At 38.0% G+C, this 144,179-nt stretch overlaps 15 protein-coding genes across 15 annotated transcripts; 8 read left to right on the top strand and 7 right to left on the bottom strand.

The window, feature by feature from the left end:
* The first annotated feature begins 77,483 nt into the window (after positions 1-77,483).
* On the top strand, positions 77,484-78,631 carry LOC5578774. The gene has a single exon (XM_001657092.2). It carries the CDS (start codon positions 77,528-77,530, stop codon positions 78,395-78,397), a length of 870 nt encoding a protein of 289 aa, XP_001657142.2. The 5' UTR covers positions 77,484-77,527; the 3' UTR covers positions 78,398-78,631.
* An 8,859-nt stretch (positions 78,632-87,490) lies between these two features.
* On the bottom strand, positions 87,491-89,337 carry LOC5578773 (zinc finger protein OZF). The gene is made up of 3 exons (XM_001657093.2): positions 89,059-89,337; positions 88,860-88,996; positions 87,491-88,801 (listed from the first exon to the last, which is right to left on the bottom strand). The coding sequence occupies exons 1-3, from the start codon at positions 89,197-89,199 to the stop codon at positions 87,541-87,543; spliced, it is 1,539 nt and encodes a 512-aa protein (XP_001657143.2). The 5' UTR covers positions 89,200-89,337; the 3' UTR covers positions 87,491-87,540.
* An 801-nt stretch (positions 89,338-90,138) lies between these two features.
* LOC5578775 (phospholipase D3) lies at positions 90,139-99,808 on the top strand. Its single transcript, XM_001657094.2, has 7 exons — positions 90,139-90,462; positions 90,525-90,583; positions 90,640-90,807; positions 90,860-91,367; positions 91,420-91,554; positions 99,115-99,254; positions 99,310-99,808. The coding sequence occupies exons 1-7, from the start codon at positions 90,388-90,390 to the stop codon at positions 99,725-99,727; spliced, it is 1,503 nt and encodes a 500-aa protein (XP_001657144.2). The 5' UTR covers positions 90,139-90,387; the 3' UTR covers positions 99,728-99,808.
* LOC5578802 (zinc finger protein draculin) lies at positions 99,714-101,759 on the bottom strand. The gene is made up of 3 exons (XM_001657095.2): positions 101,542-101,759; positions 101,341-101,480; positions 99,714-101,278 (listed from the first exon to the last, which is right to left on the bottom strand). The coding sequence occupies exons 1-3, from the start codon at positions 101,668-101,670 to the stop codon at positions 99,793-99,795; spliced, it is 1,755 nt and encodes a 584-aa protein (XP_001657145.2). The 5' UTR covers positions 101,671-101,759; the 3' UTR covers positions 99,714-99,792.
* An 86-nt stretch (positions 101,760-101,845) lies between these two features.
* On the top strand, positions 101,846-106,799 carry LOC5578776 (zinc finger protein 2 homolog). Its single transcript, XM_001657096.2, has 3 exons — positions 101,846-102,067; positions 102,132-102,268; positions 105,329-106,799. The coding sequence occupies exons 1-3, from the start codon at positions 101,927-101,929 to the stop codon at positions 106,728-106,730; spliced, it is 1,680 nt and encodes a 559-aa protein (XP_001657146.2). The 5' UTR covers positions 101,846-101,926; the 3' UTR covers positions 106,731-106,799.
* Positions 106,800-108,804: 2,005 nt separating this feature from the next.
* Positions 108,805-110,868, top strand: LOC5578780 (zinc finger protein 425). The gene is made up of 3 exons (XM_021845752.1): positions 108,805-109,078; positions 109,135-109,277; positions 109,338-110,868. Exons 1-3 carry the CDS (start codon positions 108,944-108,946, stop codon positions 110,809-110,811), a joined length of 1,752 nt encoding a protein of 583 aa, XP_021701444.1. The 5' UTR covers positions 108,805-108,943; the 3' UTR covers positions 110,812-110,868.
* A 7,108-nt stretch (positions 110,869-117,976) lies between these two features.
* Positions 117,977-118,461, bottom strand: LOC5578778 (histone H2B). Its single transcript, XM_001657098.2, has one exon. The coding sequence runs from the start codon at positions 118,401-118,403 to the stop codon at positions 118,032-118,034; it is 372 nt and encodes a 123-aa protein (XP_001657148.1). The 5' UTR covers positions 118,404-118,461; the 3' UTR covers positions 117,977-118,031.
* Positions 118,462-118,595: 134 nt separating this feature from the next.
* On the top strand, positions 118,596-119,088 carry LOC5578779 (histone H2A). The gene has a single exon (XM_001657099.2). It carries the CDS (start codon positions 118,662-118,664, stop codon positions 119,034-119,036), a length of 375 nt encoding a protein of 124 aa, XP_001657149.1. The 5' UTR covers positions 118,596-118,661; the 3' UTR covers positions 119,037-119,088.
* A 1,687-nt stretch (positions 119,089-120,775) lies between these two features.
* On the bottom strand, positions 120,776-121,317 carry LOC110676733 (histone H3). The gene has a single exon (XM_021845746.1). The coding sequence runs from the start codon at positions 121,237-121,239 to the stop codon at positions 120,829-120,831; it is 411 nt and encodes a 136-aa protein (XP_021701438.1). The 5' UTR covers positions 121,240-121,317; the 3' UTR covers positions 120,776-120,828.
* A 160-nt stretch (positions 121,318-121,477) lies between these two features.
* On the top strand, positions 121,478-121,789 carry LOC5578784 (histone H4). The gene has a single exon (XM_001657104.2). It carries the CDS (start codon positions 121,478-121,480, stop codon positions 121,787-121,789), a length of 312 nt encoding a protein of 103 aa, XP_001657154.1.
* A 3,194-nt stretch (positions 121,790-124,983) lies between these two features.
* On the bottom strand, positions 124,984-125,468 carry LOC110676734 (histone H2B-like). The gene has a single exon (XM_021845749.1). The coding sequence runs from the start codon at positions 125,408-125,410 to the stop codon at positions 125,039-125,041; it is 372 nt and encodes a 123-aa protein (XP_021701441.1). The 5' UTR covers positions 125,411-125,468; the 3' UTR covers positions 124,984-125,038.
* Positions 125,469-125,602: 134 nt separating this feature from the next.
* On the top strand, positions 125,603-126,095 carry LOC5578782 (histone H2A). Its single transcript, XM_001657102.2, has one exon. The coding sequence runs from the start codon at positions 125,669-125,671 to the stop codon at positions 126,041-126,043; it is 375 nt and encodes a 124-aa protein (XP_001657152.1). The 5' UTR covers positions 125,603-125,668; the 3' UTR covers positions 126,044-126,095.
* A 1,687-nt stretch (positions 126,096-127,782) lies between these two features.
* On the bottom strand, positions 127,783-128,324 carry LOC5578783 (histone H3). Its single transcript, XM_021845748.1, has one exon. It carries the CDS (start codon positions 128,244-128,246, stop codon positions 127,836-127,838), a length of 411 nt encoding a protein of 136 aa, XP_021701440.1. The 5' UTR covers positions 128,247-128,324; the 3' UTR covers positions 127,783-127,835.
* Positions 128,325-128,420: 96 nt separating this feature from the next.
* On the top strand, positions 128,421-128,849 carry LOC110676735 (histone H4). The gene has a single exon (XM_021845750.1). The coding sequence runs from the start codon at positions 128,485-128,487 to the stop codon at positions 128,794-128,796; it is 312 nt and encodes a 103-aa protein (XP_021701442.1). The 5' UTR covers positions 128,421-128,484; the 3' UTR covers positions 128,797-128,849.
* Positions 128,850-130,225: 1,376 nt separating this feature from the next.
* Positions 130,226-130,849, bottom strand: LOC5578781 (histone H1). Its single transcript, XM_021839602.1, has one exon. It carries the CDS (start codon positions 130,847-130,849, stop codon positions 130,226-130,228), a length of 624 nt encoding a protein of 207 aa, XP_021695294.1.
* Positions 130,850-144,179: the final 13,330 nt, after the last annotated feature.

Genomic DNA, 144,179 nt, shown 5'->3' with positions numbered 1-144,179 from the left:
TTATTGACTTTTAAAATTTGAGCTCTCGATTTGTGCACATTGAAGAATGGTAAGCTAATCCCAAGCCCCATTCATTAATTCCCTGTGCAACTTCGATTGTTCTGGTCAATCACGGAGTAGCAACTACGAATTGTACGGTCATCTATGCTTATGCTTATGCTTATGCTTTGGACATATCTCTCATATCTATTAAGCAAACTAATTGATTACTTTATGTATGTCACAATTCGAAAACAAATTAACATAATTGAATGATTTTTCGCCGGTTTAGTCTCCTCTTCCGTAGTAGCTGGTTAATTTTAATTTAATAGACAAGGATTTTCCATCTGAGACCACTAGTCGCTAAATAGGAAATGAATTTGCTGACTTAAGTATACCCTACAATTGCGTTGCCTTTTAAATAGACGCTCCACAAACTTTCACCAATCTATTGCAATTTTAAAAGATTGATTTCCTGCGATCATCTTGTGATCCAGTTTTTCAACGCATTCTTAGCATTGTACCGATTTTTGTCGTTCAAACATTGTGTTCATTTGAAATATATTTGTAAATAGGAGTAACTACAGAGTAAAGATGTTTTGTTTGAATGAACAAATGTGTGAATTACACAAAATAATGTCACAAAACAGTATATAACAATGTTGGAAGTATTTCTAAGAATTACATTTAGTATGTTTATTGAAATTTCTAATTTTTGAAGGTGATGTGCAGATACTGCAATATTAGGCAACAAGCTATTTTCATTGTCCTATTATTGCAGTATGTTTTTTTTTTTGAAAAATATAGAAATTTTCTTCAAAATTCAACATTTATCATGTAATTACATGCATCATAAACTGATATACCTGCTGCATATAATTGTTTTGGTTCTAAAATTAAAAATTCACGCTTATGAAATTCGTTCCGTAGGTAGATGGACCGGTTAAAAATATAGTTTTTTCTGGATGCATAATTTAAAATTGTTGTTCTAACGATTAAAACCATTTAATTTGGAAAGCGTTAATTTGGCTCAGCTTTGGAATAGTGTAAGCTTTCATCACCATTAATAATATTCATAGAATATAGAGTTTTCAAATAAAAATAAGGGTTTAATTCTTATACCGCAATAATGGGCACATTATCCTAATACAAAAGTAAATAATACTATTATGAAACTTCAAGATTTGAGGCTTTCAATTTGGATATTGAAAATTATTGAGATTTTAGCATTTTTGATACGTTTATAAACAATTTGTTATAAGGTCATTATTTGATGAGGTTGTGAGGAGTTCGTTACTTATCCGACTTTACTTATTACTTATCACGCAGGACACAGGATAAACATAATACTCTTGTTTGATTATTTTCAAATGAATGAATTACCAACTTATTATCAATCAAAGTCAACGTTACTATCACCAATACCAATGTTTGCCCGAGGAATGTAAATTACATGGAAGTCACAATAAACTCAGTCACAATGAATAGGAAAACGTATCCTGAAGGTGGAACTGTTCAAGTACTTCAAAATCGTTACCTGAAATGTCATGATCATTCAAATTGGCCTATATATTCTACATATAAAAGTGAATTATACGCAGACAATATTATACTTTAAAACTTGAAATTCAACGTGAAATTCAAGCTGATAACTTGGGCAGCGTTCATTTATTACGTAACACTAAAATTGTCAATTTTCGACCCCCTCCCCCCGTCTGTAACGCTTTTTGTATGAAAAATTTCATATTTTTGTATGAGTCATAACGCTCGAGCCTACACTCCCCTCCCCCTAGAGCGTTACGTAATTTGTGGATGGCGCCTTATCCCTTTTTCTAGAATTGAACTGATTTGGATTTTGGTTTGTCCATTGTGCAAGAAAGGAGTTCAATGATTTCTACAGATATAAAAAATTGGCGAGTTTCAGATGAAGAATCTTTATCTGACCACAAACACATAGTGTTTGAGTACAGAGCCAGGAAAACAATCAAAGTGACTTACAGAAATCCTAGGAATACCAACTGGGAAAAATATGAATCAATGTTAAATTTAAGTAATAATATCTCATTGAATGACAATATAGAGACAACAGAACAATTAGACAAAATTGCAGAAAATATAACTGGAAAAATTATTCGGGCGTATGATACTAGTTGTCCAATAAAAGAAGAATTCTCTAATAGAGATGTTCCTTGGTGGAATAAATCTTTAGAAAACCTAAAGAAAAAATCTCGGCAGCTTTTCAACCGCGCAAAAGTTCTGGGCAATGGGACCAATACAGAAAGGCCCTTACAACTTACAACAAAGAAATAAGAAAATTTCGTAGAAAAACCTGGAAGTTTTATTGTGAAAACATAGAAAAAACTCCGGATGTAGCAAAATTACAGAAGGTTCTTTCCAAAGACCATTCAAATGGGCTGGGAAATTTGAAAAAAATAAACGGGAGTTTTACCGTTGATACAAAAGAAACACTTGAAATAATGATGAAAAGTCATTTTCCAGGATCAAGTTTAGTAATGAGTGATGATACAGAATGTGATAAAGTTGGAGAAACCTCTAGGCCTAATAGGACTACCGGCAACAACTTAGATCTACCGGATACTATCTTTACTCGATCTAAAGTTGAGTGGGCAGTGAATTCTTTCGAACCTTTCAAGTCTCCAGGAAGAGATGGTGTTTTCCCTGCACTTCTACAGAAGGGTGGACAATTACTGCTTGACTCTCTCACAAATATCTTTAAAACTAGCCTATGTCTTGGCCATATACCAAAAATATGGACTCAAGTTCGGGTCGTCTTTATTCCTAAAGCAGGGAAAAAAGACAAAACAAATCCAAAATCGTTTAGACCAATAAGTCTAACATCTACAATTCTTAAAATCATGGAAAAGATAATAGACGAATACATAAAGTCAAAATACTTACAAACAAATCCTATCAGTAAATATCAATTTGCTTATCAACCCAATAAGTCTACAGTCACAGCTCTTAATGAACTGGTTACAAAAATAGAATCCACGCTTCACAGGAAAGAAATAGCTCTTATGGCATTTCTGGATGTTGAAGGTGCGTTTGATAATGCGTCTTATAAATCTATTGAAAATTGTATGGTGAAAAGGCAATTCGATCGTTGTATCAAAATATGGATTATGAAAATGTTGAATGATAGAGAAGTATCTGCTGAATTGGGAGAATCTTCAATAACAATAAAAACCACTAAGGGATGTCCTCAAGGAGGTGTATTATCCCCTTTGTTGTGGTCGCTTGTTGTTGATGATCTCCTCATTAAACTAGTAGAAAAAGGCTTCGAAGTTATTGGGTTTGCAGATGATGTGGTAATAATAGTTCGTGGAAAGTTTGATAATATAATCACTGACAGAATGCAATCAGCATTGAACTGTACTTGGCAGTGGTGTCAACATGAAGGGCTGAACATTAACCCATCAAAAACAGTTTTGGTGCCGTTTACTCGCAGAAGAAAGATTACTTTAAAAAATTTGACTATAAACGGATGTATTTTACAATATTCTTCCAATGTTAAATATCTAGGAGTAATACTAGATAGTACTCTCAATTGGAACTTACACTTAGAGCAGGTAATACTCAAAGCCACAAATGCTCTATGGGTGAGTAAAAAAACTTTTGGTAAAAAATGGGGACTGAAACCAAACATGATTAATTGGATCTATACGGTTATAGTACGACCCAGAATAGTTTATGCTTCACTAGTTTGGTGGACAAAAACAAAACAACATATGGCCCAGAGAAAGCTTGGAAAGTTGCAACGCTTAGCCTGCATGGCCATAACAGGAGCAATGCACAGTACACCATCAAAAGCCTTGGAAGCAGCTCTTTATAAACTTCCGCTACATCAATATGTACAGAAGGAAGCTGAAAAGAGTGCTCTAAGGCTGAAAAAAACTCATACATTTTTAGAAGGCAATCTTTTCGGGCATCTCAGTATACTGAAAGATTTTCCAATAAATCCATTGGTAGTAATGAACGAAGACTGGATGGAAAATAGGATGAACTTAGATATACCATATAACGTGGTTGAAACAAACCGCCAAGTATGGGAATCAGGGGGTCCGAATATCTCACCAGGATCGATAATTTTCTACACTGATGGCTCAAAAATGAATGATAAAACCGGGGCTGGAATTACAGGACCAGGTATTGATATTTCAATACCAATGGGAAGATGGACCACTGTTTTCCTTGCAGAAATTTATGCCATTCTAGAATGTGCATCTTTGTGTCTGAGAAGGAAATACAGGTATGCACGGATTTGCATATTTTCAGATAGCCAAGCGGCGCTGAAAGCTTTAAAATCATTCACAAGCCAATCAAAACTGGTATGGGAATGCATAACACTGCTAAAGCAATTGTCCGTTAAGAACCAGGTTAATTTATACTGGGTACCAGGCCATTGTGGAATTGAAGGTAATGAAAAAGCGGATTTACTTGCAAGGAGAGGGTCAAGTGTCCAGTTCATAGGACCAGAACCCTTCTGCGGTGTATCCAAATGTTTAATACAAATGGAATTGAAACAATGGGAGGATCAAATGATACAGTCAAACTGGATTGCAACAGAAACCTTAAGGCAATCAAAACTGTTCATAACTCCAAATAAAAACGTTACGGAAAAACTTTTAAGTTTAAACAAAATATCTTTAAGCATACTTATTGGACTTCTCACAAGACATTGTCCGACAAGATATCATTTGAATAAAATCAATCGATGTCAAACTGGTGTCTGTCGGTTTTGTGACTGTGAAATAGAGACCTCACAACATTTGCTCTGTGACTGTCCAGCGTTATATGTACGTAGAAGACAATATTTCAATAAGGGCATTTTAAGCCCTTTTGAAATTTGGTTAGAAAATCCCAATCTGGTTATTGGTTTCATTCTAAGAATCATACCGGATTGGAGTACTTCGCATCATCAGTCAACGGCATTTACCCCAAATGGTAATTCGTCGTCCTGAAAGAATGCAAATTAAATAGGGGTATACCACAATAGATCAAACTCATGGTCGCAGTGGTTTAAATCCCAACACCAAAAAAAAAAAAAAGAAAGGAGTGGAACAGCCTTCAATATGAAAATTCAGCATAATCATAAATACATTGTTGGTGGATTAGAAAGGTATAAAACAGTTTGTTTTATGTGAAATTTGTGAATAGTGCAATTAAGATTTTATTGCATACCAAGCATTGTTTAATATGTCATCCAGAAATTAAAAAAAAAAAGACCCTGAAGACAATTTTGCTTAAAATAAGCACTTCAATCAAAAATAGCTACTTTTAAAGCTTTGTATTAAAATAGCAAATACCTTGTATCCTTGGCACTAAAAGGAAATTCTACTATAATTCTCTTCTGAATGATGGGTGATTGCTTTATAAATACTCGATTTCAACAACATATTGGAAACTTATTGCTTTCTGCTTATTTTTATTTATCCATGTATGATAATTTGTTCTATTGTATTTCTAAAATCTTTATTGAGTTCGGTTTATTTTATATGAGATGTTATTATTTTATAAACAATGTTTACAGTTAAAATGCCCACATTGTGCTATCAACATGGAAATTTTATGTATTTAGGTTTATATTGATATTACAACTAATAATGCGTATGACGTAGTTTGTAAAGTGTTTCAATAGTTGCGATTTTGTTCTGGATAGTATTTTTTTAATACAAAAATTTAGCATAATTCATAAAACGATAAAAAAGATGTAAAAAATGCTTGTTTCACATCTTTGTACTTGCAAGTGGCAAGTTGCCACACGACATACACATGCAAAAATGGTCAATCGGCAAAGAAATAATTGTGTAAGTGCTCATAGAAACACAAAGCTGATAAGCAGGATCTGTCCCAGTTGGGACGTAACACCAGGAAGAAGAAGAAGAAGATGTGATCAAAAGAGTATATTTTATTTATACACAAAAAATAGCTTGTGCTTTTCGCACCCGCACTTTTGAAAGACCCACTGTAACGATACGGACAAAACATAGCAGCAAATCATGTGTACATAATTCAACACGGCAGCATATGTATTCAAGCTGATGGTTTCCCCATGCCTTGCGATATCACTTCTACCCCTACCAAACCCGCCGAATGACGAGTGAGGAAGAAACACTCGCTGCTGATGAGCGAGCGGTCCCAATGAACCTACTTTTTGGCACAGTTTTTTTTTTCTGCTGTTGTGCGTGGAAATATTTTTGCTACGCAATTACTTGTTACGCACCTTCCACGAGGTCGGGTATTGTTAAATTTGCAGAGAGGCATCTGCCAAACAGGATCGCCATGGAAATGTACCAGGAAGGAACTTATATACAGTTTACAGTGTAAATACGGAGGTCACTTAACGGGTAAAGGCCTTGGACATTGATGACGACGTTGACGTAGGACATGTTCGATCGATTTGATAAAAAATGGTATCTTTTGATGTGAACTTCTCCAAAATGGCATCATCGAATTAATGCAAGTTATAGTATGCAGTAAATTTTAAGTATGCTTCAAAAGGAAATAACTATGAATCATCGTTTATACACCATGATGGCTAATCAGTTCATCAGCCGACAACAACGCCATCATTCCGTGGAAGTAGGTTTTGCAGGTGATTTCACTTTTACATAAGAACAGGAATAACAACGACGTCAGCAGTGGTAATTGATCAATGCACAGTGGTCCAGGAATCAGTTTTACGCGGAAAGATGCATTTTGAGCTTTAGAATGAAACATTAGACAAAACGGTCTTCTACAAAGTTGTTTGTATTAGTAAGGTCGTTTGTTTGGTGTTAATGAAAATTAGGGTGGACCACTTTTTCATAGAAATTGTGTAACTAACTTTCTTATTTGTAGAAATTATATTATGCATGCTTCAGCAAAGTTTAGACCACTCAATTTCAAGCAACTTTGCCAAAAAAAGTTTTTTTTTATCTCTTAAATTGACCGATTTAGAGCTATTTTCCTAAAGGTGACATAGGGTGGTCCGAACAAAAGCTGGTTTTCTGGCTCTAGAGTTTTCAATTCAAATTTCTCATCAAAGTAGTCTATGAAACACTTTTAGAGCTCTAAAAAATTCGTAATTTGGTGAGTGAAGAAACTCGCTATCTTCTTCCGTTTGGGAACGGAAGAAGATAGCGAGTTTCTTCACTCACCAAATTACGCATTTTTTAGAGCTCTAAAAGTGTTTCATAGACTACTTTGATGAGAAATTTGAATTTAAAACTCTAGAGCCAGAAAACCAGTTTTGTTCGGACCACCCTATGTCACCGTAGAAAAATAGCTCTAAATCAGTCAATTTAAGAGATACAAAAAAACTTTTTTTGGCAAAGTTGCTTGAAATTGTATGGTCTACAACTCTGTTGAAGCATGTATAATATAATTTCTACAAATAAGAAAGTTAGTTACACAATTTCTATGAAAATGTGGTCCACCCTAATTTTCAATAACACCGAACAAAGGACCTTACTAATACAAACAACTTTGTAGAAGACCGTTTTTGTCTAATGTTTCATTCTAAAGCTCAAAATGCATCTTTCCGCGTAAAACTGATTCCTGGACCATAGTGCAATGTGGGACGTAATGACGTAAAGAACGCGGGGCTGGTAGCGGTAAAACAGCAAAGTGACTTTAGTGATTAAAATTATCAAAATAGTTACCATATAATGACCATGAACATTGATGAACGTTCAATTCGTAGTTGCTACTCCGTGATTGAACAGAATAATCGAAATTGCACAAGGAACCAATAGATGGAGCTTGGGAGTAGCTCACCATCTTCAGTGTATAATTTCAAGAATTTCATATATTATAAAGTCAATAACGGCGCTGGCCACGTCCTTACGGTCATCGGGGAATCTAAGAAATGTTAGCATGACATCTATTGCTACTAAAGACCGAGTATACCTCTGCATCTTCTTCATCTTTGGATCACTGTCATAAAACTGAAGAAATAGTAGACAAACATTTCATGATCTTCTTATTTTAAACTTTCTACTAATGCACAAAGATAAAAAGATGCACTGTAGTTGGATGTTTCCTACACAAGTCTTTGACGTTTTTGTGCAGTTTTGAAGGAGGATTCCAAGCTGTTTCACCTTGAAGATAATAAATGTCTAGCTCATTCGTTGGAATTTCCAGCTAAATTTCTGGAATTGTAACTAACGAAATACTTTACTCTTAAATAAAATTCAAACGTTAGTGTGACGAGTTTTCGACTTTTGAAATAATGTTTAGTTAGAGTTCATGAGAGACTCAGGCTTACATTTTCAAGGAATTTTGTTGAGATTTTAATATAGTTTTTTTATCATCAGATCTTAAAAGAGATTACCGTTTTTTCTTAAAAAGTGTCAAGTGACTTTTTGTTGCAAATAGTTCCTTTTTAGTGACCACCTCCAAAATATAGTCCCTACTATTCCTGGGCAGTAATTATTGGCATTCAATTATTCGTTTTGCAATCTACGCTTTAAAATGTAATCTTAAGCGAAGCGTAATATTTGAATCTACCAAAATGGTTTTCTATTGGGATAAAGTCGTAAGCCAAAGTAAACGAAATCAGCTGATAAAGCAGCATAAGAAATGTTCAACAATAGCGCTGGTTATCTTATCACAAGATGCCCAAAAACCACAACCCATTTTTGTTACGACATGCATAGTACAGTGAACCGCAGGCAAAGCCGCAGTCAACGTGGCTCCATCAAAGTTCAATGTTCCATCATGCTAACGAATAATTGAAATTACATACATGTTCCAGACATCGTAGAATAATTGTTCTCAATATTGATGATTACTTCCACACTCAACTAACAATTCAAATAACAGTAAAACTGCATTGAAGTTGCCATGTGAGGAAGTATTATATCAGTTTGCGGCCACCAATAGTGTGTACCTTCGGTCAAGGGGAAGGAAACAGAAAATTTGAATTTAAAATGTCGAATTCCATTCGTTCAGCAAAACTGCTTGATATTCTTTATTGTCGCTCGTTGCACACTTCAGCGGCGAGTTAGGTCAGCCTGTTTCAGTCAGATTCTGACTCATCCTTTAGGGTGCTCCGTATCAAACTAATCCACAATTTTCAATTAACAGGCATCGCAGTATTCGTTCTCAATTGATTTAGAAGCACAAAGCAAGCGAAGAAAAATATCGTATATGCATCGTATATGCAGCTTGATAAATAGCAGCAGGCAGCAAAGGGGAGCCAAGAAAGCGATGATAAAACCCATTTTTCTCACTTACACTGCGGAACATGTTTTTGCTTCAAGCACCAACATACCGCTATTCACTAAACTTAGGGTTGAAGAATGCATATGAATTCAATCAAAGATATTTTAAGGAGTTCTCTAAGAGTTTTCTTCTTCGAAGTGTTCATCAAAGAATTTCACTAATAATACCTTTATGAATTTCCTTAGATCGTCTTCAAGAACAATTTAAAGAGTTTTGACTGTTTTTTTTTAATGCGACCAAAGATTTTCTTGAAAGACTCGAATTTATTTGGGAATCGTTATTAGCAGTAATTCTTAGGAGTTGTAACTCTTTTGAAACAACTCTTGATATAAATTTCGAGATTTCGCAATGTATAATTTAAAAATTTAACCTAATTTTTTTTTCCTCAATTATTTTTCTGAAAATTCGCAAAAAAAAACCATTCAGGAATTCCTACAAAAACTCTTCCATTGATAATACAAAGAAAACCTTAAAAAATAGGAATATTTCTTCTTCTTTTCAGCATTACTGCTTAGTGTTCCTATGAACACTGCCACAATTATTAATTGAGAGCTTACTTTGCCAAAGTTGCCATTTTTGCATTCATATTCCGTGTGGCAGACACTATGGTACTCTATGCCCAGGGATGTCAAAGAAATTTCCATTACGAAAATTCCTAGACTGACCGGAAATCGAACCCAGACACCTTCAGTATGACTTTGCTTTGTAGCCGCAGGCGTTACCACTAAGCTAAGGAATACCCCTATATTTCCCAATGAAGGCATATGCACAGCAATATATCTAATATTTTCATTGAAAAGAGGATTTCTTGCGTGAACTAATAAAAGAATTTTCGAGTCATTAAAGCATTAGTATAAGCATTGATGAACTGCAATTCGTGGTTACTACTCTGTGATTGACTGGAATAATCAAAATTGTACAGGGAACCAACAGATGCAGCTTGGGAGTAGCGTACCAACTTCAATGTACAATTTCGAGAACTCCAAACTTAGTAATGTCAATAACGGTGCCAACCACGTCCTTGATCATGGAGAAAGGGAAGGAATGTTAATGTGAGGCCCATTGCTACTAAAGACTAAGATCTCCGCTGCATCTCCATGGTTTCCACAGGAAGGGGTTTTGTTAGTGGGAGGGTTCAAAAGCTACATGAACCCTACGAAAGCTACATGAAATCTACGAGAAATTTTTGAAATCAAAATAAAAAAATAGAAAAAAAATACCTTAATTCATTTCTCAATGAATTTCTACAAAAATCTTGAAAAAATACTTGCAGTATTTTCTGGGGCTACTTCTGATGGAATCCTAGAATATATCTGGATAATTTTTTTTAGGAATTATTATAGTGGAACCTCCATGAGTCGATGTACCATAACTCGATATTGACTCATGGATGGATGAACTAAAGAATTATACCAAAAAGGATGAGAGGTTTTCTGGCGTAATCCAAGCATCAAACTTTGAACAAATTCCTGATAAAATCTTGGTAGTATTATCTTGTGTTTATAGGAGGCAATCAAGATGGAATACTTAATGCAATTTTATGGGGAATCTATAGAGCAGTGGCTTTTAAATCGGGCTCCGCGGAGCAATTGGTGGTTCACTTGACTTTTTAAAATTTGTAGTAAAGCTCTTAAGCGTTTTGCTTGAAAATACACTATAAATTATGTGAAAAAACTTTGCCAAACCAATCCACAACTAGAATTTTCAAGTGCACAAATTTTGAGAACAAAACAACCATGCATACTCTATATTTGATCGAATCGATTATCAAATCGTTGGCTTTGACCAATCGATCATTTTTTTAACTCAGACCATTGTTATGTTTTTTAGATTTGTGATCTTGAAAACTTGAACTGTGGTTCTAATTCATCTTTACCATGTGATGATTTATATGTTATGGTGGGTGTTATGACTACGTTTCATTATAGTTTTCGTGTGTTTCATACAAAATTAGGAATATGTTGCTACAGAATACTCTCTCAGTTGCCCAAGCTGAAAACAAAAAAAAATCGTAAAATTTTTAAACTTCAAGAATTATGTCGTTTGTAGATTGTTTACGACCAATTGTGACGAAAAACCATATATAATTTAATAAGAATGTCGGATGGACACAAAGTCTGAATTAATAAAACGGCTAAGTTAAAGAAAGAATATAAGTACCGTTTTAACTCATATTTCCAACACTTAAGGTCAACAGTGACTTCAAATGCATCTTATAGGCATTAAGTTGCTGATATTTGCGAAATTTTCAATTTCTTCGAAAAATTTAAATGTTAGTTGTTGGGTGTGCCGATAAAAATGTTTATCAGAACTTGTTTAATATTGTTTTTACTTAAAACTATGGAACGACATTTTGATTCAAATGGCGAAAACTGTGGTCATTCTGTCTCATTTTCCGATCACCTTGATTCAAATGCCGAACAACACGAACAAATAGTATTCAAATAAATAATTTTGCAAATAAACTTATTTCAGCTAGTTCTACTGACCTCAAACTAGAGAATCGTCAGGTATAAAATAGATTGGAAGACGTTGAAATTGAGTTGCAATGGACTATCATTTTCTGGAAATTTAGTGACATATTTCAGTGAAACATTTCAATCAAATCGCCATACAAAAACCAAGTGTTCTAAATATGAGTCTGTTCAAAATTTGAGACAAAACGGTATTTACAGGTTTGAAATAATTGGATTAGTTTGGGAATTAAAATTCAAATATGTAAGTGAAAGTGTAGCAACCGTAATTCTTACTTCTCTATTTTCGTTGAAATTATAGCGTGTAAGAAATCTGGATTTGAAACGGAGACGCGATTGTTGTTACAGGTGCTCCGTGCTTTTTTTTTTTTTTTTTCAAAATATGCATCAAGAGCAGGGCTGTTAAATGTCACGAATTTCACGTGACTTTGACATTTGAATATTGCTAATATCATCGCTCCTAGTGGAAATTGTCATCGGAAAATGCTTTTCCCGGTGACCTTTTCCGAATTACTATTGGTTGCCAATATTTGCTGATGCAATATTGCGCATGCAAGGAAGCTATAAGCATTTTAATTTTTCCAAAATTTTGACATTTAACAGCACTGCTCAAGAGGCAACAAATTTGAAAACTTCTGCTCCATATAAACCAAATGAGTGTCCTTAGAGGAACAAAGGAGTGGTCAAATTATTAAAACAATCAATGGTACTTAAGCCTAGGCTAATCAGCCCAGACATTAGGTGTGAATACCGTTACCTATAAATGGACAGATAAGGTACTGTTTAAAGTTATTTTTACACTCATTTTTAAACATAACGTTTTGATTTCTTTCTACATGCGGTCATAGGCATATTAAACATTAAAAAAGTGGGTTTTGTTGAACGGGAAGATGGTGTCAGTCGTAGCAGGAGCCGTTTTCGAATCCTGCCGATCGAAGATTTGGAAATTTTCACGTTGCCTCAGGGCATTAAGTATTTTCTTGCTTGCCGCGGATGTACGAATGCAAAAATGGTTAATTGACAAAGATAGCACTCGGTTAACAGCTTTTGAAGTGCTCATAAGAACTCTAGGTTGAGGAGCGTGCTTTGTCCAAGCTAGAACGTAACACCAAAGAGAGAAAAAACATAAACACCTTTTTAACAGTTATGCTTTTTATATGAGAGACGGGCCTGGATTGACCTTCGACTCAGTAATCAGAGGCGTTAACTTCCGGCAGCTTTAGGAAAAAGGATGACTGTATTTTCTAATTGTTAGGTACCGCCAAAATATCAAGTCTTTCTGTGAATACTTGATATTTATATCACTGGTCTTACTATTATTTCACTTTATCTCTGTACCTGTATTGTACAGCTAATAACTGACGAGTAACGACGGTTTGCGCATGCCACCACACCGCGGCAGCTCCGCCATATGCGGTCTGACACAGAACCAGATGATGATGATGGCGGTGTGCTTTTTCGTCGATTATTTCTTTGTGTGCAGAGTTGAACGCAGACGTCGGGCTGGGAGGCGACGAACAACCATCACCACCATCAACCATTCGATCTTGTTTTGAATAGTGGGTCCAGTTTATTGGAGTCTACTTAGGTATCAGCAGAACACTCCCCAAAAAAAAGTGGCACGGGATTTGTTTCCACTATTTGCGCTCTGGCTTGTCGTCATCGTTCCATAGTTGTATTGCAGAATGGAAGAAAGTCCCTCTGCAGCACTGTTCCAATGCACAGTGGTTCGAGGGCGGCCAAAACTTCAACGTTCAACGCTCCATCATCGTAATCATCATCATCATCATCGAAAGCAGTGTTTCTGTTCAAAACTAAAAATTATTCTATGAAAATTTGTTCACTGTGTTTGGGTTGGGGATTAGAATACAGTGAACACATTTTCCAGTAAATTCTATTGATTTAGAACGAAAAAACTGGTTTTGAAAATTCCGAAATCAATGACGGATCCTGCCCCCCTTAAAGTCATAACCACAAAAATAAATATAAAAATTCTGATTTACTCATAAAATATATATGAGAACGTGTAAATTGGTATTACATTTTATTTAATATTGTGCAAAACAATTTCTTCCATGGAACATTGTACACAAGCTCCATACTGAAGCTAGCCCGTATTTTTTTAAAACAAATGGAAAAATGTGGTCAATATGATGTAGTTAATTTTGTTACACGCAACTCGATGTAAAATTTTCTAACAGTGTATGCCTTATAATTTTTTTCGTTTCAGAACTTATATATGTGACAAAAATTGATATTTATTACACACTAAGCTCCTACGGTGAATTTCACCGTAATCTCAACAGCTGAACAGCGGTGAAATAAAACATCGTAATTTCGTCGGAATTTTACGGATTCCGGTGAATTTTACCAAATACTGTGAAAATTTACCGTACTCCGTTAATTTATTTTACCGAACCGTTCAGCTGTTGAGATTTCACAGGAATCCGTAAAATAATCTAAGTGTGTAATATAACATAGAAAATTAACTCGAAAAGGTAGTAGTTTCCTCAAATCTTTAATATTTTACACGGCTTGCTTAACACTTTTGTGGTTTGAATCCAGAGTTTGAAACATATTCATTTAATTTTGAATCTCATACAACTCTTTGCGTTAGTTTTCTTGGAAAATCATGTCAACTGGACCGTTAAGCCATACTGTCTTATATCGGGTCGTCCATAAATTCAGCCATTCCATGAAAAACTGATCTAGTGGGTCACCGAATTCCGTGAAAATTTGCTATTTTTTTCCTTATCCGAAATAAGGATACACGTGTTTTTTGGATTTTTTTTATAATGGTGACCATTTTCAAAATAAGGTGACCAGAAAAATCGCGACTTTGCAAAATTTTTATTTTTTTTTTTAAATTGTAACTTTTGGACCGATTTTCAATTTTCTTGGACGATATGAAAGCTAAAGATTTTACTGTCAAATTTTCAGCGATGTATGTTTTTTAGTTATAGAGATATATTTTTTTTTTAAATACCCAGCAAACCAGAGATTATATAAGGATGTTAATTTCAAATAGTATAAATGTGCTGTTTACGTTGGAATTGGATATGATGCAATATTTAATTGTTTGAATTTTTTTTTGGAGCTAGTAATTTGATCTGTTTTCAATTTGCATATAAACAAATCACAATTTCATATAACAAAATATATATAACTTCAAAATGTCATTCCCTTGCGATTTCTACTTCACTTGATTCGATTGATTGATGATCGTGAATGTGAGATTAGATATGAGTTCATCTGATGTAAATAAAAATCATACAGGGGAAGAGTAGACAACGCTGGATGAAACTCAAACACCAAGCATTAAACGAACAAGAATATTTTTTCATACATAAATTGGCAAACATGATGAAACATCTAAGTTTTACAAAAACACAGTGACATTGCTTTATATACGTATTATTGCGTCCGATTGGCAAGCCTTAACAAGTGAAAATCATTCTTTATTTTTGTACTGATTACTTTTACCGGAAAACGACTCACTTTCGAAACATTTCTTCAACGCTGTGGAACTTTTTTCTGCGGGAGAGGCATATTGTCCAGGTTGTATTGGAACGTCAAGATTTGGTAAACGTTCCAAAAACATCTTGCAGAACATGACCAACTAAATAAATAACACTTTGGCATCAAAAACTATTGAAGTAATGCATTTGCTACTGCGATAGAGCAATCTTAGGCGGTGCGTATTACCGTTTTGACTCGAAATCCGGACACTTAAGCACCGGGATAAATTTAAGTACCATTTTTATAATTCATAATATGTATTTCCTTTATTTTTTGTGGTTCATCATGAAGTTAAATGTTTATTCTATTGCATGGTGCAATAAAAATAATGATTTATTATGCAAAACACGTTAAAATATGCAAAAACATGAGATGTGTCTTGATTCGAAATCCGGACACTATTAATAGGTTGCTTCGAATTCCAGACACTTTTGCTTCGAATCCCGGACACTTCTTTTTGACAAAATTTTTGCATATTTTGTATAAAATTCAACATACCAGCTCTAAATTTTCTAATTTTGAACAGTTTACTGTATGTAATCAAGAATGTCTCGAGTCAGAAAAAAACGCTGAAGCTATCAGAGAGGTACACAAAGTTTTGTCAGAAATTACTTCACTCACCTTATGCTAGCGCCTAGATTCACAATGCATTACCCCACCTATAGTTTGATTCATGGAAACACTCTTGATTTGATGCACCATACACAAAAGTAACACAATTTCTTCTTTGTGATGTTAACAAATTAATGTTCGTTGGTTAACTAGTCACGACACCTCCCAATGAACTGGATTAAACTTAGTTGTCTTCAAATATTTCTGTGTGTCCGGCCTTCGAAGCAGTCAAATCATTTGCTTCTTAATCCTGACACTGAGATTTTTTCACAAAAAAAAACATTAATCCGAGCATTTTTGGTCATTTACACTTCACAGCAATAGGACACAATAGTTTGCTCTTCATTTGAGGTGAAACATCTCGGATGGCCGGCACAATGGTCGACTTCTCCCCCTACTCACGTTTTTAAAGGCACAAAACTGGAGAAATAGTTGGCAAACGTTTCTGATCTTCTTATTTTAAGCTTTCTGTTAGTGCACAAAGCCAAAATAAAAAGTGTAGGAAGCTTTCTTCGTGAGATTTGTGCCTTTGAAGTTTTAGTGCAATCTTAAAAGTTTATTCCAAACTGTTTCACCTTAAAACGCGATTTGCCACAACAACACTGTTTTCAATTCAATTCAAATCGAATCTTGCATCAACGGCAACTGTAAGATGCAGTCTAACAAGGACTGAAAAGTGTGGAGTATCGCATTTTGTTTTTTTTTTTTTATATATTGCTGCCTACTGCGATATAGTAACAACCATAACATACAATTAAAGTTGAAGAACAGTTTTGTACACAAGTAACATAGAAAAATTTGAATTTATATTATTAAATCTGTAAAAATAGTCATAGTGTCCGGCTTTTGAAGCGTCCGGCAATTCGAAGCAAAACGGTATACCTTTTTAGCTAATTGCGTGAGCGACTCTGGGGCCACAAGTCGGGCTGTATTTATTCCCCAGACTTACGGTGCTGTTTCAGCTGCACTTCATTGAAATCACAAAAGAAAAATGCTTCAGAGTTCTGGCTAATCATTAGAGCACTTAATGTAATCACTGATGGTCACTAATTTTCAGCCTGTCTCACGATTTTGTATTATGTTGTATTATGTATTATGTTTCATTGATATGTTTGTAAAAATTAAATCATTAAAGTGCAATACTCTGTTATACACGTGAGTGCCAAATCAATTTTTCTAGAGTATGGCAATATGGCCTCCAAACTTGTGCGAATAGAGAAAATTCGTGCATTTTCAATCATTTGATGTTACCGCATATGCGATATCTGTTATGTGAACAACATTTTTGACTAGGAAATAAACATAATGGCTAATGTATCACAAACTAATGAGAAACAAGTTAATTATTAAGAACATGTTAAAGCTGTGACAATTATTGGAGCTTTCTGATGCATTTACGAAATGTACCGACGACAAATTCTTTTGAACCTGGGTGGCAGTATGGATGGGGTAGACGTACGTGCAGATGAGTTATACTGTTGGATTTATATTTCCAAGATTTCCGTGTCACTCCATAGTGACTGAACGGAACAGTGGTAGCCAATATGATTAGCGATCTGAAGAGCATTGCATGAAGTCTTGCAACTAACTTGTTTTACCTTTTTTATTTGTTAAAACAAAGTCATATAAAGTGCAAAATATTATTATATACGAAATTGTAGAAAGCTTCAACCGAACTCGTCTGAAGTTGTATTCACCACACTGCATTTTCTGGAATGTACGTATATGGCCTCCACATTTGTACACATAGAGGGAATCTATGCATTTTAAACAATCTTTTATTTCCGAATGAGGGTTCACTATGCTGAATTGAATCTCAATTATGTGAACAAATATGTTTGCTGGGTAAAAAATCAGTCATTTTTTATCGGCACACACTGTAGGTTAGCCACATTAACCTCTTCTGTTGCATTTCTGTATGAAAGGCTAGCCAAGGACATTGTTTTTCAATCTATAGTGAAAAACTTTCGAAAAGCTTTGCTATTGCACTGTTGTTATAATCGAAAAAGAGCGAGAGGAAAAAATCTATCATAGGTCTGTCCTTTAGTAAATTATATAGAGTCTAAAAAAATAAAAAACTTATTTATCTCATACTAGTTGTCCCGGCATACTTCGTACTGCCAAGTATGAATTGTAGTAGGCCGTGGAAAATCCCTAAACAAAAAGGACAAATTTGTTATCCCGTTTTTTCAACTTTCGCAAATATTATTCCACAAAATCACGTCGCAACCCTTGAGGAACGCAACTGCGAAGAAATCACGTCCGCCCGTTCTCAAGCCATTTCGTCACATACAAACACCATTCTATTTCAATTTAAAAGTACCTCAAATATATTAGTTAAGTGAAAATACAAGAATCTATGACAAAAGGGAAAATACAATCATTTGATGAATTAAATGAGAGTTGTGTTTCAGGGTTTTGCCGACATTTGTTTCAGATCGTACCACTGTGCCATGATCAGCTGCATTGCACCGTGAACAATGATGGTACATGGATGGGTTGGTTTGGGAGTATCAAAATGCATTTTCCACCACGTTCGCCGTTGGGTGGGGAAGTGGATGAGAAACAAAGAAACAAACTTTGGCACCCATTTCGGGGAGGGAAACCTATCAGCTCGCTATGCATTTAGGGATAGGTTGCGGGAGTTCCTTTGTGCGAAATTGTACAAGAGCGGAAAATGTGGAAGTCCCTCTTCAGACACCGTCTGACGACGTCTGGTAAAAGGATGGCCCCGACAACAAAGACTCGCTTAAGGTAGCTTCCGATGGCAGCGAGATGGATGGATGATGGTACCATGACCAAGACCATCCCATCCAATCCAAACACAGACTGGTCACATAATATTTTTTCTACTTGTTTGAGCACCAGACAGGTTCAATCGTGTAGCAACTGGTTCTCAAAGCGTTGGAAACGTTGAAACGCTGAAAATCGGTAGACGGAGAAAAAAATGAATATTATTAAGCATCAAACCCTGTGTGCACTTCTCTTCGCTCCTCGGGGTGGCGTCGTCTGTAGGGAGAAATGTCTCGGCGTCGGAAAAGATAATTCGAGTGCTAGGGAAAACTTTGAGAAAGTGCGAAGTAAGCTTGGAAATTCTTTGGAATTTGTTTAAATGAAGCTACATGTTATTAATATTGTCGGATCGAAAAGTAAAAACTTAAACAGAAAGTAAGAAGTTCTGATCAACAGTAACGTATCCTAAGGGGCCGGAATCCTGCACTTCTAATAATTGTATTGAATCACTATCAAATTACTTTCTATGATTAAATTAACTGCTATTCGAAAATTCATATACATTGCAGTTTTGCTTATTCAATCCAATACAGACATGCTGTAAGCGTTTTTAGTAGACAACAATATAGCATAAAAAAGGGGATTATTATGTTTATTACCGGACAATTTGGGCCGAACGTTCTCAGATTTGTGTGAAATTTTCACCAGAGGTAGAGCTCGTCGGATATATGACCAACAGTGAAATACAAAAAAAATATAGTGGCCTATTTTCTCGGAAAACTCTAGATGAATTTTCAGGATTTCTTTATATACCTTATCTAATTAAAAAAAATCATAGCTCCTGAACTATGCATCGTATAACAAAAGTTTATTTAGTGAAATCGAATTGAAATTTTGTTAGCAATTTATTAAAAATATATTACGATATTTTTTTATTATGGAGGAAGTTGTCGGAAAAAGTATGGTCTGTATCATAATAAATTTTCGAAAAAATATTTCTTGTTTCATCAATTCATACTCTAGCTTTCCTCCATAGACGCAAAAATGGTATCTTTAGACCGTTTAGAAAATGTGTTCTACTGTGGGCCTCATAACCGTGCGCTAACGGCGGCAGTAATTTACACGCATTGTAAGTGTAACGCAGTAAGATATCGTTCCTTGTCCGGTAAGAAGAAGCTTTTCGCTAAACGGAGCACTCTCCATTGGACTGTTGGGTGTTTTGTATGTCCCTTATTCGTAGCATTTACTATTCAGAGGAAAATAACCATCATCGTTTTACAAATTTTCAAAACCAGTTTTTTTGCTCAAATTTGAAGCAATGTTCATGAAAATCTATCATTGCATTACACTTGCTATACATAATGCAATGATTTTCATGAGGATTTCTTAAAAATTGAACGAAGAAACTGGTTTTTCATTTTTGATGATTGCCGATGATTGAATGATGGATTTTTGAGCCTTGAGGCTAACAGTCTTCAATTGAAAACGATGCTAACATTAAAAATGATCGTAACAAGCCGTGCGCGCGGGCGGCTGCGTTTTTAATTTTGTGTCACGTTTACCTCGCTCTGCATTTTTTTTTTCAATTCGGTTGGTGAAAATTAGATTCGGCGGATGGTGCTATGCCACGTGCAAATATTCTGTGAAAACAAGGTTTTCAAAGTGATAAAAGTGTTTTTTTTTTTCGGAGGTTATATTCGATTTGCTTGCGTTTTGCTCGAGAGTGCTCTGTGATGGCTCCATCAATTGAATTCGTTTCGCGCATAAATGTTAGTGAATTGAGTATAGTGAGCATGAGTTTTTTCGTCCCTGCTTAAAACATTGGACGTGGATGCTCGGTTCGGGATAGAAAAGCTATGAACTGCAGTTTTTGTCGATTTTTCCTGCGACGCGTTAATTTTGATGGGCAGTGCTATGTTACGGCTCACGCTGTTGTTCATTATTAGAGGAGCAACGGATTGCAGAGGAGTTTCGCAAAAGGAATTTGGTGAGTTTGTTCTGATCAGCAGCGCATAATCACAATGCGTACATATTAATCATTTGTCGGCCAGAACGTCTACGGAACGTATCCTATAACATTACCCTTTCCATCAACATCCCGTAACACCTATGAGAGGTCGAAGAGTTCTCTGCATCTTTCTTAAGTAGGTGATCAATCAATAATCCTTCCCATTCCACAGCTTTCGTAAAGACGTGGCCAGGACAGCTCTCGACTATTGGAGGATTCGCCAATCTCATCTAAGAGTTAGAGGTTAGTCCCAAATTTCTGACTTTGGTAACGGACGGGAAGGAGGCAACCCTCATACAATGGTCTAGGACTGTACACCCTACGAATTTGTGCGGAATGCTTAATGTTAATGCTAATGCTTACGATGCTAACATTAAATAATAACACACTTAGAAAATATCACCGACTCCGGTAATTTTTTTACCGAAATATAAACCGCTGAGCGCTCAGTAATGCTTTCGGTAAAGTTAAGAATTACCGAACGATCAGTAATTTATATCAAAACACAGCTGTCAAAATATTACAAACTGTTCGTTAACGATTACCGAGCAAATTGTAAAATTAATTACCGAACGTATTGTTGATATCAGCAGGCAGTCAGTATTTCATTCCAGATGATTAAAAACAACAAAAAAAAAGAAAATTCAAATTGATGGTAAATGAAACAAATTAATCTATTTTGTATAATAGAAGTACATTATTCTACAGTCTGAAGTTCGGAAGTACAATAAAACTTCGTAGGGCAGGATTGATTTCATGTTTCCGAATATGCTTGATAGGACGTTGTAATCCGAGACGTGAACTGGTAATTGTATCCAACATCGAAACAGCAAATTTCAACCTAAAAAACAGCTCTTTATTAAAATTTCCATGAAAATATACTTATCATACTTACGGATAAGAACTAAACGCTCGTCTTGTTCATCCTACTTAGATTTTAAGAAATGATCTCGAACACATCTTTCAAAAATCATCGGACACAATCCAAACGCGTCGTTTTGCACTTTGAAACAAATATGGCGGCATGTTTGGTGTTTGGAACAAATTACAATTTGTTCGGTAAACCATTGTTGCGCTAGTACTGAACTACTGTAAAAGTTTACAGTCTACAGTAAATCTGAACGATTTACAGTTTTCCGGTAAATGTAATAACGACTTCGGTAAAAAAAGATAAATATGTTTATGATTTTCCTATTTTTTCAAGTTTTTTCGGTAAAGCTCGTTAGCGATACCGAAACTTCAGTTCGTTTTTAATTTACAGGGCGTTTTCGGTAAGAATGTTTACCGAACAACGAAATAAAAACTAAGTGTGAATGGTAATGATATAGGTAACAGATACTGACCCTCAGTGTCAAGTATTTGCCAAGCAAATATGATGTTTATACATACACATGTACCTAATGCTACGTTCAGAACTGATATTACGCAATATAGGCTATCTTGGTATCAAACGTCATACTTCTTATTTTCAGTGAAAACTATGCTACATTCAGAACTGATATTACGCTATATAGGCTATCTTGGTATCAAACGTCATACTTCTTATTTTTAGTGAAAACTAGATGTAATGCTACGCTTGGTAGTGTCATTCTCAAAACACACCCAAGCCGTTCCCATAGGGGACGTTAGCCACAAGGAAGTGACGTTTCAAGTAATACTGTTTCATATGGTATGCCCTCTTCAACATCTAATCCAATTTCTCTCGCCGTTCCCTTACGGTACCTATCCATCTAGTATTCATTGCTTTCTTCTCCATGTTCCCTCTTACTTCGAGCAAAATAGACCGATATGCCGATAAACAATTTCAAATGTAATGCTACGTTCAGACTCGAGCTGATATCACGTAATATAGACTATCTTGATATCAAACGTCATACTTCTTATTTTCAGTGAAACCTAGATGTAAGGTTTCTGATATAAAGAAAGCCTATATTACGTAATATCCGCTCTAGTCTGAACGTAGCATAAAGTGCTATGTGTAATTAACTCGTTTTTTTTCGAATTTTGTTATGCTATTTTTATAAGCTTTTGGGCTTTGGGCTGCGGTAGAACTTGGCGGCTACCGCAGAACGGAACATTTTCAACAGAAGCGCAATTAATTAACCATTGGGATCGGAATACAGGGTGACCGATTAATATCAGTACAAACATTGAAGGCATGCCTCTATGTAACCAAGCTAAACAAATGGATTATTCCTACATAGTTTAATATCTTGCCCTATTATATTCTTAAGTAGTAAGTTTGACACATTTCTAATATCAAACATTTTTAAATCTAAGCCATATGTGTTGAGCGGGCTAAGCTAACACTGTTTTATTACATGAAATGTACATCGAATTCACTGGATTTTAGCAGTATATTTTTCTTAATTATCACCTATCCTAAAATCAATAAAAAGAAGATCACCTCAAACGTCAATAGGACATGCGGATTCATCTCTTTTGTAATTTAGGAAAAACATCTCTAGAATGGCGAGCGGCTTTCGAAAATACCGTGCACGAAAATTTTTAATGTGCTTATTTCAGTGAGAAGCAAACATTTTGAAATTATTTAGAAATCTTTTTTTTATGAACATACAGATGCATTATTTTTTTGTTTTGATGACTGTTGTCCTATAATTAATAAATGCCCATCAAAACAGTTCTAAGTAGTGCCAATTTCACATAAAATTAAAAATCCTTTATAACCAAGACTTTTTAGTGACTGACATGAACAAAGTCACTAAAAGCTGCTGGCTATCAGTTCTGTCAATAATTTTTTTTTTAGCAATCAGTACATTTTTTTGTCGATGCTTCATAGTCCGAATCTACTAATTCTACACAGTGACAGCCAGTATTAAAAAGCATTTCTGGAATTAGTTACACCCAATTATTTTTGGTCAGCTTTGATACTTGTCACATAATCAACGAAATGACAGAAACGTAAGTATGGCCATACCAAACCTGAAAGTATTTACCTGATAGAACAATAAAAACAGTAAACAAAATATTGCAACTTCAAAAGTTGTATTTGAATGTAAAACAGCCTAAAAAATGATTGTTTTGACGCTTGATTTTTTTTTCATAAAAAAAAGAAGATAGATTAATATGACTACACCTATGTTCCTAGAGTACGTTTGAATAGATATCATTTAATAGGGATCATAGGTTTAGATTTATGATTCAATATTATTGTTTGAAAAAAACTGAAGCCTGATAAAAAATCAAAACTGGAAATTTCAAACCCCAACTATTTTATATTGATTGTATTTTGCAATTGTATGGAAAGCATGATTACTAATCAAAATAAATATGTAAAGAAATGCATCTAATTTAATATGAACGGCCTGAGTTTCAAACTTCAGCTCTATTTTGCTAATTTATTTTTATTATATTGAAATTCGAACAACATTTCATTTATGATATTTACATTCAGAGGAAAGACAGACAGACATTTACTTTCATTGGACCAACACCATACAGCAATACAGCCTATCCCACCCGCACAGACTCAGCTCAGGTCCTCTCAAACCAATAACACAACCACTGCAACTGAGTGCCTATCAACCGAGCTGAGTTACCGGAGCTAAGGCTGACAGCTGATTTTGTTGACAGTTCACTGTCCAATCCCTCGAATGTTATTTTGCTTTTGCTTCTGCTGCTGTTGCTGCCATAAACGCAGATTAGATATAACACTCTTAAGAGGGCCCGATGCGTACAGGGATAGAGGCCGAGAGATCACTGCCCGTTTTACCGAGGAAAAATACGCAATACACACATTCAAACGCAATGGATACCAGAACTCACGGACTGTATAATTAGCATTTTATAATTGAGATGGGGGAATATTTTTTAAGAGTTATGAATTAATAATTGTAAGAGGAGACAAATGCTTGAAAATGGATTCTGATGTTCTTAAAATCGATGGACCTAGTCTTCGATGGCGATGAAAACAGACATGTTTGAAAATTTGCAAAATGACGTCTAATTGAAGACTGAAACCAATACATCAGAAAGGGTGGACCACTTACCTTACTGAAGTAAATTCGGAAAATTTCTATCAAACGAAGATAATGTTATATAAATCCATTCTTTAAGCACGGAAAATCCTTTTTCACTAATTTAATCAACATATTGTCAGTAGCTGCGGCTGGTATCTATCGTATACCGATTTGCTTTTTCCAACAATCACTTTTTGTCACCTCAGCGAAAGGAGTTGCACCAACACAAAGGAAGTGATTTTTCCTAATTGTTTTTTTTTTCTTTATCGATAACTAGTTTTTCTCTATTGTGTCACCGTAGCTTTCGCACTTGTTCGATTTTATATATCCCGATGATACAAAATGTCTTTTTTCTTAATTGTTTCTTTAGATTACTGCTTACAAAATTGTGTCACAAGTGTCACGAATGTCTTTTTTTCTCTCGAGTAAGAAATTACTCTTCTTAATTCGATTGCCTTACTGAAGTCCACTTTTCATTGTTGAGAAAACTGTCTACGTCGAAATTCTACAACTGGCGATCCCGAAAATTGTCCAAAAAGTCGATTGATATTACACAGATTTTCGATAGATCTTTTGCTCACATCCACCCCTCACTTGTTCCTCGCCCACTTTTTGCGTTCTCCCAACCTTCCTGTGGGGTATGCCTGTGTGTGAATATGTATATGCTGTTTTTTTTCCTATGGTTTTCTGCACTGGCACTGTGTGGCAATGCTAACAAACTCCAGGGACAAGGGAGACCAAATCGGGAACTGAAGAAATTCGGGATTCCTTTGTAGAGCAGCCGCGCGTAGAAAGCCTTCCGCCGTCTGGGCCAGAGAAACTTGAACCGCTCACCACCGTAGTCGACGAATGACTGTGGACTGAGTGCCGGATTGCATGGGCTTGTGTGTCCAGTGAGTGGCTCCTATACAGCACTTTGCGCACGAATCGTGAACGTACTCCACGTGATTCCATACTAGGAACAGCTGACGTGCGGTTACAGTGCGTATGATATACGATTTTAGTCATATGGTGCGATGGAAATAATGTAAAAATTTCAATTTTCAACAACAAATTATACCTACCTACTGTACTGTTCCTAACTGCATATTTGTCCCATTCGACATATTTGTAAATTTCGAGTTAAAACCGTGGAGCGTCATCAAATGATAAACACTTTTCAAATCTGTGAGATTTTACTACTAAATTCGAAAAAAAAACAGGTTGTTTTGTCACATTGATAATTGCAACCGTATAAGTGTCTCCTTCAGATTATACATGAGCCTTGTAATGTAGTAGCAATGAAATTTCCTTAAGATTTATTTTCTGACTATTCACTTAATATGCGATATTAGCTGCATAAAATTTCAGTTTATTACAAGCACTTTTGAGTTTTTGGTAATTTTAAGATATTTTTGTTTCTTCTCATTCTGACATAAAACTCAAACTTGGTTTTCCATTTACCCAATTCCTACTTTTGTCGAATGTTACAAATATGCAGTTATAGGCAGTATAGTGGGCCGATACATATTATTGCTGTGTGCGTTTGAAACGCAAATATCAAATGCGGGAACACCGAACGCGGTAAGATTTTAAACAAGCAACCCGATGCCAGAGATAGCTTTTCTTTGCTAGGTTGGCGGTGATATGAGCAATCGTTGCTAGGTGTCCTTTGATTGTTTTGTCCTACTGCATTTGAAGCTCATTTGGTCGAGATTTGCACCTCAAATGCAAACAGCATTACAAAAAAGTTTAAAACTCCAATATCGACTATCTTCCTATAAATCCTTTATGACGAAAAAAGATTTTTGTAATTTTTTTTAGCAATTTCGCTGTTGATTGAAACGCTTAGCTTAGCTTAGACTGACTACACTCATCAATGGTTGCTATTCCGTGATTGACCGAAGTCAGTGAAAATGCGCAAAGAATCAACTAGAAGTTCGGCAGGGATTGGCCAAAATCTTCTTCAATGTGCATAATTCAGTGCCTCTATTTATACAGGGTCAATAACGGCGCCGGCCACGTCCTTGCAGTCAGGTGCGATTGGGGGAAGGAATGTTAGTGTGTAATCTTTGCTTTTTGGAGACCGTGTTTGCCTCTGCATCTCCACAAAGGTTACTGGGAGGGATGTTTGTTAATGGGAAGGATCGTTGGGTCACAGGATTCACTTTGATAAGTGATTAGACCATGATAAATAATGATTTGTGAGATATATACATTAGAGTGGTTCAAAAAATCGTTTTTGCTCCACACCGCTCATTCGATTCAAGATCAAATTCTGAGTATCCTCCCAAAATTTGAGCTCATTTGGATGAAAACTGAGACCTTTAAAGTTTATATGGGAATTACTATGAGAAAAGCAACCAACTCATTCTATCGGTCATAGTGTTTGCCCATGTGCTCTTGGAGATTAGAACTACGTTGATACTGTGAGACACATCCATCAGCTACAACTTTGCCGAAGACCGTTTTCAAATCGGACGCCTCAGTAATTAGTTATTGATTTATATCCAGTCACAGATTCTTCAGCAGTGCTCATTTAATTTCTGAACAGGCAACATTGCTGCACCTGGCGCGAAAGATAGCACGCACAAATCATGGCTACTATGTTTTACTGCATACATCCAGTGATGCCTGCAGAGCAGCCCAATAATTATAGCCAAAGTTTTACAACTCATTCGAAAATCAATAACTAATTACTGGGACGTCCGATGTAAAAACGGTCTTCGGCAAAGTTGTAGCTATTGGATGTGTCTCACAGTATCAACGTAGTTCTAATCTCCAAGAGCACATGGGCAAACACTATGACCGATTGAATGAATTGGTTGCTTTTCCCATAGTAATTCCCATATAAACTTCAAAGGGCTTGTGCAGTCTCAGTTTTCATCCAAATGAGCTCAAATTTTGGGAGGATACTCAGAATTTGATCTTGAATCGAATTAGCGGTGTGGAGCAAAAACGATTTTTTGAACCACTCTTATATACATGCTTATATGTAAATTTAATATTTTAATTTTATATGAACAACTTCTCTGAAGAGGAAAATTAAGCCGACACTTGAGGTGACGAACCATTCACTGTAACTCCCACCATTGTAACGATTAAATGTGCAGTCATACATATTTTATAGATAAGAAATCATGAAACGAGCTCACCAATTGATCTTTGACTGAGCACCAAGTTATCCTTGACTGAGCAGCCACAATCCACTCTCAGCTTCACTCGTTTGCTCGGCTATATAAAAGCACTCAGAAAAAAATTCACTTACTCTAACTGAACTAACCGATCGCGGCATTTTTTCACTTACTAGACAGATGAGCGACATGTTTGATCCTGCCCTCGTTGCTCGCCCTCGCAGAAGCAAGCGTCAAGGTCGAAGGATCAAACAGAACTCGCAATTCCGCTGTTGATTGAAACGTGGCCCAAATACAATGTATCTAGGTTAACATGGACATTTTGAAAAATGTCACGAACATGTTATAGGGTGTCTTTACTAATGGATTTGAATGATCAGTCGTTTGGATAGTGAAATCAAACGTATTGTTTTATTTTTTTTTATTTCTTCATCGTGACGACATGCCTACATGAAGGTTTCAAATAAAAAGTTTTTTGTTTGAGTTTGTGGGATTATCATAAGTTGAGTTTTGGAAGCATTAGGAGAAATCTTCCATTTTTGCAAGTATGAAGATAAAATATCCACGGGGTTGGTGGTCTGATGGCTACCGCTTCTGCTTAATAAGCAGAAGGTCATGGGTTCAAGCCCAGGCCCGTCCCTTTTCTCGTATTTTGTAGTTGTAACTCTCACTTGCTTCTATCTTTCATTCTTAATCTATCACACTCAAACTATTCGTTCATAGCAAACGCTAGAACCACAAACGGACAAGAAACCGTTTTCCTAACGCTTCCATTCTTCCACGCGCATGCCTTTCCTTACACGCAAACAAATTTTGTAGTGTAATCTACTGAATCCATGGTAGAATTAAGAAATGCACCAACGATTTTCAACCGACTACAAAAATCTGTTAAGTTTACTATAATCTGGTAAAAATCACTGAGCAGTGCAGTAGAAGTGACCATGTCCATAGTAGTCTCGACTACATATCATTGTATTTCAATCCGTGACACTCACCTTACAACACAGTGTGGTCAAAAGTACAATACCAAACATGTCAAATCAAGAATGTTTCTAGTCATAAATACTGCAACTGTGGTTAAATAAACCGACAATATTTTCTTCTGTAGTGATGTTGACTATGTTCTGGTAGAGTTAACAGATTAATGTAGTCGGTTGAAAATCGTTGGTGCAGTTCTTAATTTTATCATGGATTCAGTAATTTCTACAACAAAATTCATTTCAGTGTACGCCTGATTCTGAGTCTGCTAACCACAAAAGCAAACCTCTCTGCCATGCCTTTCCTTCAATCCATACACTCCCGCATGAACTGGCGTAGCTGCAGTCGGATTCCTCGGTCTACAGTGGGCCAGTTTAAGTGCAACATCATTTCCTTCCCCTCCCCCCACATTGGTCTGCATTCTGACGTGGCAGGCACCATTGTCGCCTAAAAATAGAAGATCACCAGCACTTATACACTGAGGATGCCTGTTAGTCCCAAGCAGTCATTCGGTTTATTCCTTGTGTAAGTGCAGCAGATTTGGCGATACTGGAGTAGCATCCACGGGCGGCCAATCAAGCTCAAGCTCTATGAAGAAAAAATATTCAAACTCTTTTGCAATCTACTACAGATGACACGCAGGCTTCGTGTCGTGTCGTGCAATCTACTACAGATGACAGGAGAGGCCTACGTCATCTGCAAACAAAGATTTTTGACATCCCTGAGGTAAGTCAGATGTGAACATATTGTATAATTTTGGTTACAAAATGATGCATTAAGGAACACCGGCTCTTATAGGAAATCTTTCAGACCTGAATAATTAACCTGAAGTGTACGATTTGACAGATAACTTTGGATTATTCTAACAACGTATGTTGGAAAATTGAAGTTTTACGATCAAACCTTCATGCCAAACACTGTCGAACGCTTTTTCTATGTCTAGAAGAGCACGACCAGTAGAATAGTCTTCAGATTTGTTGGAACGAATCAAATTTGTTACACGTAAAAGTTGTTGATGTGGACAATCATTCTGTTCAAAATGACCTTTCCAAAAAGTTAAACTGATGGAGAGAAGCAAGTTGAATGAACGATTGCTAGAAGCTTCTGAAATATTTTAAACCGGTTTTAAAATTGGTACACCTTGGCATTTTTCCATTTGTTAGGAAAACATACCAACTGAAAGCAGTTGTTGAATACATCAACCAAGAATGATAAGCTACTGTCTGGAAGTTTTTTGATGGGAATGTAAAAAAATCCATCATCGCCAGGGGCTTTCATATTTTTGTTCACTTGCTTCAACAATGGAATTAGTTATAGTTTCGAGAGCATTGTCAATATCAAGTTTTGTTTGCAAAGAAATATTAACATCAAGATTACTATTGTTCGATTATAATATTTGATTTGGAAATCGTCTTCGCGTTTCTACCACACATTCCTTTACGATCACCGCTCATGTTTGTCTGCCTAACACAATGCTGCTTCAAGTCAACACTGTGGGGCTGAGCAAGAACGATTTATCACTTCATGCGAGGAGAGCACAAAAGGCTATACATCAGACAGCAAGAGATACGATTCGATCTATAGTGTGGGACGGCAAAATTTGTCTTTTATGTGTTATTTATTTGAAACTTAGATTAAGCAAACATTAAATAGTTTAAGAATAAAAGTTATATACAGTGCATGCAACAAATAAGTGTCTATCAATAAATTTAAAGGTCTAAAATCTATGTGCTAAGTGTTTAAAATGATTGATTGAGTGCTGAAAGAACCGTAAATGTTTTGTGTACAAAAATTGCTCCGCTGACCTCCCTGGCTATTCGAACATGGTCCTTCGAACCGGATTGGTGCGTCGATAAGTATTCGCCCAACCAGAATATCTTCAGTTTACGCAAATATCCCAGCAAAGACGCCGTTGGATAGCATCAAAAGAGTTGAATGGGGAAAACAACTGGCATGGCGAATGTGGCACCTCATTGCATGCAGTAATAAATAACAATACAAGGCATATTGCATGCCTCACTAAGGTGAGTGTGGTTCCATTCTCTTACGATTTGATGAAATTTTCTACCGGATCGTTTTATTTTGCACATGTTCTGATTTACCATCGCATTACTGGCCCTCGATGAAGTCGATGCTGATTCAAGAATCTTTCAACCGAAGTTTTGGATGTCGGTCGATGAACTCGATGACCGGTCAATGAACTCATATCATTCAACGTTAGACAACTGGAGAAGTTGCCATATTGAACCTTCAGCTTCACGGCGTGCATCGGCAGAGAAATCATTTGTCACTGAGTCCGACCAACCCAAATTACTAATAAGCAACCTGAAAGCGGAAGTGATCACGAGCTATTTCAAATAATACAAGGCAATAAATTGCCTGTTACCAGGTAATTGCGATTCCATATCTGTTATCCTGTGTTGCGTGGTCTACGCGGATCCTTTGGTTTTAGATTCTTCCATCGCTATTTCGGCGGCCGACCGGAAGCTGCGCGGTTTAAAGAACCGAAAACGCAGCATCGTTTCATCATTTGCTGGCATCAAAACGTACGTTACCGGTTATCAAGCTGAGAGAGATAAATGTGAAGTCCCAGTCCGTTTGGAAAATTTAGTTGCCCTGTGGAACGAGTTCAACGAAGTGCAGACTGAACTGGAAACACTAGAGGAATCCGAAGAATCGCTCGATGGTTATTTAAAAGAGCGAACCGAATTTGAGCGGGCTTATTATCGCATCAAGGGTACACTTTTGATGCTCAATCAACCGTCGCCCGAAACCCAAATCGTCGCTGCACGTCAAGAAGGGTTGAATCAGTCGAACGTCAAGCTACCGGATATAAAGCTACCGGTATTTAGCGGAGAATTTGAAAGCTGGATGAATTTCCATGACTTGTTCATTTCTCTTGTACACTCTTCGACAAATTTGTCGACGATTCAAAAATTTTATTACTTGCGATCCTCATTATCAGGCGAAGCACTTAAACTGATCCAAACCATACCGATCAGTAATGAGCAGTACTCGGTTGCGTGGAATTTGCTAGTATCTCACTTCCAAAACCCAAGACGGTTAAAACGTTCTTACGTACAGTCCTTGTTCGACTTTCCAAGCATGAACAGAGAGGCTGCGCCAGAACTGCACGCTCTCTTAGAAAAATTCCAAACGAATGTGAAGATCCTCAAGCAGTTGGGGGAAAACACAGACCACTGGGATGTATTGCTCATACATCTTCTAAGCTCACGATTAGATGCAGTTACCAGGCGTGACTGGGAAGAATATTCCGAAACGCACAACGCTACGAAGTTCCAGCAGCTAATTGAATTCTTAGAGCATCGAGTTAATGTTCTTGAAACCATTGCCAGCAATTCAGCAAATTTGCCTCCTGTTGCAAAGAAGAACAATCTTCCACGTTCAAGCAGTTACGGTGCAGTCCAACAAGCGTTTCGGCCATGTCCAGCGTGTTCAAATCAACATTTGCTGTATCTGTGCGACATATTTTCGGGCATGACTATCGATGAAAAAGAAAACTTAGTAAGAAACAATCACCTATGCCGAAACTGTCTGAGATGGGGACACTTGGCGAGGAACTGTGTGTCTGAAAGCAGTTGTCGTAAATGCAGTGGAAGTCACCATACGCAACTATGTATCACAGAATCAGAAGCAAACAACCAATCAGCTTCAGCAATCGAAGCTTCTAATTATTCAAGTGGCATTGACAGACAAGAAGAATCCACAGCATACAGTGGGATCACGAGCTGCACATCTCGAACCATAACGAACAGCTCAGTGCTGTTAGCAACGGCAAATATCATCCTGGTGGACGAAAGTGGCCACGAACATCATGCAAGAGCACTGCTTGACTTAGGCAGTGAATGCAGTTTTGTAACGGAATCTTTAGCTCAACGAATGCACGTTCGACGTTATTCTGCAAAATTATCGATAGTTGGAATCGGACAATCATCGACGAGGGTACAATGCAAGATTCGATCAACAGTGAAATCTCGAATAACTGATTACAACACCACAATTGAAGCATGCATTCTCCCCAGAGTTACAGTAGAGCTTCCATCCAAATCCATTGATGTTTCAGGTTGGCCAATTCCAACTGGAATTCATTTGGCAGACCCTGAATTTTATCAGTCTAGACCAATCGATGTGGTGCTCGGAGCTGAAGTATTTTTCAACATCTTCAATGTTACCGGACGTATTCCATTAGGAGATTCACTTCCAACACTGATTAATTCAGCATTCGGCTGGGTTATGAGCGGTACTGCTGGGACACAAGGACACGTATCTTCATCTGCCGTGTGTAACCTGGCTGCAATGGCAAACAACGGGCGCTTCTCATAAGCACGTCACTCGCAATCTAGAGCAGGAAGCAAATCTGGTCGTTCACAGTATGCCACTCACAATCAACAACCTCAGAAATCACGAGTTTTCCGTTCTTCAACTTTATGTTGTGCTCAACCACAATTTCGACGAAACGACCGTTGTTATCCTGCAGACATTATTCGTCATTCAGGCATGAACCGTCAGAGTAAACCAACATCAGTTTCTCAACTAGCAGGCAATCCACAACGATAAAAAATCCAAGGCCCTTATAATTATGAGTCCAGGTAAGGACCTGTCCATTATTTTTCACTTATCAAAATTAGGCTACCGGTCTTATTCTATGTTACATGCTTATCCAATCAACGAGCTACACCAAACCAGCGAGAAATTCAAAGCACGAGCGGATTTACTACAGCTACTTCTCCAAATGCTGCTCCAGAACTTAAACGGAAACATCAAAAGATTCAGAAATGGTTATTTCTGCCGGGGGCAGGATGTTCGATTATAATATTTGATTTGGAAATCGTCTTCGCGTTTCTACCACACATTCTTATCAGTCACCTTTACGATCACCGCTCATGTTTGTCTGCCTAACACAATGCTGCTTCAAGTCAACACTGTGGGGCTGAGCAAGAACGATTTATCACTTCATGCGAGGAGAGCACAAAAGGCTATACATCAGACAGCAAGAGATACGATTCGATCTATAGTGCGGGACGGCAAAATTTGTCTTTTATGTGTTATTTATTTGAAACTTAGGTTAAGCAAACATTAAATAGTTTAAGAATAAAAGTTATATACAGTGCATGCAACAAATAAGTGTCTATCAATAAATTTAAAGGTCTAAAATCTATGTGCTAAGTGTTTAAAATGATTGATTGAGTGCTGAAAGAACCGTAAATGTTTTGTGTACAAAAATTGCTCCGCTGACCTCCCTGGCTATTCGAACATAGGGCGTCTGTACCAGTGATAGTGGCAATAGTAACGGGTTGAGGAATAAAAAATCGCCAGAAAATAACGGAAGCTCGATTTTCATATCTGAATACGTCATACGAAAGCTTTTCTATTTTATTTTACGTCAAAAATAATCTAAGAATAATAAAATCATTAAATCTTTCAAAAAAGAATTCCTACATTACTGGAACATGTTCCAGTAATAGTGGTATTTGCTAACGTCTGTTCCTATAATAGCGGTTTACATTGATTTCCCATTGAAACCCACTATTATAGGAACGTCCAGTCGCTACCAGTCGATCCACCGAGTACTTCTGAAGGTATGGGAGGACGAAGAATTGCCCACCGACTGGTTGGATGGCCTCATCCGCCCTATCTACTAGAAAGGGCACACACTGGAGTGTGCCAATTACAGAGGAATTACCCTGCTGAATTCGGCGTACAAAATTCTGACGCGCATCCTGTTTAACAGACTGAGACCGCTCGAGGAGTCCTTCGTCGGCGAATACCAAACTGGTTTTCGTGAGGGCCGTTCGACAACGGACCAGATGTTTAGCTTGCGAATGATCCTAGACAAATTCCGGGAGTATAACTTGCAGACTCACCATCTGTTTATTGATTTCAAGGCGGCGTACGACTCAGTGAAAAGAAATGAGCTTTGGCAGATAATGTCTGAAAATAGTTTTCCGGCGAAACTGATTAGGCTGATACGTGCTACGCTGGATGGTTCGAAATCAAGTGTTCGGATCGCAGACGAGGTGTCAACCTCGTTCGTGACGTTAGACGGATTGAAGCAGGGATACGCACTTTCGAATTCACTGTTCAACATTGCACTCGAGGATGCTATTAGGAGATCTGGCGTGCAGAGAAATGGCACTATTATCACAAGGTCGCACATGCTCCTTGGCTTTGCGGACGATATAGACCTAATTGGAATCGATCGCAGGTCAGTGGAAGAGGCCTTCGTGCCTCTGAAGAGGGAGACAGCGAGGATAGGCCTGACCATTAATTCTTCCAAAACGAATTACATGGTTGCAGGTAGAGATAGAGTCAGGCATGGTGGTGTAGGTGATGAGGTAGTGTTTGATGGGGATGTGTTTGAAGTTGTTGAAGAATTTGTTTACCTTGGAACACTTGTGACATGTGACAACGACGCGAAGTGAAAAGACGTGTTGCGGCTGCGAATAGGGCCTTTTACGGACTACGTAACCAGCTTAGGTCCCGCAGCTTGCAAACGGAAACAAAATTCGCCCTGTATAAAACATTGATTCTTCCGGTGGCTCTCTACAGGCACGAAGCGTGGACGTTGAAAGAGTCAGACCGGAAAGCTCTTGGTGTTTTCGAGCGTAAAGTGCTGCGGACAATACTCGGTGGGAGACTCGAAAATGGTGTGTGGCGCAGAAGCATGAATCACGAGTTATATCAAGTGTACAAAGATGCGAATATTATCAAGCGTGTAAAATACGGCAGACTTCAATGGGCTGGTCACTTAGTGCGAATGTCGGAAGAAAGAAACGAAAATAATATTCAACAGGGAACCAGGTAGAGGTCGGCGGCTTCGGGGAAGCTGTACGCAGTGGACCTGGCGACCCTACACGTTCGGGGCAACTGGAGAAGTTTCGCCCAAGACCGACGAAGATGGAGCTCTACAATACGCCTGGCAATGGCGTAATGCTACGCTGTAGCCATCAAGAAAGAAAGAAAGAAAATTATAGGAACGTCCCACTATTACTAGTGTTAAGGTTTTTAATTGTTTTCTACTATTTCCTTTCTAATTTCCAAACAAATTTTATACACATTCATATCAATTTAACAAGGGCCATGTTAGAAAAATACACATAAAAATAAAAATTGCCTTTAACATGCTTGAAACCGCACTACCACTGGATCAGCCACCCTATATGTTTCGTATGTATTCCAGTCAGCTCGAAAATGATTGAAAGTGAAGCTGATAGGATTGAGAATCGCTTCATGGGATATTTGAAATGTAACAGGGACATCATCAGAATCAAAATCAGCATGAGTAACTAATTGGCTACAAAGATGACTAGAGACAAACTCGTTTCGACAACACGATGTCACTAGTGAACGTCAATATGCATTAGCACACAAAGCAACGCTAGCGACAAGTGGCAATTTTTGGTATCGAAACTAGCGCCAAAGTGTAAAAAGCGGCAAATTTGTAGCGATCTCAATCTGACGACAGCGCCACGTAACAGGAGCATAACGACATACTTTGAAATGACCAGAACAAGCTTAACACACGCTGACGAGAAAAGATGAACGTCTGTTCTCTGTGATATTACTGTAAGAAAATTAAACAGTTCGTCCTCTTTACCATTCAAAGAACGAATACCTATTCCAATTTAAAACATTCAAAATATTATTTTGATCCATTAGAAAAACGTAATCCAATAACAATTTGATTAGAACATTTTACACCAACTTGGACTGCTTCAGTCATAGTGGTGGTTTCGAATATTGCATCAATCATTTGATTCAAATGTTCAGTTAGAAAATTTAAATCAGAGTGAGACACATCACTTGAAGTGGGTACATTATCTGATGATTTTCCGTTAGAATTTTTGGTAGACGAAGAGGCGGAATAGAAGTTTCCTGTGGCGGCAGGGTTTTTTTTTCATTTGATTTGAAACAATTAGAACAGTTTCTCATAGAATGAAAATGGGAAGAGTTTACATTACCTGCTACGATATCGGCATAGGATTTTACTTGGGTAGATTCATTCGAAATTAAAAGATTCGAACGACTACCAGACGGAATAAAATTAGTTTGTGAATGAGCATGATTATGATCTTCCTGATGGGCATGATTCTTAATCAAGCGATCGTTGACTGGAACTGAATTCCGAAAACGAAAAACATTACCGTTTATCTACCTGGCACGAGCCTCGAAGACTACGCGAAGGACAATCCCAAAAGTTAAACTTATGATTGCCCCCGTATTTTGCGCATACAAACTTTGTGGTATCATCCTTTACATGACAGACGCCCTTGGCGTGAGAAGAACCTCCGCAAATCATGCATTTAGCATCCATGTGGCAATGTTTTGTTCCATGACTCTACTCACGGCATTGAGTGCGGTTCTGGAATTTTCCTTCAGGTTTCTGGAAATGTTCCCATGTCACGCGGACATCGAGCATAAGTCTTTTTCCAAAGCTTCAATATTATTTAAATCACTTTTGTTAAAGTGAACTAATGACTAAATAATATTCTTCAGAAGGCCCTTTCTGAACAATGCGAGTTTGGGTTTTTGTTTTTATAATGATCATTTGGTCGGCGTTAAGTCAGAGTGGACCAAGTAACATTTTTCATATATTGAGAAAAATGGGTTTAAAGTCTAACGCTCTGTAATTTTTGAACTCGTTTAAATTTTGGTTCAATATTTCTACACATCTTTGTGTTACTTTCAAACAATATAATGTGAAGTGATAATCATGAAAAATCATAATTCAAACCTCTGATAGAACGATTTTTTGATGGACTATGTGTACTTGGTCCACTCTGACTGAACTAAAGACCACCGTCCAGTGAGTTTGTTCACTCTGACTGAACAATTTCTAGGAAAATAACAAACATTTAATGCTTGCATAGTCAAACTGGGTGCCTATCTCTAATATAAGCAGATTATAAAGATATATGGTTCAGTAACGTAATTTCTTTAATAATCCGTTCGTCAATACCAAAATCAGTGGCATTGATAGCTTGAAAATTAAGGTTTTGAAGGGTCGGGGCATTGAAGACCAGAAATATTCAAATATATGTTCAGTTAGAGTGGACCAAATGAAAACCTTGAGTACCGACCAAAATATACTGGTCCAATGAGCGGGTTCTAGCACATTCCATACATATACCATTGAACTACCATACACTTCTATCGGACTCTGAAATTGACTCCAAAAATGCAATAATCTATCAGTTTATTGCTTTTCAACACTTGGTCCGCTCTGTCTGCACAGAAATTGTTGCACCCATCCGAATATGGTAAATGGTCTAAAATCAAATAATTAGATGCAATTAAGTAATATTTATAAATTTCTATTGATGGATAAGTAGAAGAATCATTCGATGTCGAAAAAACTGACAAATCTTTTGAAATGCTTTTCATTTCCTCGCATTCCTCAGCGCGCTGATCATGTTCGCTAATATGATAATAAGCACTTAATGGTCTACTCTGACTGCACACTTTTATCGACTTTTATTGATCATCCAAACAGCATTCATCAAATCTGGTCAAAGTGAAACCGAGGTAAGGTAATTTCGCATCTAATGTGAGAATAATCCAATTTTCCCAAGTTTTGTACTTGGTCCCCTCTGATTTAACGCCGACCTGGACTGGGGAAAATTCAAGTAAATCATTTGTTCCATTTTTGATCTCTACAGGTGACTTATAGTCACTTGAGAGGCCTTTCAATACGATCTTAAACAAACGATCAGTTTTGTCGTCATAAGTAGAAAACATTCTTTTCTTCAAGATGTTTGAGAAGGAGTTCGCGATCCTTAAGAGTTTTCAGCAAAACGCGACAGTATCCTTTCTTTGAGATTTCGAAGTAAACCTTGATTCCCCGAATGTAGTTCAAGATCTCCTGCTTAAATCGCCCAAATTCGGAACAACAACGATAGCTATCGATAGGCGGCATTTTTTGTTTGTTTGTTTCCTCACTTGAATCAAAGAGTCTGAGTTAGAGGCTGCTTCGATTTGATGTTCGAAAAATTTGTCTAAAGCATCAATCTGATTGCTCATTATGCTCATTTCAAAGCAATTATGAACATTAACCATTTCACCTTTGGAAGAATGCACGCATTCCGAAGAAACGTCATTTCTTCCATTTTTGTCTCGTTTAGTGACAGTTTGAGTAACCACTTTTTTGGAAGGAAGTTGGGAATTCAGAGATTCGCCCTTTGTTTTGTCCGTGGTTGTAACCTTGTTTAGTAAATGAACGAAAGAAGAAGTGACCTTCTAAAAGTTTTTTTTTTTCCAAGACGGTGTCCAAGCTTAGCTTAGCTTAGCTTAGCTTAGCTTAGACTGACTACACATATCAATGGTTGCTATTCCGTGATTGACCGAAGTCAGTGAAAATGCACAAAGAATCAACTAGAAGTTCAGCTGGGATTGGCCATAATCTTCTTCAGTGTGCATAATTCAGTGCCTCTATTTATGCAGATTGTGCGATATTTGCCAGAAAACCATTCACCAGAAAACTATTCGCCAGAATGACATCTGCCAGAAAACCATTCGCCAGAATGTATCATTTACCAGAAAACCATTTGCCAGAATGTACCATTCGCCAGAAAGTACCATTCCCCAGAATTATTTTTCTTGTCGATTTTGATCATGAAACATCTCGGAATCCAAGGATGGCCGTCACAATATTCGACTTGTGCCACTTTTCACATGTTCAAAAGCACTAAATTGAACAAATAGTATGGTAACTATCTCGTTCTTCTCATTTTAAGCTTTCTGCTAGTGCACAAAGCAAAGACAACATAACACTGTTATTCTACATCTCTCACGAGATTTTTGGCTATGAGGTTTTGATACAATATTGTAAGCTGTTTAACCTAGTTTTATGAAATTTCATTTCCTTTCACCGCGAGCTGTTCTTCTTCAGAATATTGTATTATACAGAATTTCTCGTGCAACTACCAGATATTTTTTGCTTGTCAATTAACAGTTTATTGGGGTTGTGCTACTTTCTCCCGAATATCGATACCCCGAATGTCGTTTCCCTGAATACCCCGTTTTCTCAAGTGGCCTATTTCCTCGAAAATGTTTTGGCACTCATAATTATCAGAACTTATTGATTATTTCAGGGTGATGAACGGTTCATATGAAATACACCCTTCTTTTTTGATCAGCGGTTCTTTAAAGTTTCTCCGAACACAGCATTTTTTCTTGTTTTCTTTATCGTTCTTTCTAGTTCACCAATCTGTCTCTGAAGATTGTTTCTTATCCATTTTGAATTGCATCTATTTTGGGGCCGTCCATGAATCACGTGTTCGTTCAAGAGGGAGTAGAAGTGGGTGGTTCTATCATAATACCAAGATCCATACAAATTTTGGGTCATTCGAGATAATGGATTGCAGGAAAAAGTGTCATTCGGGTGTCTGGCGTTAGGGGAAATGATATTCGAGGGAACAACATTCGGGTAAAAATAGACCAAAAGGTTTCTAGTAATATTGGTCACCTAACACCCAGTACATGAAAAAGTATTCAAAAAAGAGTATTTGGTTACCGCTACTTGACATGGTTTTTGGCAAATAAGAATTATCCATTCTCCATATATACACACTTAGATTTTCTTTCGTTGTTCGGTAAATTTTGTTACCGAAAGCGTACTGTAAATCAATATTCAACTGATGCTTCGGTATTTCAAACGAGCTTTACCGAAAAAACGTACAAAATTAGGTAAATTCAGAGCATTTTTCTTTGTTTTTACCGAAATCGTCATTTCATTTACCGAAAAAAATGTAAATCGTTTAGATTCACCGTAGTCAGTAAAAGTTTACCGTACTTCGGTACCTAGTGATACAGCGCTTTACCGAACAATTGGTAATTTGAGATTGTTAACCGCCATGTTTATTTGTGGAAGCAAGAAAATACTGTGAGAAAAAATCCACTGTCGGGCATCGTTGAATGGATCAAGGTAAATAAATTGAATAAGTGTTACCACAGAATACAAAAAAATGTTATTTTTGTAGATTGTAGAAGTTGACCTATCCAAGACGGAATCGGCGGCATCAGTTTTGTTTGCTAGAAGTGGCGAATAGCTGCAAATGCCCCACAGGACTGTTGCATGAAGCAGATAATCAATGGGTTATTCAACTGGCGCTGAATTTGCAACTTATTTTTAGGTTAACGGTGAAATCGCTATAAAAGTGAAATGAAATTTATAAAAAAAATAAACATGACGAAAGGAATAAAGAAACGATCTCGGAATAAATTCGATTGTTTCTTTAAAGATCACAATTCATTCCCAATATTTTATTTTCTTTTATTTTTTTTATCATCCTGTCCAATTCTGACTGCCTGCAAATATGAACAATGTGTTCGGTAAATAAATAAATATTACAAATCGTTCGTGAATTATTACCGAACGATTTGTAATATTTTGACAGCTGCGTTTCGACTTCACTTACGGATTGTTCGGTTATCATTAAGTTTACCGGAAGCATTACCGAGCGCTCAGCGGTTTATATTTCGGTAAAAAAAATTACCGGAGTCGGTGATATTTTCTAAGTGTGTAGGATGTTCTTATTAATTTTACAACTGTCTTATTTGTCCTCCCCCTGAAAATGTTATAGTAAATGTAAATTTGGTTTGCGAGTGGAGGCATTCATTACTTCATCGAACTGACGGCACAAATAGTTGCAACGTATATCGAAATCTTGTAAATATCCAATGAACTAGCCCTTAAGAAGCAACAAAACTTTTAAGAACAGCTTATGATGAAAAGAAGGGAGCAATATTTGTGAAATATTCCAAACCATAATTCCTTGCAAAACTTAATAATATTAAAAAAAAAAATTCAAACATAAAAAACAGAAAGATGGAATTTAATAATTTTAAAATAGCATAATCTCATGCTATAACATCTGTGAAACGATAGTTGCAACGTATATTGAAATCTCGTAAATATTAAATGAATTAGTCCATAAGAAGCAACAAAACTTTGAAGAACAGCTTATGCTGAAAAGAAGGGTGAACCTCTTGTGAAGCCTTTCAAACCATAATGCCATATTACAAGGACAACGTATATTAAAAAAATAACTTACTATGCTATCAGTCATGCTAAGTATTGAACTTTACATCAATAAGCAGTATCTTTCATTCATAGTGAAGCAGCTTTTAATGAATGCAACTGTAATTCTATTGTATATTCTTTCTAGTTCCACGGTCCCCCAGTATTAAGTGTTGCTTTTTCAATTCATATTTATAAAACTTCAAATTAACATATAAATTTTAAACATAATTGATATTGATTATTATAAACTAGTGGTCCCGGCAAACTTCGTCTTGCCATCAAGTAGGCTGCTGAAAAACGCCATGCAAGTCCCGTGTACAAAATGACAGGTTAGATTTCTCCTGTTTTCCCCACTATGGATCGATGCACGAGTTTACTAATTTGACGTTTGAGCGGTGCCGAATTCACTCGTTGTCATGGTCACATAAATAACACGGCACCGCTAAAACGTCAAATAGTGAACCCGTGCATAGGTTCATCCTGATGACTTTCCTAAACTTGTTCTTCGCACAAACACGTCGGAGCTCTGGGCGAATCCAAGCGTGAAAGAATCATGTAAGTCCAATCACCCGTTCGTAAGCCATTTCATGACATACAAACACCATTCCATTTTTATTTATATAGAAGATATTGATGTTGATCGTTGAATGCTCTAGAAATCGATATTTTCAAAATATGTACCTAGCCCAACAATTAGAATATGGATATTCGAAGCTGGCTCACTAAGTCAACGGTAGATTGTGTCCAAGATACCCTGTACTTTTTTCAGTATATTAACCAAAATAATCTCACACATTTTTTTAAGGCTCTACAATTGCAAACTTGATTTACCTGAAAATAAAATAAAAAAAATTCTAGGGGATAGTAAATTCTGGGGAATGGTACATTCTGGCGAATGGTTTTCTGGCGAATAGTACTTTCTGGCAAATGGTTTTCTGGCATATGGTACTTTCTGGCGAATGTCATTCTGGCGAATAGTTTTCTTTTTTTTTTCCAAGACGGTGTCCAAGAAGGGTTAACTCCGCTAGCCTTTGCTAACTGTTATAAGTACTGTTTTTGTAGCAATACTGTTTTATTGCTTTAGGTAGTTCTTAAAACTTCCGAGAGCAGACAAAAATTATTATAGATAACATTGCTATTTGTGATAGCTATCATTTATTCCTATTCATCGTCTTAATTAGATCATGATTTCTTATTTTTTTCGACACTCACCGATACTGAAAAAAATGGTTCAATTTCAAAAAGCAGGCTAATTTTTTTTTCTTGTTAGGGGGCGTAACCCCCTTAGCTCCCTATTATTTTCACCATTACCGGCATGCATTTATTTATCACAATGCTGAACAATAATTATGATGCAAAGTCTATACATTGCATACAATACATACAATTTCGTATAAAAAGATGGGTTTTTCAAAGATCATTAAATCTAGAAAATATTACTTGACCATCAACAAAACTGTTCTATTCAATGATTACTGAGTTTAATAATCACTGCTTCGAAAACCAAAGATTACGTTAAACAAGCATCCCGTTACTGCTCTCACGTTCCAACATTCAGATTCAGATTCTGAATAGTGATTTATCTCGTTTTGTTTATTTTCGTTGTCCACGGTATGTAGTTTAACATGTGTCAAAGGGAATCCCCTTGATAAGAATATTTTACCTTTCTTGTACCCGAAATTGCGCTGAGAGGTTTTGAGATCACTTAAAAGAAATTTTCATTACAGTACATCTTTCATTTATGTCACGTTACAGGAATATACAGTCAATTCTCCCTTACTGGATATTTCGTATCTCGATATCGAGTTAAAGAAAGTTGGTGCTCATGGCTCTTTGATGGTCCCTTGGATCACATTTGCATTGGTTTTGTGATTCATAACTCAACACCTCCTACCTCGATAGTTTCTTCAATATCGAATTACGGAGAACTGACTGCCAACAATTAACCAACCAAATCATATAGCACTTTAAATTTCTTGATCACCGTTGGTTAAAATCAATTCTCGAAGAAAATTCTCAGGAAATTTTCAATTGAATTCAGTAAACATTTCAAGACAAGACTTTCTTACGATTTATAAATTTATGAACAAATTGAACTAACTATTTGGCCTCATCTCTTCTGGGATTAAGTTAAGTTGTTAAATAATAAGCAAAGCACTGTAACTGATAGGAGACCTAATTTGTGTTTTTCAAATAAATTCTCAATTGTAATGCAATCACATCTCAGTTAATTGCAAACACTGATGGTTAAAGGAGGGTTTTCCTTTTCATTCAACAAACGATGGAGCGCTTCAAGCCTATTATGGGTCAACGATTGCTGGATCAGCTAAATGCCGATGTGGTACAGATTCGAACGAGAAAAGTTCAATTGAACAAAGTTCAGGTTCAAGTGTTGCTTGTTAGAGCGGATCACTCACTGTTGGGCTACAAGTATAACCCGGGCACCAAGGTGTGGCAGTATTTATGGGACAAGGCGTCGTTTTTCACCGGAGCCGATGACCCTCGGAAGGAACCTTGGTTAGTCAGCCAGGATGGATTCGTTGTGGCGAGATCGAACACTGGATTGCATATCTACAAATTTGATGATGAACTGGACCTCAAGCATCTGGCAACGGATGGACGGTACCATGAAGCATACGGATGGAGTCAATCGGATCACGTTTTGATGATTGGATATTTTTTCTACGATTCAAGTAAGATCGGAATTATCAGTCGCGATGGTAGCGGGAAAATATCTTTGGAGGCTGTTATGAAGGAGGAAGCATTGAAACGTTCGTTGTCGCCTATTTGGAGTATTGAAAATGATCCTGGAGTTCCGAAAAAGTGGTCAAATCTGAAAACGGACATTTCGTTGGCTTATGTGGATTCAACAGAGCAGCAAGCATTCGTAGCACGTGATGAAAATGGATTCAGTGTATTCAAGTTCGATAAAACTCATTTCATAAGGGAAACATTTGCTGCTCCCATTATGGCTTATAGCAGTCAGGATAGTGATAGATTGTATTTTGGAAAATTTTCACCGGAAGACAGGTTAATCAACAATGTGTTGCACTTCAACGAATCAGGTCTGACTGCGTATCGGTATGTGCCACTCAGTAGAGAGCTTCAGCCAATTATGTATGCCGCACAGTTTGCTAATAAATTAGGATGGACAAGCGAGCACTTGGATTCTGTGGTTCTGGACGATGTGAACGGAGATGGCATAGATGAGTTGTTGTTCAGTGGTCCATCAGGATTCAATGTGATGAAGTTTTCAGCGGAAGAAATTTTGGACAGCGTAATTTTAGGTGACAAAGACTTTGATGTTCTGCAAAGACACGTGAAGGCATTTGTGATGCCAAACTTGACGCAGAGTGAACGACAGATTGTAACTGCATATGAAAATGGTATTGGTGTATCGCAACTAGAACTACAATCAGAACATTTATCAAATGAAAATGGTGTATCGAAATCAGAAACTTCAGTTGATTCAACAGTTAATCCTCTTCCACTGCTTCCAGGCTCATTAGAATTTGTGTCAGTTCTGAATTTACATGATCAACTCAAATTTACCGAGTTCATTGATCCAAGAAATCCTTTACTTGGAACATTAGATTTTTCCGTCCCGCTCATCGAAATATCGAACCCTTTTGGAATACCTATTTCACAATCGATCAAATACAAGGAATACGGCGCTCCAGATGTTCTTGGAGCTGGGTGGTCTATTCCTGTTGACTGCATTTACATCGATCGTCAGGGAAGTATTTTTCCCATTGACCACAATTACTATTTGGTCAAAAACGGCTCGCTGTCTCAGTTGCATCCCAAGTTGGACGGTACTTCATCTGATGTTCTTTCGTTTGAATTAAGGGGTTCTCCTGATGTAGTTATTAAATATTACAAACACCAAAATATGTGGGAAATCAAAACTAAGCTGGAACGGTATTTGTACGGTAATGTGCAGAATGTGGATTGGATACAGTGGGAGCCTGGATCAGAAGAATGGCCCGTGGCACACAACTCTTCGGTTTATGTCAAAGCAAAACCATTTGCATGGTATTTGGCAAAACGGGAAGATCAGCATGGAAACCATTTAAAGTATGTGTATGCACCAGAATACGTGAATCTCGCGAATGGAAATCCTTATGTCCAGAAATTAAGTTTACTTAAAATCATTAGTAGCAACGGTGATTACGCAAGGTTTGGATACGATGGTTCGAATAATTCCAAACTTCTGAAAAATTATACAGTGCGAACTGAAGCGTATAGTCAACACGTGCAATTCGAATATAATTCGGTAGAAGGGAAACCATTTCTGATTTCTATATCTCAATCAGGCATCCCAGTACTGAAATTTAAATATGAAGGTCCTAAACACGAAATGACTGAAATCGTTTATCCTAATGGATTGGTTTCCAGATTTTCGTATCGTACTCATAAGTTCGAATCGAAGCTTACCGCAAACAGATTCGAATCCTTATCAGATGTTCAATTAGCGTACGGACCCGGCTACATGTTGATTGGAACTAAAACAGAGGATGGTCAAGTTCGAATAAAGGCTCGCGATGTAGTTGGATCGGCAACCACGCAAATGTCCAGTTTGGCATTCCCGGCCCTTGGGAAAGAACAAGTGCTGAGCTTCGAGATGCTTACCGCTGAGGACTTTTTTGCTATCGCTTTGACTCATGAAAACCACCAAGAAATATGCATGTTTCGACAAACATCCGACGGATGGTCCTCAGAGGCTTCATATATGCGTCTGGCAAAGGATAGTACACTGCAGACCGGGAAATCGTTCATTTTGGTGAAGAGTGGAAAAAGATTAGCGGTGTTACAGTACATAGGTGAACGTTGGAGTGTCAAACCAATTTTGAACAACCTCAACGAGAAGGATATCGTCAAAGCTTTTTCCTACGCGTACGTGATTTACAAGGACACCAGCTTAACGATTGGATTCCAGAGCGATAATGGTACGTGGATTACCAGGCAAGTACCGATAGAGTCCAATTTAATGGAATCCAGTTTACTACTATTCAATAAATTCGAAACGGACCAGAAAACACTTGATGGTTTGAAGAAAATTTTCATGGAGGGAGTGTTAAATACATACCACAATGCGATCATAGTGAGATCATTAGGTTTAGACGGTAGAAAAATCTACTTGCGTCTTCATTGCAAAATATTTGGCAAATCGCACGAATTGGCAAAAGATGAAACGATATCGGTCCTCGTGGAAGACTTGGATAACTATGTACTGGAACTTCCTCCCATGGATGAGAACTACTTCAAGCTAGGATACGAATTGCACGAAGGCATGTTCAAGGTCACCGTCAAGGATCACAGAGGGAAAATTATGGACGAAGTAAATCGGATTAAAGCGAACATCGAGGAGGAAATTCGAAAACATCCGCATGCCAGTGAAAAGGAAAAGATCAAGTTTCGCAAAGAGAGCCACGACAAGTTGAGCAACGATTTGAATGAAATTTATAAAAATGTAACTGCGAGTATTCCATTTGCACTCGATCCATCCAAATTTGGCGTCCATGTGAACAGTGACAGCATTGTGGCTGCTTCGCACAAATTCCGATTTGACGGAAGTCGGTGGAATAATGAGAAAATTCCGCAATCGGAGATCAACATGATCGATTTCAGTTTGAAGTTGGGTAGTACGTTTCAATTGATCAAATCAGGTAAAGACGAAACGTTCAAACTTACAGATTCATCTACGGATACTAAAACAGTGTGGAATTTAAATACTCACAACGGGAATGATATTCACCTAAATTACCCTGCCTTTATAGGCGTTCAAAATAATAGATCAGCAGAAATTTATACTTTCACGAACAGAAAAATACATCGTCTACCGGAGGGTGAAATTCTAAGTAGATTGAGCAATCCTTTGGCTGTCGTGACTATGTCAGAGGATCAAAAATCAGCCATCGTGAGATCGACGAAATCCTTCACCAACTACCGTCAGAGTGTGATTTTCAAACAGCAATTGAAACACAGCGATAGCGATATTCGAACCACAACGTTTGAGTATGACACCGAGAAGGTGGTACCTTTTTCGGATGGATTTGCTTTTGCGAAATCCAAAATAACTCCGGAGGGAAAGTCGCAGTTGTATGGTTGGTATGAAGATAACTTCAATTTGATGGACATGGCAAACAGCACAAAAACGGTCCACAACTCCCAAGGCGCTGTTGTGAAGACAAACAAAGCCGAAGAAATGGGCCAACCTAAGTCGATCGATAAGGATGGCATCCTCACTGATCGATTTGGGAAAATAGAGATCGTAGATTTCAGACCTTACCGCATATCGCAGGAAGTGGTTTCCTACTACGGATTTGAACCATACGAATCGAACCGTATAGGGGCGAATAAGGAATGGATATTCGACAGTGGCATGGTAATGAAGGAACATTCTAACCATTTTTTGCGTATGAAATCCGGATCATCAGTGCGAGGTCAATTCAAACCACAGGTGTACGGGTTGGTCTACGTGTTCTCTTGCTGGATACGAACAAATCAAAAGTTGTTCAATCCAGAATCAATCAGTTTAAGTGTTAGCGATCGAAACGGACAAGTACTCAAAATTGAAAAAGGCGTGACTCAAGCCCAAATCGGACAATGGAGCTACGTGGAAGTGCACTGTAAGTATCAAGGAAATGAGAATATCAAACTGGATGTAAATGTACGTAATCCGTATTCTACACAAATGGACGTGGATCATCTTCGGTTGACGCCGCTTGATTCCAATTTTCAAGCCAACTTACTAGATCATCGCAGTGGCAAAGTTAGGGCAGTTTTGAAAAATTCTGGATTGCTCAAACAAAATCTGCTTGATCCAAATGGACATGTTATTGGTAAAGTTGCAGAAAATGGTGAACTAGAGGTATCCATTACGTCATCTAAAAACTGTGCTCTGCGGAAAAATGATCATTTGAACTCTCGTGTAGAAATGCATCCCATGGAAAGTGAAATCACTTCCAATTCGGAAAATCGCGATGTTTCGAAACCACTCAGGTACAGACCTGAATCGTTCAGTTTCCGGTTTTTATATAAGCTGCCCGGAATTGGAAGAATAACTGCCACTTTGGGAAGAACGAACATTGTGATTTATAGGGACTCAACTGTGACAAAACTGAAAGTAAATAACTTCAAACCCGAGTCTATTGATTCAGATGGCGAAATCACTGCGTTGTTGTTGCCAACCAGGATTGCTGTGTGGATACAGGGCCACTTGGTAGAAGAAAGGAAACTGGAATCGGTAGCTCAAAATTGGGAAACTTTTGAATTGAAATCAACTGGGCAAGGACGTACTTCAGAAATTTTTCAAATGTACGATCCAAGCGTTAAGGTTTACTACTTGAACAAACTTGGTTTGATTACTCAGGAAATCGTTCTGAAAACTCCAGATACGATCAATATTCGCCAAATTGCATACGACGCTATCGATCGACCCATTTTAAAGACCAAATGGATCAGCCTTCAATCGGATAACAACTCGTTATTCAACTATAATACTGAAGTGATCACGAACACCGGTGATATCTTAAATAATCAAAAGATTACAGGTCTTGCTAACGAATTGAATCCTGACTGTCAGGGTTATCCTTTCACAAGCACTTCCTATCGTAACGATCCACTGGAAGTTAAAGTGGCAACTGGACTTCCAGGGCAGGATTTTGCTATTCAAGGGGAGTTTAGCACGAAATTCGGTACGCATCACAACGTTTCCACATTGATGGTTCTGTTCCCTCCTAAAATGGGCTACAGACATGAATTTGAACAAAGTTCCGTTAGATCACTGATTATTCAAGTTATGGATAAACGCGAAAATAAAGTCGCTGAACTGGTGCAAGTAAACGGTCATGATCATCGACTAACTACTTTCGAATACGACGGTCATAAACGTTTGAAGTGTACTTTGCCTCCTGCATATCACTATAAGGCCAAAACGTTATCACAAACAAATCCTTTTGAATTGCTTACATTCACACCGGACGAGATCTTGCTAAGAAATACATGGGGAAAATTTTATAAATACGACAAAGATGGTTACCTGATTGAGAAAACTACTCCCGACTCCGGAAAACAGGAGTACTTTTACTCAAATGAGGGTTTACTACGATTCTTAATACAAGGTGATGAAGCTATCAATCAAAGCACCACGTATTATGTCTACGGATTCGACGGTAAAGTAGCAGAACGAGGAATCGTTGATTTACCTAGAAGCAAGTTGCGCGAGTATCTATCAAACAATACAACAATTCCTAAGTCGGACAACTTTGTAGCGTTTGATTATGGAGGAACCGAAGTACTACCAGCAAATCGAAACTTGATGCAAATGTCCAAAAAAGTTCACAATAATGTAACCGTGACAGAGGCGTTGCTGTTCGACTCGAAGCAACAAATCATGAATCAAGTTTTTGTGGCTTCAAACAATTCATTGTCGTTCAATTATAGGTATCAAAACGATAAAATAATTGCAATTGAATATCCATTTTTCGTGAAAGGGAAACAGCTGAGATTATCCTATGACTACCACAGCGATAAAAATATCAAAAATGTTCGAATAGGTGACCGCATTATCGCTGCCTTGAATTACACTGCAACGGGAAGTATCCAGGAAATACATTTTGAACCCCAGGGCAAGTTCTCCTATAAACGTTCCCTTCTTTACAATGCACCTGGATATCTTACGACAGTGACGGATAAATTTTTATCCGAGGCAGTGGATTACACCAGAAACAGTTATGGAGGACAAACGTTTGGTGATGGAACGGTCTCTTCCACAATGTTTAACGCAACATGGCATGAGTACAGTGACCTTAGCCGGATCAAGTTCAAGTGGAATAACCTCGCGTCGAACGAAACTTCAAATCAATACGCTCAGTTGTGTTTCGAACATCTACAGAAATTGAACTATTTCGACGACTGGAATCGACCCAGAAAATCTTACTATCCACCTGGTGAGCTACAACTGCCACTTGTTTGCAACACTGGAAGCAGGGCTAACCATATTTCATCTCTTTTGGTTACCAAGGGCTTTCCAACCATTTATGGCCATCGATATGATTACGAAAATCACAAGCAACTGATCAAAGCGAAATATTTCCAAAATATAGAGGAAAGGAGCTTGGAACCGCTTTCGCAGAACACGTTTTCGAAAAGAATTCGAGGAATTAGCGAAGAGAAGTCTCAAAGTATTTGGAATACCTTGAAAACAGCAAATTTTATCATTACGGACTGCAGTAACAGTCAAGTTTGTCATGCTGTTCTAGGAAAATCTCTTTTTCACCCAGTGATTACTAAGCATATCAATGCAGCATCCCTGGAAACGCTGTTTATTAATGGAATCAAATCTCGCAAGGACATTCCTCAGCAAATATTCAACGTAGTTTGCGAAATTTGGCATCAACATGATCCTCTAGGTAAAAAACAATTGTGCGCTTCAGTTTGGAGAGAAATGTTAGCAAACAATTTCGTCGGGAGTAGATCCGATCGATCGGCAAAAGCTTTGAATCCTGAATTGAAGGATGCTCTCAGAAATCACATTCGTCATTTGGGAGATATTGCAGGCGTCCTCTACGATCATTTCTTGTACGCTTTAGGAAACTCGGCAGGGGATGTGCAATCGTACGACATTGACCCAAACGGGAATCATGTGCATTTCTACACAGGATTCAAACGGTACCGGTTGGAATACGTTGAGAATACCAACAAAATATCAAAAGTGTTTATGACCAATCTCACTGCTGAAAATTTAACCGAAGCTGAGTTCTCTATGGATCATGATTCCGAGGGAAATGTGATAAAAGCTACGCATAAATCAATCAGTGAAATTGTCTACGATTCTCTGTTGAAACGGGCCACCGAGATCCGGATGGTAGACGGGCGAAAGTTGATTTTCCACTACGACGTCAGAGGCGAAAGAATTTTCAAGCAAGTCCAAGATCCAAACGGAGCTGTCGTAAAAGAAAAATATTACATGCGTGATGTGACAGGCAGATGCCTTGTCGATTATGAATTGACATATTTGCAAAGTGGTCGCGAACCTTATGTACAGAGCACTGCTTACATTTACGCTGAAAACCAATTAGTTGGATTTATTCGCAAAGATCAATTCTATAGCGTGTTCACTGATCACGAGGGATCCGTAAGGCTCGTCGTGAAGAATGGCGAAGTCGTTGCTGCGTACGACTATCTTCCCTATGGACAATTGCTTCGCAAATATAACAGCGACCCGGATGGATCGATTGCCTATCTGTACACAGGACAAGAGTGGGACGAAGAAACCGGCTTATTCAATTTCCATGCCCGCCTGTATGATCCAGAAATTGGTAGATTTTACCAGATTGATCCGAAAGAGCAATATCCAAGTCCTTACGTCTACGCTGGAAATTCACCCATATCGTTAGTAGACCCAGACGGGCAATTTGCTTTCATAATCGCCGCAGTCGCATTCGCAGTTGTGGGCGCTTATCTTGGGGCATCGTCTGCAAACAATTCTTTCAATCCCCTGAAATGGAAGTTGAAACCGACATTGGTTGGTGGTGTTCTGGGTGGAATAGCAGGAGCTCTAGCCCCAGCCGCCATCGGAGCATCTTTTACATTTTTGACGGCTACTCTTGGTCTGTCAGCAGGAGTCGCCGGAGGAATTATGGCTTCCACAACCATCGGTTTTGCCTATTTGAGCGGTGCTTCCACAAATAGAAATTGGAACCCGATCGAGTGGAATTGGTCCAGCCCGGGTACCTGGAACTCACTGTTTTCCGGAGGTCTTACAGGACTGACGTTATTCGGCGGTATTGGAAAAGTTCATGATAAGTTTATATCACTAGTTGGCTTTACCGATAAGCTTGCCTTTGTTGGCGTTGTTACAACCGGTACAATTGGGATAGGCTATATCGCTGGATCTTCTGCAAACGATTGGAACGCCAATTTTTGGGAGTGGGATTGGAAAAGTCCGGCTACAGTTTGGAAAGTTACCATGGGCGCAAGCTTCGGTATGTCGGTCTCTCCTGAACTACAAAAAATACAAACTGAAGTGGTCAAAAAAATTAAAGATTTCAAAACGCTCATCAATACTATAAGGATAGGAAACGTCGAAAGAATAATATCTGAAGCTAAAATTCAATTCCAACAATCGGGCGAATTGATTGATTTGATCAGAACTACATTGAAGGATTTGTCAAAACAGGTCTTGAGACCGCACGGCGCTGGATTAGCGCATGTTATTGTTGTTGGAAAGCGCGGCTCTTCAAACAATGCTGTTTCATCTGTCAGATCAATTTTGTTTGAAGTTTCCAAAATCGGAATCCAGCTTGATTCAACTGGTGTTATTCAGGCTCTGGATGACGTGGAACGGTTGGACAATCGCGAAGGCTTGCGACGGAAGAGAGATATCAATTGTTGCCAGTTGCAGTTGCATGGTTTCTTGGCTTATAAGGATCCAAAGAATGTACTGACATCTAGTGCAACAATAGAGATTTCAATTCTGAATAATCTCTTCAACAATATTTTCATGTATTACAAAATGTTATTCGAACCTACCCCTCAATTCGATAAATTTGATGAGCAAACCACTTATCTGGGTCTGAAGAAACCCCCAAAATTGGCCAGAAAAACATTTACATTGAACAATTGTCATCGCTTTGTAATATCAGATGATTTTTCGCACGTCGAGTGCTACGGTTTGAACTCACGTTACAAAATATTCCCCAAGCCAAACCACCAGCTCGGAACGGAAGACTACTACGCCAAATGTTTCCCCATAGAATACGATGGCCAACCGGCTGTGGTTTGCCATGGTAAAAGTTCCAACCTTTTGTTCACCCCCGAACAGTCCGTCGACGTGCTAGACGTTGTCAATGGGTGGCTGATGTTGGCTCTAGTAATTCCCAGTGCCATGAAGTCGATCCAACAAACTGTTCATGGATTGATCCATCAACCCAAACGAAACAGCCACACCGGAGATCGAGCAAGTGCGAATGAAATCGATATTCTTAAACGGAAATTGAGTAGTATCGAGCAGAAAATTACAATGGTGAAGAAAACTCAACAGGGTGATGGGAATTGGTTGACGCACATTTGGGAGGACCTCGCGGATGATGTTGAGAAACTATCTACGAAATCAGGCAAATTGTATTTAGAAGAGTTGACTGATCGTTTGGATGCATTGGAAGAAGAAATTCACGAAGTTTCCTTTACAGCAAGAAATAGCACAAATAATTTCAGTTTGATTGCGTCATCAAATACACCTTCGTACAAATTGGAAGAATCTCATATACAGCCATTTACATCAAATCCTAGTAAATTTGAAATTTTCAGTGGTTTGAATACAGGATTTACAATGACATGTTGATGATTTTTTTACGATTAGAATGCATAATATTAGAGAGTTCTGATATGCTTAGTAATTTTCCAACGAACAATGAAAGAAACTTAATGAATTTGGTAGTAGAGAATGTATGTAGAAAGCGAATCTACTCACAGTACATTTTATTTTTGTGAATACTAAATAAGCAATGAAAACACTCTATTCGTTGGATTATACTGTTGGAAAGATATTTTCCTTTTCTCGCGGGTTTCGTGTAATAGTCTCTGCTTACGAGTCCGCCACACTCACTGTTGGCCCTTCATACAACGGTATTATGAATTCAGATTGATAATGAAATTTGACCATGCTCTCTAGTGGAACCGCATGCAGAGTAAGACTCAAGCTAGGGTGGTGGCTATCTATATACATGCATACATACATACATACTAAATACAAAATTAAAACAATATGTTCCAAATATTTAAACACGGTCTTTGGACATAACTGAAAGAAATCAATCCCACAAAGAAACAACAGATTGTTAGACCATTGTAAGTATCCCTAGTCGCGTCAAGTCAAGTCCATAACCCACGCATTCCACTGTACTTATGTGAACTTCTAAAAAGCCATTTCCGACGTAAAATAGCCAGAAAAAAATCTTTTAGAAAACCTTACGGAAATTCTTCTAGGATTACTTGAACAATTCGCAGCGAAAATGATCCAGCACTTTCTATAAAAAGCAATGAATGATACTTCCAGCTGGTACTCGAGGGGTTTCTCCTAACATTCCACAAGATTTTAAAAGCAATTGAAAAGTCCTTAATTGGGAAATTGTTCCATGTAAATTTCATCTTTCACAAAAATATTATATAACATGGATTTTATCATTAAATAAAATAAATGCTTAAGAAATTATCGTCATTCGTGAGCAACCAAATAAAACAACACAAGAACAGCTTAAGAAAAAACTCACCACTTTGAAAGGTCCAATTCTTCGCTCCAATGCCGATTTGTCACAAAAGCTACGCACCGATCACTTATGCACTATTAAACTTTAGATTTGTCTATAAAGCACTCGAAAATACTTAATTTTAATGCTTCAAATCTCAAATTAAAATTATTGCACTTTGTTTTCCTCGGCAATCACTTTTTTATTACTGCACCAGGTTGCCAGAAAACCATATTCAATTGCGGTGTATATTTTTATTCACAATTTGAATTTAAAGAAAAAAATGAACACAACTAATTAATTTATTGGAATTTGGCAACAAAGCATGCATTAGTAATAAATGAACCTTTCAATAATTTCCTTATCTGAAGATTGTAGCGCATAAACATCAATATACCGAGAAACATATAAAATATATGTCTTTCAATAGGTTAACTATTTTGGCAGAACTCCTGTTGTTTTACAGGCAATCAGAGGATGATGTATTTGTGTCAAATCATAAGTGAGTTGATTTTCAAAGGGTCTATTCTGATTTTCTCGTATACTGAGAGAAATATGAACGTAGAAAAATATACTAGCAAGGTTTGGATTTTGATCCGAATTAGCTGATCGAACTATATTCGGATTCATAAACAAATAAAAATCGTGTGACATTGCAATCGGATTTTTTTTCATGTTACCGTTCATTCTCTCGATAACAGCTTGGTGATAGAGCGTTCAAAAGCAGCAACCTTTACAGACCACAACCATATCCAGCCATTCAGCGTGTCATCGAATAGTTCGATTCACGGTGGAATTCTTGACCTTTCGCATTTAAAGAAATTTGAAATTAACTGTGCAAGTGCAGTCGCTGGAGGTGAGATTTGGCCAAAAATGCGTAAGTCCTCATTTATGTTTAAATAACTTTCGCAATTTATGTTGAAAATATATCAAACTTAAGAATTTACAGCATTATAAGTTTTCTTGGAAAAATGTAGTTTAAAGCAATAAGTTATTCATACGAATATTCATGCGAAAGTACTTTAAAAAATTGAAGCAAAATCAAAGAAATTATTTATTGATGAAATAAAAAACTATGGTGAATTTGTTGGATTTCTGCCATCCTACTTAAATAAAAAGCAAAACTCAGCTTGTTGTTTTTGTTAAAAATTATCGCTAGCTATTTTCTAAGAAATTCCTTAGTAATTTTGTCTATTTTTCAACTAATTTTGTCGGACGTTATTGTAGTTAATGCATGAATTTCCATATTTAATTCTATAGGGAAATCAACATCACCGGACACCTCTAGCAGGGTATCCTCCAAAACATGGTAAATAATAATGCAAGAAAGATGCTATTTTTTGTTAAAACATTCAAAATAGCATTATTCAGAAAATATGAATCTTGAGATTCGAATTTCTAGGATATTGACGCTATGTTGAATCACTTTTCTAAGGATCAAAGGTCGGTTCTTCAACTTCAGCATCAAGTGTAACCAAAGAGTTGTCTTATCGATCGAAAGTAGTCGTAAACCACGTGTTTGGTTACCTATCGCTAAAGCTCCACCTTCAACTGAAGGATCACTAGTACCGTTAATGTCCAGCCAAGACTCTTTTCTGAGGGCAGGTAGTTATTCTCAATCACCGTAAACTCACTTCCAATTCAATAGCAAAGTTCAACCATATTAACTAATCAGAAAACTACCAAATAACTATTAGATAAACTACTCGAATCCGTATCACACATTCGAGCACTGATGGAGGCGGATGGTTAATTACTTAGACCTAAAAGAGTTACTACAAAATAAATAATTCTAATAAATCAATGAGAGATCAAATTCAAAACCTAATTCTAAAAGGCTTCCCAAAGTAATTAAGAAAAAAGTAAGCACTAAATCAAGTTATAGTATTTAATTTTCAACGAAAGAGTGTAAGAGCAGAACTACAAATTAAGATAGCTATCTACTAATATATGTACAATCATGTACAGCTAGAGTCAAAGAGTGCACAAGAACGGGCTTACTTGCTGGCCAGTTGGCTTGGTTCCAACGACGGTTGGGTTTATGTGGCGTCCACGCACTTATTCTGCGGAGATGTTCGAGAATCGTCGTATTCTAGAGAGGCCGCACAGCAGATTCTTCGGATATATTGGTGTCCCGGAATCGAGGGTGCTTGCCTCCCTAGCGACGCCCGAGCGTGGAACGGACACGTACAATGGGCTTCAGACAAACACCCACATTGAGTGGGTTTAGCCTTCTATTCAACGTATATAATTTAATCCCAAGCACTTATCATAATTTTAATAAAAATTAACATTTAAGTACGACCGATTTTGCTTCACACTCTTTCTAACGTTAAGAACCACTTCCGAAAACAAACTAGTAAAATACTTTGGAAAAAAATAAGAATTAATATTTACTAACACGAAACGATTCACAATTACTCACTTCACCGTATTTAGGCTAATGGCAACTTAAGGTTTAGAATCAATCACTTATGTAATAATTTTAGATTTAGAATCAACCACTTTTTTTCATCACGGTTCCCACCAAAATCAGCAAAATTGTGTGATACGAGCTTGTTCGACCCTCTTATATAAGATCTGCCAACAACTGTACATTGTCTGCCGCCCCGTATTCTGATTGGTCCAAAAATGGTTTCCGGTTTTTCTTTTCAATATTTAGATGAATTTGGATTGGTTAGGAAAAGGGTTTCCGGTTTCGGGCTAAATGGCAAAAGCCTAGCACTCCTAAGCTTATTCCATATTTAGTCGAGCACCCAAGAAAAGCTCGCACATGTTTTCGTTTTAGTACCCGTCGTGTGACAACAGGTGGTTTAATAATCACAAACGATTAAACAAATAACGCCGCCTTCTACGAAGCGGCTACATAACACGCTAAAATTGATAAACGAATTAAAACAAATTTTAATAAATTGATCAAACAATTAATAACTAATTTATTACTAAACTTTATATAACAAAGACATTTGTTACACAGGGATGCACGTTACGCGCTGCTCGAACGCGAGTACGACAACTGACCACGCCACAACGTCAAGATCATCATAGGACGAGGAGCCAAGAGGAGGAATTCAGACCAACTATTGGAAAGTTCAGCGCCCACCGGCTGACGAACGAAAACGGCTTACGAGTAATTGATTTCGCCGCCTCCAAGAATATGGCCATTCGTAGTACAGCCAAGCACAGCCATTCCATACCACAGCAGACAGAATCACAAATCGACCACGTTCTGATTGATTCTCAGACATTATCGACATCAGGACCTATCGTGGCGCTAACATCGACTCTGACCACAATCCCTATATATCCCAGTATATAGACGGTGGCCTTGGTGGCCTAGCAATGCAGCTGAGAGCAACATCGGGTACGTGAGACGGAGTTGACGGAACAATTGGTCCGACGAAGAATGTAGGCAGATTTTGTAGAAGAAGAATGCAGCGCGGGCGGTCATGCTGCAGCAAGGGACCCGGCAGAACGTAGAACGTTATAGATGGAAACGGCAACAACAGACCCGAATCTTTCTGGAGATAAAACGCCGCCTGGATGAGACGGAGTGCGAGGAGATGGAACAGCTGTGCTGGTCTTAAGAAACATGTAAGTTCTATTACACTGAGAAAAATCCACACGTTTGATCCGTGTGCTTAAAATTATGGATCGATTCATGAACGTCTATATCGATTTGTTGTGATTTTCTTACAAACCTCGTGTGTGTTACACATTCAATTCTTTAGTTTTGCTTCATGGACCGATTCATCAACCGACAACATGAATTCCATAATTTTCCACATAAGTTCCTGAAGCTTTCCATTTCAAATTCGTGTGTGTCAACCTATGGGTGCATAGATCATCATCCAACACGGATTCAGTGTGTTTAACTTATGGTTATCTTGTGTCATGCTCATCATGTTCAAGTTGGTCGATTTGAAATCGATGTGCTTGCTGTCGATTTCCGTGTTCCAAATTTCTATATTGTTAGTGATCAACCCATAGTGAACTAAATTGCGGTCGGACCTCGTGTCGAACGACAGTCATCATCATGTTCCAAAGAGAAGAAACAAATTCTGAAGCTGAAAGTGTTAGAGGAAAATTTGCGGATTCGTTCTTCTTTCAATTAGTGAAAATATCCGAGTGAAGATGATGAGTTCATTCTAATTTTCTATACATGAAATGCATTACTTCCAGCATTGAATATAATGTATGGTGTTAGAGAATCGAATTCCACTAACAGATTTACCTTGCTTTCAGCTTCGAATAAAATGAAATATGCTAATCCCGGGCTTCCCAAAATATTTGCGGCGCCACGCTTGTTGCTGACTCACTTGCTTGAAAAAAAAAAACATTCAAGTGAGCTTGCGACAAGCAGAGGAGCCTCGAATCCATATTTTGGGGAGCAAGAGTTCTTCTACCAAATTTCTTCTTTCAGTCTCATGACATTCATGTTCTATCACACATAACTATCTAAAGCCACTACATTTCGAATTCAATAAGCAAATCAGTTGGTTTTCATGATTTAATATTTGGACATTCATGTTTGTTTCACATGACAACCTAATGTTGATACACATGTTATTATACCGTGAAGTCAATTACGAAATCCATATGGCTACCACACTCAAGTCATGTGGTTTGCCTCTTTGCGCAAATCTATAAGTAAAACACACGACCTTGACGTGTGGATTTTTCTCAGTGTAGAAGCTCAACCAGGCTTGGGAACTGTGATCACAATTTGCCACAGTTCATCGATTCTGCCAGTCAACCAAAACACAAAGCAGCAGCAGCATCAATACCATCAGGTGTTGCGCTGCCAACGGTTCACACACTGCTTGACTGTTTTTGTCTCTCCACTATGACCGTTTTCGGGCAGCCATCTCGAGGTGAATGATTGAAAAAAAAAAGTTAAATAATTCAATCGCTAATATTTCGCTTGTGTTTTCAACTAATTGAAATCTATTAGCGCTAACAGCAAGGGCACAATCATTCCGTTGCGATACATATAAACAAGTTCAATTACATGCTGCCTTTATCGAGCAAAAATGCAAAACCCCGAAAACCGGAAAAATCGTGTTACCACAGTGCTCGAGTCATTTCGCATTCGGGTTTGAAAAAACGTTGCGAAGAAGAAGATTACAGTTTTGAAGAGCCGTGACATTTTTTTGTTTTGAACGGTCATGGTTTGTTTTGGATTTTGATGGTCGTGTAGAAAAATGTGAATGTCGAGGTGGGAAATGTTTGCTACAGTACATTTCCTATCCCTGAGCTCAACACAATATGCAGTGATAAGGATGGGAGCATCTTGACCGTCGAGCGTGTGGTGATCGAAAGTCGGAAGCAACACTTCGACGAACACCTAAATGGCGCTGAGAGTACAGGCAATAAAGGTCGGGACAACGGACGAAATGCCTTCGGCAGTACTTCGTGCGATGGAACCAACCAGCCCCCACTTTAAGGAATGCCATTCACCAGCTCAAGAACAATAAAGCTGCTGGTAAGGATGGTATCGGAGCTGAACTCATAAAGATGGGCCCGGAGAGGCTGGCCATTTGTCTGCACCGGCTGATAGGCACAATCTGGGAAACAGAACAGCTACCGGAGGAGTGGAAGGTAATATGGGGTAATATGCCCAATCTACAAGAAAGGCGAAAGGTTAAATTGTGAGAACTTCCGAGCGATCACCATTCAAAATGCGGTCTAAAAAGTATTATCCCAGATCATCTTCCGTCGTCTGTCACCTGTAGTAACCGAGTTCGTGGGAAGTTATCAAGCCGGTTTCGTTCACGGCACAATGGTCGGGCTCCATATAAAGGGGCGGCCAAAACTACCAAAAACTTTTTTGAGATTTTTATGATTTTTTTAGTTTTAAAATATACCTCATGTGTTATATTATTATGATCCTTAATTGAAATTGAACTAAAATTTAAATTTCTATGATTTTCATGACTGCAAACCAGCTGAAGTCAAAAAATTGAAAAATGTAACAATAAAATAAAGCACAAAATTTATAATTTAGGAATGCAATATTTCCCCAAAGTTACCCACTATCGAAATGCTTATGGTTCAACACTTTTATCGAGCATGAGGATGGAAAAAAATATTTGGTTTAAGTTTTAATACTATTCAATATTACACTTTAGTAATTTTGGTGATTTTGAATATGAAAAACAACTCTTGTCGCGTCATGTCGCCGCCAGTTCGAATATTGCACATCAAAAAGCATCCTTAGATCTTACAAAAAACCTTTAAAATTTTTGCAGAAATTTGCTGATTTGCAAGTTAGAGCTATTTGAATAATTCAAAAATTTTCATATATTTTGATGATATTTTTCATACAAAGTTTATATAAAATATATTTAACCACTATTCATACACATTTTGATCAAACTCAATCAAATATAAACAAAATTTGTGCTTTCAGCCCAGTTTGATAACAATTTTAATTTAAAAAAAATCTTTTTTTCAAAGTTACGTAATTTGTGAATAACAATTTGTGCATTATGTGTTGCTTCGCGGATGATATGGACATTGTCGGCCGAACATTTGAAAGGTGGCAGACCTGTACACCCGCCTGAAACGCGAGGCAGCAAAAGTTGGACTGGTGGTGAATGCGTCCAAGACAAAGTACATGCTAGCTGGTGGAGCCGAGCGCGACAGGGATCGCCTAGGTAGCAGTGTTATGATAGACGGGGATATGTTCGAGGTGGTCGACGAGTTCGTTTACATTGGATCCTTGCTGACGGCTGACAATAACGTTAGTCGTGAAATAAGGAGGCGCATCATCAGTGGAAGTCGAGCCCCAAGAAGCTACGAGCTTGAGCTTGAGCTTGAGCTTGATTGGCCGCCCGTGGATGCACTCCAGTATCGCCAGATCAGCTGCACTTACACAAGGAACCAACCGAATGACTGCTTGGGACTAACAGGCATCCTCAGTGTATAAGTGCTGGTGATCTTCTATTTTTAGGCAACAATGGCACCTGCCACGTCAGAATGCAGACCAATGAGGGGAAGGGGGAGGAATTGATGATGCATTGAACTGACTCCCACGTAGACCGTATATTCCACTGCATCCACGTCAGTTCATGCGGGAGTGTATGGATTGGGGGAAAGGCATGGCAGAGAGGTTTGCTTTTGTGGTTAGCAGACTGCCTATGTATCAGGCGTAAGAAAGGCGTGCGCGTGGAAGTAGGAAGCGTTAGGGAAACGGTTTCTTGTCCGTCTCTGGCTCTAGCGTTTGCTATGAACGAATAGTTTGAGTGTGGTATATTTAGAATGGAAGATAGAAGCAAGTGAGAGATATACAACTACAAAGTACGAGGAAAGGGACGGGCCTGGGATTGAACCCATGACCTTCTGCATATGAAGCAGAAGCGGTAGCCATCAGACCACCAACCCCGTCACTAAGTCGAGCCCCAAGAAGCTACGGTCAAAAAAGATTCACATCCGCACCAAATGTATCATGTACAAAACGCTCAAAACGCTCATCTACGGGCATGAAACGTGGACGATGCTCGAGGGGGACTTGCAAGCTCTTGGAGTCTTCGAACTTCGGGTGCTTAGGACGATCTTTGACGGTGTGCTGCGGTGAAGAATGAACCACGAGCTCGCCCAACTCTACGGTGAACCCAGTATCGCATCGATTTGGCGAGCAGAACCGAGGATGGAGAAATTCGGCCACAAACCGATTGTGGCGTAAAATTGTTGATTTAGTGATGTCTGTTAAGATGTTAACTAAATAAATTCTGAACAATATCTTTTTACAGAGAAATGGATCATTCGCGTGAGTTGGAAAAATCGGCGTTCGGGGAAATTACATTCAATATATTAACCATTTTATTTTCATCATCTTTAACAAAACGTTATTATGTTCCGACAATCTTCAGGCACCTATTTCTGGGCGAAAATTGCTACATTTAGTGCCAATACAATATCATACTTTCAGTGCAACATTTGGGTGAAGTCATTTCGATTTTTTTATAAAAATGTTCGCGGTAATTTTCCTTGGTACATCAAATACTCTACCTACACCAATTTTAATAATAATTGAAAATATTATAAAACCCCTAAACGCTAAATGCTCGTCGATCAATTTAGGAGTCCGATTTCAGGATATTGCAGTTTTCCTGGCATCATATTTTTGACTTCCACTGTCTGAGCCACTTCAAGCATCCGCAATTTTTGCTCACCAAGATAACTGATTATCTGATCCTCATTTTTGAAAAGCTCCATTTCCTCCAAAACATCATCCCGCAGGGCTGCGATTCTCTCCTTCAAAACCCCATACATCTGTCGATTTCTCGTCGGCTCGTTCATAAATTCCGACAAATCTTCGTTCAACTCATCGATAGCTTTCCGAGCCCATTCGGAGTTTTCGCATATCGCCGTCAAATCACCAAGTCCCGCATGATCGTTCATCATTGAGATCAGTTCTGTTTCCGATACGGGTTCCGATGGAATGCTTCCATTACAACCGCAGAGTCTTCGCACACCGGACACGATATTTTTGATTGCAGTGGGTATAACACGAGCCAGCAGAATCCACCCATCGACGTGATCGAACAATCTGGGTGTTTCGTAGGAAGTGAATAACAATGAAGACTCCTGTCCTTCGCAAGAAACACTCGGAATACCGTTGTAATAGATTGGATAACAACTCTGGAAGCGATCTTGTGTTATCTCAGCGTGGTAAGTTTTGTAATGTATGGAAGTTTGGGAGTGGTGTCCGTAACATTTGATGGATGGATTTCCGTCATTGTTGGGGTGCAGTTGGAAGCAATTGGATATCGTAAAAGTTTTACCCACAGAAGATTTAGCTTGTGACGAATAAGTGTTCATTTCTTTCGATTTTGGGATCACCGGAGGGTTGTGATTCCCAAAACGGAAGCTGATGAGGTTTAGAAATAAGCGAGAGAAGCTCGACGCACCGGATGATGTGCTGTTGTATTGTGAATCCTCCATTATACTCCGTTTTAGACGATATGATCCATCTTTGACTTTTGGGTATTCCGTTAAGTCTAAATTATTTGCCAGATAATCAGAAATTGAAGTGGCTTTTTCTATTTGATTGATGATTTCCAACGCTATACCAAGCTCGGGAACTTTATCGTTGTCTACGATTTTAGATATTCTCAACGAGGATACTGTGGTGTAGAGTAAAACGTTGTACGAGCCTTTTCCGATAACTTTCAGATTTCCGGAATAAGCGTGTAGAATGTGGCGGGTATTAGAAATTTGTTTCGACCAGTCACTTCCTAAGTGCTGCTTGAAGTTGAGGAATGCTATACTTAATTGCTTGCTGCTTATCAACTCACCGACTCTTTGGGAAATTAATTTGAATTTTTCTGGTAAATTACTCAAGAATCTGACTGTTGATGTAGCTCTCACAGCGCCGTTGAACAATGACATGTACAATCCTGGTTTTGAGAAGTCCCATTTTGAAGGATCGAACTCTCCGTTCTGTTGGATCACTCCTAGAATGTAGGCGAATCCAGTGGTTAGAATCAATTTGCCACCTATGAACAATCCTTTCCCAACTGTAGAGGTGATGGCTGAGTACGAACTAGCCAAATTGTGTGGATTTGTCATTACATTCACACTCGTTGAAATTCCGGCGAAAAATGCATTCCACGTTGCAGGTGATTTCATATCCCAATGATCGGGATTCCAATCATTGTTGGCTGCGGCCATGGAAAAGTACGAAAATCCAATTCCACTACCGACCATAATGCTCAAAGAAGTGCTCACGCTGAGTCCTAGGGTTGTAGTAAAATATGCGAAAGTTGCCACTGCACTGGATGGTAGGGTGGCTCCCGCCAGTGCACCAGTTATTAATGCCAACCATGTATTACCGCTCTTCCAATTCCACTCGGTGGGATCCCACGATCCATTAGCTGCCGCCGCTCCCAGATACGCTCCTACAATTGCCAATGCTATGGCAATCAAGGTCATGAAGAATTGTCCGTCTGGATCCACCAGACCTATAGGGCTATTACCAGCGTAAATGTAAGGACTAGCGTATTGGTTCTTGGGATCAATCTGATAGAACCGTCCAATTTCCGGGTCATACAATCGTGTATGGTAGTTGTACAGACCGGTTTCCTCATCCCATTCTTGGCCGGTGTAGAGATAGGAGAGTGCACCATCCAGATCTCTCTCAGATTTGCGGAAAATTATTCCGAACGGTAGATAGTCGTAAGCGGCTTTAACTTCACCGTCCTTGATCACCAACCTTGTGGATCCTTCATGGTCTGTGAACACACTGTAGAATTCGTCATTTCTGACGAACCCAACCAGGCCTTGATCTGAGTAAACATAGCTAGTAACCTGTATGTCCGGTGTTTTATTCTGGGCTACGTAGGTCAATTGCAAATCTACAAGCACATTCCTGTTCAAATCTCTTATGTAGTACTTTTCTTTACTCACATACCCATCTTTCTCGATAACTTGTTTGAAAGTTCGTTCTCCTCGTACGTCGTACTCGAATTTCAGCTTTCTTCCATTGCTCATGTGAATACTGGACGGTCTATTCAGCAAGGGATCGTATTCGATCTTCTCTATGTTCTTATGCTGCGCGACAGTGACACTTCCCTCGCTATTGTGTACAATTGCGTACGCGATGATGGAGTTTTCAGAATCGTAAGTGTCAGTTTTTGTGACTGTGTTTATTTGATTGGTTCCATTGGTATATTCAAACGAATACCGAATAGAACCCTTCCTGAACAAACGATGGTTCCCATTGGCGTCAAAGCGACACGACAGTACATCAGCTGGCGATTCTCCTAGGCGTGTTGCAAAGTGTTTGTGAAGTTTCTGGACAATTTGAGGAATATACTGCGAGTAAGATGTAAGCACATTTCGGAATCTATCGTCCAATGCGTTCAATGTTTTGTTGGAATTTATGTCTATCATATTGTGGGTTTGCATGTTTTCCTTCAATTCAGTACAATCGAATTGTTCGCAGTTTTCGCAATGTTCGAACCATTTTAAGCATTTTCTCATGAAGTATGCATCTGACAAAGTTTTCATTTTAGATACAGCTTTTAACATAAATGCCTGGACGTATGATTTATTCGGTATCAGTTCATTGAGCAAAGATCTATTCCCAGGTAATCCTTCGCATATTCCACCATGATAACAATTGTTCGAAACGAAGTCGTTTTCCATAAGAATGTTCCAGATTTCGTTGGATACGGTTTCATTTATGCCTTTAATGGATGAGAAACTTGTTTCTACAAGCGGTTTCAATGAAGTTTCCGTTTGAGATTGGAAATATTTCGCTCTAATCAGTTGTTCGTGATTGTCATAATCGTAAGAGTGACCATAGTAGCGGGGAAACTGATTTACATGAAATGCCTTGTAGAACTGTTTCGATCTGCAGGCTTCACTGATGGAGCTATCGAACTTAGGATAGAATGATTTTATTGGATGGAAATAGTTGTCGTAATACCTCTTCAATTGAAGTTGTTTGATGCAAAACTCTGTGAGGGTTCTGTCGTAAGAATCGATGCCATCCAACCGCAGTTTGGATAATGCTGGATTGCTCCGCTCAAACCACGTAGCATTAAAGGTGGTTCTTGAAATCAAGCCTTCAAAAATCATGGAGAAGGCATTACCATATCCATCACCTTCCAGGTAGCTCACCGTTTCTTCCAAAAACATGTCAGAAATCCGTTTCAGATAGCCGGGTTCGTTGTAACTGTACTCTCGTCTGTAGGAATAGGAGGAACTTGGTTCGAACTGCATTTCCCGTACCAAGCCATCTGCGTTGTATTGCAGTTTGACGAACTTTTCTGGATCTGCCGTGGTCCCAATGGCGATCATATCTCCAGCGTTGTTATAGGCATACCTGACTTTGAAACCGGTACCATTCACGCCAATAGGGTATTGTATCATGGAAAGTTTGTCGTTGAGATATTCATAATCGATTGCGTACGATGTGTTCAGCGTTGGCACAATGTATATCTTCTTCACAATTCTGTTAGCGTCATCGTTGATTAAACTCTCTATCATGTGCTTGTCTCCAATGCGTCTGATCGATTGTTGCGATCTATGTCTCATATTGGGCGATTCGTCGTACTCTCCGTGGTAGTATTCAATATAGTTTTTGGAGTCAGGTATCAATGTGCTACCATTTAAATATTTACTGAACTCAGTTGAAGCAACGTCTACAATAGCTTCTTTGACAATTTGTCCAGTTGATCCATATGAGAAGAAAATGGTCTTATCAGTGTTGTTATGGTTGTCCATGTGCACTAAAAATCTCACAACGTCACGGTCGTAGATGTATTGTTGAGTGCCTGAGTCTGGCATTTGTTTCCTCAACATCTGACCCTTATCGTTGTAAGTATAGCGAACGCCCCATTGATCCTGTAACTTCAACTCAGTCTGCGTCAAGTTTCTGTCCCAAAACGGAATCGTTAGATTCAGTGTAGCTGTCGCGTTGTGGTACATAGGTGGCAACTCCAGACTAAGGTTACCTTCGCTGTCATATTCATAAGTTGTTATTCGTGCATCGGAACTGTCACCTGCCACGAAATAAGCTACCTTTTGGTTATTGGCATCGTTCACAACGACATGAAAGGTTTTGTTCTGCCGTATTTCTACCTGCTGCGTGAAGCCGCTCGTAGAAGGAAACAGTTTATCTAGCACAGCGTATTTGGACTCTCTAGCCAACTGCCTGGAATATTTGCTGTCTTCCGAAAAGATCTTTCCCGGCATTGAAATCGTCACTTCTTCGGTGATGGGACTGTCTGCATAATCCTTCCGGAAATATGGGTACCCTTCACAATCCGGGTTCAAGTCATGGACGAGTCCTGTCAACTGGTTAGATTCCACTGATTCGATGAATTTCTCGTGGAAATCGAAGAACAAACTACCATTTTTCTCCACGGTTGTCCATTTTGTGTTGACGATAGAACGATCGATTTCATCGTACAGAACTTCTTTGATTCTAACGAAGTTCTCGTCTTGCATGGTAAGCGTTTGCCTAGGTAATCCAAGTCGATTGTAGTAGGTGATCTTCATGGAAGGATCATACAGCACAAGCATTTCGTTGATCGCTACCGAGCCGGATATTGTAAGGCCAACTTTTCCAAGCCTGGATATTGAATGGGACACTTCAGAAGTGAGACTGCCTTCAAACCATATAGCTCTGTGTGACTTTGATATAAATACGACGATTTCGCCATAATCAGAAATGTTTCCATTCGTTTTGCATGATTTTTTGGAAGATTTACATAGGACTTCAATTGATAAGTTATCAACTACAAGTTTTATTTCAGCATCAGTGGAATCTAAATTGTATACGAATCTGACTACGAATGAATCACAATTAGAAGACAGATCTTTACTGATCGTATCCGTCGAGTTTGAAACATGGGTCAACGTTCCACTTTGCATAGTCCATATATCTTTCTTAATTTCAGGAGTCCAGCTTGAAGGATTATTGAAGCATTCGATTTCTCCGTTCCTAGGCCTGATCTCCATGACATGCGGTAACTTCTGCGATCCTCTGATGTTGTACGACTTGGAGTACGTTATAAAATCAGTCACTTTTCCCATTTCGGACACATAAACGACACGATTTCCGTGGGAATCCAGCAGATACTGAGTCAGCAGCCCACTGTTGTGCATCACTCTGCTGACTCCCCAGAACGGTCGACGATAGACGTAAGCCCGGAAGTCGACATTCATCGGGGAGAATCTTACATGATCAACGCTGAGGGTTTTATCTGCTTGTGGCTTTATTGTGACGGTTACAGACGTAGGTTTTACTAAGTTCGTCGTAGTTATGTTCAGTTCGACGTAAAACCAGCCTGTTGCTATTGCATGTAGCACCTTGGGTTTTCCGATTTTATACTTTTGGGCATCATCCGAGTTAACAGATACAAAGTTCAGTACCTCTTCGATTTTTTCAGGCGTATCTGTTCTCAGCAAGCAGGAAAACAGGTACGTTTCATTTGCACTTCTTATGTGAAGAATTCCTTCAAAAGCATCCTCAGATACAAGTTGAAGGAACCGATTACCACCTTCCGTTTTTATTTTTTTATCATCGAACTTCCATCGAAGCGTATTGAACATTTTTCTTTCATATTCCTCAAACCCGTAGTATGAATAGTCACCATCTTGAACATTCTTTGGAGCCATGTCCACTATTGACAAACGGCCCGCTTTATCAGTAAGGACCGTCGCAGGGTTGGGATTTTCACGCGCTTCTTCGTGCATTGGGTCTATATATTTGATCAGATTACCTTCGCTGTCTCTGGCACTGCGTCGCAACTCCCGGGTTTTCATGTCATAACTGTGCTGGTACCACCCATATCTGGTTTTGTTACCCCCGGGAAGTATTTTGCTATCAGTGAAAACGTATCCATTCGATACACCATCCAGCTCCATTCCGCCATTTTCGTATGTGGTAACTCGCGATACGTTCGGGCTCAGTTCCAACGTTTGCTTTATTAAAACTTCAACTTTTGATTGTTGCATGGATTTGACTGGTAATAACGTCAGTTTAGTGCTGTTTTCAGATGTTGTAACTACTACCATTTTGTTACTGAGGGTACTCAATTTTTCATCATTATTCAGTTTTACTACTTTGTTTTCCTCAAAAAGGTACAATGACGGTGGACCATCCGTAGTTTGTGAAGCGAAATAATGAGGCCATACTAGTTTGACTGATTCGGAGACAGTGGTATTCGAATCATAAATGACTACAGTATCGTTGTAAACCTTGTATGTATCTGAATCGCTGGATTTTTTTACAATTTTCAGTTTATCTCGCAATACTAAATCTACATCTGGTTTTGGGTCCTTTTCAGTCCATTCCTTTTCGTTGTAGGAAATTATTTTCCCACCGGTTTGGATGCCTTGCTCATCAGTGGAAATAGCCAACAGCGATACATCGAAAGCAAGAGGATTTTTGTCCAAAATCTCTGTTTCAAATGCTGCCATAGAATTGCTGTATTTTATTATCGCGTTCATGGTTTTGCCAACTTTATCCTCATCAGTCAGAGCAGATAGCATTTCTCCATGAAATGTGCTGTTATAAAGATCAACGGATGGTCCACTACAGCTGATAGTAGTAGCATATTTCTCCAAGTACGTCATGTATCCCAGAGTACATGAATCATCGTTTTCTGATTTGACCTTCAATTTGAAGCTTTCAACGTATCCCAGATTTATCCTCCATTGATCACTTTTGACTATCTCATTATTCACATCCAGTTCTCTTTGTCTTAGACATATTTTCAAAACTCCGTTGATGATTTCCAGTTCCCGCAATATGATGAAGTTTTTGTACGTTTGAATCATACCCAATTTCAGTGCTCGTATAAGATTTGCTTTCACCTCGTCTGTCAACATGAATCGATTTAGCGTAGAGATTGTACGTTGGATGTAGTCCTCATCATCGCTATTGTATTTCCCCGTTAGGGACTGTTTGTTTAGTGTATATTGCAGAACAAATTTTCGATCGTCATAGAATAGAAGCCCTCGGCTAGTTGCATGCATCGCAACATTGTTGGTGATATTTTGAAAGTAGAATACCAAAGCGTCATCAGTTCCCATAGCGATACTTTGCAGTTTTTCAGCATCAGCCACATAAACGTAGTTAGTATTGCTAGTAATGATTGCATCAGACGTTAAATTTTGCGTAGTTGTATCCCATTTGTCTTCAGTAAACCTAAAGATATCCAGAATCTTCTCCGTTTTGAATGTTCTTATGATTCCAAACAGATCTTCCAGAGTGACGACTTGGTACGCAGAGAATGGCTCTTGATCATTGAGTAACGTACTGTTGAATGTCTTCGAAGTGTGGTATCCACCGAGTACGTCACGTACATTTATCCTCACATATGTCTTATCAGGTGCGGCTGTAGCGATAACGCTATAATCAGGTCCGTAGTTTATGGTGAAATCTCGACTAGCTAGTTCCAGTTCATTACGGTTTTTGCTAACAATGGTTTTCTCGCCATACTCTAAGGTTGATCTTAAGCCATTGGGATACACGATTTTCACCATTTTGTCAGAATGATATTCAAATTCAAATAATGGGTAGTTGTCTTGTTTGACACTAGTTAGATAGTCTATACCGTCCTTTTTCTCAATTTCTAGAATCACATGTTGTTTGTAGAATTGTGTTTCAACTACAAAACTTTTCATTTTCGTATTTTCGTCATACTCAAATTGGACAGCCGACCCCTGATCAGTAGATATGTGATCAAGTTTTACACTATTCGATTCAAATTCGTACTTATAGTCCACCCAGCTGCCCGAGGTGTCTTCTTCGCGGACCAAATACCACTCAGTCACGATTTTCAGTTCAGCGTTTTGATCCTTATACCTTAACCCCTTCGTAGAATCAAGATTCCCAAAAATATACTTTATCGACTCCTCCTTGTTTTCCATTTCCCATCTTTCCTCACTTTTGATGTACGTCAACGCCACCCCTGGTTGCACTTCGAAGAAAACCATCTCGTTGTTGGACTTTTCAAAGTTTGGCGACAGGCTGATCTTCAAATTTTTCCCTATCATAAAATATCGAAAATCCTGCTCGAAAACACTTCCCCGCCAATCCACAACGATGTACTCCAGCGGAAACGTCCATCCTCGCGCCAGATAGTCATCTCCAGGAATATCTCGATACTGGAAGCTCTTCCTCACACTGATCCCAAAGGGATTATCCAACTGCACCAACGGAATGCAAAGCTCCACTTTACCCGTTAGAGAGTTCATCGGTTGAAGCAACTCCGACAGATCCAACTGCTCGTGCAACCAACGTGAATATTTTACCGCCGGTGTAATCAACGTGATTTGCGACGAAACGTTCTTCGGTTTGATGTCCTGCGGTAGCGTGATTGTCATGGTAGTATTCTCAACATCCATTAGAGAAAGCTTTTCTTCATCATGAAAAATTACACTAGATTCGTTTTGCTTCTTCGGTAGAATGGTCTTCAAATTCAAAAAACGGTGGACATCTTCCTCACTCTTCAGTACTACTTGTTCCAGATAAAAATCATTTGTTTCTTCAACTGCTCTAAACACTTGAAATCCAGCTGGTGTAGTGAACAGCAACTCGTCACGTCCATCACCGTTCATATCGTGTACCATCATAGAGTTCACAAGCTCAGCATTCCAATTGCGAAATTTTGAAAACATAGTGCTGAACAAACGTGGTTCATAGTTTCCTGAAGTTTCATTGAAACGATACACATTCAATCCAGAAGTGTTCAGATGCAACAAATCCTTAAATTTCGCGTCGGAAAACTTAGCGAACGCGATCCGGTCAAATTCGGCATCTTCAGGAAGCTTGATGTTCATACACTTCACCACCGTTTTAAGCTGTTTGGATTCATTAAGTTGATATATGCCGAAACCTTCGACTGTTTTGATCCCAAACACGTCCTTTTCACGAATAAATTTACTAATCACTTGAACTTCACATTTCTCTTCCTTCATCTCTTCGGGAAGCTCAACGGTTTGGTTATTCCATGTAGAATTCTTGAATGATTTAAATGTCCACTCATTTTTGTCTCGAACTAGCGCGTCCAATTGTGTATCCTCGAAGAAATTTCCCATCAAAACTTCAACATAATCAGAAGCGTCCACTTGATTCACAAAGTCAAACCCATCTCTAGTCTCGTTCAATCTAAACACTTTAACAATTTTCCCGTTCTGCGCAACGATCAATCCTTTCTTCGGTAACCACCACTGCCTCCAACCGATTTTCGTATCGAACACGTCAAAATTGGCGTTCAACAATGTCATCTTTCTGTCTTTCTCGTCGAACCGATAAAGGAACAGATTTTGCTCGCACTTCACACCAATCAACGAAACTCCAGACGATTCGTTCAGCAAAAGAGCCGCCTCAACCGTACCCCGTAGTCCTTCCACCAGGGTGGAGGGGTTCCGGAATTCCAAAACGGCCTTCTCCATCGTTTTGGGCTGTTCCGTTCCGGTAGTCTGGGGTTGCTCCGTAGAAGTTTCCATTTTCTCGTTTCTTAAACGGGTTGGTTTAGAAACAAGACTGAATTCGAAATGCGTGGAAGTCTCATTTTATAAGAACATTTTCCAACTGATACCGACAATTTGTCGAACATGGAATAAAAAAACAGCTGTTTGAAGTTACCGAGATAAACAAGATGAGTAGTTTTCATTAATCATCGAGATCGATCTCACACTAACATTACCTGTGAATGATAGCTATTACAAATTGCATAATAAATAAATATAAGTCATTCCATACCAAGTGTCCACAAAAAAAGTATAATGGAGCATCACCGATTTCAACCAAATTTTTTTCAAATGTTGATTCATTTGATAGGTTTATGTAAATAAACATTCAAATCAACTCATATCCGCCCAGCGTCCTAAAAATAGGACAGTAATTGTAGTGCAAATATCTTGAAAATAAAGAAGTTTAGGAGAAAACTGTATTCTGCAAAGATGATCACAGGACTGCTGACTTCCACTTGGTAAATGTTTTAATTCAAATTGACTCACCAGGTGGCGTACAGACTCCAACAAATGTGGCATGTAGAAAAAAAAAACATATGAAACAACTTTTCGGCGTACAAATATTTGTTTCGTTTATTTCCCAGTTCATTTATAAAATACAAAGTTGGTATCTCCGACAAATGTGTTAAACTAAATGAGATCTATTCGCCCAAAATCTTATTAGTTCGAAAAACACTAACACGATGGCGCTAGTGGGCAAGGATTTTATTTACTTGTATCTCAGTCCAGTTATGTGATACAAATGTGGTGTCTTCGACAAAGTTGAACTAATTAACGAGACCTATTCGCAGTAAAAAACCTTATTAATTAGGAAAACATTCTGAAGATGGCGCTAATGTTCAAACATTTTATTTGCGTATATCTTAGCCCAGTTATGTGATTCAAAATTGGGGTGTCATCGAGTCATGGTCAGTCATCCGGAACCAGTTTTACGGAAATGGTCATATTTCTGAAGATTTCCAACGAATCTTAATGCGTCCAGCGGCATTCAACTTCGTATTAGTTCTAGTTTATAGGAAAATTGTAAACTTCTATCCAATTTTACACCGCACAAAAATACAAGCGACAGAAAAAAATACATTTGGACATGATCTCGGATTATCCGGATCATTTAGGGTGTCCAGTGGCCAATATCCATGGCCAAGCAAGTTCCTGAAACTAGTCCAAATTTGCCGCCGACTGCTTCCAGATGTATCCAATTTCATCCATTTTTCATAAAGTTATAGGCATTTGAATTAAGGCAAAACTTTTCCTATCTCAATCATTTTGCCTATCCCCTGTATCTCAAACCAGTGATTGTTGATCAACCTATTCGCCTAAAAACTTCTTAGGACAGGAATCACTCGCAACATAAAGCTAGTGGGAAAATATTTCTTTTGTTTATATGTCAATCTAATGATTAGATACAAAGTTGGTGTCTTTGAAAAGTTGAACAACTAAATGAGGGTTTAGGGACAAAATGTCGAAAGACAAAACGTCGAAAGCCAAAACGTCGAATCCCAAAACGTCGAAAGGAACAAAACGTCTAAGGCGACGAATTCTCAACATTGTTTGCCAGACTAATTTTTTTCACATCGGGGTCGATTAAATATGCTAAGAACAAGGTTTGGCACATAATGAATTATTTATTCTTTCGGAGAAGAATCATTCTTACAAGAAATTTCGTATTCTTCAATTTTTTACTTTTCGACGATTTGTCCTTTCGACGTTTTGGCATTCGACGATTTGTCACCCAACCCCAAATAAGACCTATTTTCCTGCAAACATTTTGTTCACCTATATTGAAGTCCAGTGCTTAGAAATAAATATAGTGTCTTCGACAAAGTTGATCAACTATATTAGACATTTTAGCCAAAAAAAACTTATTAGCTGAGAATTGCCTTTATGTGCAAAACATCGAAGGAAAACCAATCAGAAATTGGTCTACCTAGACTAAAAAAATGGATACTTACTGTTGAGTCAAGCAACAAAGATTATTTTTAGCTTTGGGTGATTTTGAACCGATGTTTTCATTCCGTTTAATTGGTTTTTTAACCGATGTATGGGGCATCTAAAATAGGGTGAATCGATTTTCTACATTCGATTTTTTTTAATCGATTCATTTCGATGGAATCGATGAATATCTTTAAAAATCTGAGGAAGAAGAAACCACATTTTGAATTTTATGCAAACGCATTTGGTTTCACTTCAAACTTTAAAAATGTCAATTTGAATTAGATCCAAAAATATCTATTGAAAAGTATTCGCTTAAATTGGAGAATCGATTTTGCAGTTCAAATGTAAAACGATTCAGTAACATCGATGTTATAAGCAAATTTACCCAAGGCTATTTTCAATGCAATGCTCCATACATTTTTTGTTATGAACCTTGACAAAATTTATGAATTATTTTAAAGGCTAAAATGAAAGTTTGAGAGTTTGAAGAGAGTGAAGAATAGGAAAACGCATCAGTGATATAGTAACTTCAACGTGATGGACGAATAATTTTGACTTCAAATATCCACGTGTGTAAAGCATGTAATAGTTTGAGTTCAATAGTTGACTGTCATTGGATTGTGAGGCAAACTTTTGATTGGCACTAACGAAATTCTGATATTGTCCAATTATATTTGAATCGCTGTCAGATACCAGCCACACCGTGTACTAATATAACTTGACTCAGACATGATATTTTGATAGAAATGATTCTGGCAAGTCCTATACCATATTTTTTTGAAACATCTGTAGTATTTTTTTTAATAAAAATTTACGACGTTAGATTTTGATTTATTTTTGATTGCAAGTGTACATAATTGTACATAAATGGTTATGTAATGTTCGTATGTCTATATCTTACTTACGTGGTAAAGCAGAAAATTGAATTGAAGTCACTGAATGATTTAGCGCTGCTATGCATCTTTCGACTCTGAAGTTTTAATTCGTCATATTTCAGTTTCCTTATCAGGGTACGTCCATAAATTACGTCATGCAAAGTTTTGCCATATTCATCATTCTCTTTTTTATTCTATATCACATTTTTTGTATGGATTTTAATTTTATATGGATAGTCGCGTTTCCCTAAAAACCCCTTCCTCCTTCTGTATACGTGACGTAATTTATGAATGACCCCTCAAATGCAGTTTTTTAGCTTCTTTTTATTGTAATGGGTCGAATAGCATGGAAATATATTTGACTAGTTGACCCGGCATACTTCGTACTGCCCATTAGGCTTCAGAGTAGTCCGTGGAAAATCCCTATTCCAAAATCTCAAATTAGTTTTCCTAATTTTCTAACTTTCTCAGTGAGTGTTTCGCGAATATTATTCCACAGAAACACGTCGCAACTCTTGAGGAACGCAACTGCGAAGTAATAACGTTAATCAGTTGGCTCGTTCTCGGGCTATTTCGAGAAAAATCTCGAAAATATCTTATAGAACAACTAGAAGCTGCCGTCAATAAAGATTCACTCCTTTGCCAAATGCACCATGTACAAAACGCTTTTATGTCCGGTTAGTCCTCAACTGGCATTAAACGTGGACTATGCTCTAGAAGGACCTGCGAGCTCTTGAGATTTTCGAACGCCGGATGCTGCGAACACAGTATACTAACAAAGGTGGTCAAAGATGAAATGATACGCTTTACAGGGCATGTTGTAAGAATACTAGACAACAAACCTTTAAAGACGGCTTTCGCTTCGAATCCGGTCGGAACAAGTAGACGTGGCGCAGCTAGCTATATGAATTTACCAGGTGCCCAAGGACCTGAAGAGCCTTTGTCAGAGCTGGGGTGGAGAGAGGTAGCCACGAACCGAGGGAATCGGCGAAATATTTTTGGCGATGTTTTACTTAGATTATTGATGAATAAATAAATACGGTAGGCGTACCAATTATGGATGTAATACGTCAACAGTTTTGATAAATATCAGATTTCAACTGCCTTCCTAAAATATAAGCATGACTTGTATAATTACTAGTTAATTTTTAATTACTAGTTTGAAGCCTTATGAAACAGATGAATTGAACAGTTTTAGTATTCAATTGACAATTGGCATCAAAAATTAGATTTAAAAATCGTTGTCTTTGCACCAACTACGACAATAGTGTGCCTGGCATTCGCCATAAAAGTGTACCATTCGCGGCAGTATAGCGATAATTGGTATTTCTACCCTAATGCCCACGTATTTAAAATAAACATTTCAATAAAAATGTTACATTCGTTCGTTGTTATTCGAGGTATTTGTTTTTCTTGTGAAGCATACAAATTAAATGAACGTCCCAAGTAATATGAATTTTAAAAGTAACTTGTACGAGTGTATCAACTGATAGCATAGTTCACATCGTTCTGGGGATTCCCTGATAGCGACGCGTCGGAAGCTGGTATGGTATATTGAAATATAAATAAGGCTCAACCATTAATTCACCTAGCAGACTCATAAAACAAAATAAATAATGACAATCACTTTTGAGCAAACAATTACAAAAGAGAATTCAATACTTCTCCGCTTAAAAAAATCCTTTACGATGCCAAATGCGATAGTAACATCTCAAAGTTCATGTTACTGAGAGAGTTTTCTGTCTGAACTATTGGTAGAGCAATTCAGTTGCATTCAAGCAATGCACAGGGAAAGATGTATTCAAAATACTTTGCCCTAATTCTAGTCATTGTTACGCATTTCTTGCATGGGGTCTCGACCAGCCGTCGTTTCAAACGTCAACAGTTTAGATCAGTGCCATCATGTACCGTATCGCACCAAGAAGTAGAGGAGCTGATCCGCATCACCACGGATTTGAACAGTGCCGTCGAAAGTGTTAGCCTAGATATACGTTCAGGATTCGATGAGGAAGCAGCTAACCGTGACCGGTGCTCCAAACAGTTGGGACAGTTCAGAGACACAGTGATGAGCATCATTCAGAGTTATAAATCCATTGATCGGAGCAAAATGAGTCAAGCTCAGTACGATCGAGCTAAAGCGCGATACCAGGGGGACATTCAACGTTTACTGAGAAGAGTGGATAACTTGAAACGTGATGTCGAGGAAAAATACAAAGGTGAAATGGAAAGACTACGTACCAACATGCAGAATTTTAAATCCCAAGTCGATGACTATTTAGATCAGTTGGAACAGGAACGCGTCAAGATTAGATCATGTTCAGTGCGATTGGTTATTGCAAATGTGCGAGCCAGACGGATGAAAGATGCTGTCAACGAGTTCGTAACTCTGAGTGACCGTCCGTACAATCCAATAGTGACGGATATTTATGAAGATGAACCACAAAACACTGAACTGGTGATGGATTTTTTGGAAGCCATCGATTTGCATGACGAACCCGTTGTCGGATACGAAGTTCTTTATCCGCTGATAAAGCGAAATAACCAACTCGGTGGAACCAGTGGTCGACGGTTTTTGCTGGCTTTGATGGCAATGATAAACGCAGACGACGAGAACACACGTCGAGCGCAGCAATTGTTGAGGACATTCAAATCTGAAGTGCACTAAACAAATGAAATAATAAAATGACACGGACATCGTTATAAATGAAGCATGATAGACCGTTCATAAATAACACAGCATTTTTTGTATATTTTGCAAACCCCTCTCCTACGGTAGCCGATACTACCATACCAAGTGCTACAAATTTCCTCTAAAATGCAACATTTTCTACACATAAATTCAAAAAAAGTAATTCAATAAAGGATGTTCAACCCATTAGCTAAACATAATAAAAATTCACCCAAACTGACTGTTTATTTCCGCCGTAATTTTCTTATTCTCAAAGTACTCGTCATCGCAAGACTTAAGCCAAAAGTCATAGTTTTCCTCGGCTCCCCGTTCCACTCCACCTCTTCTATCCAAGCAAACAATAGCCAGGTTATCCTGGAATGCTGAAGGCAGATTTTGCACGAACTCTTTGGTCACTAAATTCTGTATCCGATACGCCTTCGTGGTACTGTTGTAATGGAACAAGAAGCGAGATGCATCGCCCTGCGTCTCTCTGGCATCGCTCCTCAGAAATAAGTTCCGGCAGGCAGGGCTCATACTGTCCGCATTCGAGCTAGCGTACATGAACGAAGTTGTCCGGATGTTCATAATGTTGATCCCATGGGACTGGGGATCGGTGGTCGTAGCTTCCCACATGGCAGCATCTGGCATATATCGCGACAAAGTGTTGTATCGAAAAACTCGTCGCTTTTTGGGATCGTTCCGCCAGAACTTTGCCGAATCCACTATGTACCGATGCAGGAAGGTTTTGATAGTGAAACAGGTCGGCGAAGGTAGATCTTCTAAACGAACGACAGTATCGGAATGAACAATTTTCAGTAGTTGCGTTGTAAGCAAAAGTAGTAGAATTATGTAGTGCATTGTTTTAATATTCTTGTAATACTAGAGCGATAGCACAGAAGAAACTTTTTTTATAACGGTAAGCGTCGTGCACTTACCGTACATTATTTGTGGAAAATCGATTGATGTGTGCAAATAAAGAAGGGTTGAAACTGCGATTGAGTGAGAGTTGCAATTTAACCTTCTTAATGCATTCAGAAAAAGTTACACATTATGCATTAAGAGTCAAAAATGACCCATGACTTTGAAAGCGATTTTTGTTTAGATTGGTTTATATGAAAGATAATGGAACCTGGAACCTGTTTCAGGTACTGGCACACATCATTTTCAGCAGTTCATACACATGTTTAGTATGACAGTCTTCGAGAATACCTCTCAAAATGTCTCCAGACTCTTCCAGAGATTTATCCAGGAATTCTTTCGAAGATAATCTCTGCCGTAATCCCTACAACGATTTCTTTACTAGGGCTCTTGTCAGAGATTCCTCCAGGAATAACTATTGTTCGCCATGATAAATTTTAGACTGATTCCGATAAAGCTCTTAGCAATTCTGCCAAGAGTTCCTCCATTGACTCGTCCAGGGATTCCTACAAGAAAATATCTTCAGTCTGGGATTCATTTCCAGATTTCGTAAGGAATTTCTGTAGGAATGTCTCCAGTGATTCTTTCATAGATTCCTCCAATAAAATTTTTACAGGGATTCTTCCAGAAATTTCTCCAAGAAATCCTCCAGGATCTGTTTCAGGAATTCTTCCAGGACAGCTTCAGAATTTCTAAGGAGATTTTTTCAGGGTTTTTTTTTCTTCTTGCTTCTGGTATACCTTCAAATAATCCGTTAGAAAATCATCCAGGGACTCTTACAGATATTTCTTCAACGTTTCCTCCAGGAGTATATATTTTTCTAATGATTTCCCCAGAATTTCCTCCGAGGATTCCTCCACGGATACATACATAGAAATCCCTAAGTAGTCCTCTCGAAATTCGCCCAGGAATCATTCCGGAGATTTCTTTCGGGATTCATCCACGGATCGATCCATGGATTCTACCAGGAATTCTTCAAAAATCCTCCGAAAGTTCCTCCAAGAGTTCCTCTTGAAATTCCTTCAGAGATTCATGGATTTTCTGCAGGAATTTCATCATAAATTATCCTAAGAATTACTTCAGAGATTACATCCGGAGAATCTGTACAGAAAAATCTTCAGTATAAGCTCTACACAAATTTCTTTTGGAAAATCTTCTCATGGATTCCTCCAAAGTTTTTTTCTGGGATTTTTCCAAGGATTATTTCAGATAATTCTCCAGAAAAATCTCTACAGGATTTTTCTCTACGGATCCCACCAACAAAATCTCTACAGTGATTCTTCCTGGGATACCCCAAAGATTCTTCCAGAGATGCCTCCAGCAGTCCTTCAGAGATTCCTACAGGAGTTTTTCTTTCCAGAGACTTCTTAAGGCATTTATCTAGAAAAATCTCTGCAGCGACTCCCGTAAAGATTTCTTCGGCTTCTCTTCAGTAATTTCTCAAATGATTGCTTCAGAAAAATCTATTTTCCTCTAGAAATTGATCCATGGATGAGCTGATGAAAAATCGAATGCATATTTTAATGAAATATGTTTTTCCTCTACGCAGTCTTTATTATAAAAAAATACCGTTGAACACATAAAGACTACGTAGCCGAAAAGCATATTTGATGTTTCAAAGATTTCTTTAGGAGTTCCTCAAGAAATTTTCTCAGCAATCCTTCCATAGGCACCTGCACACTTGAATTATTACACGGATTCCTGTGAAATCTCAACAGCTGAACAATTCTGTGGAATAAATTAACGGAATACGGTAATTGTTTACAGTATTCGATAAAAAATCACCGGAATCCGTGAAATTCCGACGAAATTACGGTGTTTTATTTCACCGTACTGTTCAGCTGTTGAGATTACGGTGAAATTCACCGTAATAAGCTTAGTGTGTGTAAGGATTTCTCCAGGGAATCTTCCAAGACATCAACCTAATCCATGAATTGCTCCAGGATTCCCTACAGGAACTTATCCAGAGTTTCCTAAAAAAAAAAATCAGGAGAAGAGTTTCTGAAAGAATCTATAAAAAAATCGGAGGAAATTCTTTAAGAATTCTTATTTATTTTGATAAAATCCTTGGAGGAATTTATGGACGAATCTTTATAGGAATTTCTTGAGCGATTCTTGGAGAAATCCCCGGAGGATTTATTGTAGGCCCAGGGCAAATCTCTTGAGAAATTCCCATGAGCATTGCCTGAAAAAATCCTCAGAATAAATCATGTAGCAATTTTCCTGGAGGTATTTTATTGTATCATCTGTTGTTCAAACACATATACCGTTAGTAGTTAAGATAACAAAATTTACACCACATAAATAAAAAATGTAACAAATCCTTTTAGAACTATAGGAACATTATTACAGAATGTGTTTGTGTGATGTCACAAAATAACAAAATTATTGTAACTTGTGTTACTGTTCATAACTTTGGATGTTATGTACAACCAATTCACAAATGCAATGTCAAAAATATAACAAATGTTAAAATATATCTGTTACAAAAACTGTAACAAGTTAAAAATAAATCCATATTGATAACAAAATTATATAAACTTCTGTTATTTTTAACAGCTTCTATTACAATATGTAATAATCTTGTTATGTGATTCTGGTCGGGTCTCTGGAAGATTTTTTGGAGGAATATCAATAGAAATCGCTTGAAGAATCTTTGATGGAATCTCTGGGGGAACGGTAATCTCTGCAATAATTCCTGGAAAAGTTCCTTGAGGAAACCTTGGCGAAATCCTAGTAAAGACTTTACTGGAGGAATGTATGGAGAAATCATTTGAGGCATCCCGGCAGAAACTCCTTCAGAAACTTTAAACGAAATTGTTAGAGATGTCCATGTAGAAATATTCCTATAAACATTCTTGAAATAATCCTTGGAGGAATCCCTGGAGGAACTCCAGAAGTTCCTACAGGGATTCCTCCTGGCAAAATTCCTGAAAGTATTTTTGGAGCCCTATTGGAACCCGTCTGGTAGCGAACAAAATTTCTTCCTGGAGGAATCTCAGGGAAAACCACTTTTCATATCGTGCTCCACGGAGCACCAAGTGCTTTGGGAAGTGCTCGGCGACAGCTTTTAGATATTTCCTCCTTTTTCCCTAAAATGCTGTTTAAATTATACCAGAATTAAATTATACTAGAATTTTCAAGAGTACAAACAGAGTGCTTCAAAAAATAAATGTCTGCGCCCAAATTTTGATCGATTACTAACTCGTTGGTTTGATTGCGGACAACCGTTCGAATTTTCATTAGGACCACAGTCTTGTTCTCTAGATTTGTGCTTTTGAAAATTTAGAGGTGGTTTAAATTCAACTTCACCTTATGTTGTTGTCGACGTTATGGCACTTAAAACAACACCGTTTTTTAACGATTCTCATACACACGTTGTCAAAATCGATTATTATTGAACGGATATTTTAACGTAAACTTTCAACTTGGGGCAAAGATATTGTAAATGGATGGTTAAAAATAATCTGTCGGGAAAAATGTTACCATAGATGAGACAGTTTTAGCTGAATTTAAGTTTAAGATATACAATTTTCCCTGACAGAATATTTTGAAACTTTCTGGGTGTAAAAGTTTTATCGGGATTCTTATTCTTGTCTAACAAACATTTGAAGAACATGCAATTTTAATAATAATCGAAATTTTGATACCGTGATACAAAATTAAGAATATATCACGTGTTTTATAAAAGAATATGCATATTTCAGTGAGAGCTGAACTTGTTATCAATAAAGTCAAACATATTTTTTATTATACACGTTTTAACCGCAAGGGCCATTCACGTCCTATCCAAACACATTATTATAGTCATGAATAAGAAATATTAAGCTTCAGAATTCAGTTCGAAGTAAAAGCTAAAGTTTTATCTTTATTGGACCAAAAATCATGCATCATTTATACGCCTTATTGTAACAGTTTATGTCTGAAGTAAGAAAAACTTCCTCAACCAAATAAAACAAATCTATTTAGATAAAAAGTAAAAAATAAATGAAAGTTGGCTATAGAGAGAGCAAAATAAATGAAAGTTGGCTATAATAAATCTTGCTACACGGTTTCAGTAGGAATTATAGGGTCAATTTAAGCATGTGAAAAGTCCAGAATTCATACTGAGTGGTGATAAAGAACAGGTGCTCCACGCAACAATTATTTTAAAAAGTGCTCAGCAAGTCAAAAAGGCTGACCCCTGCGCTAGAGGAATCCTTGAAGAAATCGCTGTAGAGATTATTTTGGAGGAATTTATTTTAAAAATCCCTGGGAGAATCTTCGAAAGAATTCCTGGAGAAATCTCTGGCAGAGACATCTATTTTAATTTATAGTTAAAAATCATGAATTGTGACTTGCCATATGATGCCAATTCCTTTTACAGACAACTCTCCTTTACTCGATTTTCGTATCTCAATATCGAGTTGGAGAACCATAGTAAATGTTGGTTTACATGGCTACCTCGATGATCCCTCGGATCGCAGTTGCAATGGTTTTGCAGATATCGAGATAAGAAGAATTGACTGTATTGTCATTTTGACCGTAACGGAAATGATATTCGAATATAATAATTTTATATTTGAGAGGCCCATATAGCCATAGCGGTAAACGCGCAGCTTTTCAGAATTCTTCTACACACTCAAACAGAGTATACGCGTTCGGTAAAGAAAATTACCGAAACAAATCGGTAATTCACACGAATACCGATTATTCGGTGATTTAACAATTTTTGACAGCTCATCATGATCATAATTACTGAACTACGGTGAATTGTCAACGATCTGTCAAAAAGATTACCGAATAATCTGTGAATCGTCCGTATTACCAATAATGGTAAAATATTTAACTAAAATTTCGGTAAACCGAATTACCGAATTCAGCAATTAGAATGAATGACAACGTCAACTCATTGTCAATGTTTATCTTTCGGGCGTTGCAGTGAAACTATTCGTGTAATATCTCCAACCGAAATAGTAACAGTAATCCTGGAAATTTTCTCGACACAGGTGAGTTTAGTGCACGTACGTAGTCCAGCCGTCAGCGTCCGTCGTATTTTCCTCATTTTCCCGTGCGCAATCTTCCGCCTGAAAATAAGTCATCGATCCCAACATCATTTGCGACATCAGTTAAGCCTCATAACCATACTTTGTTGATCCCTGAATTTCCGATTCCGATACATAATGTGCAAAAGTACTATTTACTTGTGAAATAAAAAAAATGCGATTTGAATATTTGTCTACCTTATTGCATTTGAGAAAATAGGTCCCCAAGGAAAATAATCTGTGGACCGAGATTACAGTTCTTCAGTAAACGATTACCGACAGCTCGGTTATTTTGACAGCTGAGCTAGAAAATGGGAATTACCAAACAATCTGTAATTTTTTCGTTTACTGAACTGATTACCGATCATTCAGCTGTTGAGATTTCGGTAAATGAATTACCGAAGTCGGTGATTTGGTCTAAGTGTGTACAAATTCAGCGTTATATCCTCCATAAATTCCTTCTTCTATTTCATCGAAATTCAGCTGTAATTTTCTAAAAGATATGCAACGAAATTTTATCCAGTCTTACAGTCATAGCCAAACATAGAAAGCTGACTGATTCTGAACTAGACTAGAATATATCTTAGAGGCCTGCCGCACAATTACATATACTATAATGATCATTCGATAAAAAATGCACGTTCCTCAGACATTATATTCCATATATTTTCGATAAATCAAAAATAGGGTTGTTCTGTTGCTCCTTTGGGGTCCATTGTTCATTACCATTGATCGATTCTAAGCAGCCCTGGTTTTAACACTTATAGGCCTGAGTGAAAGCAAACATTCTAAAACTCTCCTCGCTCAGCGAATTCTTAATGGTCTAGTTTCTAAAAGTGGACACAGGAACGCGGAAATATTCCTGTGGCCGGAGTTATTCCGGTTGGTCACTGGGTCAGGGCGGGTGAAAAGGGTACTGTGCGTTTGTGCCCCTGGAGATTTAATTGGATAACTATGAGTTTTGCATTTGATTGATCCTACAAATGACCATTTTCGGGTCCCGGGACGTCTCAAACTTACGATAAAGTGGCCAATTTGTATCTGTACATATGTGCCAAGCTTATGGGAACGCATTTAATTGAACAATGTTTGATGTCTACTTTTCGAGAATTGAAACGGTTTAGTATCCAACAAATCTATAGCCGGTTCTTCCGGGTATTACGTCTGAATGGCCACACCCGGTATATTTTAAACGGTGCAAAACTTTTCATTTATAATGTTGAATATCAGATTTAATTCAATGATTTATACAAATTAAAATGATTATCATTGCAAATAAATAAAGATAACTTGGCATGTCTCAAAAAATAGCCCTTTTTTACCCGACTTGACCCAGTCAGTGACCCACCGGAATAACTCCGGCCACAGGAATATTTCCGAGTTCCTCTGGCCACTTCTAGAAACTAGATATGGGGCTTTCCTTAGCCGAGTGGTTAGAGTCCGCGGCTACAAAGCAAAGCCATCCTGAAGGTGTCTGGGTTCAATTCCCGGTCGGTTCAGGATCTTTTCGTAATGGAAATTTCCTTGACTTCCCTGGGCATAGAGTCTCATCGTACCTGCCACACGATATACGAATGCGAAAATGGCAACTTTGGCATAGAAAGCTCTCAGTTAATAACTGTGGAAGTACTTATAAGAACACTAAGCTGAGAAGCAGGCTTTGTCTCAGTGGGGACGTTAATGCCAAGAAGAAGAAGAATGTAGGCCAGTAAACTGACTAAAAATTTTTTGAACCCGTTAAGAATTCGCTGAGCGGTGAGGGTTTTAGTATTTTTGCTTTCACTCAGGCATATACGGGTTGAATGGATGGGATAGTATTGTATTCAAGCGAATTCACATATAATTTTTGCCGGGGACTGGGAATTAAATTCATGACCATCTTATAGCGGAATTTGGGGCAAGTGTGCCACCTTAAGCAAATTGTTCTCTAACTTTGCCCGAAGCTTATAAAATCCACCAATTTAGCCTCATGATGTTAGTTTCACATCTTTTCCTAACCACTGTGCCATTTAAAAAAAATAACTTCAAAAAGTATTAGTTTTGGAGCTTCTCAAATATCATCCAAAATAACCTATTTTTCGACACTATGGGGCAAGTGTGCCACCCATATGGGGCAAGACGGCCACCTAATGAACATCGCATGTAATTCTACTTGTAATGAAATTTTATTTATTTCCTATTAGTATTACTTACCAAGCAGATGCTAATCGATAATTTAAAAAATAATTTTAAGTTTACCGTAATAAGGTGATGCTTTATAACAAGGTTCAAAACATGCGTAATTCCCTATTACTCAATACGTATAACTAAAATGTTTTATTTTGTCTCCATTCAATACAATATATGTATTACCCTTATATTACGGCGAATATGTATAATAATAAACTAGATCACCACTAAATAACGGTAAAATATTGATGTAAATATGTAAAACGGTACTTAATAAGCCGAAAATCATGTTATTATTGAATATTTTGAGAAAAAGTCACTTTGGGGGGCAAACATGTAAGTAATTCCCCTACTATACTTTATAAACTACTACTGGTGTCTCATTTTGGTTTATTATTATGATTTTGTTGATGATGTTCACATTTTTATAAATTTAACTCCAACAATTTTTGTTTACCAAATAGGTGGCACACTTGCCCCAATAGGATACATTTCAACCAAACTGGATTTCGTAAGTAAAACAAAATACTTTTTTCGTTCAAATGCCACAATAACTTACACATTTGAATAGTTTCACGATGTACAGTATGTTAGAAAAATCTGTTCATAATTTACCTATCATTATGCTATTTAGAAACAACGAAATCTTATAAAAATCCACTCAAATTTGGTTGTCTTTGCACAAGTCGATGTAAGTACGTGAAAAATAGAGCAATTTTCATCATATTTTGATCATTATATTGTGAACTATAAGGGAACATATTATTAAGCTCAAAGAGAAAATATATGTTGTAGTTTTTATAAAAAGCAGGGGTGGCACACTTGCCCCAAAGTCCGCTAAAGCGAACTTGTAATTAACTACGCTAAGTTGACTTTCTTGAAATACATAAGAGGGAGGAATTTTGAAGGATCAATCAGAAACATATTCCGAAAGGCCTTTAGAATGTTTTCGCGAAGTTTAAAAAGCTATGAAATGTCTCTACAATCATGTATCCTTTATTCTAATGAAAAATGTACAAACAAATATTATTTCTCTAAGTTTGACTGCTTACTTTTATGAATTTTCATATGTTTACCAAAAGCATCTTTTCTGGCAAACTCCTTGTGACAAACTTCACACACGAACGGCATCTGTCCTTCGTGTTTGGTCCGATTGTGCCTCCGCAAGTCCCGTCCATGAATGTACGATGCACTACACAGCTTACATTTGAAAGGCTTTTCACCCAAGTGTTCCTTCACGTGGAATTCCAACAGATCGTTTCGAGTGAAAGCAATCGAACAAAGATGGCATTTGAAGGGACGTACTTCACTTTCCTGGTGTATCACTTGGTGCTCCTGGAGAAGATGTTTCTTCTTGAAACCTCTGCCGCAAAACTCACATTTGAACTGATCATCGGGCACCGTGTGGTACCGAACGTGAGTCCGGAAGTTTGTTTTAAGCGAAAATCTTTTCTGGCAAATGGGACACTCGTAAGGACGTACGGATGCGTGACTCTGCTCGTGATCGGAAAATGCTTGCCTTTCGTTGAACGTTTTGCCACAGTGGGAGCACTGGAAACGATGTTTCCGGAAAGGTCGCCGTTGATGTTCTACCAGTACTTTTTGAGTTTTAAAGCATCGAGAGCATATTTCACACTCGAATTCATTTTCAGTTTCGATATTCTCACCTTGTAGTGGATGGTGTTGTACAACATGTTCTTTGACATGGTCCAGGGAGTCAAATTGATCTCGACAAATGCAGCATTTGTGGGTCCTGAGGCGCATTTCATCAATTTGTGCATTTGTATTTGTCCTCCTATGAAAACTTTTCTCGTGCAGGCGAAGATTGTAGGCATTGGCAAATTCAGCGGGGCAACGTCTGCACGGAAACAGTTCATCGGCATACATCGTTCGTTGATGACGAAGCAGGTCCTTCTTGTCTTGAAACCGTTCAAAGCATACCGAACATTCAAATGGTTGGTGTTTGATGAGGTGAGGTTCGGTGATCCGATCTCGAATATGACGCTTCTTTGAATGAATTTGCACTTGCTCATTTGATGTCAGAGCCGTTTTGCAACCACAACAACGCTTTGGATGTGTGTCAGATCTTAGTCTTGATCTGATATTTTTATGTACGAACTTGTCTTCTTCTGAAGCAGATTCCGCAAAGGAGTCATGGGCTGGAATCTCCAAATGATCTTCTTCCTCTATTCCTTCAGATTCTGCAAGATTTTGTTCGGACGATTTATTCTCATGTTCATGTTTGATGCTTATGTTTTCTAAGCTTGAAGATCTACTAGGACCATTCCTGTAAAACTGAAACAAGTTAAACCAATCTCCTATACGTTTGTAAAACAATAACTCACTGTGATAAGTCTGTGCCAAGAAGATCTCTAATTTTAAGCTGAGCCTCCTCAATTTTCTTAATGAACCGGGATGTGATTGATAGCTCTGTTGTGCAAACATAGCACAGGTTTATGGCTAAACACTCGTCGTATGGTACCTAAGGAATCAAATATCAATCTTAATAAAAAGGTATCTATTAGTAGGTACTTAGGTACGCACCTGTAGTTTACCGAACACTGATTTCAATGTATCTTCTAAATAAAGTACATCAACTGCGTTCTCTTCTGTTCGATGATGTTCCTCACATGGTTCGGTGCATATGATGCATATTTTATACTCAATATCCTCCGATAAAGCCATATTTGAAAACTTTTAAAATACAAAACTGTTTAAAGTACTTCACTCTTGTCTATCACATTGTCTGTAAGATACTGTAAAGCAAAATAAAAACATCAAGATTGGTTGTTTCAGAGATAAACTCAACGCTACATATATAGAGAGAGTTGTAAACGATGTACTAGGGATGCCACAATTGAACGTTTAAAAACGAGAAAGAAAAAAACCGACTTTTAATTTTTTGTCTGCATTGATCGATCTTTCTTTACGGTTTCTCTGTTTGAAACAAAACTGATTAACATTTTTTTCTGAAAGAATACGTTTCTACTAATTCTACAGTTCAGGAAATGTTACAAATTGGCCAATTTTTGCTACACGGAAAAAAAATTCCGTGGTAAAAACTACTATTATAGCTGACTACACGCATTATTGAAACTACCATGGAATTTCAGATCAATTTATTATGTTTACGATACATCCCACAACATTACTGGTACATTGATCCAGTAATCAAAATCTGTCAAGATTGATAGTTATTGAAGATCGCTATGAAAATAATCTTCAATTTATTAGAATATTGAAGCCTAATGAAAGTACATAGAATTGTCAGAATATTATTGTAAACTAGTAAGTTAAGAGAAGAAATTTTCTTCCATAACTCACCAGCAAGAAAATTTTCTTTTCTTCGAAAAAAAATACGTGCCGGAATTCACTTATAGAGATATGTCAGTAACGCTTGAAAAGTTAAACAATTTGAAATTATCGAAAACAGCATTAACTAGGAAATATTGCCAAGTTGAGGAGCTTATAATTTGTTCATATCCCATAACGTTTCTTACTCATTTCACATCTGACAACTTATATCACTAAACGAACCTATAGGTCATTCACACTCATCGAATGGTACTTCAATACGACAATACAAATGCAGGAAATCCGGCACGATTCGCACAAACACCATATCATTTCACTTCAAAAACAAAACAACCTACTGGTTGGTAGTAAGGAAAGCATATTTTTGCCATATTTGAAATTGAAGCAGTCGCCGAACTGCGTTTCTGTATGTCGGCAGTGAATAATTGAAAACCGTCGTTGTTTATGCTGATTTTATCACAGCTATCAAAACCGTATGGCACATTTTAGGCACGAAAGTTCATAGCATCCGAAAATAGTATTTCACCTAAGGGATTCAGGTAGAGGAAGAAGTTCGGCATGAAGTTACAACTGTCGCTTGATCCGAAGCAAACGGATGCCAAAACGGAGCAACGAAAGGACACAATGCAGAAGGTAGATATGCATTTCGGACATTTTGCAACTGAAAATGAACGGAAACCAAAATTTCTTCGCAGGTAATCGGTGATTCCAATGAGAATGATGAGTTTCAATGGGTAGATGATCGTGGTCGAGAGTAGGTAGATAGTAACATTGCATAAGGTATCTGTTTCAAAATGTTAGAAATTTCAGTTGGTCACTGTTCAAACGGTGCCGTCCATCATGCATTCCTATAACGATGATACTGGTTCTGATCGTGATGGTAGTTTTATTGCCACTGCTGGATCACAATGAGAAGTTTGCTGATCAACGCTCGAGACAAAATCGTCTTCGAAACGATGTTTGCTCGGAGGGATGCAAGTGAGTATCGTAATAATAATCGTAATAAATAAAAATAATAAATTTCGTTTAGCATTCAGATAGTGGAGAGCATTCCGGAGGGATTGGTTTATCCCAAAGGAAGTCCTTCATTTATGTCCACCTACGAGGCTTGGAAGACTTTGATCGGTATGGCGAAGAACTCCATCGAAATAGGATCGTTTTACTGGACTTTGAATCGTCAAGACGTGTACAATCACTCGAGTGCTTGGCAAGGGGAAGATATCTTCAAACTGCTGCTGGAGACGGGATTGGCTGGCAATGTGTCCATCAAAATTGCTCAGAGTGCACCGACTTCAGCGAATCCATGCGTTGATACCGAAATTCTAGCCAATCGGAAAGCTGCAGAAGTACGATCGGTAGATTTCCCTCGCCTTTTTGGAGGAGGCGTTCTTCACACAAAAGTGTGGGTCATCGATAGAACTCACTTCTACGTCGGTAGCGCAAACATGGATTGGCGATCGTTGACGCAAGTCAAAGAATTAGGGGTTCTAGCTACGAATTGTTCCTGTTTGACGAAAGATATTGCTAAGATATTCGATGTAAGTAATGGCAGACAGTCTTTGATCGCAATAATGGTAAACTTTCTTTAAGGTTTACTGGGACATGGGTGTTCCTGATTCACAAATTCCTGAACAATGGCCGGAAGCGTACGCAACGAAGTACAACGCCAATAACACCCTCTCCGTTGTGTTCAACAACCTTTTTAAGGTGGATACCTACATATCGGTGAGTTCTGTCATAAACTCCTACCCTTTCTACGACTGTTTCAGGTAATTCTTAAAAAGACATTAAGGACTAAAATTGTCCATACTTTTTAGTATGGACGACTTCAATTGTAGAAGATATTTTGAAGATCAAATTGAAAAATTAATATTCGAAGTCGAGTGTTTGTAATTTGAGACAAGGTATTAAGAAATGAATCCAGAAATGTGCCGCCGCAATGATTGCCTGCTCGCATAAGTTACACAAAATTAAGTTCGAATCGCACAATTAAGCTTGTAAGCTGAACCAACATATCATATGTGTAATTTCAACACATTCTAAAAAACCGCTCCTAACATTGATTTGTTTTGTGACATGAATTTGTGAAAATGTGATTTTTCAGCATTCGTGAAAGTTACACACAGGAGTAATTCTCGCTGAGACCGGTCCACTATTTACAATTGATCTTTCAAAATGTTAAAATTTATGCTCTTCCGAAAGCTCATGTCGTGTCCGAGTAAGTAAAGAAACTGAATTCGGTTGGTCAAATTGATGGACCCCTTGGTAGTTATGAGGCAGTTTTTGAGGACCTCACGATTTTTGACAATTCTTGGCTCACTCAAACTGCTGTACCGTAAATTCGGGTGATATTTATCAGTAGGGTGAAATTGATCACTGTGTCACACGATTTTATTTCCCTCTTATAGAGCACATAAATCAATGCAACCTATGCAAATAAACGTTTTTTGTCTTAACTATTGTCGAATTGCATGTTGTGAAGCTTTTTGTTTTAAGGAATGTTTATTTCTATGAAAAAAATAGAAAATTCCATAATCGTGTTCAGTGTGGTATTGGCAGACATCAATAAACGTATAGTTTTAAACAAAAAAAATTGTAAGGATACTTGAAGTATATCCCCAAAACGAATTTTATCATCAAAATTCGTACCAATTTGTTCATTTTGTTATAATAATTGAATTTTTTATAGATATCAGTAGATTCCTTCGGATATTGCCTACATCTAGGCGTTTTCTGCGGTATTGTTGAAACTTAATTGTTTATTATTTCCATAAATTTTGCATTGTTAAGAATTTGGCAAGCATATTTGGATTCAGGAGGCCCAAATTAAATAAGTAAAGTTGTTTTCAAAACTAACAATAATTGTTTTGACAGGTGATCAATTTCAACCCGAAATGGAAATCCTTGATTTATTATTTTAGAGACGATTTTCAGCACTAAAATCACAACTGTATGAAAATTTGAGTATATAAAGCAATGAGGCTCACCGTCGTACTTGTTTTCCTGCATTAAGTTATTTGGAATTGGCAACATCATAGAAAACAGACATGAAAAACAGTGAAAAGTGATCAATTTCACCCGAAATTACGGTAACTCAGAAACTTGTTCAACAACGCATTCACAATAACATGGTGTTGGAAGGAGAAAACATAGGAGCTTGATTTGCAAACATAAAAATATTGGGCCGCCATATTGGATATGGCCGCCATATTGCGCTCTATACCAAGAGAAAGCTATATTTTCACACTAGTGGGTGGATTCTCCTATATTGACACCCTTCCTCTCTTTGTAACCCCCCTTTCTAGGGGGAGCTTCAAATATGACGTCCATTGTTTTTCGCATTTTCTAGACCCCCTTCCCCTTCCTCACCACTTTGGGTGCAAATTGCACCAGCGCGAAAAGGAATGTTTTACAAAATCGCACATAACTTTTGATTAAAAAAAACATACACCTCCGTTTTTTCATATTCTGTGTAAAACTAGTGCAGCTTTCCAATGATGCAAAAACTTACAAAATAGATGGTTGCGAACACATTGTACATTAAGTTTTTCCCAATATGGAGGCCAAATCCATTATGGCCGCCAAATATTTTTATTTTTGCAAATGAAGCTCCTATATTTTCTCTTTCCAACACCATATTATTGTGATGGGGTTGTTGAAGAAATTAATGAGTTATGGCAATTTGAGTGAGCCAAGAATTGTCAAAATTCGAGGGATCATCAAAAACTGTTTCAATTATAACTACCGAGGGGTCCATCAATTTGACCAACCGAATGCAGTTTCTTTACCTACTCGACAGGAGCTTTAGAATGAGCATAAATTTGAGCATTTTTAAAGACCAAGTGTAAATAGTGAACACAGCGAGAATTGCTCACAGATGAGTTGGTCCAGAAGAACCCGATCTTGTGTATTTTTCAGAGCGATTTTCCGCTCAACTAAAAAATAATATGATTCTTCGAAGACTGGTTTGCTTTTTTGACTTCAATAAAATTTATTTAGAATGAACAATTACTGAAAAAACTTCAAAGTAGATTATCACAAAACTAGATTTTTCTTACTGACACCCCCTTTGCTTATAACCCCTCAGAAATCTTTTCGTCGGACTGGTAGCATCTAAGTGCCTTAGAAATGGGAAGTTGAAGACCACTTGCCAAAAAGAAATAATTGTACAGTCATCTATGCTTAAGCTTATGCTTATGCTTTGGCACATAATTCTTGTAGGTCGAAAACAGTGCTTTTGCCCTAGGGTTTTTTTTTTTTTTTGAGAATTGCTTGTGACATTACGACAAGTATTATTGTATGTGTTTTTTCATGAATTTCTAAACGAGTTCAATTAGTTAATGATTATTTCCCAAGGAATTTCTCTAAGCATTTTGTTTAGGATATCTCAAGAACTTAAGCTGGATTTTGGAACATAAATGAAATTTCTCTAGAAAATATTTCAGATATCATCTGAATTCCTCCAAAAATTATTCGAGAAATTTTTCAATCCAGTGATTCAACCAACGATTTCCCTGGAACATACAACGATTTCCCTGGAACATTCTTCAAGATTCCAAAAAAATCCAATGATTACCTCTGATAAAACTTGGGTAAAATTTGATGGTGCAAGGATCTCTGAAATAACTCCTTGACTCTTAAAGAAATTTTAGAAGATCTCCCAGATAGTTTGTTAAGATAATCGAAAAAAATAATCAAATCTCGGGATAGTATTTCGCAGAATTTTCTAAAGAAATTTCAGGGAGCACATTGGACTGAAACTCTATAGATATTTGTTTAATGATCGGAGGAATTATTGTAAAAATTGATGTAGTATGAACTGGTGTTAAACTTAACAATCTTTTACAGATTGCATGGGAATTTTTTGAAAAACTTTTTAAGAAATGTTTGGTAAAACGTCAGGAGTAATGCTTGGATGAAATGCTGTAAAAATTATTAGAAAAAGTTATTAGTTTAAATGATCCCTCAAGGAACCTTGTGTTTAAATTATTATGAAAATGTTTCTTGCGAGCTGGGTCTACGAGTTTACTAACTGTATCCTGGAAAATCCCAAGGAGAGTCTTGATTTTTAGAGGGCTTCTCAAGTATTTCAGAGGATTCTTGAGAATGTCTGGAGATTCCTAGCAGACATTGGCAGGTTCGTGTGGAATGCTGAGAATGTATGAATGATTATTGGGGATATTGAGCGAAACATGATAATTCCTAACAAACTCTAAAGAGTTCTATGGCGCCCTGTGAATTCCAAGCGGAATACTGTGGATTTTTAGTGGTATTTTGAGTATTTCTGGAGAAATATTGCGAGTTAGGGTATGAGGTTTTCAGTGGAATTTGGAGAGTACTAGTGGTAACTTAGAAAACATCAATTTTCGGAATTTTTTATCGGAGACTAGTGAATTTTCTCCAATATCGCGGAATCTTAAGATTTTAAGCGATCATTTCAAAATTTCGGCACATGTTGGAATTGTTAGCGAGATCCTGAGAATTCTAGGAGGGATCATGTTGATTCTTAGCAAGATGCTTCAGAGTCCAGCGTGTTCCTGTAGTTACGAGCACCTGAAGATTCCTATCGGGTTGTTGAGGTTTCATAGCAGGATCCTGTAAGTTTCCGTTGATTTCGTAAGGTAGAATCATAACATTTATCAAGCTGAACTTTTAAGAAAACACAATTAAAACTCATTTCAAATAAAACTTATTTGTGTATTCTACGGAATTAGAGTAAATGTCACTTGAAGATGCTTCGCAATATGAAGAATCTCAATGCGATATGAAATTAGTGAAAATGAATCATAAATCAGCACAAAATCGATTTTTCCGCATATGTGAAAATTACACAGAGACGTGTTGGTCCAGAAAAAGGTAACAGTTTTTTAAGAGAGTACGTGTACCGTGTACATATTTGGATAATTACTGTGACAAGTTTGTTGTATCGTTGTGGATTCAACTTTTTGAAATTTAATTGAATCTAGAGGAAAAGAATTGCCATCTAAAGACAAAAACATTTATCATTCATGGCAGCTCTTGATTAGTTAGCTTCCAACCTCAAAATATGCTCTGGATTCTCGATTATGACACCTTCACGAATTCAATCAGTGAATTACTCAGAGAAGCCTTCCGGGACTTCTTAGAATTTTCTTCATAATTGTCGTTCAGGGGTTGTTTCAGAATATAACAAGCAATTTCCGAATTTTTTTTCGGGGATGCATCCTAAGATTCCCTCAGGGATTCCTCCAGATTTTTTTCAACGAACTTATCCAGGAATATCTCCTGGAAATTATCAATGGAGTTTTTCAGAAATTGTGGGAGAAATGTCTGAATATCTGGAAGGAATTCCTAAGAAAATCTTTCATGATTCTCTGACGAAACTACTGTTGAAGTTGTTGCAAGGACCGAGTCAAGAAGAAATGAAAAATTTTGAACATGATGTTTCGAGGAATCTATTTCGTGGTTTCTGTTTAATGTAACAGTTACAATTTCGACATAAGTCAAAGACATTGATTGGCTCTTACTCTAGTGCTTGGTTTGGGCTTTATAAGATTTGTCAAGTATGAACTCCACTCTTCATGTTATTGCATGGATTTTTGCTTTATTTTGTGAACTTTTATGTTTTCTAGCTTTAAAAATGCCGCCAACAGAAAAACAATAAAGACGAGAAATTCACTGGCATGAAATATAATACGGATAAGATACGAAGAATAAAAAAACATGCGTCAACTTTTTCTTTTTTTTTTTCAATTTTCGGAATTTTACGGGATCCCGGGAATTTACGAGATATTGCAATTTTATTTCCCGTTTCCCGGGAAAATTGGTAAATCTAATACCATGCTATTGATTCTTGGCCCCAGCCGTTTCAATTTGTCCCGATTTATCTTATTTCTAGATGAATTGCCAAGATGATTCCTGGAAATGAATGAATCGAATTCCTAAATATTGTTCTGCACGATTTTTGGAAGAAAATCCTGTAGAAATATAGGACAGAATCTTTAAGAAATTTGTGAAGGATCAGAGTAATAACTAGAATAATTGCTGAAGTACATGCAGGTGTGACACCTTAACTGCCCATAAATGCATGTCAGTCCCATGTTTGCTGGATTTCCTATTCACATGGGACAATTATGCGATTATGGGTAGTTAAGTTGAATGAGCTTGAGAAGAATCCATGGAGGTCTTCCTTAAGAAACTAATCAAGGAATGTTTAGAAGAATTTAGCAGCGGAATAAGAGTTAACAAATCATTGTAAACCATTTTACAGCTGAATTGACTTTTTGAGCTTCTTATGTTACTTGGGTACAAGCGTATTTCAACCTCAATTGTAAGGCCATCTTCAGAGTCGTGCATTAGAATCGACTTAATAAGTTGAATGAGCTTGAGAAGAATCCATGGAGGTCTTCCTTAAGAAACTAATCAAGGAATGTTTAGAAGAATTTAACAGCGGAATAAGAGTTAACAAATCATTGTAAACCATTTTACAGCTGAATTGACTTTTTGAGCTTCTTATGTTACTTGGGTACAAGCGTATTTCAACCTCAATTGTAAGGCCATCTTCAGAGTCGTGCATTAGAATCGACTTAATATTCCTGGTCGAAATGATATTTCTGATCGAAATAATTGATCAATTTATGCAAGAACCTGTAACAGATTTTCTGAAATAATCCCTGGAGGAATTTTCGTAATTATTCCTGGGAGAAACTGTAGATTAGACTGGCCCAGCTCAGTATGGGAGAAAAATAAAGTTGTATGATTCCACGGGGCACCCCCCAGGATTATTTCTTGGGGCTAGAGGAAGCCTTTCTGAAAAATTCAGCTCATTTGGTCGTTCCATGAGCTGGCGCATTTGAATTGAAGTTAATATGGGATTTTCATCTCAAACATATGAGCAACAGCAAATCATCTACTATTTGGTTCAGGAAAATTAATGATCGCGTTCAATGTTACCCAGAATGTCAAAAACACTATTTGATGTAATAGCGAAGAATATTGTGGAAGATTGTACCATGATCAAAATTAATAAAGTTTGTGTTTTAACCATCTGAAGTATATCATGCAATACTGCTTGTGTTTCTTCAACATAGTTTGGAGGTAGCCACTAAACGCATCATAGCCACCTATGACGCTGGGCGAGCTGAGGCACATGTCGCATGCATATAAGTGACTGTTCGGGAGTGCTGATCAACTGAAAGAGTAATGAAAATGAGATTAAATCCAGATACAACCTTCTGCAATTATGTTCATTAGGGTATCAACTAGTGTATTTGTCATTCTGGGCTTATTTGAACGTGAACAATTAGTATACGGAATGAAACAGTGACATAGGATCAATTTTCAATATATTTGAGACGAATATCCCATACAAACTTCAAATCGAATGCGCCAGCTGGTGGAGCAACCAATTTAGTTGAAATTTTGAGAGAGCGTTTCTTTTACCCTAAGGCTCATATCTAGGGGGGCACCGTTGAGTTTTACAACTTTTTTGTTTAAGGGCCAGTCTACTGTAGATGTATTATTTAAGGAATCCATAGAAAAATGGCTGTGAAAATGAATTGAAAAGCTCATAAAAATCCATGAGAATTTCAGTAGAGTATCATGAAAAAATCATAAACTAATCTTTTCAGTTTTAAAATAAATTCCTGTGGATTTTCTTAGAAGACCTTCTGTAGGAATAGGAATCTTTAGAAGATCTGCTAGAGCAACAACTAGAGAAATTGGTGCAAAAATGTGTAGAGAAAGTCCTTGAAAAAATTAGAATTATTACTGTTGAGATTACTTAAATGCCTAAATATTTTGCAGAGCAAGTTGTGGAGGAATTCCTTAAAAATTCGTTGAAAAATCTCTGGAGGAATTTTTGGACTATTCCTGGGAGAATTGAAGAAGGAATCTCTAGAGGGATTTCTTGAGTTATCACTGACGAATTTTTTTAAAGTATTCCAGAAGATATCCCTGAAGAATTCACTAGAAAAATTCTTGAAGTTTTTCTCGAAAAACCTTAGAGGAAATTCCGGAAACAAACTTGTAGAATGTCGCATAAGGGTGACTAGAGATTTCCCTGGAGCTTCTCTAGAATTTTGCATCAAGATTCACTGCAAAAAAAACTACTTTAAAGATGATTTTGGTTAAAATAGTGAACATAGCGACATGCATGAAAATTATCCCTGAGATATTGATTGTTTATTGAAACGTTCTTTGGTCTAAATTTCGGTCATAAACAGAAAACTTACAAAACAGTCGTAAAAAGAGGTTAAAGTGTACTATTTTAGATAAAAAAAAAATCTTTTTTTCTAATCATTCCAGAGTTCTCCTCCTCCAATGTCAACCAATGGCCGTAGTCACGATATAGATGCAATCCTCAATGTCATACAGAAGGCCGAGAGGTTCATCCACATATCAGTGATGGATTACGTCCCGTTAACTCTGTATACTCCCAAAACACGGTAAAAGACTCACACCAAACTTTTGAGAAAGCATAAAACTAACATATTTTTTCAGCTATTGGCCAATCATCGAAGACGCCCTTCGCAGAGCAGCAATCGATAGGAGAGTTTCAATAAGATTACTGATTTCCTATTGGAAACACTCCCGGGAATCCGAGAACCATTTCCTCAATTCGATTCAAGCGCTATCGGGCTGTATGAAGGGAGTGAACATCGAAGTAAAGCGATTCGTGGTGCCTGCTTCGGAGGATCAAGAGAAGATCCCCTTTGGAAGAGTCAATCACAACAAATACATGGTTACGGACAACACTGCCTATATCGGAACTTCCAACTGGTCCGGAGACTATTTCATCGATACGGCCGGAATAGGGCTGGTCATGTCATCGATCGCACCCAACGGAACTATCGTCAGCGATCTCCAGGCCATTTTCGAAAGAGACTGGACCAGTGAATACGCCATTCGATTCGATTAGTTTATTTAAAATGGTTTATATACGATCTATGTCATCTTTTACAATGAATTCGATTTAAAAATAAATTAGTTTTTTGAGAAAGTCGCCTCTTTGCTCTTTTCGTGCGTTTTCAAGTGAACTTGCAGCGGTCTCAGTTCAATGAATCCCTTAGGACAAATGTGGCACTTGAACGTGCGGATTCCCTCGTGCTTTTCGCGAAAGTGTCGTCGGAGAGCTCGCTGATGAACGTAAGATGCCGGACAGCGATCGCACTTGAACGTCTTCCGTCCGGAATGTTCCAAGACGTGGGAATTCAGGCGATTCTTTTGGGTGAACGTCAGAGGACACATGGGACATTTGTGAGGCCTGTCAGTGGAATGAATTCGCAGATGTGCCTTCATCAGACCTTTCTTCCGGAAACTTTTGCCACAGTATTCGCAATTGTAAATTTCTTGAGCATCGTGATACCTTACATGAGCTTGCCAGGAAGCTTTCATTGAGAACTTAGCGTGACAAACTGGACATTCGTACCTGCGAACATTCCGATGGGAATCTTCGTGTCCTTCCAGTTGCGCCTTTTCCCGAAAAATTTTACCGCATTGAGCGCATATCAAGTTTTTCTTTTTGAAGAATCGCAACCGATGGGCTTTGAGATACTTGAAGCATTTGTATGTTTTGTAACAAATGTCACACTCCACTGAATTTTCCCCATCGGGACTCTCACGCTGAGGTAAGTGAACTTCAATGGCATGTTCTTTCAATTCCTCCTGGGAATCGAATTTTTTCCGACAACCGCAACAAATGTTACTCCTCATACGTAGCTCTTCGAGTTCACGAAGTTTTAGTTTTCGTTGGTGGTTCAGTTGTACATGTTTCTGCAGGACGTAGACATTCGCAAATTCTTCATCGCATTGTTTGCATGGATGCAACATATCGACGTACATTTTACGTTGATGCTGTAGCAATAGTTTCCTCACGTCAAATCTCATGAAGCAAACTGGGCATTCAAATATCCGGTCCCCATATTCTTTCGGGTTGGTTACACGCAACTTGAGATGGTGTTTGCTGGAATGTTCTTCAACTTTGTCTTGCGAATCAAGTGGATAATTCTTGCAAGAACAACATCGTTTTGGTTGCGAATTGGCCTTTACGCCATAATATACTCGCTTTTTGGTTCTAAGATCTTGAGATTCATCTCGTGATTCACCGTCGGGTGCAAAATCGGAATCATCCGAATCGCCTGATGACGCTGACAGAGCGTCTTCTGAACGAGTTGTGTAAGTACTTAATCGCCTAACCTTTCTGTTCTGTACTTCTGGATTAGCGAATGTTGCCTCAGCTTGATTAACATATTCTCCCAATTCATTTTGGTCTTCATTGTCGAAAACCGTTTTGGTATCTACCGCACACTGCCTTTTAGGACGCTCTCGCCTTTTTGGAGAAGTACTACGTGAAGAATCTAGGTGGTTGCTGAGTTCATCGTCAGTTTTGTTAAAACACTCATCGTAAACTTCGGATTTGATTTCAGTTTCTGCGATAAACTCCGTTGATATGTTATCAACACTAGATTCACTACAAGAAAGCAAGTTAGATCAGAATCTGCTGAACCTAACAATGTACAATTTAATACTTACACGATTTCTACTTTTGGTATCGAAAGTATCGATTTAAGCCTCAAATCTGATTCTCGAATTTTCGTTACCAAACTTAGTGCTACTTTCAGATCATTTTTGCATAAAATACAATACGAGCTTGACAATTCCTCTTCCGATATCTAAAATAACATCAATCTGGTTGTATCGATGAAAAAATCAGATGTTCGATGTAAAACTTACCGATAATCCAAAGCAGTCTTCTATCACTTGAGCGGTTGTCCTATTCCCATCACAAGCTGCATCCGAGAAGCGGAACATTTTGATCGGTTTTGTATTGCCGCAAATACGGCAAATATCCTCAGTGGTCATACTAAAATAATAATAATAATATTTCAAGTTAAAACTCCATAATAACCAGTTCGATCTATTGCCAGTGAAGGACGAAAACGGTATAAAAACAAGAAAGTGGCATTAATCACATTTCCGAGGGGTCCTATCAACTGACAACCCATTTTGTCATATCAAAAACACAATTCACGCGCCCCTCGGACAAATTTTGTTCTCAAAGCGAAAAACGTAAACAAACTGGACCACAATGGTATAATTTTTCATTCATCTAGCAAAAATGGAACATAAATTGGAGAATCTAACATGTCGGATATGTTTATCGGTGGGAGAGGAATCGCAACGGATGTGGCCACTGTTCGAAGCATGCTTGGAACAGAAAACACCGGCCGATATCATCCGGCACTGCTTCGGAGTGGAAGTAAGTGGCTCGGAGGCATTTAAATTCTCCCCAAAGTGATAACATTCGAGAATGTTCCTTTTAGGTTTCGAAAAGTAACAGGGCCAACGACGAGATTTGCTCCAGCTGCAAAACCGATCTGGAGGCAGCCCACCGGTTTTTGAAACAACTGAACGAATCGACGGAAAAGCTCAAGATAGTAGCGCCGAAAGTTGAAAGCGGGTATGTATAGATTAATTCAAACGTGTACTTTTTACAGCCAAGTAGTTGCTGGAAGGGGCGTACAAACTAAGTTTGTTTTCTCTTGTTCAATGCTTTTTTGACAAAATTTAAACTGATGAACGAATTTTGTAGTTTGGTCATCACAGGCGAGTTTATTCTACGAGTGGCGTTACGTGAGTATTGTCGGTCTCGTATAGCTAGGTGACAATTCTCGACTCGAGTGAAGTGACTCGCAATGCAAATCAAATGGAGAGTCACTTCACTCGAGTCAACAATTGTCACATCGCTATACGAGACCGACAATTCTCACCTCAGGTCACTCGTAAAATGAACACAAGGACATATAGCGACTGAGTGTCTAGCAATTAGAGAATTTAGCGATCACATTAAAATAGAGCCAAAAATAGACTAAACAGAAACCAACAAAGACCTCACAAAAACCATCTAACATTCCAAGAATTGTTAGAAATTAGGATTCGTTAAAGAATTCTTCCAGAAATTTCTCTGAAAGAACTTCTAAGGTTTTTACCCAGGTATTTAGGCTCAAGGACCCATCATTCAATCATTAGTAATCATCAAAAATTAAAAACAGTTTTTTTCATTCAAATTTGAAGGAATCCTTATGAAACATTTTTTATGGATTTCTCCAGAAATTTTACTGGAAGTCAATTCACGTATTTGCCCGAAGTTTCCTTCAGATTAAGAATCTATCCAAAGATTCCTTCAAGACTTTCCCTCACTGTTTTACCAATACCTTCAAGATTTTCAATCAGAGTATCCCCAAGAATTGCCACACAACCAGAAAGTTTCCTAAAACTACCATCCAAAATTGCACCGGAGATTCTCCCAAAAACTTCTCGGACACTAGTCCTCAGTTGCACAATGGGTTTTCGTAGAATTTTCTCAAAGATATTCCTTGCTATTGCGTTGAATCTACGCCGAATGAAGAAGCCTTCTCCATTGGACCCGGTCCTGGGCCAATCGCTTCCAGTCGCCCTGAACGTTAAGCGACCTTAAATCCTCCTCGACTGCAAAAATCCATCCGGTGCGCGGCCTTCCACGAAGACGACGGCCTCTCCCTGGTTCTCAGCTGAATATTGGTTTAGCCTAACGCTTCCTCCGACATGCGGGCTACATGCCCAGCCCGCCGCAGCCTGCCGTGTTTTATACGCTAAACAATATCCATTTCTTTATAGACTTGGTATAACTCGTGATTCATGCGACGCCGCCAAATGCCATTGTTCAATTTACCGCCGAGTATTGTTTGCAACACTTTACGTTCAAAGACCCCAAAAGCTCTCCGGTCGACCTCTTTCAACGTCCAATATTCGTGGCCGTTCAGAGCTACCGGAAGAATTAGAGTCTTGTACAACGCGAGTTTGGTCTTCGTCTGTAAGCTGCGGGACTTAAGCTGGTTACGATGTCCGCAAAAAGCCCGACTCGCAGCTGCAATATGCTGCATTATCGCAAGTCACTAGAGTTCCAAGGTACACACATTCTTCAACTACTTCAAGAATATCACTACCAACATCACCTATGGGCCCAAGGTGTCTACCAGCGACCATGTACTTTGTCTTTGGGGTATTAATAATGAGCCCAATTCGCGTAGTCTCCCTTTCGAAAGGCAAGTATGCCTCTTCCACGGCTCGGCGATCAATCCCGATTATGTCGATATCGTCCGCAAAACCAAGGAGCATACACGAACGTGTGATAATAGTACCATTCCCATGCACGCAAGTTCTCCTTATTGCTCCTTCTAATGCTATGTTGAACAATAAGTTTGAAAGTGCATCGCCCTGCTTCAATCCGTCTAAGGTTACAAAGGATGTTGAAATCTCATCCGCAACACGTATACTTGATTTCGATCCTTCCAACGTTGCACGAATCAGTCTAATCAGCTTCGTCGGAAAACCATGTTCCATCATTATTTCCCACAGTTCGTTTCTTTTAACTGGATCGTACGCCGCCTTAAAATCAATGCACAGATGATGAGTCTGCAAATTGTACTCCCGGAATTTATCGAGAATATGTCGCAAAGTAAACATTTGATCCGACGTCGTTCAACCCTCACGAAAACCAGCTTGGTATTCGCCGACGAAGGACTCTTCAAGCGGTCTCAATCTGTTGAACAGAATACGTGACATTATTTTGTACGCCGAGTTAAGGAGCGTTGTTCCTCGGTAATTGGCGCACTCCAATCTATGCCCTTTTTTTAAGAGAGAGCAAATGAGGCCATCCATCCAGCTAGCAGGCAAATCTTCTTCATCCCATATCCTTAGTAGTATATAGCGAATTATTCTATGCAGCTGCTCACTACCGTGCTTGAAAAGTTCAGCCGGGAGCTCATCCTTCCCTGCACCTTTGTTGTTTTTCAGCTCTTTAATCGCCTTCTTAACCTCATCTAGTGATAAAGGCTCCACAGCTTGACCATCGTTGTCGTTCATTCTGTTATCCGATGCTCTATCGTTCGCTCCATTCAATAGCGATTCGAAGTGCTCTTTCCACCTGGCAGCCACCATCGTTTTATCTGTCAGCAAATTACCTTCACGGTCGTTACACATGACGGAAGACGGCACTGACTTTCTCCGCACGCCATTCGGCATTCGTCCTACCGGGATAGAACCCATAGACAATTATCAGAATCTTTGGATGACGTAATGGGTAATTAATACTCTAGTGTAGCTTATTCACGTGAGTCCATGAATAACCAGTATTTAACAGTCGTTGTTGAGTTAGTTCTCATAGTTTTTGTCCTGTCTTCAAGTGTAGTCTCGGGACTTATAGACTCCGAATCTTTAACCATTTGCTAGGTAAAATGGATCCAGTTTCAAAAACCGTAGCAACTAGCAAGTAACAAGAACGTTAAACCCTAGCCCGATAAACAGGATGGGTCTAGGATTCAGATTTGTAGATCTTACCCCGTAACGCACCACGAAAAGGTGATCTACCCGCGTTAAGGGTAAAGAATTTTTGTTACTTAAACCCATTTGATTCTAATCCCATTGAATCATTTCGCGATCTCAACAAATGTTTATAACCTTTCCTTGTATTATTTTACAGAATATGTTTGGACAACGTAGAAGTATTCATTACTGAAGTTGAAGTTAAAACCGAACACGCAGAGGAGTATCTAGAAGACTTGAAGGAGGATGATGACATTGAGTCTCAAGAGCAGGCGTCTTCGAAAAGAGCGAGACCCAAAAGGAAGCTAGAAGTGGTCAAATCTCCACCTAAGGGAAAGCTTCAAGTGACCGTCACGCCAAAATCTGAGCAAAGAATTGCTTCGCCTAAATTTGAAATTCTTTCCTCCTCAGAAGAAGACAATCAAAACGATGCCAGTGACTACGAACAGAACATCACGTCCGATGATGAAGACGACTATGATGAATCGGACAAACCGTCCGCTAGGCGAACTTCTCAAGGAAAAAAATCGAATAATCAGCCAAAAAGATGCTGCTCGTGTAAGGAGCCACTGGACAGCCACGAAAAGGTGCAAAAACATTCCGATCAATATCATTTGAACTCGCGGATCACCAATCCTAAAGAGTACGGTAATCGAGTGTTCGAGTGTAGCGTTTGTTACCAACGGTTCGATACCAAAATTTTATATCTCAGACATCAACGAAAAATGTACGTCGACAAGCTTCATCCCTGCTCCAGGTGCGAAGAGGAATTCGCCAATTTGTTTGTACTGAAGAAACACATCAAATTTGACCACAAGAAACAGTTTAAGACTGCCCAAATGGAAGAAATGCGGAGTAAAGTAAATTTGTGTTGTGGCTGTAAGAAACAGTTCCCAACTGCAGACGCTCTCAAGGAGCACGTCGAGAAAGTACACCTCAAGGAGCGAGTGCTCTATGACACTCCCAACACTTTTGAATGCGATGTTTGCTACAACCGATTCAAAACCTTCAAATCGCTGAAACATCATCAGCTTCGATTCTTCAAAGAGAAGAAGTTCATTTGTACGCTGTGCGGGAAAAGTTTCCGCGAAAAGATGCGATTAGCGGAGCATGAAAACCTTCATCGAAAAATTGCACCCTTCCAGTGCGCTCACTGTCCGGCGAAATTTGCAATTAAAAACTCTTTCGAAGTGCACGTAAAAATGCACGACGCCGAAGAAATCTACAACTGCGAATATTGCGGCAAGGGTTTCCGGAAGAAAAGTCTCCTGATGGGCCATCTGCACATTCACGACACAGACCGCCCATTCAAGTGTCATCTCTGTCCAATCACTTTCACCCGGCAGAATCTACTGGATGCGCATCTCCTGGCACACAGTGGCTCGAAACCGCATAAATGTCAGCAATGTGCGGCATCCTACATCCATCAACGCGATTTGAGACGACACATTCGCGAGAAACACGAAGGAATTCGTAGTTTTAAGTGTCATCTTTGTCCAAAGGCCTACATCCGACATAAGTTACTGGAAACTCATTTGAAAACCCATAATGACGACTGATAACGGGGATGAGGCTCTTTCTTGTAACGAAAATGCTTGTAATTGTAATAAAAATGTGTTCCCAAATCACATCGGTTTCATTTTTTTCCCCAAAGAAGCATACGAAATACTCATCTTCTACGCATTTTGTTGTAGCTGAGCAATTCTCGCTGAAACCAGGCCGCCATCGGCACCCATCGTTAGAATTCCAATTTTATGTCACTGATCGCTAGTTTTCGATAAAACTTAAGGGTGGTCCTTTCGGTTTTCTCAAATTGGTGGACACCTCGTACGCCAGCTGGCTAAACAGTTTGCGAAAAGCCCATTTTTTTTGATAAATCTTGGGTATTTTCACGAGATATGTCTCATATTTCCCTTGCAACACATAGCGAAAATATTGTTTGCATTGATTGCACTCGCAAAAACTCGCACTAGTTTTTGTATCTTACGCAATTTTTACTCAGCTTTCAGATGGTGATCTCAGAATTCAAAACGAGCGGTGCGCTAATGATGAAAACTCGATTTTTCTAACAAAATTCAAGATGGCGGCCAAGTTCAAAATAGCCGCCAAAATTTGTTAACTTCAAATGAAAGCTATATCCTTTCTCTATACGATGCCACTAAGTTTGCTATATGTTCCAAGGGAAATATGAGACATATCATGTGAAAATACCCAAGATTTATCATGAAATGGGCTTTTTCGCAAACTGTTTAGCTAGCTGGCGTACAAGGGGTCCACCAATTTGAGAAAACCGAAAGGACCACCCTTAAGTTTTATCGAAAACTAGCGATCAATGACATAACATTGGAATTCTGACGATAGGTGCCGATGGCGGCCTGGTTTCAGCGAGAATTGCTGTTACAGAACTGCAATTTCTTCTAAATTTCTGAAAGAGAAAACTCGGAACATCTGACAACATATGACGTTGTTTTACCTGTATAGATTGCCTTTACATTCAAGTTGTAAATACTAACGTTTTTCCAAACAGAATGACTATAATGGACCATTTATTTTTTCCATTAATGCTGACGAAAATTGTGGAGAAAAGATCAAAATATTAGATGGACCGGTTCAATTTTGCATTTAGTAGCACTTCGGAATCAATGTGATGCTCAAGGAATTTATGAATATTGAAGAACCTTTATAGGATTTACATTGAACCTCTGAAAAAAAAAGTTATAAGAAATTAAGCTTTAACAAAAAATGAAGATGTTAAATGTATGGCTCATGGAAAACTTATTGTTCATTAATTTAAACCTGCATGACCAGTGACGTTCTGGAATAATTTTATTTACAATGCTCGAAAACATCGTGTGAAGTAAACCTACAAAATTGCATAGAACAATCAAATACAAAATTTTCAGGTCAATTCTACGAGCTCTTGAAGTAAGTAGCCTTTACTTCATAACTAATGGAAACAGATAAAAAATAGAAAAAGTTGCAGAAATAAGTGAAGTTTGGAAGTTAATTTTGGTTCTTCCTGTTATCACATAGATGTGAAGAAACAACATATTCGAATTCTTCTTTCGGAACATGACAATGCTGTAGTGCAAAGCATTTTGTAGTGGCAACTCATAGGAAAACCATTGCATCGTCAAAATGTACTTAGCATAATGACTTTCACGTGATTCTATCTTATGACTCAAATAATTTAAGATTTGTCTATGTATTGTGGAATTCTACTATTTTTTGGTGTGTCTGAGTTTTATAAAATATTCATCAAAAAATCGGAAGCGGAGCTCTGTCTTGAGAAATACTTTACTCAAAGTAGAAAACACAATTTCCTATAACATAGTTCAACGATACTTCCATTATGATATATGATATATGAATAAAAGATTTATTGTGTGCGAGTTTAAAAATTCGAATTATTCAACCATGATCACCTTATTATAATAACGTTTCATTAAATATGAGCAAATTTTGTTCTAAATTAAGTTATCAAACATTGTTCTGAACTTGTTCTATGCAGCTAGTGTGAAGATAAATGGCTTGGGCAAGCCGAGAAACAAACCCTTGTTTGTGTACAGGCAGTAACTGTAGCTGAGAAGCGTGTGCGTATAAGCTTACCTTTTGATTTTGACATTTCCCTATTCAATTATTTTGGGTAGAAAAATATCAAACAAGCTTGTTTGTTTGCTGATACTTCTCTCTTAGTTTTGAACGAGTTTAAATTTTGAATGTGATATTTTGAACGCAGTCTAATATTAAATTTGGGGGAAAATAATACAACATGACTACATCATCATACGCCTCGGCGTGCCGCGTGTGTGCTCAAACCGGAGCAGAAACCATGGAATCTATCTACGAACCCATGGCGGAAGGAAGGACTCCTGCACAAATAATTGAGGAGTGTTTCTCCATTGCGGTAAAAATGTTGTTTATTATTATTTCTATTTAAGTATTAATCTCTCGATCTTTTAGATGAGCTCTTGTAATGGTTTTCCTGACAAATTGTGCCAGAATTGTAAGAATGAATTGTTATCAGTGCTCCATTTTCATTCGACTTTACTGGAATCTGAGAAGAAATTCAAAAATTTAGTAGCTTTACCTAAGATAGAGTTTACGTGAGTAAACCCATCCTATTGAAAATTGTTGTGTCAAGCTAATTGAAATGCATTTTACAGAGAACCGGTCGATGGAAACCTATCTTCGGTATTTATTTCAGAAGAATATATCAAAACAGAGGTCGACTCGGAATGCGAAGAGATTGTTCATGATAACATAGACACCGACGAAGATGACCAACCGATAGCTCAGCGGAAACGTCGAACAAAACGAGCGAAAAAGAAGAAATTCGAAGAACCTATTATCAAAAAGCAAGAACCTAGCAGCGTAGAAGAAGAACCCGAAGAACGCAAACCTAAGGTCGAAGAAGACGTGAAACCAGATACGTCGAAACCGGTAAAGAAAAGATGGGTTGACATACAGATTGACATGAACTCCTCGCCGGACAATTCATCGAGCAATGAGAATTACTCAGATTACGATAGTGCCAACAGTTCGGACGAAGGCGACGAAGGAGACCAGAAACCGAAGAAAAAACGCCTGTACTATGGGGTCAAAGCAGATTCCCAGCCAAAGCGTTGCTGCGAATGTAAAGATTTCCCGCTGGATAGCCATGAAAAAGTTGAAGAACATTCCGATAAGTATCATTACCGGTATCGCGTTACCAACGAGCGAGACATCGAGGACAATCCGTTTGAATGTCCGACTTGTTACAAGCGGTTCGATTCCAAGAAAGAATTTTTACGCCATCAACGTAAGATGTACGTGGAACGGTTGCATCCATGCCCGAAATGTGACGAGGAATTTGCCAATCAATATGTTCTTCAAAGACATCTCAAATTGTATCATAAGAAAAAGATGATAATCGAGCGTATGGAAGAGTTGAGGCAGGAGTCGCACATATGTTGCGCTTGTAAGAAGAAGTTCGATACCCACGAGCAACTCCGGGCCCATTCTGAGGAGATTCATCTCAAAGAGAGCCTTTCATATGATGGTGATTATCAGTTTGAATGCGAGGTATGCTTTCGTCGTTTTAAAACTCGTCAATCTATGAAAGTGCACCAGTATCGGATGTTCAAGGGCAAGAAATTCATCTGTGCCCTATGCGGTAAAGCATTCAAGGAGAAGGCGTTTCTGCGCGATCACGAGAATTCTCACAGAAGAGAAAAGCCCTACGAATGTCCGAAATGTGACGCTCGGTTTTCTATCAAAGGCTCGTATGACGCACATGTCAGGTTACATGACGCAAAAGAAGAATTCAAATGCGAATACTGTGGACGTGGTTTTCGAACGAAAAGTCTTCTCAAGGGTCACCTCACGGTTCACTCGGAGGATCGCCCCTTCAAATGCCATTTGTGTCCAATTACGTTCACCCAGCAACGTCTGTTGGATTCTCACATCGAGTTTCATCTGGGAAATAAGCCGTTCAAGTGTCAACAGTGTCCGGCATCGTATCGTTATCAGCGTGATTTACGGGGCCATATACGCGAGAAGCACGAGGGAATTCTCAACTTTCAGTGTACGTTCTGTCCGAAGGCGTTTAACCGGAAGAAACCTCTGATGGTGCATCTGAAAACACATCAAGCAATCTAATGTAGGTTTATGTCCATGTGATTCGTAAATAAATTAATCTACGTATCTTTTATGCGACGTGACATTTATGTGCTGGTGAAGAATATCATTATCAGTGACGCGAGAAGTTTGTGGGACATGTCATATGCACAAAGATGCATGTTTTGGTCAGGTGTCCTATACATGATTTTATGTGATTTTCAACACTATTGATGAAATATTTGTTGAGCTTTTGAATATTTCAATATGTGTATATTAGACCAGTTTGATTTCTTCCACAGGTTCTCCACCCCACTTCAAATTTTTAATTTGTTGGTCAAAACAAGTATTTTGTTGAACCATATAACAAAATTGAGGATAGGATAACTCCGGGACAAACACTAACCTAATTCCAAGAGAATCTCTTGTTGAGCTTTTAGAGCTATCCTTGTAATCCTTGAGTACTTTTGAGTAATCCCTTGAGTACTTGTAAGAAAGTGCTCTATAAGTTCTATGGAGCCCTTCCTTTTCCTTGAGCACTCTTTGTATAACTCCAAGACAAACCCTTACGAAGTTCCAAGAGAAATCTGTTGAACTTTGTTGAGTTATCCTTGTGCCGAAATCCATCGATTACCGAAATGAAAATAATGTTTATTTCATGAAATTAAAAAAAAAAAAAATCGACAGATGCGAGGAATTAGGTTGTGCGCTCTTGAACTCTTGAATTAAAGAGTTAACTATTGAAATTTTGGAAGCATCACTTTAAAGAGGGCCGCACAAATAACTTTCTATTGCTCCATCAAGGAGGATGAAGTGAAGTCAATAATAAACTGAAGCACTTGAAAGAGAAATTAGTCTTCACATTTTATAAAGATTAAATCTTCTGTTGTTTGGCCAAATTTGGAATATATTACCACCTTTTGCTACACGCACGGTTATGAACGTGGTTGCGCCTCTGATCATAATCACCAAGCGGCAACCAGATACAAGGGGTTGTCAAAATAACTGGGACAGGCAAAAATTGGGCCAATTGGGATGCTGTAACTTTGTCAAGCATTGACCGATTTTAGTTCAGAAGTAATGGACGGGTCAAGTAATCTAGTTCTGAGGTGCTCCCACGGAGATGATCTATGACCACAGAATACCGGTGATAATCCGGATCTCCGGAACCATATCTTATGCAATACAATTATGACGTGTTTTTGGCAAAGACATCAGTTGAAAACTCAAAATGTTACTACACATTGAGATAGAAGATAAAATTCTGAAGCGATTGGTGCGCCAAGTATTAAGATCGGTCCAGAAACAACCAAGATATGGCCTTTACTCCAGAATTAGCACCAGTAGTGGATACGAATTAAAATCAAATAATTTTTTCTTACTTAATTCGTTTATTTTGAAGGTTCAGGTGCCGTAGGGCATAACAGAGCCGAAATCTTTTCTTTTTTTTTACATTGTTTACATTTTATTTATTTTAATAACTATGTTAGTATGGGGAAGTTTTAAGGTTAGTGAATACAATTTATACAACAGGAAAGGAAAGGATTTTTCGGGATTTCTTAAGCTATTTAGATTTCTATGTTGATGGGACAGAAAATCAAATAATTTTTCCACTGAAAATATGTCGTGCAATATTTTTTCTCCATAGCTCATCTTATAAAGTGAAAATGAGTCTTGGACAGATTTGGCCACTCATGGCGTCATCTCTGCCCCATTCGCAGTCGCATCTGGTGTCCCGCAGGGCAGCCACCTTGGACCGCTTCTTTTTGTGCTGTTTGCTCTCGATTTATGCACTGAGATCAAATCCTCTAAAGTGATGTATGCTGACGACTTCAAATTCTTCCGTGTGGTGACATCTCCTGTAGATTGCTGCGCACTAAAAATGGATATCGACCGTCTGCTGGACTGGTGCAAGGAAAATGATATGGAGGTGAACATTAGAAAAAACAACGTAATTACATTCTCGCGGTTACAATCAACGTTCGCTTTTGAATACACTATGGGCGATAGCATGTTGGAGAGAGTTGCATACGTTAAAGATTTAGGAATTACGATCTATGCTAAGCTCAGATTCTCGCAACATATATCATCCGTGACAGCAAAGGCATTTATAGTTCTGTGTATTATCAGACGTAATACTTAGGTGTTTCGCGATATATATTGCCTCAAATTATTGTATGTAACTCTTGTACGCAGTATATTGAAATACGACGTCACCGTCTGGGCACCTTACCATGCTGTTCAAATCGCTCGCCTAGAACGCGTACAAAAAACTTTCCTCCGATTTGCACTTCGTTATCGCCCATGGCGTAACAATCACCATCTCCCTCCTTATGAACAGCGTTGCGCCCTCATGAAGTTGCCTACACTACAGAATCGACGGGAACTTCTTCAACGATTGCTGATATTCGACCTGCTCAACAACAACCTTGACTGCTCCGATCTCTTGGAAAGGTTACGCTTCAACGCACCGGGAAGGTCGATTTCTTCAGAAGGGCTACGCATCGCACCCAGTATGGGCAGAATAACCCTCTAAATATGTGTTATCAACGTTTTAATGAAAGGTACCACTTGTTTGACTTTAATTTGTCCAAAAAATGTGTTTAGATTAAGAATTAGCGCATATGCTATAGTCTGTACGATAGTTAGTTTTGTCGAAGACTTTTACAATAAATAAATAATTTGTAGAAATACTTACATATTATTTATTGATTATTGATAATTAATCTCTCAATTTACCCTATTTTAATAATCCATGCGGTTTTGGTATGATTGTATATGTCAATGGTTGTTACTCCGCGATTGATCGAAACTAGTAAGAATTGCACTTCGATCCAAATGAATAAGGGATGGGAGTATCCGCTTACTCTCTAATAGAAATTTTAGCAGATCTTATATTTGTGATCAATAACGGCGCCGGCCAAGTCCTTACAGTCAGTTGGGATGGGAAAGGAATGTTAGGGTGTAATGATTGTTGCTTCTAGAGACCGAGAATACCTTTGCATCTCTACAATCACCACGGGAAAGGTTTTTATTAGTGAGGAAGAAAAAAGATCCATCGATAAGGAGGGAAATACGATTTTTACTTAAAACTATTTTTGCATTTTGTCTCGCGGTGAAAAGATATTTTAAGATCGAAGATTAAGAAAATGCGTTGTCATTCAAAATGTTGAACCATTCAAAAGTTATTTTTAGTAATAACAAAAAAGCTATGTATAATGAAATTATATTCAATTGCCCATTGCACAGTGTTGTCATCAGAAAATCGCTCTCTTTCCCTCCTTCGGGAAATCTAAAAACAACGGTGCCAGTACCTGGCACCATTGTTTAGAAGTTTTGTTGAAGAGCTAAAGAGAGCGAACTTCGCCGTGAAATGCCTAATTAGAATAAGGGTTTATGCCGACACTTGAAGTGACGAATCATCCATAGTTTGTTTCAAAATACAAAAACAATAGTGATAGAACCCAGATAACCAGAAGTCGCATGAAATTTCACATAATAACTCGTTTATTCATACAAACTACATAAAAATCGCAAAACACGGTGGATAAAATCATCAGACTTATGAGTTTCCTCGCATAAAACGTTTTTTTCTGAGTTCATTCGTACATTTTGTTTTGTCTCGTACACTCCTCGTACAAAGTAAATCAAATCAATCCGTAGCAGCTGTCAAATCAACATTTGTTATCATAGGTTAAGTCGCATAAGATCATAGGTTAGTCCAGTAGAAAATTTACACTCTCGCATTATATGCTATTGTTCATCACATAATATATGCACGTATATCGCCTCCACTTTTGTACGTAGAAGGCCTTTTCGCGACATCTTATAAGTGAAATTTTGCACATACAAAGCCTCCAAGTGATTTCGTTATACGTACATTTTGGTTGTCTGGGAAGTTTCAAAATTGAATAAAAGTAAAACCTATAGGATATCTCTAAGAAAACACAACACTGTAGTACGTCACCATTCATAATATCGAACTAATCAAGTTTATATTCAGTAATGACGGAAAAAATAATTTTTGAGTTAACCAAAACCGTAACCCTATAGTACGCCAACATTCATAATGTCGAACTATTCAAAGCTTATCTAGTAACGACGTAAAAAGAAAGGTATATGTATACTTTTTTCAAATGGGGTTTTATGCCGACACTTGTAGCGACGAACCATCCATATTTTGTTTGAAAAATATAGAAACGTCACGTCGCCTCAATACAAATGTGTAATCATAAGCATGAAACGAGCTCACCATTTTGTAATCCATCCTCGACTGAACGAGAATATCTTTTCGCACTCGCACAACGTGAACCGGATACGATTAACCTTGATTTCATCGCTTGCTCCCCAGGAACATGGTACAGAATAAAGAACCACACACTACACCAATGTCCAACAAATCTCACGTACCGCCGACGACCCGAAAAAAAACGAACACGATTGCTTGGGCTTCCCCAAAGCACTGCCCAGCAAATCAGGGAAACCGGAAGCCGCCCGCAATACGAGATAAAAAAAAAACAAAAACGAACAAAAATGAAAACTCCCATGCGGTTTTTGTTTTGTGAATGTTAAAAACCAACTAATGTATGTAAGTGGCAAATCATGGAAGCTTGGAACGTGACCACTCAGTTGAGAACCATTGAAACTTGTGCTTCACCAAATTTTTGTAATGCCAGAATCTGGAGAAATCACATAGGGTGATGTGCTAGTATCCATCGTATTAAGCATTGATCAGTGAGAACTGCAATTTTACCAGTATTGCAATGAATGATGCTGACACAAACCGATGCCAAACAATTCTTTCTCAAAACGGCTTTAGCATTGTACAATAACATTTTGATAAATCTTGATCTCTTTTTGGAAATAATGCAAAGAAAATGCATCTTACCGTATTCTCAGTCCGTCGTATCGTTTTCAACTCCGTCGCAATCAGTTTCCAGATTCGTCTCACAACTTACGGCTCACTGTGTGTATTGAATGGTTAAAACACAACATATCAACACTATAATAAAATGTTTTACTAGAATATATAGATCTACTGGCATCCCCCTCCATTCCTTCAGCATGATGGAATATACTAATTTCCTTTAAAATTCATTGTTCGTTATCAAAATTCAACCCAAACATATGATGACAATTCCTTTTGACCGTACAATTATGGCATTTGCTCACAGTACAGCGAAAACAAAGAATCAAAGAAACCGTATTTTTACATCGAGCGTCGCGCACACATTGATGCGCACAAGCTTTTTTTTCTCAGTACGACGGATTAAACTTTGTTTACATTCTCAATTATACGCGGCGGTTGAGGAAATTTCGTAAAATTTGGTGATTTATTGAAGTTTTACGGCGCGTGATTGGAATGAAATCCTTCAGTGAAGAAGTACGAAGGTTTCCCATAGTGAAAATAGGTGCCCGGCGAAGTAAGTCACCCACGGGGGCGGGAAGAAACTTGTGTTGGAAAGTGGTGTGGCTCAGTCGATCGCTAAGCATTTCTCTCAAATCGTGTTCGTCCATGCGATTTCGGTGAAAAAGTGCAAAGTGGATAATTGAACTGAAGCTATTTACCGAAATACAGTAGTTTTATTGCATTTTTGGTGTACAAGTGTACAAACCATAACAGCTTTCACAAAATTACACTTGGATAATGAGTCTATGTTGCAGGTAAGTTTGAATATCCGCCGTAGTGGAACATTTAAAGTTTGATACGACGAATAGTAGCGCTTACGACGAAGAAGAACAAAACCCTATGAGCTCGGTTTAATTCGATAGTGACGAACTGAAGAACAACTTTTCCGAAAGCACTAGGTTTCAAGATTGAGTTACGAATCTTGAGACATATGGGTTTGAAATATGTGATGCTTTGGATGCTTGATGCTCCAATTTAGCACTATTCCATACTAATACTAACTTGAGGTCCAAACATTTGATGATAACCAGGCGCTTTGTTTAGTTAAGCAGACATGCCACATGTAGCCCTTAATTCCATGAGAAACTAATTCAATGAGCTCCATTTTCCGAGCTTGCGACATCACACAGTAAAATTTTCAACTAACCAATGTGTTATATAGTAGTCCCGGTTGCAAATTTTCACTGAAGAATGTATCATTTTATTGTAAAACTGTTTATAAGATATAAGCGTCCGAAGCTTCAAAAATACGTTGTTCTTGGACCTTTTATCATAATAAACCTTTCCTGCGATGGAGCATTCCCCTTTTAAATTATCTTATATGTTTTAGTAAAACTCAACTAAATTGTCTTTCCAAAACTGTAGAACAATCGAAAATTCGTTTAAATTTCGCCAAGTCATCGCGATTTGAATTTGGGGTCAATATGACCCCAAGGCACAGACTAGTAATATATTTATGAAACTTACTCTCCAAAAATACTCTTCAAGATAATTGAAAAAGAAATCCATGCGAAAATAAAATACTTGAAACTTGAAACAGTTCTTCAAAGGGCTCTGGGGTCATATTGATCCCAAAAGACAGACAAAAGCGTTAAATGACAGCAAAAAAAGTTTTTCTGTCCTATGTTTCACATATTCATGATAACTTCAAAAGGATTACGGACTTAAAAAAATATCAAATATGTTCATTCAACAATTCAATAAGCAGCAACAAGTTCTCCATGAAAAGGGGCTAACAAATTGGGCCAGATAGAGAGAACGAGTGAAACATCGACCATTTACTAATCTGTCGATTAACGACTTTGTGGAAAGCATAAGAGCAACACCCCCATACGGCAAAATGATGAATTACGATACGCACTGTAAATGCAGGCGAAGCACTGTTCTGTGTACACTCTTGAAAATAATGGAAATTATTGTGGACATAATTCTCGATATGACTGAATGACACATGATGTAAGTGATGGAACGACACAAAAACGTAATTCATGTAATTTGGCTCGCTTCTTTTATATGCATCGGAAAGACGTAAAATCACATGATTTTTTGGGAGTGTGTAAATATCCAATTAGGTGTAATTTCTCACTTCAGCTTCGATCGGCTCATAACAAATTGCATAATCGAATATTTTCTTACTGTTGAAACGAAAGAGATGTCTTGTCTCAACATTCTCACATGGACTACATCTTCAGAAAGGGACGAATGCCCGAAAGTTTATATTATCGAAAAACATTACATTTTTCGAATAAATATTGCAGAATTATTTTTTGTTTAACTCTTTCAGAATAATTCAGTGGCCCTAAAAAGGGCCGTTTGTTTTGATAGATGTTGTCCGATATTCGAAGGGGTGGATTTACTTTGAGCTGGTGTACTTGGTGACGGCCTTGGTACCCTCGGAGACGGCATGCTTGGCCAATTCTCCCGGCAACAGCAAACGAACAGCGGTTTGAATTTCACGAGACGTTATCGTCGAACGCTTGTTGTAATGAGCCAAACGGGAAGCCTCAGCAGCGATCCGCTCGAAGATGTCGTTGACGAAGCTGTTCATGATGCTCATGGCCTTCGATGAAACTCCGGTGTCCGGGTGGACCTGTTTCAGCACCTTGTAAATATAGATGGCGTAGCTTTCCTTGCGGCGTACCTTCTTTTTCTTATCTCCCTTGACGACGCTCTTCTGAGCCTTGCCGGACTTTTTCGCAGCTTTTTCACTTGTTTTCGGTGCCATTTTCAAATGACTGTTGTTCACACTGATAGCGATAAACTAATGATTCAGTTCAATTTATGACACTGTCTTTTATACTTCTAGAGTAGCAGCGGAGGCTCATCCCATTTGCTGTACCACATGTACAACGGTATTCAGACAAGGGGTGTTCGTATACTCTGCAGTACAATGCAGGTATAAAAGAGCAGCTTATGTCGGTATGGGCATCAGTTGAGTTTCGGCAGTTAATTTAGCAGCATCCGTTTTATCGATATTGACAGTATGTCTAGCCGTGGCAAAGGAAGAAAAGTTGGAACAAAGGCGAAGTCCCGTTCGGGCCGTGCTGGCTTGCAGTTTCCAGTCGGTCGTATTCATCGTCTGCTCAGAAAGGGCAACTATGCCGAGCGCGTTGGTGCCGGTGCTCCCGTTTATCTGGCCGCCGTGATGGAATATCTGGCTGCTGAAGTTCTCGAGTTGGCAGGAAACGCTGCCCGGGATAACAAGAAGTCCAGAATCATCCCACGTCACCTGCAGCTGGCCATTCGGAACGATGAGGAACTAAACAAACTCTTGTCCGGAGTGACCATTGCTCAGGGAGGTGTGCTGCCGAACATCCAGGCCGTGCTGCTACCCAAGAAAACCGAGAAGAAGGCCTAAAATCATCTGTCATTATCGAATATCCACAACAAACCGTCCTTTTCAGGACGACCATACCGATTGAAAAGAGTTTGTTAGGTTAAATTTTCTACAATGCCTTTGTAGGGAAGTAAAGCCAATAATTTTCGGTAAACACGTACCTCATCGTTCATCGTCATCGTTCGGCTGAGCAATAATTGCTAATATACTATCCATAATTATCAAACCAAAAAAAAACTAATGTTTTTCATGTGATTCTATGAAAATCCAGCCATATCAAGGGTTAAATGCCAAGGTTTCATAATGAAATTTGATAATAATGAGAACTTTCACTACAGAAACATTAGTTTTAATACTTGGCGTAAATAAGTAAATAATCGTGCTTCATCAAATTGCAGGACGCTTCGGAAGCCGTACACTTGCATTTTCAACGGTATATATGGTCTAAATTCCGATTTTTTTTCTCTTGGTATCCATAATTATGATGTTTTCTACATTCGTGAAAGTTGACGGAATACAGTCAACTCTCCATAACTCGATATTAAAGGGACCATCGAGTTACAGAACACAAAACCAGTGCTAATGCGATTCAAGGGACCATCGAGGTAGCCATGAAAACCAACTTTTACTATGGTTCTCTTATCGAGTTAGATATCGAGATACGAAATATCGAGTAAGGATAATCGGATAATCCGAATCAACACGGTACTTGGTCCTCTACCTAAATCATTCGAATCTCTATATGATACAAAGGACACAATGTCATAAAGTCAATTAAAACAATGTAATTGGAGACAATGTCCTATTGTCAATGGACACAATAGCACATGTACTCTATTGACCACACAGAAAAGCACATAATTTGCAATCTATTTCTAATTTACTTTCAATTATAATGATCACATGGCAATTTGAGAAACTTTGGAAAAACGATCATTGCTATTTTCAAACTATTTTTATGACGACAATTTATTGAGCAGTTATTAAGAGGCCGATTATAAGCCACTGAGGAAAGGTGGCCGCATCAAAGACCACGATCCACGCACATTTTAAGATAGATCTATGGAGAAAAATTTGTGTGTTACCGTTACATCTCCAAAGTACAGTCAACGCACCCTTATCCGATATTTCGTATCTCGATGTCGAGTTAAAAAACCATACTATAAATCGGTTTTCATACTTATCTCGATGATCCCTAGGATCGCAGTAGCACGGGTTTAGTATTCTGTGACTCGACATCTCCATAACTTGTGATCCCTTCAATATCGAGTAAGGGAGAGTTGACTATAGTTGATAATTCTTATATCCGAAGCGTGGTAAGACATTTCTTTATAAGCATAAGTCATTTTGAATCAATTTTATCAGTATGTGTCGGTCAAACTTTATTTAAATAAAAAGTTTTTGTGCGGTTGTTAGGCAAAGGTAATTTTCAATTTATTAATTTCGTTCTCCTAGTTTTTTTACGATATTTCGGAAATTAGACAAAGACATTTCATTTATTTTCCTAAAGAAAAATTGGTCGCAGTCAATTTCCGCACTTAACACTTTGCCACGTAATTTCTCAAACACAAACCTTTGATCATTGAATTATTGAGCTGGAAACGCTACGGAATGTTTGCTTTCGTACTCGTAAAAAGGCATACAGAAAGCAAAGCGGCCTTTAAGGAAACTATCATTATAATCTAGCACACTTGAATGATTAAAAAACTAAATGCCTAAATTTTCAATAATAACTCTTCAATCTAGAATGTTTTGGTGGCCCTGAAAAGGGCCGTTTTTTTCAAATGTCAGATCTGTACCTTAATCTCAAAATTTAAGCACGTTCTCCGCGAATGCGACGGGCCAGTTGAATGTCTTTTGGCATGATCGTTACGCGCTTAGCATGGATGGCACACAGATTAGTATCTTCGAACAGGCCAACTAGATATGCTTCACTGGCTTCCTGCAGAGCCATGACGGCCGAGCTCTGGAAGCGTAGATCGGTCTTGAAATCCTGGGCGATCTCTCGGACCAGGCGTTGGAATGGTAGCTTGCGGATCAAGAGTTCGGTCGACTTCTGGTAACGACGGATCTCACGCAGGGCGACAGTTCCCGGCCGGTAGCGATGGGGCTTCTTTACTCCTCCGGTGGCTGGAGCGCTCTTACGAGCGGCTTTGGTGGCCAGCTGTTTACGGGGAGCCTTTCCTCCGGTGGACTTACGAGCGGTCTGCTTGGTACGGGCCATTGCTGGTGCGCGATTTCCTTGATAGTTAACTGAACACGATCGAATAAAGACTGACAATGAACTCCGACACTCGAACAGAACTGCTTTTATAGTCTACCACTGCCTATGAGAGATTGATCAAACAATAGAATCTCTTTACCTACTACAGTATAAAAAAGGATACGTTTCGCCAAATTGGCATTAGTTTCTTTCCGTCTGTTCGAGTCGATACATCGCACGTTAACCTCAACAAGCAAACATGACTGGCCGCGGCAAAGGAGGCAAAGGTCTAGGAAAGGGAGGCGCCAAGCGTCATCGTAAGGTACTGCGTGATAACATCCAGGGTATAACAAAGCCCGCCATTCGTCGTCTGGCCCGCCGTGGTGGTGTCAAGCGTATTTCCGGTCTGATCTACGAGGAAACACGAGGCGTACTGAAGGTGTTTTTGGAAAACGTTATCCGTGATGCCGTCACCTATACGGAACATGCCAAGCGCAAGACAGTCACCGCCATGGATGTGGTTTACGCTCTGAAGCGCCAAGGACGTACACTGTACGGTTTCGGAGGTTAATCATCAATTTGGAGAACCTTTGCCAAGAAAAACAGCCCTTTTCAGGGCTACAATATTGTTTTTACGAAAGAGTTATTGAGTAATAAAATAAGAGGTATTATTTTGTCTACGATTGTTAATGTTAAGATTAGACAATTCGATATCAATTAACTACCAAAAAAATTAGGAATCATGATTATGCAGAATGCGCTGGTATCGATTGAGTATTTTGAAAGTAGGAACTTTAGATATTTATTGTCCAAAAAAAAAAAAAAACAAGACCAAAAAGAAACCATACAGCAGCTAAAAGAACAAAAGAATACCAATCAGGAATCAAGAAAATTAAAAATAAACTTACAATAACTAGAAGATGAGAGTTTGGTTTCTCATATTTTCAATGTCCAACAAATCTCACGTACCGCCGACGACCCGAAAAAAAACGAACACGATTGCTTGGGCTTCCCCAAAGCACTGCCCAGCAAATCAGGGAAACCGGAAGCCGCCCGCAATACGAGATAAAAAAAAACAAAAACGAACAAAAATGAAAACTCCCATGCGGTTTTTGTTTTGTGAATGTTAAAAACCAACTAATGTATGTAAGTGGCAAATCATGGAAGCTTGGAACGTGACCACTCAGTTGAGAACCATTGAAACTTGTGCTTCACCAAATTTTTGTAATGCCAGAATCTGGAGAAATCACATAGGGTGATGTGCTAGTATCCATCGTATTAAGCATTGATCAGTGAGAACTGCAATTTTACCAGTATTGCAATGAATGATGCTGACACAAACCGATGCCAAACAATTCTTTCTCAAAACGGCTTTAGCATTGTACAATAACATTTTGATAAATCTTGATCTCTTTTTGGAAATAATGCAAAGAAAATGCATCTTACCGTATTCTCAGTCCGTCGTATCGTTTTCAACTCCGTCGCAATCAGTTTCCAGATTCGTCTCACAACTTACGGCTCACTGTGTGTATTGAATGGTTAAAACACAACATATCAACACTATAATAAAATGTTTTACTAGAATATATAGATCTACTGGCATCCCCCTCCATTCCTTCAGCATGATGGAATATACTAATTTCCTTTAAAATTCATTGTTCGTTATCAAAATTCAACCCAAACATATGATGACAATTCCTTTTGACCGTACAATTATGGCATTTGCTCACAGTACAGCGAAAACAAAGAATCAAAGAAACCGTATTTTTACATCGAGCGTCGCGCACACATTGATGCGCACAAGCTTTTTTTTCTCAGTACGACGGATTAAACTTTGTTTACATTCTCAATTATACGCGGCGGTTGAGGAAATTTCGTAAAATTTGGTGATTTATTGAAGTTTTACGGCGCGTGATTGGAATGAAATCCTTCAGTGAAGAAGTACGAAGGTTTCCCATAGTGAAAATAGGTGCCCGGCGAAGTAAGTCACCCACGGGGGCGGGAAGAAACTTGTGTTGGAAAGTGGTGTGGCTCAGTCGATCGCTAAGCATTTCTCTCAAATCGTGTTCGTCCATGCGATTTCGGTGAAAAAGTGCAAAGTGGATAATTGAACTGAAGCTATTTACCGAAATACAGTAGTTTTATTGCATTTTTGGTGTACAAGTGTACAAACCATAACAGCTTTCACAAAATTACACTTGGATAATGAGTCTATGTTGCAGGTAAGTTTGAATATCCGCCGTAGTGGAACATTTAAAGTTTGATACGACGAATAGTAGCGCTTACGACGAAGAAGAACAAAACCCTATGAGCTCGGTTTAATTCGATAGTGACGAACTGAAGAACAACTTTTCCGAAAGCACTAGGTTTCAAGATTGAGTTACGAATCTTGAGACATATGGGTTTGAAATATGTGATGCTTTGGATGCTTGATGCTCCAATTTAGCACTATTCCATACTAATACTAACTTGAGGTCCAAACATTTGATGATAACCAGGCGCTTTGTTTAGTTAAGCAGACATGCCACATGTAGCCCTTAATTCCATGAGAAACTAATTCAATGAGCTCCATTTTCCGAGCTTGCGACATCACACAGTAAAATTTTCAACTAACCAATGTGTTATATAGTAGTCCCGGTTGCAAATTTTCACTGAAGAATGTATCATTTTATTGTAAAACTGTTTATAAGATATAAGCGTCCGAAGCTTCAAAAATACGTTGTTCTTGGACCTTTTATCATAATAAACCTTTCCTGCGATGGAGCATTCCCCTTTTAAATTATCTTATATGTTTTAGTAAAACTCAACTAAATTGTCTTTCCAAAACTGTAGAACAATCGAAAATTCGTTTAAATTTCGCCAAGTCATCGCGATTTGAATTTGGGGTCAATATGACCCCAAGGCACAGACTAGTAATATATTTATGAAACTTACTCTCCAAAAATACTCTTCAAGATAATTGAAAAAGAAATCCATGCGAAAATAAAATACTTGAAACTTGAAACAGTTCTTCAAAGGGCTCTGGGGTCATATTGATCCCAAAAGACAGACAAAAGCGTTAAATGACAGCAAAAAAAGTTTTTCTGTCCTATGTTTCACATATTCATGATAACTTCAAAAGGATTACGGACTTAAAAAAATATCAAATATGTTCATTCAACAATTCAATAAGCAGCAACAAGTTCTCCATGAAAAGGGGCTAACAAATTGGGCCAGATAGAGAGAACGAGTGAAACATCGACCATTTACTAATCTGTCGATTAACGACTTTGTGGAAAGCATAAGAGCAACACCCCCATACGGCAAAATGATGAATTACGATACGCACTGTAAATGCAGGCGAAGCACTGTTCTGTGTACACTCTTGAAAATAATGGAAATTATTGTGGACATAATTCTCGATATGACTGAATGACACATGATGTAAGTGATGGAACGACACAAAAACGTAATTCATGTAATTTGGCTCGCTTCTTTTATATGCATCGGAAAGACGTAAAATCACATGATTTTTTGGGAGTGTGTAAATATCCAATTAGGTGTAATTTCTCACTTCAGCTTCGATCGGCTCATAACAAATTGCATAATCGAATATTTTCTTACTGTTGAAACGAAAGAGATGTCTTGTCTCAACATTCTCACATGGACTACATCTTCAGAAAGGGACGAATGCCCGAAAGTTTATATTATCGAAAAACATTACATTTTTCGAATAAATATTGCAGAATTATTTTTTGTTTAACTCTTTCAGAATAATTCAGTGGCCCTAAAAAGGGCCGTTTGTTTTGATAGATGTTGTCCGATATTCGAAGGGGTGGATTTACTTTGAGCTGGTGTACTTGGTGACGGCCTTGGTACCCTCGGAGACGGCATGCTTGGCCAATTCTCCCGGCAACAGCAAACGAACAGCGGTTTGAATTTCACGAGACGTTATCGTCGAACGCTTGTTGTAATGAGCCAAACGGGAAGCCTCAGCAGCGATCCGCTCGAAGATGTCGTTGACGAAGCTGTTCATGATGCTCATGGCCTTCGATGAAACTCCGGTGTCCGGGTGGACCTGTTTCAGCACCTTGTAAATATAGATGGCGTAGCTTTCCTTGCGGCGTACCTTCTTTTTCTTATCTCCCTTGACGACGCTCTTCTGAGCCTTGCCGGACTTTTTCGCAGCTTTTTCACTTGTTTTCGGTGCCATTTTCAAATGACTGTTGTTCACACTGATAGCGATAAACTAATGATTCAGTTCAATTTATGACACTGTCTTTTATACTTCTAGAGTAGCAGCGGAGGCTCATCCCATTTGCTGTACCACATGTACAACGGTATTCAGACAAGGGGTGTTCGTATACTCTGCAGTACAATGCAGGTATAAAAGAGCAGCTTATGTCGGTATGGGCATCAGTTGAGTTTCGGCAGTTAATTTAGCAGCATCCGTTTTATCGATATTGACAGTATGTCTAGCCGTGGCAAAGGAAGAAAAGTTGGAACAAAGGCGAAGTCCCGTTCGGGCCGTGCTGGCTTGCAGTTTCCAGTCGGTCGTATTCATCGTCTGCTCAGAAAGGGCAACTATGCCGAGCGCGTTGGTGCCGGTGCTCCCGTTTATCTGGCCGCCGTGATGGAATATCTGGCTGCTGAAGTTCTCGAGTTGGCAGGAAACGCTGCCCGGGATAACAAGAAGTCCAGAATCATCCCACGTCACCTGCAGCTGGCCATTCGGAACGATGAGGAACTAAACAAACTCTTGTCCGGAGTGACCATTGCTCAGGGAGGTGTGCTGCCGAACATCCAGGCCGTGCTGCTACCCAAGAAAACCGAGAAGAAGGCCTAAAATCATCTGTCATTATCGAATATCCACAACAAACCGTCCTTTTCAGGACGACCATACCGATTGAAAAGAGTTTGTTAGGTTAAATTTTCTACAATGCCTTTGTAGGGAAGTAAAGCCAATAATTTTCGGTAAACACGTACCTCATCGTTCATCGTCATCGTTCGGCTGAGCAATAATTGCTAATATACTATCCATAATTATCAAACCAAAAAAAAACTAATGTTTTTCATGTGATTCTATGAAAATCCAGCCATATCAAGGGTTAAATGCCAAGGTTTCATAATGAAATTTGATAATAATGAGAACTTTCACTACAGAAACATTAGTTTTAATACTTGGCGTAAATAAGTAAATAATCGTGCTTCATCAAATTGCAGGACGCTTCGGAAGCCGTACACTTGCATTTTCAACGGTATATATGGTCTAAATTCCGATTTTTTTTCTCTTGGTATCCATAATTATGATGTTTTCTACATTCGTGAAAGTTGACGGAATACAGTCAACTCTCCATAACTCGATATTAAAGGGACCATCGAGTTACAGAACACAAAACCAGTGCTAATGCGATTCAAGGGACCATCGAGGTAGCCATGAAAACCAACTTTTACTATGGTTCTCTTATCGAGTTAGATATCGAGATACGAAATATCGAGTAAGGATAATCGGATAATCCGAATCAACACGGTACTTGGTCCTCTACCTAAATCATTCGAATCTCTATATGATACAAAGGACACAATGTCATAAAGTCAATTAAAACAATGTAATTGGAGACAATGTCCTATTGTCAATGGACACAATAGCACATGTACTCTATTGACCACACAGAAAAGCACATAATTTGCAATCTATTTCTAATTTACTTTCAATTATAATGATCACATGGCAATTTGAGAAACTTTGGAAAAACGATCATTGCTATTTTCAAACTATTTTTATGACGACAATTTATTGAGCAGTTATTAAGAGGCCGATTATAAGCCACTGAGGAAAGGTGGCCGCATCAAAGACCACGATCCACGCACATTTTAAGATAGATCTATGGAGAAAAATTTGTGTGTTACCGTTACATCTCCAAAGTACAGTCAACGCACCCTTATCCGATATTTCGTATCTCGATGTCGAGTTAAAAAACCATACTATAAATCGGTTTTCATACTTATCTCGATGATCCCTAGGATCGCAGTAGCACGGGTTTAGTATTCTGTGACTCGACATCTCCATAACTTGTGATCCCTTCAATATCGAGTAAGGGAGAGTTGACTATAGTTGATAATTCTTATATCCGAAGCGTGGTAAGACATTTCTTTATAAGCATAAGTCATTTTGAATCAATTTTATCAGTATGTGTCGGTCAAACTTTATTTAAATAAAAAGTTTTTGTGCGGTTGTTAGGCAAAGGTAATTTTCAATTTATTAATTTCGTTCTCCTAGTTTTTTTACGATATTTCGGAAATTAGACAAAGACATTTCATTTATTTTCCTAAAGAAAAATTGGTCGCAGTCAATTTCCGCACTTAACACTTTGCCACGTAATTTCTCAAACACAAACCTTTGATCATTGAATTATTGAGCTGGAAACGCTACGGAATGTTTGCTTTCGTACTCGTAAAAAGGCATACAGAAAGCAAAGCGGCCTTTAAGGAAACTATCATTATAATCTAGCACACTTGAATGATTAAAAAACTAAATGCCTAAATTTTCAATAATAACTCTTCAATCTAGAATGTTTTGGTGGCCCTGAAAAGGGCCGTTTTTTTCAAATGTCAGATCTGTACCTTAATCTCAAAATTTAAGCACGTTCTCCGCGAATGCGACGGGCCAGTTGAATGTCTTTTGGCATGATCGTTACGCGCTTAGCATGGATGGCACACAGATTAGTATCTTCGAACAGGCCAACTAGATATGCTTCACTGGCTTCCTGCAGAGCCATGACGGCCGAGCTCTGGAAGCGTAGATCGGTCTTGAAATCCTGGGCGATCTCTCGGACCAGGCGTTGGAATGGTAGCTTGCGGATCAAGAGTTCGGTCGACTTCTGGTAACGACGGATCTCACGCAGGGCGACAGTTCCCGGCCGGTAGCGATGGGGCTTCTTTACTCCTCCGGTGGCTGGAGCGCTCTTACGAGCGGCTTTGGTGGCCAGCTGTTTACGGGGAGCCTTTCCTCCGGTGGACTTACGAGCGGTCTGCTTGGTACGGGCCATTGCTGGTGCGCGATTTCCTTGATAGTTAACTGAACACGATCGAATAAAGACTGACAATGAACTCCGACACTCGAACAGAACTGCTTTTATAGTCTACCACTGCCTATGAGAGATTGATCAAACAATAGAATCTCTTTACCTACTACAGTATAAAAAAGGATACGTTTCGCCAAATTGGCATTAGTTTCTTTCCGTCTGTTCGAGTCGATACATCGCACGTTAACCTCAACAAGCAAACATGACTGGCCGCGGCAAAGGAGGCAAAGGTCTAGGAAAGGGAGGCGCCAAGCGTCATCGTAAGGTACTGCGTGATAACATCCAGGGTATAACAAAGCCCGCCATTCGTCGTCTGGCCCGCCGTGGTGGTGTCAAGCGTATTTCCGGTCTGATCTACGAGGAAACACGAGGCGTACTGAAGGTGTTTTTGGAAAACGTTATCCGTGATGCCGTCACCTATACGGAACATGCCAAGCGCAAGACAGTCACCGCCATGGATGTGGTTTACGCTCTGAAGCGCCAAGGACGTACACTGTACGGTTTCGGAGGTTAATCATCAATTTGGAGAACCTTTGCCAAGAAAAACAGCCCTTTTCAGGGCTACAATATTGTTTTTACGAAAGAGTTATTGAGTAATAAAATAAGAGGTATTATTTTGTCTACGATTGTTAATGTTAAGATTAGACAATTCGATATCAATTAACTACCAAAAAAATTAGGAATCATGATTATGCAGAATGCGCTGGTATCGACTGAGTATTTTGAAAGTAGGAACTTTAGATATTTCTTGTCCAAAAAAAAAAAAACAAGACCAAAAAGAAACCATACAGCAGCTAAAAGAACAAAAGAATACCAATCAGGAATCAAGAAAATTAAAAATAAACTTACAATAACTAGAAGATGAGAGTTTGGTTTCTCATATTTTCTGAGCATACATCTCTCTAAAAATATGGTGATTGTCCAATGTTTCCTCCTGACTTTTATTACAGACTTCCTTACGAGTTCCTCCAAGAATTTTGTTGAAGGTGAGAAACTTTTAGTCGAATTTATTTAGGAATTGCTAGAAGAGTTCTAATAGATTTCCTAGAATAATCACTGGAGGAATTTTCAAAGTAATTTATGAGGGCAATCGTAATGAATTCTAGACGAAATCTATATGAAAAGAAAAGAATAACTGAAAAAATTGGCGTAGGAATTCTTGCAAGTTTTCGATGAAAAAAACCTAAACAATTTCTTCAAAAGCACTGGAATAAACCTTTGTGGGATAATTACAAAAAATAGGCGAAATAATTAGTGGAACAATAACTGGACGAAGCCCTGGGATAGTCTCTGAGAAAAATATGAGAGTAATCCTTGTGGTAGTAGCGATGGAGTGGTCGAGGCTTTTAGTCTCCGGAAATATCATTACTAGTAAAAAATCCGGGATCTTGTTCTCGATGAATATCAAAATTGAAGAACCTACGGAATAGTTCTGAAGAACCTATATTTTTTACCTAAAAAAATTAAACCGCGATAACTTTTTTGTTTCTTGATATTTTAGCATATATGTTTTTTTTCACAAGTTCTCACAAACCTCTTCTAGTTTTAGAATCTGTGTCAAAATTGATCATTGGTCATCTGGAGATGTTCCAAAACTCCTTGGGGGAACGCCATGGATACTCGTCATCGGAATATCTTCAAAACCAGATCACCAATGATTAATATCGACACGGATTCATAAGCTATAAAAGTTTTTCGAGAACTTGTTAAAAAATGATGCAAAAATATTGAGAAAAAATTATCGCGATTTGAATATTTTTTAAAATAAAAAATGAAGCTGCTGGTTGAAGGGTTAAACATTTTAACAGCGAAAATGTTACAAAGCGAGGATACAAATATTTTCAACCTTCAACTCTTCATCGATACTGAATTTGTAGTCCTGAAAAGGACTGTTTTTTCGTAACGGTCTTGTGTTTCACACTGCAGTGGCGTCGATTCGAGGCTTACTTTTTAGCGGCGACTTTCTTCGAGGCGGCTTTTTTGGCCGGAGCGATTTTCTTCGGCTTCGGGGTTTTCGGCTTCGTGGCAGCAGCGGCCTTCGATGGTTTGGTAGACTTCTGCTTGGAAGGAGCAGCCTTCTTCGCAGTGCCAGTCTTCACAGCTGTGGCTTTCTTCACACCCGTCGCTTTTTTGGTGGCCGGTTTCTTGACCTTCTTATTGCCCACAGCTTTTTTGACAGCCTCCTTCTTCTCACTGACAGCCTTTTTAGGCTTTTTCTCAACGGACGCCTTTTTCTTGTCCACCAGCTTGAAGGATCCAGTCGCACCGGTTCCCTTGGTCTGGATTAGAGTTCCCTTCTCGACGCCAGTTTTCAGAGCCCTTCGGATGAAGGTGTACAACCTGATCACGTCGCAATCGTAATTGGCACCGATGTACTTTTTAACAGCCTGCAGAGAAGATCCTTTACGTTCCTTTAAGTTGCTGAGAGCGGCAATGACCATTTCGTTCACTGGTGGATGAGTCGGTTGCTTCTTCAGCTTGTTAGCGTCTTTCTCAGCGACTTTGGACTTTTTAGGCGCTTTTACTGCTGGAGCCACGGCGGCAACTTCGACGGCGGTTTCAGTCATCTTGATTCTCACTAGTTGGAAATTGTTCTACACGTCAAATCAAACGAATGAGCGTAGTACAATTGGATCATCCAGTTTATATATTGATGTCTGTGTTAGGGAACGAAGTTTGTTCGGCAAAATTAAGCGAATCAAATTTGTTATGTCTTATAAAAATCTTATTGATACATTATTAATGCAAATAATTTAATTTCTTAATTATAAAATACATTTAATGATATTCTAACACGTGTTTGTTTACTAATCTAAAGCCCTTGATGAAAATAGTAATCAAAATTTGTATCAAACTACTGGCTAGCATGAATCTTCAATCATTCTTCCCGAACTGTGTGTCTTAAAACGCTCCAAATAAAACATCAAAATAATTCGTATTGTAAGACAATCGGTTAAAATGAATGATAAAAAATATTTATATAAAGCATAAATACATATTGTGATATCTATCTCTCGCTCTTCGTAAAAAGACTCTGAAACAAAAAACTTTCAACACAGTTCATAGCAAGGCTCAACTGTTCTATCTTGATTTACTTTAAAATGTACAAAATAGACGGGAATCAACTCTAAAAATGCTACCTTTCAGTGCTGATTAAGATGATGATGAATCGAAGAGATGAAGATGGAGATGAAGCCTAAATTGTTCAAGGACACATCTCTGGTAGATTGCGCTGAAACATGGATCAATTTGTTACTGGCTGGTAGTGACAAATCGATCAAATTTTCAACGTGACCCGTTGATCGTGAAAATTCCAGTTCGTAGCGACGGATTAGAATTGGTTCGGTCGAGGATTATTTTTATTTTATGTGAGAAATTGGCTCGACTCTTCACCGCCTAGAGTTTTTTTTTTATTTATACTCGCATATAAAAATGGGCATTCGACAGAGTATTTTCTGAAAAAATATGTAGAATTGTTTATAGAAGCTGAGAAGCAGGTTCTGTCCCAGCTGTAGCGTAACGCCAGCAAGAAGCATTGATATTCATTACTTCACAATTTTTGCGACGATCATGTGAAGTTTAAATAAAATTGAAAAATCCTTCACCTAAATTTAACCCTTCTGATGCTCATGGTGTTTGTAGAGCACCATCACTTTTCAACGAATACTTATTATTAGTTTATTAGTAACAATTGATTACCAATCAATTACTATTGATTTACAATTTTTTATACGATTTCCATACATTTAGACTATTTCCAACAACTTTTATTCAAGATTATTTTGTTTATAGCATTTTTTCTATATAAACATCCAAAATCGTAGGCAGGAAGGGGATTGAACATTAAAAAAAAAATATCAAAAAAGTCCGTGTGATGTATATCAATAAACGCTCAAGTGAAGATACATCGAAGCCGAACCTCGAATTTTCAAGAGCACAAATCTAGAGAAGCTATAAGGTGATACAATTTGGCCAGTTACGGCAAAATCAAATGGAGGTGGCCAAATTATATACGGGTAACGCTCTGTCCAAAATACATAAAACACCCTAGACATATAAGGGAATCTGGGATAATATGCACTCTTAAGGCATAACAATCCACGGTGGTCTTTTAGTCTATTTGCGAAGTGATTTAGAATTTTTTTGACCAGGGTCTGATAGTAAGTATGCTTAAAATACGGTTTGTCAATAAAAATTCCTCGGAAAATGTCCCATTTTTTTCAGACTATTCATAAAAACCCCAAAAAGTCGTTTTTGCCCCGGGGTGCATATTACTCCAGATACCCTTATATTCTCGTCATAAAAACCTTCTAAATAAGCGCGAAATATCTAGGGTAAAAACTCCCTTATTGGAGGTAGTTCCAATAGTGGAGGTAATGTGTTTTGACATGTTTTGCAGTGTGACATTTTTCTATGATGTACAATGCAAAAATGATACAAGCAATTAATAATATCCATGAAGTTTAATTTTTAGTGTTACCCATATTGGAGGGCCCTATAAGAATTAAATGGATTACTAAAGAAATCATGCTAGAAACATACCTCCACTAAATGAACAGTGTTCCTGTTATTGGTGTAAAGATTCTTGCAGGAAAGCGTGAATTTCATACATTTGAATGATAGAAGGATTTGAACTCTGTCGACAGATACGTTAAAATCCCATATTTCATGATTTCGCCACCCTACTTCAGCTGTTTTCTCTTATGCGCTCCACAAATGATTTATTTGCCTTACCGAAATCTCAGATGCTTGTGGAAACAATACAAATTAATTTTCCGCAAAACATTCGATAGCTCGTGTAGAATAAAACAATACATGCAGAGCTCAACGATCTGAACTCACAAAAAGCTGTATCTATAGGTATTTTTACTTTAGCTATCTAGAGTGAAGCTATTGTGATACAAAACCTATTTTGTTCAGGCTTCTGATCCTCGAATTCATCGACTGCTGAAAAACAACTGTGAACAAAAAATCCATTTGTATACCCATTTTGTGTGTGCAATGCGAGAAAAAATAAATAAGGCAGTGCGTCAAGAAAGCCCGAGCTGTCGTCCGTGTTTTTTTCGGGTCGCGCGCCTATTTTTTTTTTTTTTCTGAGTGCTAGCCGAGCAAACGAGTGAAGCTGAAAGTGGATTGTGGCTGCTCAGTCAAGGATAATGGATCAATTGGTGAGATCGTTTCATGCTACTATTTCTAATCTATAAAATATGTATGTCTGCACATTTAATCGTTACAATGGTGGGATGTAAATATGATGTTTCAACAAACTATGGATGGTTCGTCACTGTGAGTGTCGACACAAACTCTGATTCATGATTTATTTATGTTTAACATTTATTTTTTCAGAACACCTCTTATATACCTTTATTTTTGTAATTAAAAAAACTTTGAATGGTTCGACACTACAAGTGTAGACTTGCGAAAGGTTCACTTTATTCAACAAACTTTGGATGGTTCGCCACTGTAAGTGTCGGCATAAGAATAAGAGTGTTCTATGATGTCCCAACCAATCGAGTTTTTTGTTTCTTTTCAAATGAGTAAAATATAATAACACATGCTTTCGTACTGACAGCTGTAGGAATGTTACATTTAGGTATTTGTTCAACAAACTTTGAATGGTTCGTCACCTCAAGTGTCGGCATAATTTTCCTCTACATAGAAATTATATGAACAATTATATTTACGTATAAGCATGTATATATCTCACAAATCATTGTTTATCATGGTCTAATCGCTTATCAAAGTGAATCCTGTGACCCAACGATCCTCCCCATTAACAAACATCCCTCCCAGTAACCTTTGTGGAGATGCAGAGGCAAACACGGTCTCCAAATAGCAAAGGTTACACACTAACATTCCTTCCCTCAATCCCACCTGACTGCAAGGACGTGGCCGGCGCCGTTATTGACCTTGTATAAAAAGAGGCACTGAATTATGCACACTGAAGAAGATTATGGCCAATCCCAGCTGAACTTCTAGTTGATTCTTTGTGCATTTTCACTGACTTCGGTCAATCACGGAATAGCAACCATTGATATGTGTAGTCAGTCTAAGCTAAGCTAAGCTAAGCTAAGCTAAGCTAAGCTAAGCAATGCGAGAAAAAATAAATAAATTCAAAGTCAGGTTGTACAGTCGAGTCTCCTACAACACGAAGCACCATCCCACGAATTCTATCACAAAAGAAAATGTGAAGGTTGATAATTTAGGGTTCGACCTACTCTACACTAAATGGCTGGTTTAACACAGCAGTAGAACTTTGCTTAACAAGGCATGGCGCTATCTTTCCATTTTGATAAAACGGATTCCTATAACATCCCTTAATATCCGTGCTATCGGAGACTGGTCTGTATTCATAGTGCTTGTTATGACTTGTTATCATAAATCAGGTTCAAATTTTAAAATGGAATGCTCGTTCTTTGAATGGTGAAGAGAACGAGCTGTTTAATTGTATAACTGCTAATAACATGCATATTGTAATTGTTACTGAAACTTTTTTGAAACCTGGATCCAAACTCAAAAGAGATCCAAACTTTTTTGTTTATCGTAATGATCGACTTGAGGGGGCATGTGGGGGAGTTGCAATCATTATTCAACTTTTTTCGTCAATTGAAACTAAAATTTTTTGAACGTTAGGTGTTTCTGTTGAAACATAGCTTGGTAAATATACTTTCATAGCCGTCTATTTGTCATTTCAATGCTCTGAGAAGCAAGTTAATTTGCTCAAAACTGACTTGCGAAAATTGACTCGCAAAATTTTTTTTTTGTATTGCTCCACTTTCAATTATTTTCGACTGAAACACATATGAAACATATATCGATAGTAATCTTGATGTTAACATTTCTTTACAAACAAAACTTGATATTGACAATGCTCTTGAAACTTTAACAAATTCCATTGTTGAAACCAGGGACATCGCAATACGCAAATGTGAAGTAAAACTAAAATTCATGATTATAGACGATGCTCTTAAACTCTTGATCCGTTTTAAAAAAACGTGAGGAGAAGGCAATTTCAACGCACTCGCGATTCTGCTATAAAAATTATATGCCAGGATCTGCAAAAAGAAATTAAAAAAAGATTTTCTCAATTAAGAAACAATAATTTCGAAAATAAAATTTCTCAAGTGTACCCTGACTCTAAGCCCGACATATAAAGAGGAAAACAAATTATTACTAACTAATTGCGAAAAAGCATAAGCATAATCATAAGCATTGATGACCGTACAATTCGTAGATGGATGGACTGGAATAATCAAAATTGTACAGGGAACCAACAGAAGTAGCTTGGGAGTAGCGTACATCTTCAATGTAGGTACAATTTTGAGGATTCCAAACTTTGATATGTCTATAACGGCGCCGGCTACATCCTTACGGTCATCGAGGAAGGGAAGGATTGTTAGGCCCCAAGCACAATGTGAACGGCATGCCCATCTTGATCTACACTTTACTTATCAATTCCATGTTGACTAAATCCTTTTCAACATTGACTTGACAAGTAGAGTGTAGCTCAAGATGGGCTTGCCGTTTTGCCGTTGTACCGTGCTGCCGCTCACATTGTGCTTGGGGCTTTAGTGTGACGTCCATTGCTAGTAGAGACCGAGATCACCTCTGCATCTCCATGGATTTCACAGGAAGGAGTTTTGTCAGTGGGAGGGTCAAAAAGCTACATGATCATGATTCACTTTGGTAAGTGATGCAATTCATGAAGCCTCAGTTAAAAAAACTATTTATCAGTGGGTCGACAATTTTAATGTTGACCTATTCAAAGATTATTTTTAGTAATTGCGAAAAAACAATAAAAATAATATGTACGTGTATCTCAAAATTGAAAAACCAGGAATATGAACCGACAAAATTTCAGAATATGATATACACATCTTATTATGATATAATTTTGTTAGACACTGTTATCCACAGAAAATATTAGAACAAACATAATATGTTATATTTGTTTCGGACTAACAGCAAGTGATTTAAAATTGACTTGTTGCTACTCAATCCCAATTAAAAATGACATGTTTTATGGCAAAACATACATTTTTCTGGATATTGAGCGGAATATCATGTCCTATTCGAATTTTTATATAGTTGATCAAATAACTCGTAACTCATTAAACCTCGAATATAACACAGTATTATGGTTTTGAAACATTGTATCAAAAATTACAACTAGGTTTGATATGTTTTTGTTAGGTTTAAAACACATTTTGTTATATTTATGATACAATTCATATACATTTTTGTTATAATTTTAGTCATTTTAACAACATCCTGCATCAAAATTGTAACAACCTATGTTCGATAAAATCATTATATCATAATGACATAATGTGATATAATTTTGTTATGTAGCCATAGTCGGGTAGTCCAATAGAAAATCAAGTTACTCAAGATTTCGAAAACATTCTCAATCAAAAGAACGTTTTCGTAAATTCTTTGGAGATTGATTTTGAAGAAGTGAGAACTATTATTAAAAAAAATCAAAAATATGCCCCTGCCGATGATGGATTTTTTTCATCCTCACCAAGAAACTTCCAGGAAGTAGCTTACCATTCAAAGTTGATATATTTAACGAATGCTTGCAGTTAGCATATTTACCTGACAAATGGAAAAATTATAAGGTTATACCAATTTTAAAACCAGACAAAAATCCTGCAGAAGCTTCTAGCTATTGTCCAATCAGTTTGCTTACCTCCTTGAGTAAACTTTTTCAAAAGGTCATTTTGAACAGAATGAAGGTCCACATCATCGAAAATTCAATTTTCGGATTTAGGCATGGACATTCGACCACTTATCAACTTTTACGTGAAAAAAATTTGATCCATTCCAATAAATCTGAAGACCATTCTACTGGTCTTGATCTTCTAGACATAGAAAAAGCATTCGACATTGTTTAGCATGAAGACTGGATCGTGAAATTAAAAAAAATTCCAACATACATTGTTAGAATAATCCAAATTTATCTGTCAAATCGTACACTTCAGGTTAATTATCAGAACTCCAAGTCCGAAAGTCTTCCGGTAAGAACTGGTGTTCCTCAAGGCAGCATTTTGGGACCAATATAATACAATATTTTCACATCTGACTTACCTGAGTTACCTCAGGGATGTCGAAAATTTTTGTTTGCGGATGACACAAAACGACGAAATCTGCGTATCATCTGTAGTAGTTTGACAAAAATAAGGATATTTTTTCATCATACTTGCAAAAATAGAATATTTCTCCTAATGCTTCCAAAACTCAACTAATAATAATCCCACATAAACCAAAAGCACTATATTTGAAACCTTCAAGCACAAGGGTTCCAATAAATTGATCAAATAAAGTGAAGTATCTAGGATTAATATCCAATTACCTCAAAACCTTGATCTATTAAATTTCTAAGGAGTTCGTCTACTACAAGAGACCACAGTAAGGGCGATAACACTCCTCCTTGAGGACATCCCTTCGTAGATCTTATAGATATTTGCGCACCTCCTAGATCAGCAGAAATTGTGCGACCCTTGAGCATGGTCATAACCCATTCGATAACACTTTTATCCAAGCCCCTTGCTTCCATGGCTGAACTCATAGAGCTATAGGATGCATTATCGAATGCTCCTTCAATATCGAGAAAAGCAACCACGGCTATTTCTTTGGCTTCAAGAGATTTCTCGATTTTATTTACCAGCGACTGCAGCGCCGTAATGGTAGATTTACCTGAATGATACGCAAATTGGTATTTACAAAGAGGCATTTCTATTAAACTTGTTGACTTGATGAAGTCATCAATTATTTTTTCCATTGTCTTTAAAAGAACAGAGGAAAGGCTTATAGGTCTAAAGGCTTTGGGAGTTGTTTTATCCTTTCTTCCAGCTTTTGGAATGAAGACAACTCGAACCTTTTGCCACGCTTTTGGAATATATGAAAGCGCAACACTTGCTTTGAATATTTCGGTTAAGAGCGGACAAAGCGTCTCTTTTCCTTGTTGCAGTAAGGCTGGGAAAATATCATCTTTCCCGGCAGATTTGAAAGGCTGAAAAGAACTCAATGCCCATTCGACCCTCGAAGGCGTGAAGATTTCACAAGCTTTCTGATAGGCATTTATCGACCATACATGTCTTGCCTCATCTGAGACCTGTTCTTCATCCGAATATGGGATCGATTCAGGGAAATGAGTTCTCATCATTACTTCCAGTGTTTCGGAAGAGTCAACAGTATAACTGCCGTCTTCTTTTTTAAGGCAACCTAGACCATTTGAATGGTCTTTTGAAAGGACTTTGTGCAGCCTTGCAGCTGCAGGAGCGTTGTTGATGGTTTCACATACCCGTCTCCAATCCTTACGTTTGGCGTGCCTTAGTTCTCTGTTGTATTCTGTTAGGGCTTTTTTGTATTCAACCCAATCTAAAGTGATCTTTGCTCTATTGAACAAACGCCTGGATTTCTTCCTCAATCCTGCCAACTTGTCATTCCACCAAGGCACATCCCTGTTAGATGACCTTTGTTGAATAGGACAGCTAGCATGATAAGATGAGACCATTTGGTCAATGATCCCATCAGAGGCATTTTCCAGTTGTGAAACAGTCGTGAACTGTTCACCGTTATACGAATTCTTATTCGTTAAATGAAAACGATAGAGATCCCAATTGGTTTTCTTAGGGTTTCTATAGCTTTCTGTTATTTCTGATCCAGCTTTAAAATCGAACCGGATTTGTTTATGATCTGACAATGATTCTTCATCAGAAACATGCCAGTTCACAATTTTCTCCGATAACAAGTCGCTACAGATCGTGAGATCAAGAACCTCTTGTCGGATAGAGTTTACAAAAGTAGGAGAATCACCTCTATTACATATATCTATGTTGTTAGACGACATGTAGTTTAAAAGATCTTCTCCTCTTTTATTAATATCGGTGCTGCTCCAAATTGTATGATGGGCATTTGCATCGCACCCTATTATAAATTGGGCATTAATTTTCTTACAGTAGTTGACAAAATGAACGACAGAGCATGGAGGCACATCTTCAACATCTCCAGGAAAGTAAGCAGAAGCAATACATACCTCCGTTTTCCCACGGATAGTTGGCACCTCTACTTTGATCGCAACAATGTCTCTACGGATAAATTCTGTGATTGGGACAAATTTTGTGTCCCTATTTACAAGAATAGCCGTCCGGGGTTTGGACTGAGTTTCGTCGTACAAAACTCTACAACTGCTCGAAGGGCAACCAAGTACCCTTCCATTATTTACCCAGGGCTCTTGAATTAGTCCCACATTGATATTTTCCTTGGTGAACCTTCTGCTGAGCACTGCTGATGCGCCCTTTGCATGATGAAGGTTCACCTGGATAATTTTGATTCGATTCATATTACATTAATACATTGATACGAGTGGGATATCAAGCCTCTGATTTGAGGCTAAATATGAGTAGCCGATTATTTCGGAGAAGTACAAGGTCAACTGCGCCATTGCTCCGGGTAGCACAGTAAGGGCATAATACTGTGGAGGGTGCCCTGGTACTCCACAGGCACCGTTCACGGTTAGGTTTCTTTTGACCCCCCTAACCATTCATTCCTAGGCACGGTATGCTTTTAGCCGCATGACACCATGAATTAGGGGCCACCTGTATGATGGACTTATACCACCGGAACAGGCAATCCGTAGTGTTATTTCTAGCCTTGTTGCAATCGGCTACCGACACTACACGGCTATCTAGGCTATTCGAATATAGAAGCTGATATTGAGGATCAACTTCCATTGAGGCCGAATAGCCGGCCATCTTAGTTCGTGGAAAGTTTGATAACACGATTTCCGATCGGTTGCAAACTGCGTTAAACATTACTCTCAAATGGTGTAGGAAAGAGGGGTTAAACGTAAACCCTTCAAAAACTACTACCGTGCCTTTTACCAGAAGGAAAAAGGTAAAGCTTATACAGCCTTCTTTGAATGGAGTTCAAATTCAATTTTCGGAAGAAGTTAAACACCTTGGGGTTACTTTGGATAAGAAATTGAACTGGAACTCTCATCTGAGCAAGGTCATAAGTAAGGGTACTAATGCCCTATGGGTCTGCAATAAAGCCCTAGGAAAAACTTGGGGACTGCGACCTAATATGGTAAACTGGATTTATTCAGCAATAGTCCGACCAAAAATTAGTTATGCTTCACTGGTATGGTGGCCCAAGACAAATGAGGTAACCGCTCAGAAGAAGCTGGCTAAGTTGCAGAGACTTGCTTGTATATCAATGACAGGGGCAATGAAAAGTACACCATCGGTTGCCTTGGATGCCCTTCTTAATATACTGCCTTTGCATCAATTCATTAAACTGCAAGCTGCAAAAAATGCCTTGCAGTTTATTCGTTATAATAAAATACTAGATGGTGATTTGATTGGTCACATGAAAATCATCAAGGAATTCAATTTGAATTCAGATAACAAAACAATAGAAGATTGGATGACAACGAAGACCAACTATGATGTTCCCTTTAAAGTGGTTAAACCAAGCCGCTATACTTGGGATTCTGGTGGGCCAAGTTTACGTGCAGGTTCTATTGTGTTTTATACCGACGGGTCAAAGATGGGCGACAATACCGGAGCTGGAGTTTTCGGCCCTGGTATCAGCAAGGTAATCGCTATGGGGCGCAGTCCCACTGTGTTCCAAGCTGAAATACAAGCCATCATTGACTGTACAAATGTTTGTCTCAAAAGAAACTATAGGTTTGCAAATATCTGTATTTTCTCAGACAGTCAAGCAGCTTTGAATGCTCTAAAGGCATTCACATGTAGATCAAAGTTAGTGTGGGAATGCATTCTTTCTTTGAAGCAATTGGCCAGTAGGAACGAAGTTACATTGTACTGGGTGCCCGGCCATTGTGGAATTGAGGGGAATGAAATCGCCGACAATCTAGCAAGACAGGGTGCAGCTTCGAGCTTTGTCGGCCCTGAACCGTTCTGTGGTATTCCTGAGTGCACTCTCAGGATGAAACTGAAAAATTGGGAAATGTCCATGGTAGAATCCAATTGGAACGCCACGGATACATCCAAGCAAGCGAAAAGATTCATAAAACCCAGTCTAGCTAAAGCCCGGGCTATACTGAATCTTAATAAAGGAAATCTTAGGGTAATAACTGGCCTGATGACCGGTCACTGCCCAAGTAGGTATCATCTTAAAAATATAGGAAAAATACAATCCTCTGAGTGTCGTTTTTGTCAAGCTGAAGACGAAACTGCTGAGCATTTACTCTGCAACTGCGGAGCATTGCTTAATCAAAGAACGTTAACATTTGGAAAAGGGTTATTAGAGCCCTTGGAAATTTGGCAAGGTAGTCCTAATAGGGTAATAGACTTTATAAAACGAGTTGTGCCCAGTTGGGACAGTGTGACACATCAACCAATGTCTATCACATCTCAATTGTGAAAGGATATTTGATGAGCACCAAATAAAATATGGGTCATACCACAATATTCCTAAATAATGGAAGCAGTGGTTAAAAGGCTCTACAGATGAGGGAAAAAAAAAAAATCTAGGATTAATGCTAGATAAAAGTTTAACTTTCAAAAATCACATTGAGGGAATTCAAGCCTAATGTAACAAATATGTAAAATATCTTTATCAACTTATTAATAGAAAATCTAATCTTTGTCTTAAGAACAAGCTTTTGATCTTCAAATAAATTTTCAGGCCAGCCATGTTGTATGGGGTACCAATATGGACTAGTTGTTGTAATACCCGGACGTAGGCTTTGCAGAGAATTCAAAATAAAATTTAGAAAATGATTCTGAAGCTTCCTCCCTGGTATAGTACTAATGAGTTACATAGAATGTCAAATGTTGAAACATTGGAACAAATGTCAAATAAAATAATTAATAATTTCAGACAAAAATCGTTGCAATCTTCTATTGCTACGATTAATGCGTTATATATTTAAGTTAAGTAAATTTAAAACGTTTTTTTCTCTTATAAGCAGGTGAAATTAACTCATCTGTAAAAATCTGAACTGCTACGGCAAATGATATCAATATGTCGATAACAAAATTTTAATAAATGCCTAGATATAATTAATTAGTGTAATGCTTGGAATGATACTAATAAAGAATTTAAAAAAAAGTGAAATTAAATGAATTTTGCATAAAACTAGTGAAATCCACAGCAATTTTCATAATATTGGGTCACAAAATAATGATAGGTATTTTTTCCTTAATGTTTCAAAAAATCTGTTGAAATAAATTTATGGAAATGCTTGGATGATTAATAATTGCAATAATTCTAGTATTTCGTGAAGCCACATGCCAAGTTACATGGTTGTAGTTTTTTTATCTTTATCAACGAGATTGTTAGTTAATGGTGTAATAAAAGGTGAAGTATAGTACTAAATTCGATTTTTTATTTATTTACACACAAGAATTCCAATACATTTCATAAAAAGCTCAAAGATTTATTAACTATTTTGGTTTCCTATAATTTTGTTTTATATTATTTTGCGCACTATTTCAGCAAATGCCCAACTATTTTTTGTGGGATTTTAATTTCGCTATTCCTGCAACGGGATCCCAACGAAGTTCTAATCAGATTTTTTTTTTGCAAATGACTCAAAATCCTTAACATATTCCAAACACCATGATGGTATGATTTTTTAAGGATTCCAGAAAATATTTTGACTGATACATTTTATCACGCTCGATTTAAGCACGGTTTATTTTTCGATTATATCACGCCATGATAATTAGGGTTGGTACACAAATTATGTCACGCTAAATATGAAATTTATCGACCCCGTCGTCTCCTTATCACGCTTTTTGGATGAGTCTTCTAAACAATTTGTAAGGCTTGTTACATAATGCTTGACCACTCCCCTCCCTTTGGAGCGTGACATAATTTGTATACGACCCCTTATATGACTCTTACATTGAACATTCGATGATGATCCTAAATTAATCAATATTTTCATATTTTCCCAGTTTATATGTACTTTTTAGTTGGTTCACTCGTTTTCTACAATATTTTAGTCAGATTTTAATAAAAATTGTATGGCAAGAAAATACTGTTTCATTATATCACGTTTCAATATCACATCAAAATTGTGTGAATTCGTGATATAATTGAGAAATTACTGTATTTGAAAGTTACATGTGAACATCAATTCAATTCAATTTGAATCGCATTTTGAGATCATTCGACTTAGTGGCTATAATTTAGACCAGTATTTCCTTTTTATTAACCCATCCAGAAGGATTTGAAAAGTATTTCAAATACAATTTTCTAGAGAACGCAGAATTTTTCGGAATCTTAAAAGTGGTCGCAAAGGTTGGGAAACATTATCCTATAATATCTAAAATCTCCCTATAGTGTAAATTCACCATCGGTTGGAAACCGCTGATAGAGAGACTGTATTATAGTACGCTATACCTATTGTTTAAAAGATATACCCTATACCTATTGTTAAAAAGAGAGGTCAACTCAAACACAAAGTCTACGCATTTGTAGGTGCAGAACAACGCCAATCAAAAATTGTACATACCAAGCATAATTTTTCAAAACGACGTATCTAACACTCGGAAGGATTCGAGAAAAATGCGTTGCAATATAGGCATAGTCAAGCATTTTAAATCCTGTTTAATTTTTAGATTTTCTATATTGATGTATCTACTAAAAGTTAAAAGAAGAACATTGTTTCTAAACACTATTAAACAATTTGCCGATTTGTTTTGGATTAGATTGATAAATTGATCAAAATTAACAAACAAACCCTTTTGCTTTGTGCTTGCTAAATAATTGGTTTTACTATGAGCGTATGTACGATGTATGTGCTAGCACCAAATATGTTGACAGTTGCAAAACGTACGATGTATGTAGTGAAATGAAAAACACCGAGCAAAGTGCACATAGCATATAATTAAAATTTATTTAAAAAATCAAAAC

The sequence above is a fragment of the Aedes aegypti genome, chromosome 2 (assembly GCF_002204515.2).
Source record: "Aedes aegypti strain LVP_AGWG chromosome 2, AaegL5.0 Primary Assembly, whole genome shotgun sequence".
In the NCBI taxonomy this organism is placed as follows: domain Eukaryota; kingdom Metazoa; phylum Arthropoda; class Insecta; order Diptera; family Culicidae; genus Aedes; species Aedes aegypti.
This window is presented reverse-complemented; position numbering and strand designations above follow the sequence as displayed.

Excerpts from the sequence above, each read along its gene's own strand:
- LOC5578774 (XM_001657092.2), top strand. The coding sequence starts at position 77,528 with ATGTATTCAAAATACTTTGCCCTAATTCTAGTCATTGTTACGCATTTC.
- LOC5578773 (XM_001657093.2), bottom strand. The coding sequence starts at position 89,199 with ATGGCTTTATCGGAGGATATTGAGTATAAAATATGCATCATATGCACC. Across the intron at positions 88,997-89,058 it reads CAGTGTTCGGTAAACTACAG|GTACCATACGACGAGTGTTT; the intron begins GTGCGTACCTAA and ends TTGATTCCTTAG. Across the intron at positions 88,802-88,859 it reads CTTGGCACAGACTTATCACA|GAATGGTCCTAGTAGATCTT; the intron begins GTGAGTTATTGT and ends TCAGTTTTACAG.
- LOC5578775 (XM_001657094.2), top strand. The coding sequence starts at position 90,388 with ATGAAGTTACAACTGTCGCTTGATCCGAAGCAAACGGATGCCAAAACG. Across the intron at positions 90,808-90,859 it reads GTTTGCTCGGAGGGATGCAA|CATTCAGATAGTGGAGAGCA; the intron begins GTGAGTATCGTA and ends AATTTCGTTTAG. Across the intron at positions 91,368-91,419 it reads ATATTGCTAAGATATTCGAT|GTTTACTGGGACATGGGTGT; the intron begins GTAAGTAATGGC and ends ACTTTCTTTAAG.
- LOC5578802 (XM_001657095.2), bottom strand. The coding sequence starts at position 101,670 with ATGACCACTGAGGATATTTGCCGTATTTGCGGCAATACAAAACCGATC. Across the intron at positions 101,481-101,541 it reads AAGACTGCTTTGGATTATCG|ATATCGGAAGAGGAATTGTC; the intron begins GTAAGTTTTACA and ends ATGTTATTTTAG. Across the intron at positions 101,279-101,340 it reads ATACCAAAAGTAGAAATCGT|TGAATCTAGTGTTGATAACA; the intron begins GTAAGTATTAAA and ends GCTTTCTTGTAG.
- LOC5578776 (XM_001657096.2), top strand. The coding sequence starts at position 101,927 with ATGGAACATAAATTGGAGAATCTAACATGTCGGATATGTTTATCGGTG. Across the intron at positions 102,068-102,131 it reads GGCACTGCTTCGGAGTGGAA|GTTTCGAAAAGTAACAGGGC; the intron begins GTAAGTGGCTCG and ends TGTTCCTTTTAG. Across the intron at positions 102,269-105,328 it reads GCGCCGAAAGTTGAAAGCGG|AATATGTTTGGACAACGTAG; the intron begins GTATGTATAGAT and ends ATTATTTTACAG.
- LOC5578780 (XM_021845752.1), top strand. The coding sequence starts at position 108,944 with ATGACTACATCATCATACGCCTCGGCGTGCCGCGTGTGTGCTCAAACC. Across the intron at positions 109,079-109,134 it reads AGGAGTGTTTCTCCATTGCG|ATGAGCTCTTGTAATGGTTT; the intron begins GTAAAAATGTTG and ends TCGATCTTTTAG. Across the intron at positions 109,278-109,337 it reads TTACCTAAGATAGAGTTTAC|AGAACCGGTCGATGGAAACC; the intron begins GTGAGTAAACCC and ends TGCATTTTACAG.
- LOC5578778 (XM_001657098.2), bottom strand. The coding sequence starts at position 118,403 with ATGGCACCGAAAACAAGTGAAAAAGCTGCGAAAAAGTCCGGCAAGGCT.
- LOC5578779 (XM_001657099.2), top strand. The coding sequence starts at position 118,662 with ATGTCTAGCCGTGGCAAAGGAAGAAAAGTTGGAACAAAGGCGAAGTCC.
- LOC110676733 (XM_021845746.1), bottom strand. The coding sequence starts at position 121,239 with ATGGCCCGTACCAAGCAGACCGCTCGTAAGTCCACCGGAGGAAAGGCT.
- LOC5578784 (XM_001657104.2), top strand. The coding sequence starts at position 121,478 with ATGACTGGCCGCGGCAAAGGAGGCAAAGGTCTAGGAAAGGGAGGCGCC.
- LOC110676734 (XM_021845749.1), bottom strand. The coding sequence starts at position 125,410 with ATGGCACCGAAAACAAGTGAAAAAGCTGCGAAAAAGTCCGGCAAGGCT.
- LOC5578782 (XM_001657102.2), top strand. The coding sequence starts at position 125,669 with ATGTCTAGCCGTGGCAAAGGAAGAAAAGTTGGAACAAAGGCGAAGTCC.
- LOC5578783 (XM_021845748.1), bottom strand. The coding sequence starts at position 128,246 with ATGGCCCGTACCAAGCAGACCGCTCGTAAGTCCACCGGAGGAAAGGCT.
- LOC110676735 (XM_021845750.1), top strand. The coding sequence starts at position 128,485 with ATGACTGGCCGCGGCAAAGGAGGCAAAGGTCTAGGAAAGGGAGGCGCC.
- LOC5578781 (XM_021839602.1), bottom strand. The coding sequence starts at position 130,849 with ATGACTGAAACCGCCGTCGAAGTTGCCGCCGTGGCTCCAGCAGTAAAA.